The sequence below is a fragment of the Zootoca vivipara genome, chromosome 10, assembly GCF_963506605.1.
Source record: "Zootoca vivipara chromosome 10, rZooViv1.1, whole genome shotgun sequence".
Classification (NCBI taxonomy): Eukaryota; Metazoa; Chordata; class Lepidosauria; order Squamata; family Lacertidae; genus Zootoca; species Zootoca vivipara.
In genome coordinates this window covers 36618343-36740238 of record NC_083285.1, presented here as the reverse complement: position 1 = coordinate 36740238, position 121896 = coordinate 36618343, and the positions used below count along the sequence as shown (strand labels likewise).

Genomic DNA, 121896 nt, shown 5'->3' with positions numbered 1-121896 from the left:
GGGTAGGAAACCTCTGGCCCATGGCCAATATGGGCCCATCAGGGGGTCCAGTTTGGCCCACAAGGCCATTCCCTCCAAATGATGCCCAATAGCCAATCAGCTGGTATCACTGGTGACATCAACTGAAGAGCAAAACCTTATTGGAAAACCTGCACCATGCTGATCCATTCAACCTCTGAAAAGCATGAGGCAGGTTTTCAAAAAAAAGACCAGGTCTGCTTTCCTTGCTGCATGTACAGCAAACCTGAAAGCAGGCCTGGTTTTCCTCTTCATTGCTATATGACAGAATAGGGTGCCTAAACCAGCTGTTGTCTGTTTTAGGCTTCTGCTCTGACAGAGGCTGCTCCATCACACTGCAATGAAGAAACATGTGCTTGCCTCACCGCTCAGTCCACATTCCTCTGCCATCAGATGGGAGAATGGGGACTGACTCAAAGCAGGTTTCTCCCACCCTTTTAAAGATTACTCTGGCAGTAATCTTTAAAAGGGTGGAAGATACTGCTGCAGAGAGAATGTTCAATCCCCACTCTCCCTTGCTTAAATGTGATAACAGGGACTGCAGGGATCTTTACCTGGCTTCACCTTGCAGGCCAATTTTGACAGGTGGGTGGGGCAACCCACCTGTAAAGTCATGTGACATTATAGTGGCATCTTTTGATTGACATGTGGGTTACCCCACCCACCTGTCAAAATTGGCCTGCAAGGTGAAGCCAGGTAAAGATCTGGCTTCCAGAGCCACAAAGGTTCTCCACTGCTGGCTCTAGGACAGCTCCAGTTAACCTCCTCCATCTGTGTATGGAACTGAACTACCATATTTACTCGAAGCTAATGTGCCATCAAATCTAATGCGCACCCTAATTTTCGCAACGGAATTTGACCAAAAAAGGTGCTCATAACATTCGAGTAAATACAGTACATAGCAACATGCCCTCCCACTAGAGGTCAAAGAGAACAACAATTACCAGACCTTTAGAAGGCATCTCAAGGCAGCCCTGTTTAGGGAAGCTTTTAATGTTTGATGGATTTCTGTATTTTAGAATTTCTGTTTTGTTGGAAGCCGCCCAGAGTGGCTGGGGGAACCCGGCCAGATGGGCGGGGTATAAATAATAAATTATTATTATTATTATTATTATTATTATTATTACATTCATTTCATTTATTAAATATACCACTCTTCATCTGTAGATCTCAGGGCAGTTCACAATATAAAAACACAAAGAATATGTTAAAAACAAGACCAATAAACAAAAAACCAAAAAACCCTCCCCCCCTCCCACAAACACATTATACACGAACTGGGCACATCTGGGCACACCACAGGACTTAGAATTTGAGAAACAACCTTCAACCATACAGAGAAACACCCACATTAGCACTAATCAGGCACCAGACTAAAACCATTATTTTCAACCATGCCTTTTAATGGATATTTTGAGCCTCAACAAATCCAAAACATTTCAAAAATATTGGCCATTCTATATTGCTGCTCTCTTTATAAATGTATTACAGTAGACCCTCCGGATATGAACTTAATTCATCCCAGGGGTCCGTACTTACCCTGAAAATTCGGTATCCGGAGGTGCCACGCGGTTCAATAGAGCACTTCTGCGCACACACACACGACAAAACCTGGAAGTATACACTTCCGGGTTTGCCGTGTTCGTAACTTGAAATTACGTTACCCGAAGGTAACGTAACCTGAGGTACCACTGTAATAGGATTTTAGGATTTCATTTTATGCTTTTGTAGATAGTAAAGCAGAAAGGTGGTCCATAAAATTGAATAAATCTGGAATGAAACAGCTCTCCGACGCAGTCACCTGAGCCCCAGGAACATTTATATGAGAAACAACAACTTTCTTTGCCCTTCCTACTGCATGGACCTTTCAAGTTGCCACAGAGTGTTGTTACAGGGATATAACTCTGCTTCTATTATACTGACAATATGAATCAACAGGAAGCTGTCTTCCTGGCTGGATGGAACTAAATTCTATTCCAGAAGAAGCTGTGTGACAGCTTCCAAAACAGAGCTCTCTTTGCCCGTGTTAATCTTCACAGGGTTTGAAGTGACCTCCAGCAAGTGTGAGTGAATATCAAGTCTCTGTCCTAAGACACGGCCATTTACATTTAGCACACCCCCTAGTACCTGCTAGCACTTCAAGCAGGTTTTCCCACTGATGATCTAGCTCAGAGCCTAGGACATTTCTCCTAACGTCTCACAGATTCTGAAGACAACCATGGATGGGGAATTAGAGGCATGCTGGCAAATCCTGCTTTCTCTGAAGTATTGTTTTCCCCTTCTTTATAGTCCTCCTTGAGTTCAACAGTGAAGTTCTGAAGTGGCAAGGCTTCTGTACTTGTATACCACTTCAGACCTTCATCCTTATGGTAGACAGCCATAAGAAAGGGGGGAAAGCATTACGTTGGAAGGCAAAATGTGTCCCTACTCTCTTTCCTCATGTGATTGTATTTACATCAGTAAACTGAATGCCTGAAGAAGGCTAAGTAATGTATACAGTGGTACCTCGGTTTTCAAATGTAATCCATTCCGGAAGACCATTCAAGTTCTGAAACGTTTGAAAACCAAAAACTCAAAAGCCGACAGCTAGGCCTCAGGATCTTGCACTCAGCATGTTCGACTTCTGAGGCATGCCCGAAAACCAAAGCATTTACTTCTGGGTTTATGGCGTTCGAAAACCGAAATGTTCATCAACAGAGACGTTAGAAAACCAAGGTACCATTTTAGTAGCTTTTGGCACATACAGGTGAAACACACAAAAATAGAATATCGTCGAAAAGTTCATTTATTTCAGTAATTCAACTTAAAAGGTGAAACCAATAGAGGAGATAGACTCATGACATGCAAAGCGAGATATGTCAAGCCTTTATTTGTCGTAATTGTGATGATTATGGCATACAGCTGAAGAAAACCCCAAATTCACAATCTCAGAAAATTAGAATGTTAAATGCAATATAACACCTCAGCAGTGTCATAGGCTGATAGCATCCATGCCACACTGCATTGAGGCAGTAATTGCTGCAAAAGGGGCCCAAACCAAGTACTGAGTACATAGGCAGGCTTCTACTTTTCAGAGGTCCAATATTGTTCTATTCGCAATCCTTGTTTTATTGATTTCATTTAATATTCTAATTTTCTGAGATTGTGAATTTGGGGTTTTCTTCAGCTGTACACCATAATCATCACAATTACAACAAATAAAGGCTTGACATATCTTGCTTTGCATGTCATGAGTCTATCTCCTATATTGGTTTCACCTTTTAAGTTGAATTACTGAAATAAATGAACTTTTCGACGATATTCTAATTTTTTTGAGTTTCACCTGTAAGCTCCTACAAGCGGATGCTTATTTCTGTCAGCCCTTCTACTTTATAAACAAAACGTTGACAGCTGCAGTTGTTAGTACAATGGATAAGAAATGGTTGCAGCCGCTGGGTGTCAGCTGTGTGGAAGAGGAGCCTCCAGATATCACTGACAGGAAATGTGAGGCTGGAAATGAGGCAAGGAGTGTTTAGACTTGGCACCGCACTACATGGGCGTACCCAGCATGGGGCAGGGGGGGCAGCTGCCCTCCCCTAGAAGCAGGACAACTGGAGAGGACAGGCAGGGGCGCTGCCTGCTGTGCTCCGCCTCAGCCTGCTTGGCTGAAGCGAAATGGCAGCAGCAGCGAAGCTGCCTCCGTTGAAAAAAACCTGGACCTGGACCTGGGCTAACTTCAGCCCACACTCCTTCAAGTCACAGTGAGCACAGCACAGAAAGTGCTGCCCCACAATGCTCTGCGGCACCTCATCTGCATACATGCAAATGAAGTGCCGCTGCCATTAAAGGAGCGGGCGAGGCAGGAGTGCAAGCGCGGGTGGCTCCGTGTGCTGCCTTGCAAACGGCCCCCTTTTCTCTGGGGGGGTGCACGTTGACCATGCCTCCTGGGGGGATCCTGGCCACGTCATTGCCAGCTAGACAATTGGGTGGCTGGGGGGCGTGGCTGGTGTGCCCCCCTAGCTTTGATCCTGGGTATGCCCATGCCGCACTACACAGGTGCATGGCAGCTCATTGGTTGGGAGCATTCCATGAAGCGCTGCCTCTGTCACTGTGCATTTCCTAATGCAAGGATGGGAACTTGTGGCTCTCCATCATCATCATCATCATCATGTTTGTTTATACCCTGCCCATCTGGCTCAGTTTCCCACACATAGGATGCTGGACTAAATCATCCCTGACCACTGGGGCTGATTAAAATGGAGCAAAGGCTGTGGGAGCTCCTCTGGCCCAATTGCTGCCCAATGGCAGCCGCTTCTTCCTACCTGTAGTGCTACCTCATGAGTGCCTACTTCAGCTGCATGCTTATATCCATTTCAAAAGGGACTGAAGCACACCAAATGTTTTCCGGTTTGCAGTTGTGCGAACATGTTGGATTCAATTTCATACAGAGGATGCTTTTGAGCCTCCAGTCACACTAGGGGTTCACTGGAACATCTGCTGGATCACAGAAGAATCCACTTCTCCTGACTTCAAACCAGTACACAGGCTCTCCACGGTAGCTTTGTTCCCAAAGCGCTGCCTCCATAAAATGAATGCGCTCACAATCTGTGACTGGATATTGTATGAGTGATTGACTTTACAACGATAAATGTCATTTTGCGTCAATCCCAGGGACAATACAATGCACTCCCATTCAGGTCCAAGTCTCCTAGCAAGCTTGTTGATCTGCTGATCTGTTGGTGGAATCTTCAAAGCGTCTCGAGAAATTCCAGGTATCTCATCATCTAGGATAAAAGAAAATGTACATTACTATGAAAAATTGTTACAACTTTTAATGCCATATTGTTATTGGGGAACAGTCAGCTAGTGATCAACCCCACATCAAAGCAGCACAATAGTAATAATAAAAATACAACTCCTACGTTATTGTCAAAAGTTTCCATTTTCTTTTCTTTTTAGGAAGAGTATAGATGGATTTGCAAGGCTTAGCAGATAATTTGGATGGTTCAGAACAGATTGTATAAGCATATTACAAAGTTCTTTTTAGATGGAAAAGGCAGGTACTATTACAACCTTTTTAAAAATAAAATAAAATACAGCATTCAGTTATTCAGATAATAAGAACTATCCAACACAAACAGTAAGAACTTGAAAAGAGATCTTCTGACAAAAACATAGTCTGTGGGATTGAGTCTTCTATTTTTTTTTAAAAAAACTTTTTATTGGGCTTTATAAACAGGATCATAGGAATAATAAGTGATATAAATAATACTGATTCTCATGCCATTTGTACATCACAAAAATAGCCTAATGAATCTGCAGTAATATCTACGACATATATTCATTATTAGTGGTCCATGTACACGTTCTTGGTTCACGGAGTGGTTTAAATAATAACAATAACAAAGGGGAAACAGGATAGAACATAGTTAACATATAACATTCAAGATCACCTGCTAAAACACCTAATCATGAGCCCTTATGGTTGTGCTTAGATTAATTATGAGTAATAGTCATTTTTTCCTTTTATATTACCAGTGAAACAATATATAGTGTTGGTATATTTACAAATGCGGGAGAAGGGTTGAAAGCAAAGATAGTAATTTATGTTTATATCAACCAGATTGAGCCAAATGCTGGTGGCGGGGCTTGTTCGTTTTCTGGAATACAGTTGTACCTTGGATCCCGAACGCCTTAATACTCGGACGTTTTGGCTCCTGAACGCCGCAAACCCGGAAGTGAGTGTTCCGGTTTGGAATGTTCTTTGGAACCTGAACATCCAATGGGGCTTCAGCGGCTTCAGATTGGCTGCAGGAGCTTCCTGCAGCCAATCAGAAGCTGCGCTTTGGTTTCTGAACGTTTTGGAAGTCGAACAGATTCCATTCGAATGCCGAGGTACGATTGTACTGGCATATGTTATAAAATGTAACCACACCGGGGTAAAGGAATCTTTCTTTATCTTTCCACCTATCAACTGTAGCTTATTTGTTAATGTCTGAAGGAGAGCTGTTTCCTAAACTGTTCTGTCTATCATTGTGCCAGAAAGGTCTTTCTAGTGTACAGTTATATTACGTCTCGCTGCTTGTAATAAATGGCTTATTAATTATTTATTATGTAAATCAAGATTGTTGCATTGAAATATATTTAATAAAGCTAACTCTGGTTTGACTTCCAATTGTTGTTTTGTTATTTTTATTCATTTCTTGGAATACTGAATTCCAGAAAGGCTGCAGACCAGTCTCCCACAGTCTGGACTACAACCCTCACCATCCCTGACCATTGGCTATATGGTGCATAATTAATATAGAATTTGTTCCCACAAGTTGGGGTGCTGGTTACTAGCCTACATGTCTTTAAAAAAAGATCAGCACCACTCTACATACATTTTGCTATTAATGGTATGAGGAGATACAATGTCTAATGGAACCTTCAAGCTCAAGAGGGATTGTGGCTTTTTCAGAGGCATGTGGCTGCAGATGCAAACAAGATGATGGATTAGGTAGATCTTTTTGGTCCAATTCAGATTGTCTTAAAATTCTAAAATGTACACATTTCAAAGAAATAAGCTCTTGCTTGAAAGGTGAACGTACTGGATGTTAAAAATAAGTGTTCTACTTTTTTGCAATAGTAAGGTAAAGGTAAAGGGACCCCTGACCATTAGGTCCAGTCTTGACCGAATCTGGGGTTGTGGCGCTCATCTCGCGTTATTAGCCGAGGGAGCCGGCGTACAGCTTATAGGGCATGTGGCCAGCATAACAAAGCCACTTCTGGCGAACCAGAGCAGCGCACGGAAACGCCGTTTACCTTCCCGCTGTAGCGGTACCTATTTATCTACTTGCACTTTGACGTGCTTTTGAACTGCTAGGTTGGTAGGAGTTGGGACCAAGAACGGGAGCTCACTCCGTCGCGGGGATTCGAATCGCCAACCTTCTGATCAGCAAGCCCTAGGCTCTGTGGTTTAATCCACAGCGCCACCCGCGTCCTATTTTGCAATAATAGATTGCCCGTTAAGGGAACCATTACTGTTAGTTGCTTCCTTTTGAACTAGATGACATCATGCAAAGATCTCATCATCTCTTTGTGGTGGATATAACAGATAAGACTCTTCCCACAAGCAATATTTCACTATCACATGCAGAAGTGTGTGTGTGTGAGAGGGGGGGGAGGGAGGGAGGGAGGAATAATAATCACAACTATCTTAAAGCAGTTTATCCTTACTCCCTTCAAGATACCATCAGAATAGCAATTTAACATTTTGCTAGCGTTCTTTAAGTAATCAATCATTACTATAACTGAGAAAGCCAAACGATTTAGTTTTCCATGCTAAGTAATGTATAGCTATGCTCTTTTCATTTTTACTTGACTGGAAATATAATGAAGCTGTCAGGCAGACAAAAGAAAATCTATATAGGAAAGGAACACAATATTGTAGAAGGCCTGAAAGGTATGATATTACGTCCAATTCAGAAACTACAGCTTCTTGTACTGGTTGCAATCATCACATTGTATGAAGGAGGCATTACCACACAGCTGTTCAGTGAAGTCACTCTCCAAACCGCTGTATGCTCTACCATAGCCTTCCCCAACCTGTTTCCCTCCAGATGTTTTACATTACAACTCCCATGAGAACCAGATGGCATAAATAAGAGTACTTGGCTTGGACCTTGGAGTTCTGGATTCAGATGGGTGGCTTTGGCTATGATAGCTTCAAGTCAGAGGCAATGATCATAAAGCACTCTGCTGATGCAATAAAGGGGTCTTTCTACATACAGGGGTTATCATCATCAGATAGATGAGAAATGGTTGTATGAATTGTCTTCCTGATACAGCTGCAAATTTGAGAGGTTGGTTTTTGGGTTCTAACCTCACTGACACCCAAAAACTGGTGCACACTTCGTGGCAACGGTGACACATCCTACCATGGTGAAATAAACAAACTAAAGCACTGAAGGTTCAGTTGACTGAGCCTTCTAGCCTGACAAATTAGATAAAGTAGAATAAACTTGTGGTAGCATAAATAATAGTAGCGGCCAGTAGGTGTGCTAGTGGTGGCCATCTGACCTTCTGCATTGCTGTTGCACACTGGGATGAAGAGGGGATTAGCTCCACTGTTGCATTTGTACCATGTCATCCTCGCCACCTCCTCACTGCTTCCCCTTCTCCATCTCAGTCTGTTGCAGTGACCTGGGCAACAGGAGGTCAGAGGTGTGTGCTGACAACCCACCACACTGCCTGCTACTGGTAAACAGTGCCCAGCTATACCCAGCTTTGCCATTCAGACAAGCAGTAGCTTGGCATGGAAGTAGCAGTGAATGTGCCCTGTTAGAAACTGGCATATTTTAATAGATAAGTGATTTTTCAGAGGGCTGTATGATGGGAAATAAATGTGATGATCTTAAGGAGCTCCAGAATGTTTGCCCTGTGTTAAGGAATATTGATGGGAACAGAGCTGAGAGAGAGGAAACAGTGTGATAAATTTAGTTAAGCTATTTCTGATTGGAGGAAATGCTTTTGCCCATCTCTCAGCATTTTCTTCTAGTTCCCTGTTTGTGATCAAGACAGGATTTCAATGCACAGCGGATATACGCGAATAAGCAGGTCACTGCAGAGGTTATGCTTGTACTGAAGCAACAATTTCTTCATGGAGCACAGCGGGAAGGTCTCCAGTGATTCCTAAAAGGCCATATGTTCCTCGAAGCACTGCAGCTATAGCAACCGCTCGCCACTTGCTTTGTTTCCAGGAAAGCACTGCTCAGCGCTGGTTTTGCTCAAGCCTTTTTATTAGATTATAAACTCCTCAAGATAGGAATTCCACACTTTGCTACGGCATCACCGTGGCTTCTTCTTCTACAGTTCCATATGGCAAATGCCACTTTAAAATCGTGGGAACTAGGCAAACGAAGTGTTTTGTGATTTGTTGAGGAACAATTAAGATAATAATACAAGGGCAATTAATTTAGAAAAAAATGTTATGTGGATGTATACTGGAGATGCGTAAAAAATACAAAGCATATTTCAAGAGTGGTAAATACACGTATCTAATCATTCTGTACACAACAAATGGATTTTGGCTTTAAAAGAGGATTAGACAAATCGGTGGTGAATAACGCTATCCGTGGCTACTAGCCACCAAATTAAACGGCTTTAAAATGGAATTAGAGAAGGATAAGTCTACTGGTCATCATTTTTATAGGCTACCTCTAGGAACAGAGGCAGTATGTCTTTGAATACCAGTTGCTGAGAATCTCAGGGTAGTGTGCTGTTGCTCTCGGTTCCTCCTTGTGAGCATCCCAAAGGCATCTGGCTGGCCACTGTGAGAACAGGATGCTGGACCCTTGGCCTGGTTCAGCAGGCTCTTTTTATGTTCTATCTGAAGAAGTGTGCATGCACACGAAAGCTCATACCTATGACAAACGTAGGTAAAGGTAAAGGGACCCCTGACCATTAGGTCCAGTCGTGACCGACTCTGGGGTTGCGCGCTCATCTCGCATTATTGGCTGAGGGAGCCGGCATACAGCTTCCAGGTCATGTGGCCAGCATGACTACGCCGCTTCTGGCAAACCAGAGCAGCACACGGAAACGCTGTTTACCTTCCCGCTGTAGTGAGCGGTACCTATTTATCTACTTGCACTTTGACGTGCTTTCGAACTGCTAGGTTGGCAGGAGCTGGGACCGAGCAATGGGAGCTCACCCCGTCGCAGGGATTCGAACCGCCAACCTTCTGATCAGCAAGACCTAGGCTCTGTGGTTTAACCCACAGCGCCACCTGCGTCCTTATGACAAACTTAGTTGGTCTCTAAGGTGCTACTGGAAGGAATTTTTTTTATTTTTTATGTTCTATGTTATATATATATTCAGTAAAGTGAGATTATATACATACTGTATATTCCTGCGTATAAGACTACTTTTTAACCCAGGAAAATCTTCTCAAAAGTTGGGGGTTGTCTTATATGCCGGGTCGTATTTTTTATACGGCGAGTATATCCCAAACTCTACATTTTAACTGAAAAAAATGGGGGTCGTCTTATACGCCCAGTCGTCTTATACGCCAGAATATACGGTATACATATACGTGTGTATGTGTGTGTGTGTGTGTATAATTTTTACGTTGTAATGCCTTAAGAGAGGTGTAAACAAAAGATTGTTCCACAGTCATGTCCACAGTCCCAACAGAAATAATAACTAAATAATTGCTTTATTATTTAAGTATACTTAATTCTATTTTTACAATACAACTGTATGGTCACTAATGCAGTTTTTCCTCTAACAAAGGAGATAAACTCCTCCAGGGAGGAGAGAATTCAACAGCCCGCAAGTCCAACATGCAATGGATACGTGTAGCCATGAAAGGTTAAAAGCATTCATCTCCCTCAGCAAGAAATTCAAAATCACCCACTGAATTAAGTGATAAATCTGCCCTGAATGCTAGAGTGGCTGCTGCTGGGAGTGTGAAATGCTAAAACTGCAAGATCGTCTTCGTAACAAACGCAGAAAGGAAGAACAGGGGGTGCTTTAGGAGTTGATCACATAATACGACTTACAAGAGTAAGTATATACTGACTGGAAAATATGGCAAGGAGCATTATTTTTTAAGTCACCCACGTTAAAGTTTTAATACAAAGAACAGGTTTCATTTTGTGCCCCAAGTCAACCCCACGAGAAATTATGGCCGTAAACAACAGCTGAAAGATTAGGAAATGAGGTGATTTAATGCTAGGTGCCCTTGACAGCACAAACAAAGGCACAAGGCCAAAATCTGTGTAACACACTGGTAAAGATTCGCAGATTCATACTGAAATAGCCTTTAAAACAAGTATTCTCCAATTTGTCCTCTTTGAAACAGATGCTCGTTTCATCAAGCCAACACAGGTAAAAACGGTAACATTTTCAGTACAATTTGAATATTTCAACAGCCACAACAGGAAACACATAAATAACCAAAGGTGCTGATTCACTCGACTTCATGGAAACCAAGAACTCCTAAAAGGACAGGGATGGTAGATGTTTTCCTACTGATCTAACCAGAGATTTTATTCAAGCAGAAGGGCAAAGGGAGAAGCTGAAAATACTATACCGGTATTAGCGGGGGCATGGCTGCACAGAGCTCCTGAAGACTGCTAGCACCAACTGCACTACAGTACCTGGTTAGTCCCTGTGTCACTGCTGCCATGATTAGGGGAAATTGGGGGTGTCCAGCATGACAACCAAGGAGGCCACGCAGGGCCTTCAGCCCCTCCCCACAACTTCAATCTTGCTGGGACCGAGAGCGCCCCACTGACAACCTAGTGGAGCTCCGGGGCCCGGAGGCCTCCGGAGCCAAACACAAAAACCAAGGAAAACAGGAGGCAAGGCAGAGCCACCCCCACCCCCAGCCAAGCACCAACTTACCACCACTGTTGCGGCAACCACTGAAACCACCATCGCCAAGAAAGAGGGGTAGGAGTGTACCGGGAGGGCCGGGGACACCGCAAGGAATCACACAGCCTAGCCCAGGCCTGACCCTGAGCCTACCTCCCTGACGGCTAGTGCGAAGAGCAGGCCAGGGCCCAGGGGGGAACCGCACACCAGAGACCAGCCCAGGAAAAAACAAATGCAGCGCAGGCTCTCCCCTGCTGGAATTTATTTATTTATTTATTATTTTCTTTGGAGAACTGTAATGGCGTCTGTAAGGGGGTGGGCTTGCAGGGAACAGCCACCCCCCCCATCAAATCCAGCTCTTCTAATGGCTCGGACAACAGCGGAAGGACGGGAGACAGGAAGGAGGAAGTGAGCGGAGTGGGCCGGGACTCAGGCAGCATATAAGAGCCCTACCTGCAGCCTGTGATATCAGCAAGGAAGGAGGGGCCAGCAGAGAGTTCCAGCGGGGAAACAGCAGAGGGGTGTCCTTTCAAATTTACCCCGGAACTAAGGCGATCAGCGGCTCGCAAACACGGGGGGGGGGGAGATTTGGGGTCTCCAAACTACTCTGCTGGGGGAGGAGCCGAAAAGTGCCATTGGGAGAATCTGATAGTACTGAGTAGACATGTTTTCATGAAGCTCTTGCCTTGTAAATAGCTTTCACAATAAAAGCACTAAAGACAAGATGGTTTGGAGTGTCGTTGCTCGAGGGTAGCCAGCAACCACCCTGACAGTGCCCACGCAAGAGGCCTGAACCATTGAAGACTGTTGCCTTAGCCCTAACCCATGGACCCGGCATCCCGTGGGCCCCACAGTGAAATAAAAACTGCCTGTAAGTCAAAATTACCATCTCCACTCCAGAAAAGAAAAACCAGATGCAGCTAAAACAAACAGAGCAACTCCAAATGGAAAACACACGTCTAAAAAATAAATTAGCTGATATGGATAGCTGCCAAGAAAGAAAAAGCATGGAAGTGAGAATTAAACTAGCAGACCTTGAAGATCACAGTAGACGCTGCAATATCCGCTTCCGCAATTTCCCCAAGAAAATGGAAGACAAGAACCCGGCCGATCTCATTGTAAAGGTAAAGGTAAAGGTAAAGGGACCCCTGACCATTAGGTCCAGTCGTGACCGACTCTGGGGTTGCGCACTCATCTCGCATTATTGGCCGAGGGAGCCGGCATACAGCTTCCAGGTCATGTGGCCAGCATGTCAAAGCCGCTTCTGGCAAACCAGAACAGCACATGGAAACGCCGTTTACCTTCCCGCTGTAGCGGTTCCTATTTATCTACTTGCATTTTGACGTGCTTTCGAACTGCTAGGTTGGCAGGAGCTGGGACCAAGCAACGGGAGCTCACCCCGTCACAGGGATTCGAACCGCCGACCTTCTGATCAGCAAGCCCTAGGCTCAGTGGTTTAACCCAGCGCCACCTGGGTCCCTGGCGCTGGGGGAAATGGAAAGAAGAAAATGGAAGACAAGAACCCGGCCGATCTCATTGTATGCTGGCTAAAAACCACAATCCCAAACCTGAAACTCAAAGTAGACAATCTGGACAGGGCACACAGAGCTCTAAGATCCATGCCAAAAGCCAACGCCCCTTCATGAGACATAATCATGTGCTCCACCTGCTTCAAAAAGAAAGAAGAAATATGGAACAACCTCAGAAACTCAACCAACCTCCGATATGGAGAAAACCCCATCCTGGCCTTTCAGGATTTATCTCAGGAGACCCTTAACTGAAGAAAAAAAACCTACGCCCATGTATCCCAATGTCTTCAACAAGCAGGAATGAGCCTTGGAACCCTAAATGTAGCCATTCCCCCTTTGTGTAGGCAGGCAAACAAACTGAGAAGTCTTCAGTTAACCATAGTTTTCTGCTACATCAAGGCTTCCAAACAAGCCACATTATGAAACCATGGTTTCAAGCTGTTCTGAAGTTGTTAACCATAGCGTCACAGTTTATAAATAAGGAGAAATTAAGTTTAACTGGTTCATTTCATGGCTTTGCAAAAGGAGGAACAAAGTGGCTGACTGTGGGGTCATAAGGCTTGTTCAAATATTAGCTTAATAAACTGAAATATGATAGTCTGAATGCAGTCTTTATGGTAAACAGTGAAGCTCTCATGGTAATCTCACTCCTTTTTCTCTCTTTGCAAAACCTGTCAAGTACAGTGGTGCCTCGCTTAACAAATGCCCTGCTTAACAAAATTTCTGCTTAACGAAAGGTTTTTTTCTAGCGGAGGTTGCCTCGCTAGACGAATTCGTTTTACGAAACATTCGTCTAGCGAATCGCGGTTTCCCATAGGAATGCATTGAAATTCAATTAATGCGTTCCTATGGGCAAAAAAAAAAATTCAAAAAAAAATTCAATGCATTCCTATGGGATTCACTAGACGAATTTTTCGTTATAAGAAAAGACCCGTGGAACGAATTAAATTCGTCTAGCGAGGCACCACTGTATCATCTATAGGATGCTTGCAAAACAATCAACTAGACCGGGCAAAATTCTTATTACAGCAATTTCTAAAGAAGAAAATTTCCACAGGCAACATCACAACAACTGAGGTCATGGATCTGGGATTTCTGCTACAGCTGTTTGCTCTTACAATCATAAAAATAATTGCCATTTACGAGAGGCGGTTATATAATGCAGTTAAGCTCAGAGATTATAGTAAAACAGTTACAGTTATTTTTAGTTCCAATTACAGCCAATGCTGCTTTGTTACAGAAAAACACTCATCAGAACATCTAGCTTAGCATACATCTAGTTCAGCTTTTCAATCCATGAGCGGCAAGGCAGATGTCCCTGGGAGGCTCATCAGCAGGGCATATATGCAGTTATCCCTCTACTACAACATGTTCCAAATATCTGTCAAACTGGCTGTTGCCTGGAGAAGTTTGCAATGGGGCCAAGGTCAAGGGTTGGCTCTTGCAAAGACCCACACTCCAGCTGGGGGACCCTGGAGACCTATGAAGGAGAAGGAGCAACCTCCGCTTATCTTGCTCTCTCCTTGCAAATATAGGTTGGGCTCAGAGGAAGAGAACGAGTGAAGGGGCAGTGACTATAAAGTGGTACCTCTGGTTACGAACTTAATTCGTTCTGGAGGTCCGTTCTTAATCTGAAAGCGTTCTTATCCTGAGGCGCTCTTTTGCTAATAGAGTCTCCCGCTGCGTGCGCGCCTCTGGCACGTGATTTCTGTTTGCATCTTGGGGCAAAGTCTGCAACCAGGAGCAGCTACTTCCGGGTTAGCAGAGCTTGTAACCTGAAGCGTTTGTAATCAGAAGCATTCGTAACCAGAGGTACCACTGTAGTAGAAAGGTAGACCTATTTAGGGAGGAATGATGCTCAGATTCTCAGCGCCAGCGTGGCATACTGGTTAGTGTGTTCAACAAGGATCTGAGAAACCAGGGTTCAAATCCCCACTCAGCCATGGAAGACACGGGGTGACTGTGGGCCAATCACCATTTCTCAGCCTAACCTCACATTCACAGGATAAAAAGAGGAGGGGGAAACCCACATATGACACCTTAATCTAGTTGGAGGAAAGGTGGGATAGAATAATAATAAAAAAATAAAAAATAAAGTAGCAAGCCCAAAGAACAGCCAAAACCTGGAGCGAGCCCTGAAAGGAACCTCTGTCTTTCTTTCAGAACTGAAATCAAGTCAGTGTAAAACCATCTAACCACACTCAGTACACCTGGCCTGAATGACAGCTCCCCTGAGACGAAAGTTGAAGGTTGAAAGATGATCCCACTCTCACAGCTAAGTATATTTCTAGTCATTTGGAGCTTTTCAGTCAAGACAAGTTCAATTACTTTCGCTGTTTCCTCCCCTTTTAATCTACTTGGCTGTTAGATTTCTGTTCCACCTTTCACTCCAAAAGGATGTTTAGGGAATAAACACACGAGACTTACCTGGGAGCTATAGACTGCTTACTAATCATGGGTTTTCAACTTGAGCCTATATTGTAGCGATTTGCAAACAGTTGATGTGGACACGCAGATGGGCCTGCAGATAGGGATCTTGTGAAATATTCTGCCAGGGTACGGAAGGGTGGGTGCTGGTAAGAATGCCACAAGATCAAAGTGGGATTCACTTCCAGGTCAAGGGTAAAAAACAACAACATCAAAAATCAAAAGGCGAGTCCTGAAAAGAGACATAAATTAAACTCCAAAGGCCAGGCAACATAAGAGAGTAAATAAATACAATGATTCCCCTGAATTCATGCCATTCCTTGTCCACGCAGCACCCCCTCCAAAAATGTTTACTGGTTCTGGAATCTTTGTATGCTTATTCTGTAGGCAGATACAGTGGTACCTTGGTTCTCAAATGCCATAAACCTGGAAGTAACTGTTCTGGATTTCAAATGATTTTCAGAAGCCAAACATCTGATGAGGCTGTCGGCTATTGTTTCTGGGGCACCTGTACCAGAATGTGCTTCTGGAATGGATTAAGTTTGGTGTTTTTGTTTTTGCTATTTATTTTGCATTTTTGTTTTTGAGGCTTTTTCGGTTAATTTGTTTATGTGACTGAGTGGAACCCAGTTCAGCTACTGATTGATTGATTGTGTGACTGTGGAAATGGATAAAAAGCTCCCCATCCAAACAATGATTATCATCATTCAGGTAAGAAAAAAATTAATTTTTATTTTTATCATCTACAATACTGTCTTATTTATTTTACAGTACACTACATTGATTATTGCTTTCATTTTATGGATCAATGGTCTAGTTAGATAGTAAAATTCATGTTAAATTGCTGTTTTAGGCAATGTTTGTGTTTAAAAGTCTGGAACCGATTAATCCGTTTTGCATTACTTTCTATGGGAAAGCGTCCCTTGGTTTTAGAACGCTTTGGTTTTGGAATGGACTTCCAGAACGGATTAAGTTTGAGAACCAAGGTACCACTGTACAGTGATAAACCTTTGAGGTCAGTACCAGCCTTGTTACAAAATTGAGTTCTAGGAATTGCTAAAGTAGTAAGTAAAAACAGGCTGATTGAGTCGACACAGCGGTTTATAAAAAGATAAAACACTGAAATCAAGAAAGAAAAAATTACAACCCTACTTTAAAACATACAAAAGTTAAAATACCAAAACAGATATATATTACCTCAGCTTTCTAATTACCTGGATAGGCTTGTCTAAACAGGAATGTTTTAAGCAGGCGCTGAAAAGTGTGTAAGTGAAGTCGCCTGCTTGATCTCAAGAGGCAGGCAGTTCCACAGTGCAGGGGCTGCTGCACGGAATGACTGAGTTCTCACAAATGCAGAACAGGTGTTGTGTGGCACCTGTAGTTGTGCCAATTCCACCAACCCAATCAGTTGCGTGAGCACAAATGAGGGGAGGTGATCTTGTAGGTAAACTGGTCCCGATGCACTTAAGAGGTCTTAATGGACAGTTCAGCATCCTTGAAAATCTTTGATTTTTGAAAAAAATAAAAATAAAACCTAACAACTTTCTTTCAGACTGATCCTTGCAATCTCAGAGGCCATGTTCCATTTCAGGATATCTGGCTTGTCAACCATTTGTATTTTGTTTATGCAGTGCTGGTATGTCGGGTTCATATCCTCCCTCCCACCCATCACATGAAAACAGGTTCCTGCTATGAAAATACTCTCGTGGAGCTCTAGCTCTCAAGCAAAACAATACTAGGGAATGCAAACCGCAGTCCAAAATAAACCTACTGTAAACCTAGTATAGTATTGACCACTTATAAATAATTAACCAGCACATGGATGGGGTTCCCACAGGGACTCAAAACACAAGCATGAAAAGAAACTGCAAATCCACAAAGTGAATAATAGAGTTTAAGAAACTCTCGACTCCACAGCTGATACACCCTGACCCCACAAATGAGATAAATTATGGCCTATAAATGCAAGCCCCATTATTCAGGCACAGAGACAGGTGTTTTTTCAGTTGCGAGTGAAAAACCCATTGTGATGCATGGGGAAGCAATTGCCACATCACAGGTACCTCAGAGAGAATGGTAAGGAAAGCAAGAAAAATAGATACACAAGTCCTTTATGGGCCTTCTGTAGTTGCTTCCTTGTACAGAAAAGCCTTAAGTTTACACACCTTCCCAGTGTGTGTCACTGTCCAATAGGAGACAAGAAGCTACATGCAGGTGTGTGCAAGGAAAAGCATGCTTGTGGGAGAGAAGGGGCACGGCGTTATTTAAATCATTGTTAGAGTTCTCAATGCCCTGCTGTATGGGGTGCAAGTGTACACATTATAAAAATAAGACTTATTTCAATTTGCTGCAAATACAGTGCATGACAGAGGCACACCATAAGCAACAAATATATATATACATTGGTAGAACACACAGCAGCAATGTACAGTACTTTGTCCAATTTACTGCCACTGGCTAGTGAGGTAGAAAGAGCAATCATGTAGGAAAGGCGATATAGAAAAAGAAATGCAGGGGTGTCTAGCGGCTTTAGGATACTAATTAAGTCCCTCGAAGACCATGCTGTTCTTAAAGTCTGCACTACGTGACCTAAGACTACGTTCTTCACCAGCAGCAATTAGGTACTGTTGTACGCTAATTCACAGAAACATAGCCTGCATTCCACAGGATGTTCCATAGGAAAGGAAGGGTTTTGCAAAGCAAAAAGAAATAAAAGGACCATGGTATCCCTGAGAATAAGAAACACTTGAGAGAAGTTTGGTACAGCTATTGTACCAAACAAGAGCTGTTCTAGCAATCAGTACCAAAATGTTTTATATTATCTTATGCCTGAACTTTGTAGAGTTTGTGTTGACCAATAAAATGAAAGCTACTGTCCTGTACACTACTTACAAGTACTGTACAGTGGTACCTCTACTTACGAATTTTACGAATGTTTCTACTTACGAATGGAGCTCTGTCCGCCATCTTGGATATGGTTTAGATAGGATTTTTTCTACTTACAAATTTTTAGATAGGATTTTTTCTACTTACGAATTTTTTCTCCCAATGCATTCCTATGGGATTCAACTTACAATTTTTTTCTACTTACAAATGTGCGTTTGGAACGCATTAAATTCGTAAGTAGAGGTACCACTGTAAGCTCTTTTAAATTCAGTTGAACTTCCTGCTGAATAAATGTGTACAGGATTGGGCTGCAAACACAAATAAGCATGCTTCCATGCGCCTTTGGAAACTTAATACAACTACTTTAGTTATACAACCACTATATTTACAACTTTGAAGCAGTTTCTTCTGACAAGTTGAGGCAGGCTTAACAAATACATGCATGTCTGTCAAGCAGCAAATAATTTTCTTGCTCCACCTTCATGTCAGTTTGACAGATTTTATGTAATAAATGGGGCCTATAATACTAAAAACAAATACAACACTCTAAATCATGCAAATACTAAAAACGGAGTGTACAAATTTTACTGACAAAACATCCAATGAAAATTTTAATATGTAATGGAAAAAGCTAATCAGAAAAATAATCTATAAGCATAGAAAACATCCTGGTTGAGACTTTAAGGTTTACTGGCCTACACGGATTATTAATTTTTACTATTAATTCTGTTTGAAATACTGTATTTTACAGCTGTTTTAACACAGCAATTCACCACAGGGGATCGAAGACTGCACATTTCCAAGACCAAACTAAATTTTGACCAATATACATATAAACCAACATACTGATTCATGTTGTCTCACAATGCATAATCTCTGGAGACCATTAAATATAAAAATTCTCTGTCACCACATAAAACTGATTTGTGCTAGTTCTACAAGCAGCTTTCTAATGCAACTTATTTTTATTCATTTTTCAAATACCAAACAATGCAACACAACACGTAATTATTGAAATGGGGAGTGCATCGCACAGTTCTACTGAAGTAGTTACACTTATCATGTCTATCTTTTAAAAATGTTCCCCCAAAGGTTTCCATGAGAATCCAGAGGTCCGTACCAATGTTCCTTAGTTGCTGCTTAAGCAATAAAAGTTGACAAAACAGCATAGAATTTGTCCATATCTTAGATTTTCCTAGAGCCTTGAAGTTGGTTGGTCAACTGCCATAAGGTCAGCATCCAAAGTTCTCCTGAATTTGGCTATTGTGCACCTTGCCAAAGACATCAGATAAGTTATGAGTTTTTATTTTACCCAAATCCCAATGGTCAGAATCAAAAAAACAGAGATAAGGGCAAATTTTGGATTTGGAAGAATAACCTGGCAGGTTATGTTTCCCTCCATGAAAGACCCACAACCAAAATTGTTGAACTAAAGGGCAATTCCATAGCACCAAACTGTGGCTTAATATTACAGTATTTGCAAACCAAATACCCAGGCCCTTGCAGAGCCAGGCAGAGGCCCGGGCCAAGTAGATAATGTGGCCCCCCCTTTCCCCCCCTGGGGATCACTGAAGTCTTATAAATAAGTAAGTATATAAATAATTTTTACAAAAGTTATGCTGACAAATAAGTTATGCTGACTATATATTTTTTGAGGGGAAATGAATGGATTCCTATGCAGCACAAATAACCCAGAGATGCATTTTAAATAAAACCACACATGTACTCATATACAGTGGGACTTCGACTTCCGAATGCCTCAACTTCCGAAGGTTTCGACTTACGAAGTTGGCAAACCCGGAAGTATTTTCGCCGCACGCGCACGGCGTGCACGTTCTGCGCCTGTGCAGAAGCGGCGTGCACGGTCTGCGCAAAGCGCAAAATCGCGCTTCGCGCATGCGCAAACTGAACGCTTCAACATCCAAAGGTTTTGACTTACGAAAAGAGCCGTGGAATGGATCTCCTTCGTAAGTCGAGGTACCACTGTATTAAAAAAAAAAACCAGGCAGGCCCCACAAATAACGCAGAGATGCAGTTTAAATAAAAGGATACATTCTACTCATGTAAAAACACGCTGATTCCCGGACCGTCCGCAGGCCGGATTTAGGAAAGCGATCCGGCCGGATCCGGCCCCCGGGCCTTAGTTTGCCTACCCATGATCTAGAGCAGGCATCCCCAAACTTCGGCCCTCCAGATGTTTTGGACTACAATCCCCAACATCCCTGACCACTGGTCCTGTTAGCTAGGGACCATGGGAGTTGTAGGCCAAAACATCTGGAGGACCGCAGTTTGGGGATGCCTGATCTAGAGTCATTTAAGCCCTGGCTTGTGATACCATTTGCATTGCCAGATCCTAGCAGCTTGCCCTTTGAGATTTCAACCTGGAAGTGAGTTTCCGCAGCTTTCCGAAGACCTTATCGCCTTCCGAAGCCAAGCCCTGATCTCCCCCGGACCTGCGGAGGCTCTGCGATGGGCCTGTAGGCCGCAATCGGCCTCTGAAGCCTTGCAGCCTCCCAGAGGCAAGCCCCGACTTCCGCCTGACCTGCGGAGGCTCCGCGATGGGCCTGTAGGCTGCGATCGGCCTCCGAAGCCTTGCAGCCTCCTAGAGGCAAGCCCCGACTTCCCCCAGACCTGCGGAGGCTCCACGATGGGCCTGTAGGCTGCGATCGACCTCTGAAGCCTTGTAGCCTCCCAGAGGCAAGCCCCGACTTCCCCCAGACCTGCGGAGGCTCAGCGATGGGCCTGTAGGCTATGGGAGGCCTCCGAAGCCTTGCAGCCTCCCAGAGGCAAGCCCCAACCTCCCCCGGGCCTGCAGAGGCTCTGCGATCGGCCTACAGGCCGTGGGAGGCCTCCAAGGCCTTTACAACTATCCGGAGCCAGCCCCCGGCATCCTCAGGATGCCCAACAGGTCGCATCCCAGCCCCAGAATTAGGTAAGAAGCACTTACCTAACGAAGACCAAGAGCAGTATAGCTGCTAAGAAAACAAAGATGAAGCCCTTCACGAACCTTTGCCCCACCCCCAGCTATAGAAAGATGGGTGGCAACCAGCCAGGTAAGCCCACCTACCCTGGGGTGGTGGGGGAGTGGAAATTTTTGGGATTCTGCAAGGGATTTTGGGATTTGTTTACATGAGTCTGCCCTGTGCCTTTGTCTCTGGGGTTCAGGAGCTAATCAAGAAAGGAAGCTAAGCTGGTACAGTAGGCTGGGATAAGACAAGTGAGCCTGACCAGGGCCCCCTTTGGAATCGGAGGCCCGGGCCAAAGGGCCCATATGGCCCACCCTCTGTTTGGGCCTGCAAATACCAACCATAACAAAGGAAGTTCCACTCACCACTGTCCATAATTAAAGTAGGTGATAACAAGTTCTGGAAAGCAGGGCAATCGATTGGCAGCGGAAAGAGAGGAGGAGGAGGAGGATGTGGGTGAGTTTATTAGTGTGTTAATACTACACTCCACTTTACAGCCTGAGATCAGATTCAAGGTGTCGCCGAAAGCTTCACTTCTGCCTAGATTTTAATTTGATTAAGAAATTTCAGATAACTCCCACAATGCCAGGATCACAATCTTTTTCTAACCAGTGTTTTATTTCACCTTTATCCAAAACTTGCCTTTATCAAGTCACTCTACACAGCAAGCAGGGAAAGGGGGCCAAGAAGGGCTATATACGTCATTTGGTGGGTTTGTTTGTGTTTTGAAAAGCAGATTATTTCAAGCATGAGACTTTGAGTCGTCTGTGCAAATCTAAGTGCTTCACAGTTCTCCAGCACTCTCGATTTCCTAGAGATGGGATTCTGAGAAAGAGGGGGAGGCGGCAGAGGGAGTTCTAGCATTAAAAACACAAGGGTTTTGTAAACCAAAGAGGAGAGCTTGGAAAGCCTTGCCCTTTTACAGTTTCCTGCCTTCTTGGAAATCTCTCACTGTTAAACACGCTGGATTACACGAGCAGTTCAGTAGCTGCAGAAGAATTTTATTTTTCATTAAACAAGCATGAAGGTGTTCTTTTTAAAATCCATGTTTACCATGATTCTGAAAACCTGTATTTGCCCACCCTCCAATATTTGACAGTGAGAAAAATGGCTGGAATAAGGAAGACATAAGGGATAGCTGCATATTCTTGTATTGCAGGGGATTAGACTAGGGTCAACTTCCAATTCTATGATTCTATGTTAATATGTTATGAGGTTTGATAGTGAACATGGCAGAGGATATTTATGTAGCACCACTTTGGAGAGTGATATGGGGGGAAAACAACCAAAAAAACCCATTGGTTTCTGCTACCAAGGGGTTTGCAATCTAAAATGTAAATAGTAAGGATGGAAGAATCATGGCTAACAAGAGAGCAATATGAACAAGCTCAATTACACATGCTTTGGCTTTGGACTGCTGACATACAGCCAAAGATGCTTTGAAACAGTAGCTTCAAAAGATTATTATCTCTATAATTAAAACCCATATTTTCCCACATTTAGCAATTTATTTATTTTTCACATTTTTGCTGCCTTACTCCTTCAGCTCTAAATACTAAAAGATTCAACATTTTCAAATGTAGCACTTCACTGGAACTCTTAGTAAGACAGTATTTTGTTGTCAGACAGGCACCACTACAATAGGGTATTTACATTCAATATATAGCACCATCCATGGCAGAGGTACAACTTTAATGTGGTGTTTGTGTGCCAAAGATCACTGTTTTGAACTATGCTACCTGCACTGATCCTCACAGTCCCTGGTTTGTCATTCCGACTACCTAGATCAGTGTGGAGGTCATTACTGTCTGGTGTAGTTTTGAGGTGTGCCTGACATCCCCAAAAGCCTCAACCTAGAAGCAAATAAATAAATAATAAATAGGTACTTGTTCTTAATTAAACCAGCTCAAGGGTGACAGCAAGAACCACCCGCACACACCCTAACAAGAATTTTGCCATTGACTTCCATGAGTCCTGGACTGCATCCAAATCTTTCACTTGTTCTTACATGCAACTGTTCCAAAAAGGGAGAGAGGAACTTCACCATTCCTGATGACATCAAGATTTCTTAGAAAATGCAAAACAGAAAATTCTTAGTAGGGAAACATGTTGCACCTTTCCTGGAATTTTATCTTTACTGAAAACCTTTGAAGCTGTTCTTCATTAAGACAGCTCCTGCCCCCCTTGAACTTGAGAGCTTTATACTTAACTAACTCTTCAATACAAGGAAACACATTGTGACAACCGCAAGCCTTTACGCTAATACTGATTGCACATTAACAAAACTGTCTCTTCAAGGCTATGCGACTACCATTTGAGTTGATCGCAAGAGCAAAATTGCGGAAGTCTTCGTTGATACTAATTAACTAACAGTTACTGACAGTAGAAATAGAACAACAGCCCAAACTTACACGTTTTCTTAGAAATGGTCCCACTTTGTTCAGTGGGCCTTTCTCTCGAGTAAGCACACCTAGCATAACAGTCTTCCTTGCTGGTAGGCAGTGCCTTGCTTAAGGTTAGGATGACTTACCCTTTAATAACAGCATACTGTACCTGTATTCCCCCCAGCAAATTTTAGTGGGAGTTGTTCACGTGACCTTAAGTTGTCTATCGTAGGAATGGCTAACCATTTCTGGACTGAGGAATTTGCCATTGGCTTGGGCATCTACTCTGGAGAGCTATATGCTAGCAGTTTGGGGAGGGGCGTCCTATACTTGCAAGCACACAGTCTCCCTCTTTAGCTGATCTCAGAGAGCTTACCACCCCCTCCCCACCCATCAAATTATGAATCACTGGAGAGAGCTTGGTTTGCATCCCCATCAGGGTACTAGACTGGCAGCTCAATCAATACTTTAGATTTATTTCTAAATGAGGTTTTGGAGGCCAGACAAACTAGCTTTGGGGGTCCTCTATTTTTCTGAAAAAGCCTATGGGAAGCCCACAACCAATACCATTCTTCTTCTTCTTTGGCGATCACTCGTAGCCAAGTAAGATTGTCTTCCATAAACACAGTTTTAACAATGGGTCCGTAAGTGACTGTGGAGGCCAATTCTGGATCAACACGTCCTTCCACAGTGGGGACATTGGTTTCCAGGCGGGAGTTGATCACGGTGTGGATTTGCCAAGCGTGCCTTCCTCTTAGCATGTTTCTCCCTTGCATCCTGAGATCGAGTTTCTTCAAAGCCCATGACACCTTCGGTAAAGGCTGTTCTCCAACTGGAGCGCTCGCAGGCCAGTGTTTCCCAGTTGTCAGGGTTTATACTACATTTTTTAAGATTTGCCTTGAGACAGTCTTTAAACCTCTTTTGTTGACCACCAGCATTACGCTTTCCATTTTTAAGTTCAGAATAGAGTAGTTGCTTTGGAAGACGATCATCATGACCGTTCCAACAAAGTTGATGTTGAAGAATCATTGCTTCAACACTGGTGATTTTTGCTTCTTCCAATACACTGATATTAGTTCGCCTGTATTCCCAAGTGATGTCTAAAAATTTTCGGAGATGGCGTTTATAAGTAGTCCATATTTCACAAGCATATAGTAAGGTTGGTAGTACAATAGCTTTGTAAACAAGCATTTTTGTTTCCCTGCAAATGTCCCTGTCCTCAAACACTCTGCACTTCAATCAGGAGAAAGCCGCACTCGCAGAGCTCAGGCGATGCTGGATTTCGGCATCAGTGTTGGCCCTTGTGGAAAGGTAACTGCCTAGGTAGGAGAAGTGATCAACGTTTTCCAATGTTACACCACTGAGTTGGATTTGTGGCGCTGCAGAGCGGTTATTTTGTACTTGTTGGTGTAGCACTTTGGTTTTTTGGATGTTGAGTGATAGGCCAAGCTTTTTGTAAGCTTCTGCAAAGATATTTAGGATGGTTTGGAGGTCATCCTCTGAGCGTGCGCACACTACGTTGTCATCAGCATACTGAAGCTGTATGACGGAAGTTATGGTAACCTTACTTTTTGCTTTCAGCCTGCTCAGATCGAAGAGCTTTCCATCTGTTCGATATATGATTTCTACTCCGGTAGGGAGTTTCCCGTCAACAAAGTGTAGGATCATGGCAATGAAAATAATGAATAGAGTTGAGGCGATAACACAACCCTGTTTAATACCTGATCCCATTGTGAATAGTTCACTTTGAGAGCCATTGTTATCTGCGATTGTTGTTGTCATATTATCATGGAGGAGCCGAATGATGTTTACAAATTTATCTGGGCAGCCAATTTTCAGAAGGACAGTCCACAGGGCATTACAATTTACAGTGTCGAAAGCCTTAGTCAGGTCAATAAACGCCATATACAGGGGTTGGTTTTGCACTCTGCATTTTTCTTGAAGCTGTTGAGCGATGAAAATCATGTCCACTGTCCCCCTAGAAGGCGGAAAACCATTTTGGGATTCAGGAAGGGTCACCTCGGATATTGTTACCAGATGGTTTGCTAAGATCCTTGCAAGAATTTTACTGGCTGCAGCTAATAGAGAGATGCCTCGCCTCGATAGTTTCCACAATCAGTTCTGTCACCTTTTTTTAAAGAGACTGATAATTTTGGCATCCCTAAAGTGTGCTGGGATTTCTTTTCTTTCCCAGATTTTTTTGATGAGCTTGTGAAGTTGTTGTGTAAGTTCAATTCTGCCCACTTTGAAGATTTCGGCAGGCATCCCATCAGGTCCACTGGCTTTGTTGTTTTTCATTTGGTTAATAGCTGTACACAACTCTCCCAGATTTGGAGATACTGCAAGCTCATCTCTAACTTGTTTTTGCACAACAGCACTCACCACTCCTGCAGTTTCCAGAAACTGGAAACATCACTGCCTCTAAGAATGGAGGGAGAACATAGCCATCAGAAAACATAGCCTCTTGTGGGAGTGAGTTCTATAGTTTAACTATGTGCTGTAGAAAGAAGGACTTTCTTTTATCTGCCTTGAATCTAGTGTTATGAGAGGGAGGGAGGGAGAAAAAAGTCTATTTCTATCCACTTTCTACAGAAAATCCATAATTTTGCCTCTTACGTGCATTTTCTCTAAACAAAAAAATCCCCAACTGTTGTAATCTTCCTTCATAGAGGAGCTGCTCCATCATCTTGGTCATTTTTGTTGCCCTTTTCTGAATCATTCTGTTACATCCTTTTTGAGGTAAGATGACCAGAGTCAGAAAGGCAACAGCCATTTCACTATCTTAGACACAATCAGGGAAAGATTTAATTGGAAATCCATAGTGAAAGGCACTCCTCACTTCGTAACATAAAATACATTCCAGAAAGGTTAGGCATTAAGCCATGCCTTGTGTTTATGTTCTGGAAGCAATTCAAAGAAACATTCGGAGCAAATTGCATTCTTTAAAAATTCAGCACAGAAAAAACAAAAGAGGAGAAACCTTGTACCGCCTTGAAACATTATTTTAAGCAATGCTGAAATCGAAGTCTAGAATCAAAACACAACTCCCATCAGTTGTGACAGCACAATTGCTCCCACGAAGGAGTTAGTTTTGGTTTATGGAAGTTTCCAGTATTAATGGCTCTCTTTTTCAGAAGGATGGCACTAAAGAACTAAGAGGAATATCTAAAACATGAAATATTTGATACAGCTAATCTGCCAATTGCGTTGTAAGGGCTTACTCATACTTCCTCTTGTCTTTCTGTTTTCCTATTCATGGAAAAACACTCTTTAACACTCAATCGGAACCAACGACAATTTGGGTTCCCCCTGGATTCCCATTTGTTCCGATCTATCGCTAGAGAGTGGGTTTTCCTTGGAAAGGAGCAGGGCAAGGGGGAATCCGCTCAGACCTGTGCCTAGAAAGCTCAGGTCAAGCAGAAAACCATTCAGACTATGCTTCTGGACACGGCACAAGTAGAAGTATGGATAAGCCCCGAGTCTCCAAACTCTTCACTCACTACCCCTCTCCTTTTAAGCTATTTTGAAGAATGTTCTTTGTGACAAGAGAAAAAGTTGTGCCAGACTAGTGAGGGGGCAGGTTATTCTCGGAAGAAGATGTCCCTGCACATTGTCACTTGGATGAAAGTGATGATATATTAAATTGCAGTATCAAAAGAACTGAGGAAGAATAAAAATGATGTGATACAAAAGATGTGGCATATGTTCTTCTGTCTGAGCACACATATAAATGAAGGCATTTTCTCACCTCAGGAATCTAATAAAAACTTGCCTTACTTTTGACACAAGTGAAATATGATTTGGTGTGGAGCTGGTGCCAGTTGTTGGGCTTCAATATATTATGACGAGAGCACAAACTGGGCAATTATCAAATCCTTAAGTGCTCTTTTGCCACAGGATGCCTGAGGCCAGAGACATGTTCCACTTGCTTTGGAGTATATAGGGATTTAAAACATTATGCATAGCTACAGTGAAATACTCTAAATTTCAAATAGTTTTTTGCACAATGTTATGCTTTACTTATGAGATATAGAAGGCTTTAAAGACACAAAAACCTGCAATCAAAAGCAGAAATTTAACAATGAAAATAAAGTGCTATGAAGAAAGAAACCTCTATAAAACTGAAGCCAAATTTCATCAAACAGAGGAATATAACTCTTCAATCTAGAGAGGCAAGGTTGCTATTAAAATACTGCAACAAGACATGCCCTCCTTGCAAAACATGAAGAACTCAACTATTCACAGTTAATAGCAATATAAAGCCATAGATGTTGAGCTGAACAGTACGGTTCTGTGATTCAGCCTGAAAGGGTTTTATTTCCCTAGAAACATCTAAGGATTGTTACTGATGTTTGGAAGACAGGAGTGCCTGGCATGCTCTGGTCCATGGGGTCATGAAGAGCTGGACACGACTTAATGACTTAACAACAACAACAACAACAACAACAACAACAACAACAACAACAACAACAACTGATGTTTGACCTCTGGAGCTTTCGCTTCCAAAATTCACAAGTATTAAAAGCATGAAAATTCTTCAAGGCTAGCAGTCCTTTAGCACTTTGCAGCGCAGCAGAGGGAGATCTCAGGGTGCTGAGAAGGCAAGGTGTGTTTTATGCCTTCACTCCTCCTTAATCTCCTTCCCTCTTCCCCTCTTTGCTCCCACTACCCTGCCTGAGCTGCCCCGCAAATTCCAGGCTGCCTGAGTCATGGAAAAGAGCACTCTTCTGCGAGGACAGGGATATACATCAACTTTTTGCTGCTTGTTAATTCAGATCTGTGACATATTTTACACTTAATCTACAAGGCAAATTTTCATAACTGTTGCTATTATTCAGAAAGATCAGAAGACTGACAACACAAGGGAAAACATGAATCCTCTATTTATCAAGAGGAAAGTAAAGGCAGCTGCAAAACAAATATTGCCTCACAGTTTCGTATGTACAGTTTCAGGCACAGCCCTCTCCGAGTTAAACAAAAAACAATCCAAACTTCATATTGGCACAGTGGGCACCACACAAATTAGGACTTTTTCTGTAGGCATTTATGCTGTGACATTATGAGGACATTTGAGATATGGTGGGGGGAAAGAGAGAGAGATGCATAACGCTCCAGAATGAAGTATAAGCTTTGAAGTACGAAGCATCCCTTCATTTTAATAATATTGTACTTAACATATTGTTTGCTCTAAATAAGTCATGTGGCCCTTGAGATTTTTTTTTTGGACTACAGCTCCCATTATCTCTGGCCATTGGCCACCCTGGCTTAAGATGATGAGAGTGGGAGTTGCACATTCTTGAACAAAACCCATGTTGTATCAAAGTTCTTGCAGTAATATTCAAACTTTGCAGCAGAGGCGGCAACTTGTGCCAAAGATTTAGGGGGCCCGTGTGATGTGTATGTGTGATGCCATGCGCATGATGTAGCATCTTCAGGAGGAGGCCAAGCATAGAGCTGAGCATGGCACTGTTTCAATGCTCCTCTCCCAAATGAGCCTCCTTCCATGGCAGGAGGAGGAGCCGGCCCCCTCACAAAAGATATTGGGGGGGGGACAGCTTGGCCCCCATGAGCTGGCACCCCTGCTCTGCAGTTCTATAGATTGCCACCTGCACAAATAATCCAAGGAGTGGTCATTATTTTAGTGGCACCCATCAAGGGACTTCCAGTTTGGAAGCTTCACCACAAGATTCCTTGTATCACCATGGAGAATCGCGTACAGCCACATGCAACCTATGTACTGCACCCCAGCACTGCAAAGAACTTAGATGCACCTCTCAGAATGTGTGCATTTATATACCACTCCTACAATAAAGTTCATCAGCTGGTAGAGATGGGCCAACAGGTAATAGAAAAATAGCCAGGAAATAAATACTGGTCACAATGAAGGAAAGTATTCAGACCCATGAAAGACAAACCAGACAGTTATAGTCTAGCATTGCTGGCATTAGAGAAAGGCTAAATAATAGAAGCAGTGATGGGAAGGAAATCCACTGGGTCACTTTGACTTGTTGAATAATTTAGCACCAAGAACTTGTCTGTAAGCTATGTAGTAATAAAAAAAACCCACCTTGAAATCTATGTCAAAACTTTCCAGTCTCATCTGCTACTTTAATAACTTTATTGGAACAGGTGCCTGCCATAAATGGATTTCTTTTTCTTGGAAGCGAGGGACATTATCTGTGTGCTGCAGATTCAACTGCTCTATGGATGAATAGAACAAGAACAAGGAACTAGATCTTTTCCATTCTCTGCTGTCCATCCCAAAGGATCAGAGATGATTGTATGAGTAAAGTCAAATCAGATTTGGGTATGAGCTTATTACCTCATGTCCAACCGAAGCAGGGAAAAATGAGCAATAAATTAAGGGAACAGAAATGGTAACGTTAAGAAAACATGCTTTTAACAGAAAGATACACGTTATACAGTCTATTCTGAGATATAGATATCCAATGTGGAGGAGGTAGAAAAGGAAACAAACATGTACTAAATAATGTTTTGAGCAAAGGTTCCCAAATAAGATAAAATATCTTATTAACAGAAATAGAAACTCACATATGTGTTTACAAGCAACTGGCCAACAACAACAAAACTCCAGATTAAAACTTGAGGAACTGAGCCAACATCTAGTGACTCCAACAACTGTAGAAGCATTTCTACGTCATCAGTGATCCAGGAAGGCCACTCAGATCAATGTTCAAGGCTAGTGGAGGCACGTTGCGTGTGGCGGTTTATGCTTGTTATTAGGAAATATATCCCCCTCATTACACTCACTCTGTTATAAACACCACCACCCACTACTCCTCCCCTGTGTTCGTAGCTACCATTAGTTCTTTCCTTTTATTTGGCTCAACAGCCGGAGAACTCATCTCTTATGCTGCTGGCTGTATAAACTGAAAGGCAAATACGAATACAGCTGCTTGTTCAACTGTAAACAGACACTCTTCCAATAGCCTCAGAGGCTAAGAATCGCCTCTATATGACCAAACCAGGAAGCATGCTTTGAGAGCAGGAATGGGGAACCTGTGGCACTGCAGATGGTAAAGGTAAAGGGACCCCTGACCATTAGGTCCAGTCGTGACCGACTCTGGGGTTGCGCGCTCATCTCGCATTATTGGCCGAGGGAGCCGGCGTATAGCTTCCAGGTCATGTGGCCAGCATGACAAAGCCACTTCTGGCAAACCAGAGCAGCACATGGAAACGCCGTTTACCTTCCCGCTGTAGCGGTTCCTATTTATCTACTTGCATTTTGACGTGCTTTCGAACTGCTAGGTTGGCAGGAGCTGGGACCAAGCAACGGGAGCTCACCCCGTCACAGGGATTCGAACCGCCGACCTTCTGATCAGCAAGCCCTAGGCTCAGTGGTTTAACCACAGCGCCACCTGGGTCCCAGTACTGCAGATGGTACTAGACTACACTAGACTACAAATCTTGACTCTAAGCACTTATCCCGCCCCCCCAGCCCCCCAAAGCACCACTTTCTGGAGAAAGCCACCCAAGAAGGAGAAGAAGCATTGCAAGCTGGGACATGATCAAAAAAAGCTAAAGGAAAATCAACAGAGTCACACACCCCTGACTTTCTTCCGATATTGTGCAGGGCAACCAAGTGGTTTCCATGCCAAATTCGGATCTGATTCCCAGCTGAAATGGATCCAGAAAACCAGTTTTATCCAAGAGAGTCTAGAAGTGATTAGGTGCCACTCTCTTGAGGACTGCTCAGGAAGCAGAGATTTGCCACTGGTCTAAAATTATTGAGATCTTCCATATCTGGAGAAGCCTGATAGAATTATTAACTCTGTATGTACTTAAATCACCCCTGAACTCAAGAGAACTTAACCATATTTTTAACTTTGGTTGGGAAATAGCTCAAAGAAAATGTGCTTTTAATTATTTCTGATCGTTTTCATGCATTGCAATCCTACGCATGTCTAGTTGGAAGCAAGTCTTACTTGGCTCACTGTGTTCCCTGTAAATTATGGTTGCCAGGCGTCCCCGTTTCCCAGGGACAGTCCCTGGATTTACATATCTGTCCCCGGACAAAATCCGTCCCCGGAATGTCCCCGGATTTCATTTAATGTCCTCGGATTTATATTTTAAGTGCTGTAGATTTGTTAGTAGGGAATGAATGTTGTGTGATTGGTTCAACGGCACAAGACACATCATATGAGCTGGGAATGAGAGCACCCAACCACCCGGCGGACTGCCCAGCAGCGCTCCGGGGCCAGGAAAACCCTGGAGCCAATGCAGGGAGAAGGAGGAGAGGAGAAGGAGAAGGAAGAGAGAGAAAGAGGAAGGAGAAAAAAGAGGGGAGCCCCGACCTTGCCGCTGCTGAGGAGGAGAGGTAGGAGACACCGCAAGGGCAAGGACACATGGCTGAGCCCAGGTCCGACCTGAGCCTACTCCACAATGGCTAGCGCTCCAAGAGAGCAGGCCGGTGCCCAGATTGAGGCCACACAACAGAGGAGACCACAGAAGAGAAGGTATTACTTCTTAATTTTTTTAAAAATAACTTTTTTTCTCTAAAAGTGTCCCTGGATTCTTTGAAAAAAATCTGGTAACCTTACTATAAATGCACATAGGACTGTTGTCTTAGAATCACAATCTAATTATACCCCACTGGCAAGAGCAAAAAAATAAAACATGAAGTGGGAAACAAATGTACATTCACAGTTACTGAACTTCCAATTCTTATTTTGATAACTTTAATTTTAACAGAAATCTCAGTCTCTCCCCCCAAAGAAAAATGCATTAAGAGAACTTTTGAAAATGATAAAGTAGGGCAAACAGATGAGAGGAATATTTACATATAAATAAATATAGCAAATGCCACAATACTTTTATTCACAAATAACAAATATGGCAGGAAAGCTGCATCCTGACTTCACTACTAACTGCAACAAAGGATTCACAGGATTGAATGCTCATCAATTAACATCCCCATTCCCCAAAAACATTTTATGTCCGAAAGGAGGATAGGTTAGAACCTTTCACCAATGTCGAGATTCCTATGTACAGGGACTATGTGCTATTTCTCAGCATCTAACCTTTGTCTATATAAATGGGGTTTAGAGGTGGAAATCAGAAAGGAGAAAAGGAATAGATTCTGGAAAGAAGTTAACTAAGAAAGCAATCCTAGAAAACACAATTCCATAGCACACATTTTCCACATTATAGAAACACACACCATGTAACAGTCTGCTGTTCCTAGAAAGAACTCCACTTTCCTGCCAATAACTTTGGCTTTTCCTGATAATCATAAATATTATGCAGAGGCTTTTAGACGTTTATATTTCTTTGTCATGATTGCCCACACTGGAAATATTCTCTAAGGAAGTAATCCTGCTGTGAGGCTGATTAGTATTTGGCAAAATGATTGTTATTCACAAGGTAAATACATCAATGATGTCAGAAGCAGGATTGAAACGGTTTTGGTGCCTAGAGATAATTTTTGTTGTAATCAAAATCCTACTGTGTAGCAAGGCACAAACGCAGGTAGTCTGAAATCAAGATTTGCACAGCTATCCCACTTCCTTTTGCTACTTCTTGTTTGAACAATCACACATACCCTAAAAGGGGGGGGGGAGAAATCTCCTCTACAATTGCCCATATAAACATGGGAACGCCTGATCTCACGAACATCAGCTTAAAGCCAAGTACTTTAACTGCATTTAACTTCAAGCCAGCTAAGTTAGAATCATAGAACTGTACAGCTGGAAGCAACACAAAATGTCATCTAGTCCAACCCCTCCGTAATGCAGAAATCACAGCTAAAAAAACCCCAACAAACCTCTGTTTAAAAACCTCCAATAAAGGGGAGTCCACCACTTTCTGAGCTACTCCGTTCCACTGTCAAATAGTTCTAACCAACAGAGAGTTTTTCCTAATGTTTAGTCGGAATCTCACTGCTTGTGACTATAATCCATTTGGTTCAGGTACTACACTCTAGAACTGCAGAAAACAAGCTTGCTCCATCACCCATGTGAAAGCCCATTTTATATCTGAAGATGGCTATCATCTCACCTCTCAGTCTTCGCTCCAAATTCAACGGACTGTAATGGAACTGAACTGGTTTTTAATGCAGTTGTGTGAAACGGTTTGTAGATTACAAGTTACTGTACAGAAACAATATACAGTACATATTATTTTGTAACATTAGGTCTTCTTTAACCTGATAAAGTAGAGCACAATTATAGTCATACCTCGGAAGTCGAACGGAATCCATTCTGGAAGTCTGTTTGACTTCTGAAATGTTAGAAAACCAAGGCGCAGTTTCTGATTGGTTTCTGATTGTGCAGCCACACCGGGGGGGGGGGGAGACGGAAGCCGTGCCAGATGTTCGGCTTCCAAAAAGACGTTTAAAAATCGGAACACTCATTTCCGGTTTTCGATCGTTCGAGAGCCGGAATGTTTGACTCCCAAGGCATTCAGGAGCTGAGGTATGATTGTACTTATGTAATACAATTTACATGTGGTTGTTCTTAAAGAATGCCTTGATCCTATAGCTACATACTGTACGTGGGTGTTGCAAATTTATACCTTGCTCTTCATCAGAAAATTATCCCTGGTCACTACATAACATGCAAACACATACAATTATTTAAGAAAATAAAATAAAATAAAATTACAAATCATGTCACACTGTTCAATAAAACAATCCCATATCTGTCCCACTTCAACAAACAGGCCCAGCTGTTAGAACAACATTTGAGAATCCCTCATAGAATCTGATTATACTAACTCTATGCAAGGCACAAAATCAGAATCTTTCTTTCCTTTTCAAATTTTTGGGATGGAATAATGTTCTGCATATAGCATTTCTCTCTCGCTGTAAATACCACACAGCAGTCTGCTTGAGTTTTTCCAGGAAAATAATTAAAATAGAAAACACTGTGTATGTGCATTTGTCGACTGTTCAGAACCTCAAAAGGAGGCTGCAACACCCAACAGAGTCAGACCCTTCATTAAATGCAAAAATACATTAAGAAGCCAAGACAGCCAAACCACATGTTCTAATAGGTGTCTTTGAAGGGGAACTACACAAGTAGTTGTTAGTAGTACTAACAGCCACTATAGCAAAACTGAACCCCAACTATGGACGAATACCTCTGAATACCAGTTGCTGGGGAACAGCTGAGATCAGGGGTGCCAACTTGAATAGAATATTGTGGTGGCCCAGGTAAGCCCCACCCCACATAATCAATCACATGATGCAGTGCACACACACCATTTGAATGGGAATGCCCATCAACTCTGTGGGGGGCCCAGCCCCCTCAAATATTTTATTGTGGTGGCTGAAGCCCCCACAGCCTCTAGAAGTTGGCTCCCATGACTGTGGTAGAAAGCTATTGCTTCCAAATCCTATGTACATGCAGCCTTCCTATAGGAATAGACCCTGGTAACTCTACCAGTACTTAAAATTACAAGGTTAGCAATCCACAAATCCAAGCTTTGTTACTAACTGAAGCTAACAAGCAGATTGCACATTGCAGTCCAGAAAAGGTGGGGTTATTAGCTAAATAGCCTGGGGAGGTCATCCAAGTCAAATAAATAATCAAAAGGTACATTATAACAGGAATGCTGTCTCTGGAACATGAATGATTTGAATCTAGACAAGAACTTTCGGATACATGAAGGCTCAGGTAAGGAGCGTTCCATAGCACTTTACAAAATTCGCACTGTAATTTTATAAACAGGTTTAAGTAAAAAACTATTTTATCTTTGAAATTATACCATGTACCTTACTTTCTAAGGTTTCTTCCAGCTCTGGGGTACTCAGGAAGTATTATTTCTTAATTATTATAATAATTAAAAAACAGAAGTGAAGAATTGAGCTTCACCAGAAGCTTGCACAACAACTGCTAAATGTATACTACACCATGAAAGCTTGATGGGTAGATAAATAGAGAGAAAGGATGCTGGATGGTTGATAAGCAGCCACCCCATTTGCTTTTTTCCAGTTCTGCCCTTTGAGAGTGATGCTTGGGGCATGCTCTTCCGCCTTGTGGAGACTTCAACATGTAGTTCCTCAAGATTCTGCATCTACATGAAACCACTATGTGGGATTACCCAGAATTTTGGAGTACATTGTTAGCAATATGCTGATGACACACAGCTCTACTTCTCCTTCCCATCTGCAGGTGTGGCAGTGGATGAGCTTTGCATGTAACAGAGCAAAGAGCAAAGAGCACAGAGAACACGGGGGGGGGGGCCTCCATGATGGAGTTTAAGGCGGCTGGGAAAACAGCTGTCCAGGGAGGAGATTTAGGTGGAAGCAGAGGGGCTGTCTTGCCTACAAGATTTGGGTGGGGCGGCAGCGTGCATCATCTTTGTGTGACATCTTGCATGGGACATGGGTCGTGAGTATGTGATGCCATACACGTGACACACGTGTGAGGCCAGACGGGGAGTCCAGTGCGGTGCAGTTCGATGGCTGACTCCTGCAGAGTTCGAAAGAGGAATCTGCACTGCGCAGGGCTCCCTGTGCATTGCATAGATGACACAGTAAAAAAAGATGAAACATTTTAAAATGTACACATCTTTTGATGATGTTCTTTTCCACCTTAGTGAAATTGGACAATCTCTTTAATATACGAAGGGGTTACCAGAGGCCAGATTAAATTGCGCTGGTAGTAAATTCCCACTCTATGCTGCCAGCTGGCTAACCCTGGGTTGCAACAGGGATTGTACAAATCATTAGAAGTAGATTAGTTATTGAATAACGTATTTAACTACCTTTCTGTCCACAAACACAAGGTGTCCCACGTAGTGGAAAAATAAAATAATATAAACAAACTAGGCTTTTCCTACTCTTCCCCCCAAAATTGTACAACTGTGCAAGAATAACACAGGCATGGGCACTAACTATGGCTATGGGACTAGGAAGAGGCTGTGGGATTATAGTATTATTTGCCCCAGCCTATTCACCACCACCCACTCCCAACTCTTAGCCAGGCCTGATAACTGACCAACATCAATACAGACCAGCGAACACTCCAAACCTAGCTGGAAACTCTGTTAGCCGTACTTTGCAATTATGAAGAGTCACATCAACAGAGACAGAGGGGAAAGAAATTATTCTAAGTGAAATAATCAAATTATTATTATTATTATTAAAAATGTTCCCATAAACATCTTGAAAGTAATTCAAGGTTACAATCTACGTAACCTCAAGGATTGTGTAACAGAAACTTGTTAAGGATTACAGTATGTCATCCTTGTTCATAAATCTATCCCCAAAACAGGGAGTATTGATTTAACATCCATGCTAGAAAACTGTCAGTGGAGCTGGCCAAAGACATTTTTCTGCTTGCCCCCTCCACCACCCCAATTCCACCTAAACAAGAAAAATGGACTGGCTGCTAAATCTTATTTCAACGCTGTTGACAGGACACTGTCCTCTATCACAAAAGGCCTTCCTGAACTCTTACTGAAATGTAACTATCCTCCTTAAAACAACATAAACATTTATCCACATTTAAGTTGCCCTTTCTCCTTCAACAGGGATGATCGAAAACATAGTAACCATGAACATCCAAGTTCATCCATCCACAGTACAGAACAATAATAGTACTAGGGTGATGAGTCTGAGGCCACTGGATCACTTAGCCCAAGATAAAACCTAAAGTTAAGAGACCCCAAGGCTCTAAGTGAAGGGTATCTTCAAGGATGTGTGTATGTGTGTGTATATAAATCAGATAATAAGAGATGAGCAGTTGTCTGAAAATTACCAGTTATTACCAGAACCCTTTCCCCATGTCTCTTTCTTTCCCTGCAAAAAGGAATACAACATATCTGATGCACAGTGGTGCCTTGACTTACGAATTTAATCCGTTCCGAAGGCACCTTCGTAAGTTGAAAAATTCGTAAGTCGAAAAACGCCATTGGAAATGCAATTTTTCATAGGAATGCATTGGAAATGGAAAAATTCGTAAGTCAAAAAATCTATCTGAAAACCTATCTAAAAATTCGTAAGTCGAAAAATCCCTATCTAAAACCGCCACGGTTTTTTTTCCGGATGTCGAGACATTCGTAAGCGCGCGGCCATTACCCCCATTCATAAGTCGAAAAATTCGGTTGTCGAGTCGTTCGTAAGTCGAGGTACCACTGTAAACCCACATATTCCAAGTTTACCAAGCCATCACTGTACAGTCTCTACCCTATTATACAACGGCATTTCTGTGCACTGCTTTGGTTCGCCAGAAGCGGCTTAGTCATGCTGGCCACATGACCGGTCCTGGAAGCTCCCTTGGTCAGTAAAGTGAGATGAGTACCACAACCCCAGAGTCTTCCGTGACTGGACCTAATGATCAGGGGTCCCTTTACCTTTACCTTTCCCTTTTACCCTATTGTTGTCCCTTTCCATTCTCCCTTCATTTTACTGTATGAGAATTAGTCATCTCTCGGGAGGAAAAGTTTATAATGACTCTCATTCATACAGATGCCTTTTAGTTTGCAAGCAAATAAGAGACAATAATTCAACTGTAAAATCAGTTCCACTGTAGTTCAGTGTAGCTGTTAGAGGGCTAGACTCAGGGGCGTAGGAAGGGGTGGGGGGATGCAGTCTGCCCTGGGTGTCATCCTTGAGGGAGGTGACAAAATGGCACACTTGGGGGGGGGGCGGCACTTACTGCGGGGCCTAGCCTGCAGGGTGCCCAAGCCACAAGACTCTTCTGGGAGTGACGCGGTGGCTCAGAGCCCCGCACTGCCCGAAACGGCAGCGTGGGGCTTGCATCCGCCAGGCAGACTCTTTGGTCAGCTTGCCGTGCTGCCCCCCTGAGCAGATCACCGTGGCGCCCTTGTGTGGTACTCCCTCATGCGTGGATTGTCACAGCGCCCCTGTGCTGTGCCTTGTGCCGGAGAAGCTAGCTACACCCCTGGCTAGACTAAGACCAAGGTTCAAATCCCCACTCAGCCATGAAGTTCACAGGGCCAATCCCTGTCTCTATCTCATGGGGTTGTTGTGAGTATAAAATGGGATGGAGCAGGACCATTTTGAGTTCCTTGGAGGAAAGGTGGTGTGAGGGACAGAAGTTATAGACAGCCGCCTCCCATTTTATCCACAAGCTCTTCCCCAAGTGCAAGTGGGAGCGGAGAGGGGGATGTCTCTAGCGAGGAATCAGGAAGTAGGAGCCAGGGCTCGGGCAAGGTAGCTGAGCCAAGGCGCCGCTTGGGAACAGAAGGGGGAAGCAGGGAAGCCGCGGGAAGAAGACCGATCCCGGCGACCCCGGAATTGCGCAGGAAACGTCGTGGGCAGAGATTTAGTACATCACATAGAATTTCCTATAAGGTAAAAACGAACCCTTTAAATAGATAATGGATTTTATACACACAAACCAGTCTGGACATCTGTTTTGAAGCAAGCTGACTACTCAAAACTCTAGACTTTGTATCACATTTTGCAACAGCTAACTCCACATCGCAAATGAATTACTTAGGCTGACTACAGCCTAGATCTCACCAAGGTGATGAAGAGCTAGTGCAGGCTCACATAGCTGAATATTTATTTTTATAACATGACTTCTTGTCCAGTCTTTCAACTGTAGCTCACAAAAAAAATAAGTCAGAAAAGCAAAAACACACTGCAACACAATAAAAAGTTCAATTAGGTTTTTAAAAATTAGAAGATGGCAAGTGGCGGCAGACAACATAACAACAATGTACCCTGTTTCTCATATTTTAAGACATACCCATAAAATAAGCCATAGCAGGATTTTTAAGTATTCAAGGAATATAAGCCATACCCCGAAAATAAGACATAGTGATAGGCGCAGCAGCAATGCTGGCTGCGGCAGGAGGAAGAGGGAAAAAAATAAGACATCCCTTGAAAATAAGACATAGTGTGTGTTTTTTTGAGGAAAAAATAAATATAAGACGTGTCTTATAATATGAGAAACACGGTAGAAAATAACCAGCTAACAGACTAAGGTTGCAGTCCTATATGCATTTATCTGGGAGCAAGTCCTGTTGAACTCAAGCGGATTTACTTCCAAGTAGAGACATGTAGGATTACAGTGCCAAATGGAAAGACAAGGCAGAGCTCCTTCCTGTGCTCTTTGCGTGGCAAGCTGCACTTACTGAAAGTCCCTCTTCTGCACATCTATTAGAGTTTCAGGAGCCCTGTCCAGTCCTTCCAACTGTAAATTCTACCGTTGCAGCTCTTCGATCAAAGGAAGAATGGACCCAATAATAGTTTTGAAAACTTACCATCAAGTGCCATTAGCATAACTTCATTGCGCTTTGCCTCAAGCTTGTCTCTCACCCATGGAAACTCCTGTAAGGAATCTAGAAAAGTCTCAAAAGCCTTGGGCCCTCTTGTAGGTAAGATGTCAAGGAGCATCATGGTTTTCCTGTGGTTGGTGACTTGGGACCTTATTTCTTGCAACTGGCTTTCTGTCAGAATGCCTTCTTGGTAAAGGTACTGAATGACAAGGCCCTCCACCAGCAGTTCCGCACAAAGCTCCAGGCGCAACGAGCGCAGAACCTGCTTGTCCCTGGCGTCCATCCTGAAGGAAAATAAACAGAGAGAACTTAAATGCTATATATGTTGCACCTGTGGGGACTGCAGCACCCACCAATGTTATTTGTCCAAATTTTTCTTTTTTTCAGAAATGATTTCCAAGGTAGGGGCAGGTTTTTGTGTGCTAGATTATTACTATCATTTGCCTGTGTTATACTTACAGGGATTATGTAGGGGTTTTATTTGGGGGGGGGATGCCTTCTGAGCATTGCAAGTTTTTATTTCGTGGACTCCACCACAGGTCCTTTGATTTCCAAATGCGCCTTTTATGCCCAGACAGGGTCGGAACCTATTTTTTAAAAGCCTGAAAGTACTTTAGCTGGATCGGTTTCAGTAAATGAAGAGCACAAAGTGTTTTGGAAGTATGTGAGCATCAAATTGATGAAAGGCTGCATCTTTTGTTGATTTACGTTATCAAGGCATCTTATACAAAGCAGACAATCAGACATTCTCCCCATTTGATTCTGTCACCCAAAATCTTCAGCAAATGCTTGCTACATATCCTGTCAGTAGCAAAGGCTCAGTTGGTTGGGTACACAGGCCAGGGCCTTTTCCACTGTGGCACCAAAACTTTGGAATTCTCTGCTATAGGTCAGCTGCATCAGCAATGATGCTTTGACACATTATGAAAACTGTCCTACTTTAACATGTTTCTGGTCAACAGAGCTGATTTTTATCCCTGCTTTCACTTATATTATCATTTTTTTGTTATGCTTTACTTATATTAGCATATATACTGCTGCTTTGTATGGCGTTAGCAGCCTTGGTGGTATGTCCAGTTTGGGACCGAAGAGGTAAGAGAAAAGCATTTGAATCAACATCTCCCAGGGCAGCTTTCAAACAACAGCTAACTAATCAACCAGTATGTAAACAATATTTTAAAAAACCTGTTCAAAACTGCAATCCAGGAAGACACAGCAGCCAAGGGCGTACCCACCATTCGGCAAGTTAGGGCAGCTGCCCTACTCTAGAAGCAGGGCTGGTGGGCAGAGGCGGAGCACAGCCCGGCGGAGCGCGAGTTCGCCATTCCCGCCGCACCGCGCCGCACCCTCCCTCCAGCTCCCCGGCGCGCCCTCAGGCAAGGCCAAGCGCGGCGGGGAACCAGGGAGCGCGGCGCGGCGGGCGGGAACGCTGAACTCGCGCTCCGCTGGGCTGGGCTCCGCCTCCGCCCACCAGCCCTGCTTCTAGGGAGGGGCACAGCCCGGCGGAGCGCGAGTTCGCTGTTCCCGCCCACTTTGTGGCCCCTCCCCTTCCGTGCCTTGGCCCCTCCCCTTGCCCCCCCCCCTAGTTTTGATCCTGGGTACGCCCATGACAGCAGCAACATTAAAACGGAGAAAATAGTATAAAAGACCTGGGAAATATTACAGGTGTCTCATCTTCTGTTTATATCCTACATTTCTTACTGTTAAGAAATTATGTATGGGGTTCCCTGACAGGAACCTGCAAACCTTGATTTCCTTAATTTCCGCCAAGTACATTCACACCATGCCCTGGGGCCCAATCTAGAAAGAAAGAATATGTTTTTTTTCTCTTAGATACCTGCCAGACTGTAGCAGAATCGTTGTAGTAAAGCTCTTTGAGGCAGCAATCCTTATTATACCCCCTTTAGCTAAAGAAGAGCAGGGCAGGCGACAATAGATTGTTCATTGCTCTTAAGGTTTCAGGATTCTCTATATTTTCTAGATACAAAATAGATACACCACAACTGCATCACAAATTGTAGAACCAAAAATAAAGATCTATGCACAGTGGGGAGCCATACCTACATTTCTATAACGGGTTTTTAATTAAGCCCCTCCGAAAAAACAAAACAAAAAAGCGAAAAAATGTCCGGAAGCGTTTGAAAGAATAAAGACAGCAGAGAAACGAAAGAGGGCAGAATCTCGCAGGAGAAGCTTTGCAGAAAAAAACCGAGAGAAATTGTATAGTCGGACCACCTGAGAGAGGAAGCGATGGATGTTTTCGGTGAAAATACTTACAAATTTAAGCGCAGGGATTATTGTTCATCAAGCTCAGGCATTCCCAGCTCGCTCTCCAAGCACTAACTTTCTTGAGAGCAAAATATCCAAACAGGAAGTGTTGTCCGCCCATGTTTCTTAAGGGCAAAACATAAAACGGAGGATAAAATGCATCGTCTGGAGACGGAAGTTCCTGGTTACTTTTGACGCCATTTCCCTAAACGTGACAGTTTCCAGTAGGAAATAATGGTTCATATGTCAAGGCTTTTTGCATAAACTGTGAGTGAGCAGCAGCGTGTTCTCTCCCTGTCCTCGCCCCGCTGAGGTGAAGAAGAAGGTGGAAGCGCAGGCAGGAGTTCGCGGTTCTTCAAACTGGGTTTTTATTTCGTGTGAGGGTGGCGTGCAGTGGAGAGTCATTTCAGTGGTTTTGTTTAAAAACACACAAACACAAGATTTGCAGAAAGATTCCAAGCTTGCTCAGCCCGCTGTTCATATGGCACGTTTGAGGTGGAAGTGCGTCTAAGGCTGAGCACACAGTCGTGTTGTTATTATCAACACACTCCATGTTTGTAAGTGAAAGAAACCCACCCTGGAGCATGAATCTCCACAGATCAGATATGGACTGAGACTAGTAGTCCCAGCTGTCAGTTTCTCAACATTAGCTGGTGGAACGCAACCTTTGTGGTTTTGCAACACTCCTGCAATGTGGTCCAGTGGTTTTATCACCACTCTGCGGGGGGTGGGGTGGGAGGCCCAAAGAAAGTGGCTTGCAGCTACTCTGTACTTGGCTTACTCCTAGTATTGTGGTCTGGAGCTGAAATTGAGGCTGAAAATAGCATAGGCTGTGATGTAGTGATGTTATTGCCTCGTTGTGTTTGGAGGGAAGGCATCCTCATAATCCACCTGGTATTGTCAGATGCAGGCTTGGAACAAACAAGTCTCGGCAATTCTGTCAACTTCTTAGGATTATATTGGTGGAATGCAATGTCACAATCAACAACACAGTATGGATACTTGTTCAAAAGACTGGGAGTAGTAGTAAATGTACTTATTTCCATTATTATGTTTTTAGATGTGTTGGAAGCCGTCCAGAGTGGCTGGGGCAATCCAGCCAGATGGGTGGAGAAATAATAATAATAATATTCCAGAAGAAAGCATGTGCAGTGGTGCCTTGGTTGTCAAATGACTTGGCTCCCGAACCACTGGCGAACAGAAGTGCGGAGGGAACGGACCGCCCCTGGCACCACTATTCCGGTAGGGTGCCATTGTGGCGTCCCCCCCAGACATGTGCCATGCACCCTCCCGTGCGCTGGGCACCACGCCCCCACAGGCAGCGCATCACACCCCCAGAACGCATGTCACACCCTCACGGGCGGCGTACCACGCCCCCGGAAGCGCACCACGCACCCCTGATGTGCCAGTCATGCCCCTGCCTGTTCTCTGCCCCTGGTAGCAGAGCATGCAGCTTCACCACTGTCCCAAATAAATCAGCTCCCGGACACCACAAACCCGGAAGTGAGCGTTCCAGATTGCGAATGTTTTTTGGAAGCCGAACATCTGACGCAGCTTCCAATTGAGTGCAGGAAGCTCCTGCAGCCAATTGGAAGCTGCGCCTTGGTTTTTGAACTGTTCCAGGAGTCAATGTACCACTGTATTATTATTCTTTGGCGATAACTCGTAGCCGAGTAAGATTGTCTTCCATAAACACGGTTTTAACAATGAGTGTTTGAGAACTGGGACATTCGCAGGGAAACCAAAATGCTTGTTTACAAAGCTGTTGTACTACCAACCTTGCTGTATGCTTGTGAAGCATGGACCACCTACAAACACCATCTCCAACTTCTCGAAAGATTCCATCAACGGTGTCTCTGAAAAATCTTACCGTACACATCACTTGGGAAGACAGGCGAACCACTGTATAGGGTAGGAATGGGAAACATGTGTCCCTCTGTATTACACTGACTCCACCTCCCCTTTCCATTGCCCATGCTGAAGAGGGCTGCTGGGACCTTATCCTGTCCCTGGCTTGAGGTGTGATCTGATTGTAGGGCCTTTCAAAACTCTGGGCACTATGCTTTGCAGGCATAAATGCTTTCTTGGCTTCTACCAGCTTTCTACTTACTCTACACCTGGTGTCATAAACAATGTCAGGTTTAGGGCTGTGGGGCATGGCTTGGCCAAAATGGGGAGGCCTGGCGGACCTAATTAGGCATGCAATTTAGCCGTTCTCTACCCTTCTAGCCTTGCTTTCAAGCTCTTTAAAAAAGAAGTTATTATGAAGCTCCTGCTGCAAATATCATCTAACCTTTCACCATCTCCAGTAAGGGAAAGGGAAATTGCCTATTTGAGGATGGTGTGGTTTTGGTAAGCATTTATATCTTTAAAAAAAATTGTTTTCATTGGGAATACCTTTTTAATCAGTCAAAACTGACTCATCTAACCACTTAGTCAACTGAACACAGTGGTCCCAATGACAATTAATATTAAATGCACACTGAAGGCAATGGAAGGACCTGAAGTGGTCACTGAAAACAATGGGGATGAACCAGAATCTGTCCAGTTTACATACCATGTGCATCACCATACCAGCAATCTCTAACTTGCCAGTTTCTGGTTCTCAAAAATAGGTCCCAAAAATGATTAACATCTCTCCCTCACCATTTACTTCATCCTTCTACAGTATTTGGAATTGTATCTAATAAATGACAGATCTGTGACTCACAGTACGTTGAACGCTATTAAATGCAATTTCTTTTCATAATGGATGTCAGTGTTTGCTTCCGAGCTTAATGTACCAAGTATCAAAAATGTCAAATGTTGCCTGCATGTGAGTCATAGCAGGTACAGTGTTACTTGCTCTACCTGATCATGCTTACTTGCTCAGCTTGAACTAGGCTATCTAGGAACTGTACCAAGACTTGAAACAAAACCACGGTCTTTCCATTGTACGTAGATCACTAAATATGTCCACCTTTCTGCATATGTTTTGCTCTCTTCTAAAAACACACACCACAAAGCCACTTATTTCAAGCCTAATTATTGATGGTGTGTGGTGCCTGTGATTGTTCTTGTTTGCAGAGGTTGCAACCTCTTAAACCCACGCATTTTGAACACTGCAGAAATGATCAAAAATGTTTTCATGCTATAGAATTCCTAATTTTGTATCATCAAATAGCAGATCCACACAATACATTTAAAGTGTGTTCAGAGCATGTGATTTCCCCCAAAGAATCATGGGAACTGTTGTTTCCCACTCACAGAACTGCAGTTTCCCCAGGCTTCTTTGAGGAGGAGTCATGTGTGTTGGATGTGTTGGTGTGGATCGAGTCACACTGTTTTCTTCAACACCGTTTGGTGCCAAGCCACCTCATTTAAACCTGGAGATTTGCCTTTCACGCCAAGCCCTGTTTAAGGACTCAATGTTTGTTGGCCACCTATCATTCTTAAAAACTCTCACGTTGTATGCTGAAACATGATTTAAAACAAATATGTAGTAGTTACTGGGAAACAAAGGATCTGGTGAGTTAAATAATGGCTCCCAAGTCTCCTCATGGAAATCCATTTATTGTTTCCAAAAAAACTTGATTGGGAGCTGAGTCCCCTGAGGTTTTTAGCTACCATGTTCTCATTTGACCAGGCATGGGTGAATATTGTGAACAGGGTAGGTAGATGTCAGCACAAACAGCTTTGATTCCAAACTAAATACATTGCACTTCTTCATAACATCTGAATGACCCAGAACTTGATAGCCTGCCAAGAAGGAAGTACAATACTGGTATATAATGTTCACCACAGCTGTTCAGAAATGGGGTGACCAACTGACAATACAGGATTTTCATAAACTGTGGGGAAAGGAACGAAATTAAACATCACATCAAATTCTGATTTAGCCATTAACTTCCTAAGCAAATTAGGACTCAATGAATCCCTAAGCTTCAGATCAGTGTGTATGATGTGGTAGTTTTACTTACTGGTTTAAGAAATGGTAAAGCATTTAGGATTATAAAGAAAAATTTTTAAATGGTGATAAACAAAATCGTACACAAAAAGTGTATACATGTTGAAATAATTATCCATTTTTTAAAAAGTTCCTTAAACATGCTTTAAGTACCACTCAATATATGTACATGAACAAGCTGATCAGTGCTGTTTTTATCTAGCAGGTAACAAAATAGGATATCTATTGGATAAGTCTTATGACCTTGGGAAAATAAACTTTGATTCCAAACACATTGTGTTGGAATAAATTCTACAATTGTATATTGCATATTTGGGATTGGAGCACAGGATTTGCCAGCCAAAACCGGAGACAAAGTAATAACGTATTCTCAAAATACTGTTATCTTTCGAACACGGATGACTAATGCTAGAGAATGAACGCCAATGTCTTCAAATTCCACTAAAAATAGCAAGAGGTTCGACACATCAAATAAATAAATAAATTGCATGGTTAATTTAAGACTGGAATGTGGAATCTTTTTTCAGCCTGACGGCTGCATTACTTTCTGGACAACCATCTGGGAGCACATGCCCAGATAGAGTCAAAAGTGAATGGAGCAAAAAAAAATGTCAATTTTATCTTTGTACAGCAGGCTACTTTCTATATATAGTTATGAGTTTTGGGGTGCCAGATTCCCCTAAATTCCTGGACCCAGTAAGTGCTAGAATTTAATCAAGCCAGACATCGAATCCCTGGATTCAGCAAGGCGGTTAACGGCATAAAGCTGGAGAGAGGGTCAGAGCACAATGGTTTATTTCTGTTTGAATCCACGGCTGTGGCTTTGGGAGAAGCAAGACCTCTTTGGGGTGTTGATGCTGTGAACCCCTTCATTGTAGGCTCAGGATGTATATATGTGTAAATAAGTCATCTATCCTAAGGACACCACAGTCCCCGCTGTGCTTCATTTCCAAAAGGAAACATGAAACCCAGCGTAAGTGCCTGGAATCCCTAGAATCTTACACCGCTCGGAGATTGGGGTGGTGCAACAATATGCTTTCACACACCTCTCTCTACCTTCCACACAGTCAAGCAAAAGGCATTATCGGAACTTAAGGACACATTCCACCCAGGCAAAAACACTTGATGCAAATTGGGCCAGGGACAGCGGTGGCCTTGAGGTCCAGACATAAGAGGCCTGCAGTGGCACATTTGCTCCCTGGGCATCAGCTTCCCCATCACTGGTTTAAGAAATGGTAAAGCATTTAATTTTATAAAATAAGGAAGTATGCAGGACTTATTACCGTACATGAGTCAAAATTTGTTGCTGCCCTTCTTTTAAGAAAACAAAACCAAATAAACTTGTACCATCAAATTTAATCTGTTAGGGCTAAGTTGGTTTTCAGTTGGCTATTGAGCAGCATTCCAGTTTGGAGACAAAAAATGTGAAATGTGAGTCTCTGAATTTGTTCATTAGAAACATATCTAACTTGCCTAGTCTCTTATACCTCTTATGGCCAAGGTGAAAGCTAGTTTCTTCCCTTTGCTAAACTGAACCAGCAACAACAACAAAAATACGTAGATATGGTTTGGAGTTACCAATACTAAAAGAATGGAAGACCTCCTATCCCAGTTTGTGAGAAGGAACAGGGAAGTGAGACAGATGTTTTGTTGTGAATCGTAGCATGGTCCTTCCGCTTCTCCTCAACTTCTTGCACTAACAAATGGTACTGGCATTCTCTATGCATGTATTTGTGTCGGCACCATCAATCATCAGGCTTTAACATTTGCCAGCTCCATTAATGCCCCCCATCAAGAGCCAGGACCTTTACACTTTCCTTGGCTTCAGCCAGAATAGACACAAAACGTCCTGCTCTGCTGTATATTCAGCACCCAGTGAGAAGTGAGTCCCCCCCCAGTCCTTTTGAACCATGTAGTGCAGGCATCCCCAAACTGCAGCCCTCCAGATGTTTTGGCCTACAACTCCCATGATCCCTAGCTAACAGGACCAGTAGTCGGGGAAGATGGGAATTGTAGTTCAAAACATCTGGAGGGTCGAAGTTTGGGGATGCCTGATGTAGTGGATACAGGGATATATTTCAGATAGCAGCTGGGTTGGAGGAAGCACATTAGTCCCTTGAGGTGGCAGAGCACCATGTTAACATGCAATTTGTTCCTGAGGACATTGCAAGTCCCTCATTACTTGATTCAAGAGACAGAAGGTTCTGCTTGACAAAGCTGCCCAAAACAAAGGAATGTATGAACCAAGTGAGCACAGATTTGGCCAAATCACATAAACTGCTGCCACCCTTGTTCATTATCTCTGTGGATCACCTACATTTATCCCCACAAATACATAGCCAAGGAAGACCAAGACTGCTTGTGTACTCAATGTGTGGTCTTACTCTAACTCTTGCAGATAAACTAAAGCTTTGGAGGGCTGGGGTAAAAAAATTAAAAAAATAAAGTTTGTCTTACTATCTGTTGCAGGGCTGAGAAATCTTCAGGAGATCGGAGTTTTTGTTGCTTCTTCTCGTCATGACATACGGTATTCAAACTTCAGCTAGAAAGGGGGGAAAGCAGAATACAGATACAAGGAGCCCCCAACTTCAGTCCTAAAGCGATGTTGGGTACCATTGAACTTCTGAGTAAACTTGCATAGGATTTTACAAGACAATGTCGTATGCAGCTAATATGCCTAGTGTAGAGAAAGCAGATAGAAATACTTCCCCCTTCGTTCATAAAACCAACGTTCAAAGTGCAGGCTAACAAGCAGACTGACAGGACAGACAAGAGCAATTCGTTCTTCACAGAATGCATAATGAATTCATGGAATTCAGCTGTAAGTTGTGGTGCTGACCACTAGTTCAGACAGCTCTAATAGACAAGAGTGTAGGTTTACAAATCACTATCAAGCATGATAGATGGGTGGAGCCTTCAGGTTCAGCATCAGAACGCCACTGAATACCAGATGTTAGGTCACCACTGAGAAAAATCTATTTCCTTACTTGTGGACTTCCCAAAGGCAGCCGACAGGCCACTGGGGGAAAATAATATGCTGGAGTACATAGATCTTTGGTCTGATCCAGCAAGACCCGTCTTAAGATTGACCACCCTTCTATTTAACTTCATAGGTGCCAAATTATGAATGCTACTACATGTATTAATATGTAGTAGTATTTCACTTGTGGGAATTCAATAACACATTGGGTGCTTTTAAACTTTAATGTTGTTGTGGGAATACATTAGACAAAAATTGTGGAGCACAGAAAGTACACTAAAACAAACACCACCAATCACAATGTTAGGTACCTAATTTTTGAATGAACGTGTACGAAATGTGATATGAGATTTCTCTTTGTTACATATTTCTCAATGGAGATGAAGGAAGAAGGCAATGAATGTTTTTTTAAGCGCTGTACAATATACTTTCCGAATAACCCAAACACATTGAGGACATGCAGCCTCTGCAATTATGTTTACTTTATTTAATACAATCTGAAATCTGACAGCTAAGGCATTGAAAACACAATCTTTAGATCACACAAACTTTCTTGCATATCAAGGAAATAAGAATAAAAAATTCTACATTGTAGAAGGAAGTTATAATTGCTGCTATCCATGATCAGGCATGGAAACCACAACTGCAAGGCCGCAGTCTAGGCTTATATAGTGTCTCATTCAAGGGAGGCCTATTATAGGCAGTAAGTGGATCTAAAATGAAAAAGAAGTTTTCTGTCACACTAACAAAAACCTTGGTATACTACACTAATATAAAAATGATCCACTGGGCCCTTGTAACAGAGAGTGAAGGGTTTGCTTTTTCAATTCAGCTTTATTTGAAATAAGGTTCCATTTTAATTATATTACTCAATGTAGTACAGTCCCCATACGTTGAAGGGAGATCATTGTAGGTATATACAAGTAAGCAGAGTCCATTAATTCTGGTTCAATGTGATTAGCTGTCTTACAAACTGATCCTAATCACATCTGCTTAGAAGTCTATTCCATGGACAGTCCAAATGAGACTTGGCTGCAACCCAAGAACACTTATTTCCGAGCAAAAATGAGTAGAACTAATCGGAAGGTTTTCATAAGTTATTCAGAATCAGAAAGCATTGCTAGGTCAACATTTGGGGGTAAATATGAACAAAACTCTGGTGTTATGTTGTAAAATATCCACTATGTTCTACAATGTCCCGATTTTCAGCCATAAACTAAAATGTACAAGTTATTAACTGAATGAGCAGGCTGCAATTAATGCTGCAAGGAGACAGCATCTTAGGAAGCCTCAAGTTCATCTTAAAATCAGTGTTAACCCATTCCTTATAGAACTGCCACCCCACCAAGAACTTCTGTGCCAGTTGTTTATTTTCATCTGGAAATTTATATCCCAGTATCTAAGTTCTCCTACAGAAATTTTGAAAAGTTTGGAGTGCCATAAATGCAAAGTTAGGAAGTCATTTGCTGCATGGGATCCAGATGTTTGCTCTCACCTTAGACCTTTTGGCGAGAAGACACTTGCACCTCAGCTCTCAAACTACAGTATTTTGCTACTGGGAAATGTGAATCTCCCACAAGGTACTGTATCGATCGAGATTGCTATTTGCAATGCGGTTGCACAAGTCTCAGGGACATGCGTTAGGTAACGCCTATGACATCACTGGTGATGAATCACACAAATCCCATTCTTCGTACAGAAGTGATTTTTCAAAGACAGCCACACCACTAACAGAATGCTTGAATTAGTTTGTTGTCGGTTGTACAGGAAGATTGCTCCCAATGGTTCTCAAAAGAGAAAACCAGTCAAATGTGGCAGAGCCAAACGAGATATAGGTTGGTAGACCTGACTTTTAGATGCAGGACTGCCCCAATATAAAGGAGTAGGGTTTTAAGAGCCAAAAGAAGGCATCAATGCGGAAGAATGACAAACCTTTCCTCTCAACCTCACTGCTTGCATCTCAACCTCACTGCAACACAGGCACTTTTCTCAATGAGGTTTAAGAGACTGGCCATTCAGGAGAAACAGCAGAGATTACTCTGCTGCAAAGTTTTGACTGTGGAATCCTGAGTTCAAGCTACCTCATCCCATGCCATTTCTACACATAAAGATTACCTTGGCTATTATCAGAATGACCTTACACAATACTTTTTTGCAGCTGACTGCACAGGGCTTTTGATTTCATAAAACTGTATTCATATCTTTACAAAAAAGCGAGGCAGAGTAGATGATATATTTATATCCGATATTGATATTCTTTCAAGAATTCCTTCAGTCTTGTTGGCAAAGGAAGTTCCTGGATCTCATTTGTGTATCTGTTTATAGCTACCCTACAGCAGTGCTGTAGAGATGAAGTTGAATGATAGAGAGGTTTATTCAAATACAGGTGGACTGTTCCATTGGAAGGCATTTCAGACGCAGTTCTTCTGTCCTTGCACATAAGAACGTAATATTCAATCAGGTGGACCACACTGTCAAACTGCCGGAGCCTTGACCGAACACAGATAATAGAATCCAGTCGGAATTTGCCATCTTGAAATTCTATGCGTAGGTTGGTAGGTCCGACTGACGTTTTCACTGAAATAGTAAGCAGGTACTCAGAGTGCGAGCTGTCTCTGACCAAGAAAGAACCTTCAGACGTATCTTGTAATCTCTCCTTGGCTTCTACAACACTCAAGTTACCCCAGTACCATCCTGATAAGAGGAAGAAAACAAAGAGACTCAAGTAGATTCCACTAGAAGGACCCCCCCACCCCTTTCCAGTCACTGCTGAACCAAACATTTACTGGGTGGCCTTGAACAACTCACTGTCTTTCACTTTTAGTGAAAGTGGCCTGTCTCAAGGACAAGAGCAATTTTCCTCCTGCATGTCTCTACTGTAGAGAATAAGTCCCATTCAAGACTGAGGGGTTTACTTGAGTCAGCAGTGTGCACAGAATTAGGCTGCTCAAGTGCTATAAGTGACAGAAGTACTTAAGCTCGTGCTATCCTGCAATGTGTCTTATTTGATTAACAGTAACTTTAACCCCAAAGTACCCCAACAAAGTTCTGATGCCTGAAACTATATGCAGAGAGCACAACAGCAAAGCACAATACTGTACAGTATAATCTTTAGATGCAGGCATACTTACAGCCAAATATTCTTCTTTATTCTTGGGTAAAACAAATCAGGGATGGGAAAACCATCCCTTTCAGGTAATAACTTCCCACATCTTCAATCTTTTTTTAAAAAAACTAAAGAGAATATTTTGCTGTCTAGCTTTTGTAGTAAAACTGTTCTCTTTGTTCGTACAAATCCCCATGACAAGGCAGTAAAATTCTAATCACTGCCCTCTTGAAAAGCCTTTCCTGGAAGAAATGTTGGACATAATAAGCTGAAAGACTTTAAGAGAATATTCTGTCCATGTGAGAGATTCTGCTCCATAACTACACTGAAGAAATTAAACTGTTTTCTGCTCAAGGCACAGTTCTGTTTCCCCAGAAAGTCTCCAGCGACTCTCGATTCACAGAGAAGGCTGCCATTTAAGTTAAAAGACAGCTTTTGAGAGGCATCGTTATCCTTGAAGCTATCCTAATACGCAACACCCCGCATAATAATTCACACGTATCTAAGACTCCCAATCCAAAACGTGAAAGCAGGGACACAACGAAGTTGTGGCGCACCACTATATAAGTTTCTTTAACGCTTAGAAAGGGAGAGTGCGGATTTTTCGTTTTCTTCTCCTTCGCAAAGCCTCGCCCTAAGATCATTATACAAGATGGGTGATTTTCTACTTTGCTCCGCTCATTATTTTAGATCGTGAATGATCGGAACGAAAACCGCGACGCAGCTTTCGAGGGAGCCTCCTCAATGGCAAAGGGGGGAGGAGGGGGGAGCATTCAGGCTTGCGGGATATTTTTGACTCGCATCTCGATCGAAAGCTCTTGCTCTTCCTCCCCCGACGAGCGGCCCCCGAAGTTGCGCGTCCCATTTTTCCGATCCTACAGAACGCGCGCAGATGTCGCGCTCGTCCTCTCGGGAACCCGATCCATGTCCGCTTTTCCTCCCAGCCCTTCCCACGCTACAGCCCCGAAGGCACTGGCAGGGAAGGAGGGGGGAAACCCTCTGGTCCCCAATGCCGCACAAGTCCCCTATTTGTATCTGGCCACTGTTCAGGGACCGCAGCAAAAGGAGAAACCCCCAGCCTTTTCTTCTTTGGTCACCACGGAGCAACCCCGGAGGGACCTCCAGCCCGCCAAGGCCACGTTTGCTCCCAATCTGACTTACCTGCGAGCCTCAATTCCCGCATGGCTAACTCCAGGCGCTCCTCCTCTGAAGGCTCCGCCGCCACTGCCGCCGCCGCCGCTCCGGCAGCCTCCCACTGGGCCCCAGTCCTGTCAGTGACATCCGAGGATTCGGCCGAGCGCAGGGTCATTTGGGGGCTCGAGATTTGGGAGCGGGAGAGGGGGAGGGGGGAAGCTAGGAGCGCCGTACCCCGGCCCCGAGGCCCCGGCGGCTGCCCCAGCCCATCCGGATCCCGGCCGCCAGCAACCTGCAACCCTGCGGGAGAGAAAAAGAGCCGGCAGCCGCTTAGGAGCGCTCGTGCTTAATCCCGCTAGGCTTGCAGAGCATCCGCTGCAAATAGACGGAGCGAAAGAGGTGCGCCCCGCTTCCCCCTGATTTCCTCACAGGCTTTCCCGCCTTCGGGCAACCACTAGAGAAGGTGGGCAAGGGCCCCTCGCCGGTTTCCACCTGGGCCAGACCCGGGACAGCACGATCGGGCTCCCTCTGGCTGACCTCAAGGTGGAGCGCCTTCTCCTCGCTTTCCAGGCAGCCGGGCGCGCGGGCTGCTGTCGAGGAAACACGCGGTGGGCGGCCCCAGGGGCGAGCCGGGGGCCGCGCGCACTCCGGCAAACTCTTACCTCCGCCTCCTCCGCCTGCAATGGATTCCCCGCTCGGCCGCTCCGCTTCTCCCTCCCCGGACTGGCCGAAGGCGCTTGCAGGAGCTCGCCTTTGTTTTTTGGACGCGGGAGGCCAACGCAGGCGCTCGCCCGCCAGCGCGCTCAGCCTCGCTTTTGTTGCAAGAGGGAGAAGCGCGGTGCTAGCTGGGCGGAGATGGATCGGCCAGCAGCAGCAGCAGCGGCGGCTGTGTGTGTGTGTGTCTCTCCCCCCCCCCCCCCGGCAAGACTGGCTGTCTCGCAGCGGGAGCAGGCGAGCTCAGGTTATTCTTCTCTGCAAAGGGCTGTTACTACCAGGGGCAGGAAATCTGCATGTGACGCCGTGACGCCCAGCAAACAATTCCCGGCGGGCTGGAGGGATTTTCTCGCTGGCGCGCGCGCGCACTCATACCGCCAACCCAGCCGCCGGGTAGGGGTGACGAGAGGGGGGGGGGAGAGAGGCAGGCATAACGAAGAGTACAGAATGCACGTGGGGAACGCTTCAAACACACACACACACACACACCGGACTCGCTGCATCTTATTTATTTGCTCTGTAGGAATTGGGGCCGGCAGCTTTCAACGAAAGGGAGGGGGGGTCCTGCATGGCTTCTCAGCTCGACGGCACCTCGCAAACTTCAAAACAAGGAGGCGCGTCGTGGGTGCTCCGCTCCTTGCCCGTCTCCTGCGCCGCCTTCCTTCGCTCCCTCCCTCCCTCGAATGGTAAAAATGCAAAGGCCGCTTTCCAAGAACTTTCCAGGAACCGCGTCACGTGACAGCCCGGCTCCCGCGCCTCGGCTTTCAATGGAGCTCGTCTAGCAGCTGCAGCGATAGCGGCCGCCGCTCCTTTCTCGCTCTCCTCACAATAGGAGTGGGAGGGAAGTGGTGCGGTTGCAAAAACAAAACATAAGCGCCTGTCGCCCTGAATAACAGCCTCGCCTGCCCGCCCGCCCCTGAAAAGGTTTTTTTTTTTTGCAATCACTAGGAAGCAGCCATTTCTTCCAACTGACAGGTTGCCAATGGAAAAGAGTCGATGCTGCAGCTTTTGTTGTTGTTGTCAGAGAGATTCTGGTGTCTGTGTTTTGAAAGAGAGCTGGACGGAGAAACGTGCCAGTGGCCCAATGGGTTTGTGCATCTGGCTGTTAACCAGAAGGTTGGTGGTTCGAGACCACCCGGTGACGGCTGTATTGCAGAGGGTTGGACTAGATCACTTTGGGAGTCCCTTCCAACTCTGATGATTCTATGAAATGTGTCGTACGAAACCGGTTGGGCTGGCTGGAGATATGTAACCTTTCCTTCATCGCGGGGAGCTATGCCGAACCAGCGTGTTGATGGCGCGAATCTGTTCTGTGTGTACGTGGCAGACGCGTGTACGTACTCTGGTAAGCCACCATTGGCTGCGCTGCGCAGCTTCCCGTTGCGTGTACACTGCCTTCGCTGAGTACGTGTGTGCGATTGTGACACGTGATCGGTCGGTGGTGCTTTCTGCTTGAAAGTGTGCAGTGGCCCAGAGGTAGCGGCTAAGAGGCAACGAAATCGTTGTTGTTAATGGTCGATTAGGTAATATGCATTCCTTCAAAATGTGGTAAACTAGCCGTTTTAGATCTGCTTGTTTCCCCCAGAAGGAATGGGCATTGTGTGCCAATGAGTTTGTACTGGGAAAAACCTATAACCATTTCTAATGATTTATTTCCTGTACAGTACATTCATTCACTTGTAAATAAATCCTGTTGAACACAGTGGGGCTTCATTCCAAATAAACATAGGATTTGGTTGCAAAGTAGCTAAGGAAACAACTGATCCATTCTTCTTAGTGAACAAAATGAAATTGCCCGTAAAGACTGTGAATAACCAAGCATTATTCCACCACCTCACCAAGTTTAGTAAAGCCCATGGAATGAAGGCAATTTGTTTCTCTCTTGTTGGATAATTCCCCCATGTAATTGGCATTGGGCTTGATACTGCATGATATGCATGGACAGTGAAAACAGGTTTCTACAAACACACCATCACTGTTTCCTTTAAGGACGTGTACAGTATTAAGAAAAACCCTTTGGCATCTGCTTGTGGTGGTTTAGAACCTGTAAAAGACAAGGAACCTGTTTTACTAGTTGGTACTGAATGCAGTGAAATATTGTTAATGAGAGTTCTACTGTACTCTATAAATTACTATTGACCACAGAATGATGATATAATAATAATAATAATAATAATAATAATAATAATAATAATAATAATAATAATAAAAAAATAAATAAATAAAGCTATAGTAAGATAATGCCCTTAGGCACTGAAAATAAAACAATGGTGTGCTTAAAGCTTTTTCTTTAACTTTTGTGGCAGCAGGAAAACAACACAAAAAGTTACTGTGATAGAGATAGGTATGGAATTCATTTATGAATGTGTGGCATGTTATCCCAAGCAAGCCCCAGTCATGTTTATGTGGAATTTGGTCCCAGTGAGATTATTACTATTTATTATTTATTAAATTTTTATATATAGCCCTGTATGTGTAGATCTTAGGGCGGTTCACAACATAAAAGATGAAAGATACTCTCTCCCAAGTTGTGTGTAGAATTGCAGCCTTAAACTGCAGCTCTGAATGGTTGTAAATACATGGTTCAGACTTAGGGCCATGTCATATGTTAAGCATTTGGTTCCACTGTATTATTATTTTTTTGTAATAGAAAATCCAGGGTGTTCGTCATGCTTTACATCTTTCCCTCCTCAGGAGGGTGAAGCCCATGTAATGCTAACCTTGAATTACATTTGATTTTTATTTTACTTATAAAGCATAAACCCTACCCTTTCCGAGCAATTTAAATTAGACAATTACAAATAAAGAAGCCCCATGGAGGGAGTAAAACAGCATAACAATGGAAACATTTTTATCTATCAACATAAAACCCATCTGCTGCAAGACAAATTGTTACATGGAAATACAGTACAAAGATAAAATCTTTTCATATTTATTACTAAAGCTGAGAATTGCTAAAGCTGAGAAAATTATGAAAGAAGTGGGTTCATACCTTTTAAAAATGCAGCACCCAGGCTAATTTTGGGATTTAGGGCCATATAATGCCAATTCTGTGTGAGTTCCACTGATCTGCATTTGATTCTTAACTTCACAATTCAGTACTTTCCATGTTTACTTAGAAGTAAGTCCCACTGTCTTTGAGAGGTTTACTCCCTAATTAAAAGTGTTTATGATTGCACCCTTAAAACTCTTGGTGATCTGGGACTAGGGTACTTGAGGAAGAGTATCTTTTTTCATGTGTACCTGCCTCCTTTTTAGCACAGATATAATCATCTTAGAGTGCTATTGCCTGTCAGGGTTAGTGGCTGCCAGAGAGAGCTCTTTCTCAGGAATGGCTCTCAGATTGTTTGAGCCAATGGCCTCAAGAAAGACCATTTACCAGATTTTAGGACTGTGGCTCCTTTAAATGGGCCTCAGAGACTTGTTCAGTTTGATAGGTATTTTATGGTTAACATACCTGATCGGTTTTCTTGGTTGTTGTATTGCATTCCCACTTATTATTTTCTTCAGATAGGTTTGTTGTTTTTAGATTGTATCCTGCTTTCATTTTTGTTCTCCTTTTTGAATTGTTATGTTGAAAAGGCAAGTTTCCTAGATAAATAAGTAAAATATTTATGTGTGCTTCGAACTACGTTGTATCTGTCTGTTGTAAGCAATTGTTATGAATAGGCAGGACTTTGATTCCCCCTACGTTTACTTCAAATAATTGGAGTTTCCCATGGTTCTTGCCTTACTTTCTAGGAAGCAATTCCCATTGGAACTTGTGTCTAAGTAAACATGCTCAGGATCTGGTTTATATGGGTTTAAAAATTTGTAGGTGTTAATTCATTTCCTGAACACATCCTATAGAGAGTAATATGTAACTGGCTATTTGTCCAGTTCAAGATGGCTATGGAGGCAAAGTAAAAAACAGCACTGTAGATTTCCATGTTTCTAATTCTAATGCTATATTAAAATCTGTTGCTTTTGACTGAGTTGAGAAAAGTAATTTGCAAGCATATCTCTTTAGAGCACTTTTCCCATGGGTACCTTATTTCTAGCACTAGCTGGTTAAAAGTACATTTTCAATGCATTGGACTCCTATTTACTACTTTGTTGTCTTCAAATTTGGGCTCCAATCCTGTGCCTAGTTCCTTGTGAACCATGAACTTATTTAATGAGCTTACCTTATGAACTCTGAACTTACCTCTGAGTAAATTACATAGGACTAAGCATTATTATCAAATCATGTGTAGTAAACACCTTCTGAGATATATGCACATGTTAAAACGTGTTGCTACTTAAGTATACAATTATGAGACTGATATACCTTATAGTTAAGCTATAATTTATTGACATTGGATAACTTAATAACTCTAGTTTTAGTTTCCCTTCTGGAGGACAACAACTCTGTAAATATTCCTAAGGTACTGCCTACATTTTTGGTCTGTCTTGTACGTACTAGAATTAATGTCAGCAGAACAGGTCCATGGGTTTTTTTAAACAGTTGGGAACAAATCTGTTGTGGAAGACAGTTTCATTTAATGTGGCCTAGTTTTAGACTTGAAAAAAATTCCTTAAGCCCATCTGATTCACCCTGAAAAAATTCTGCAATGTATTCTGAGACAAATACATCTTTATTAAGTATTTGTGGTTATGTGACTTCATCCAGTTTTTGTTTGTTAATTTTTTAAAGATATAAACAACATCTTTAGACTTTCTCTGCTGCTAAATTGCTTTCTCATGATACTTTGTTGGAATTTTCAAGAAACCTTTTCAGCTTGCTGCTGAAAAGAGAAATATGGGGTCACCAAACATGGATTTCCAAAGGATTATGGGGCAAGTAATAATATAAAAATACAGAGGAAGTTACTCTCCCTCGGATTTAATTACAGACAAAAGACTCATTACAGTTATTGCATTTTGGCAAGTAGATTAATTAATTAATTGCCTATTCTTTTATTATGCTCTGGTTCGCCAGAAGCGGCTTAGTCATGCTGGCCACATGACCTGGAAGCTGTATGCCGGCTCCCTTGGCCAATAACACGAGATGAGCGCCGCAACCCCAGAGTCGGTCACAACTGGACCTTGTGGTCAGGAGTCCCTTTACCTTTATCTTTAAGGCTGTCAATGACTACTAGCCAAGAGGGCTACGTTCTATCTACCTCCACTGTCAGAGGCAGTATGCCTCTGAACACTAGTTTATGGGAATCAAATAGGGAGACTGCTGCTGCACTCAGGTCCTGCTTAGGGGCTTTATCCAGGCATCTGCTTGACTCCTTTGAGGACAAAGATGCTGGGCTAGATGGGCCTTTGGCCTGATCTAGCTGTATTCTTATGTAAACCTCAAAATGTGGGGAAATGAAGATTTTTTAATATTTTTTTTGCTAGTAAGATGTAGTCTGTAAGAAATTTGGTACGAAAATGAAGGAAGTGACGGCAGTGTTTCAACAAGAAATCATTTGGTATCTTAAATATGAATTTTGGGGGGCATGAGTGCCGTACGGTGCATACTTAACCTGGGAGTAAGCTCTAGTGAACTCAATGGTGCTGACTTGTGAATGCATTGGCTCAACCAGTAAAATACATTAAACTACTGTATATCAGAGGTTTTTCATCAGGCAGCTGAAATCTGTCTTTTGTCTTTTGTTTGGATCTTACAAAAAAAAAGTGGTATCATTTAAATAGGTAACCTGAAGTTGGAATCCCTGCCAAAGAAAAAAAAAGTGTGCAATTGGATTATTTGCCCGACTTTTTCATTTGTTTTTATTTCTTTATTGATCCTAGACCAGGGTGGATTTGATTTAAATCAAATCAATTTAAATCATGATTTAAATCACTAGTCAGTAAGACTTGATTTAATTATTATTATTATTTTTACAGAAAGACTCAAACTTGCTGGTATAATCTTAATATTTACAACCAGATGAAGGTTTCATTTTTGGAATAATATTTTTTTTTTTAAAAAAAGTTTTTTTTAAAATTGTTTTTATCCACCCTGTCCTAGACCCTTCCAGATTAGAAAACAACTTTCAGTTCTGAGATTTCTCAGTGACTGCAAGGATTGCAGACTAAAAGTGAATCAAGCTCCACCTCCCATTCTCGCAGTCTTGTTTTTAACCTGCGTTCTTGACTCCAGTCTATTAACGTAGATAAGATAACTGAACAATCATTTTCTAACCTACAGAGAGACTGGTTTGATTCCCTCCCTCTCCACACCTTCTGAAGGGTGTGGCCAGTGCAGCAAGGGCCCTGGTGAGTGATTTGATGGAAGCCTGGCTGCAATCTTAACCACACTTGCTAGGGCAGGGGTCTCCAATTTTGGAGGGGCCCAGGGGCACATTTGGAAATCCAATTAAACTGTAGACGGACACAGCAATATACCCATCTGGCAGAGAAAGAAAAACTTGTAATGCTCAGAATCACACACACACACACACCGATAAAAAGAAAACAAACCTGTAAGCCAAACACATATGTACCTGAAACAAATACCCTGTTTCTCATATTTTAAGACATACCCATAAAATAAGCCATAGCAGGATTTTTAAGCATTCAAGGAATATAAGCCATACCCCGAAAATAAGACATAGTGATAGGCGCAGCAGCAATGCCGGCCGCGGCAGGAGGAGGAGGAAAAAATAAGACATCCCTTGAAAATAAGCCATAGTGTGTTTTTTTGAGGAAAAAATAAATATAAGACATGTCTTATAATATGAGAAACACGGTATACACAGACCCAAAACAAAATACTGTATATTCCTGCGTATAAGACTACTTTTTAACCCAGGAAAATCTTCTCAAAAGTCGGGGGTTTTCTTATACGCCGGGTCGTATTTCTTATACGGCGAGTATATCCCAAACTCTATATTTTAACTGGAAAAGTTGGGGGTCGTCTTATACACCCAGTCGTCTTATACACCAGAATATAGGTGATTTCCCAACCCACAAAGCAAAAAAACCAACAACCCTCAATTTGAATACAGGTATTGGTTAGGGTCAGGAGGCCTTGGTGAGTACCAAGAGGTGTGCCTGATGTTGCCACATTGAACTCAGGCTTTTTTCTGAATAAATTCAGTTAGGCTTGTACTGTCAAACTGGTAAATGCCTTCTAGCAATGAGTTACAGACTGTATGAGAGTAAAAGTTTAAAACACGTTTCCTCTTGTGCCCCAAATTGAAGTTTGCCCTCCTCGTTGCAAAAATGAAGATTCGGAGAACAGGGTTACATTCAATAAGTTATGGGAAGGTGTAATATGTTTTCTGACAAATGGAAGACAATGTTACATAATTAACAGTGTGTTGAATTTGGACTACAGGGGACCAGACTTGAGATCCTTGAGAGGGAGAATACAAAGCAACACATAAATGCAGTGCTTTTTTATATATATAAAAAATGTTTAGGGGTACTCTCATTTTCCAACACATATTGAAATACTGCCCCTCAATGAGGCCAAACTTAGATTCACAAAATGTTTAGGGGTATGCGTATCCCTGCATCCCCCCAGGAAAAAAGCACTGCACAAATGCAAACCTTTTCCGACTCCTTACTGAAAAGAGAATATGCATGCTTGTACTTGAGACCCTTTTCTGCTGCAGTATTGCTGAGGCTCTTCACATATTTTCTCACTTAAGCAAGAATTTTTTTTGTAACCAAAGTGGCATAGCAGAATATGACAAATAAAAAGACAACTTTACTGGGTCCGTCCCCCCCCCTGAAAAATATGCCAATTAAATTGGTAGCATGAACACATGAATTTGCCTTATACTGAAGGCCAGACTAGATGCAATATTTAAAAATACATCTTTGCCTTTACATGCAAATTGTAAAAAATGCAAATAGAGGGGCTGATAATTGGGGTCATCGCAGGCATAGCAGTTGCAGGGTGTGAGTCTAACCCGTTCCTCCCCTGCTGTGGTCCTAACAAAAAATTATCCTGCAACATTGCCATTTCCAATGTGCTTGTAGTATTTATTTCCCTGCTGTATTTTGAACTCTCTGGATACTCTTCAGTAAGCAATTCTCAATCTGTTTCCCCACCTTAAAAGAATTCTTTATTCTTAACTACAAATTTAACACACAAGTTTGTTCTGAAACAGAAAGCAACTAACTAACTCTATGCCTATCTATCACATGGATGAAAGATGGGGTTCCCAGGCTATGGCTGCATTTGTTTATATCTGGAATTATTTTCAGAATTATTTCCAGCCTTGAACTGGCCATTGAAATCTTATGTTTGCCTAAAAATGGGATATTATGGGGTGGGGAAATTGTATGTTCGTATTTTTGTATTTGCTTTAGTGCATATTGGCTTAAGGTTATTATGTATATTTTGATGGTTTGATGAAAACTTGGTTTTTGTGTTTTTAAAGAAATCAGTGATTCTGAGAATTCAGGCAGAAAATGAGTAATTCTGAGAATTCAGGAAGTGTGCTGCATGCCACTCCTTCCTCCATTTGAGCCAGCACAGACTTTGAGACTCAGATCCCAACAGGTTTTACATAATGGCACCCATGCAAGTCTAGCTGTGTGTGCCAGTGTCAACTATTATGTTGGGGTGGGAAGAAGTATCCCTGCCTGCCTTCTACATGCTGCTTTCTTTGGTCTTGGAAGAAAAACTAGCACTTGGATTTCAACATAGTATTTCTCTCCTTCCTGCTTTCAGTTCAGACTTAGCATAGGAAGACCTGTTTTCTAGCCCCGCCACAGGATGGGCTCTCTTTTCCAATTAGAACATCGGGAATGCTTGGCAAGAATAAACTTCAGGAATACTTGGCTGCGTTGATTTTTCAGTCACCTTTATTTTGTTCGGGCTCTTCATAGCTCAGTCCCCCCGGATATACATTGGTGTTGGGTGTGTACATGCCCATGCAAAGGTACAATTAGTTTGTGGGACAGCATGCTGTTTAGCTTACGCTGAAGAAAGTTATATAGCCATGCTATAACATCAGAATAATTATATTGCAATTCCTTGATGTAACCACGCAATGTTGCTGCAGGAATGTTGCTCTTGAAGCCCAGCAGTTATCTTCTTAACTCCATTTTATACAGTTCTGGTACAAAATGAAATTGGCTTTCACCATAGAGTTGCCAAGGCCTAGAGCAGGCATTCCCAAACTGCGGCCCTCCAGATGTTTTGGCCTACAACTCCCATGATTCCTAGCTAACAGGACCAGTGGTTGGGGAAGATGGGAATTGTAGTCCAAAACATCTGGAGGGCCGAAGTTTGGGGATGCCTGGCCTAGAGCATTGAGAACCATGGGCTAATGACGATTTTCATTTTACAACAGAAGTACAGACCAGGGATGACAGTATCTTACTCAGTCTTTAAAGGTGATGGTCCAGTTGGAGGAGTTGCTTCTCTTCCTTACAACCATTTTGGGGTGATCCCATACACCTGCTAGGCAAGAATTTGAATCCACACCTTTTTATTTTGCTCAGGGCTGGGACATGGTTGAAGAATAAGAAGAAGTGGAAACCTACAAGGAATTGTTGGAGGCAGGTGAGAGCAATTGCTAGTTTGGTTCCTTATTCATGGATTTATGCCATACTCTTCAAAAGGTGAAGCTTGCAATAAAGCAAAAGCATTGAAATTCTATCTTCTGTTTTAATTTATTTAGTTTATTGGCTTTAATCCAGTCCATTACCCAGAAACAATTTATATGTGCATTAAATTTTGTTACCTGCCTAATAGCATGCTTCTGTAGTATATACCAGAACCAATTGAAAAGACAGTGGTATTTTCTGCTGTCCTTCTGTTGAGGCCAAACTAGAGAATAATTCCAAAGTGATTTCAGAATTGACTGGCCAAATCAAGGAACTCTTTGGTAAAAATAAGGAAATGGAAAAAGCAGTGAAAGAGCTAAATACCAAAGTCAATAATCAAGAGGACAACATTGGTAAATTGACAACAGAGAGCAAGGACCTGAAAAGAATGCAAGAAAGGAATGATAAAGAGAGGAGAGAACTGCTAAAGGCACAAGAGGAGCTGGCAGACCAACTGGCCTTAGTAGAAATGAGGCAGAAAGAGTTAATTCTTCGTTTGAGAGGCGTTCCCGAAAGACAAGGTGAGAGGATCGATGAAAAGATATGCAAAGAATTGGCGGCATGGCTTGGTGTTGGAGAAGATGAGCTGACGTTAGATGTGGACAAAATATACCGAGTCAGAGGGGACAGATCCAAGAAATTTAAAGGACCCGGTGACTGTTTGATATTTCTAAACTCCGGCTTGCTAAAAGATAAAATCTTACAAAGAAAGAAACAGGAACCCCTGGTGATCGAAGGCAAGAGTATTGCCATTTTTAAGGAGATTCCGAAACGGTTCAGACTCAAGAGACAAAAATACAAAAGACTGACAGATGCCCTAACAAGAAAGGGGATCTGGTATGTATGGGAATTTCCTGAAGGTCTCACTTTCACATTTAAAGAGAGAAGAAAAACGATAAAGAGTGTGGAAGACGTAGAAACCTTCTTGGAGAGATCAGGAAGGGAACTGGTGGAAAGGGGAGAGGGGGAGGAGGAAGAGAGCTGAAATCGAAACAAGTTGTAAGGAAAAATTCATATTTTGTAATAGAAAGCAACTTCTATTAAGAGGGTGGGGACGAGGTGACTACAATATTGAATGTTTGAAATTTTTGCAGTGAGTTTTCTTTTTTCTTTTCTCCTTTTTTTTACTCTTCTTATTGAAATAATAAAGTTAATTATTTTGGAGAAAGAGAAGTAACTTATCAGAAAAATATTTGAACGCATACATAGACAGATACACATGTAGATATATATAATAACAATAACATTAATAACATCAAATAATTATGGAACTAAATATTGTGTCATGGAATATAAATGGATTGAATTGCAAAAGGAAAAGGAATAGGGTGGAACATGTATTAAAAAAAGGAGATTGGAATGTGATTTGTTTACAGGAAACACATGTGGTAAGAAAACATGAAAGGGTTCTAAAGAATGAACGATTGGGGAGAGAGCATATATCGGCCGACAAAAAGAAGAAAAAAAGAGGAGTAGTAACATATGTAAAAGAGAATCTAAAATCAGAAAAGGTATTTCAGGATGATGAAGGGAGGGTGGTAGGGGTAAGAATTTATACACCCAAAGGGAAAGTAATAGTGGTAAACATATACGCACCTAACGGATGCAAATCTGGATTCTTCCACAAAATTGAACAGATACTAAGCGAGGTTATTGATGGGGATGAGATAATATTCGCAGGTGACTTTAATGGTGTGGTATTACCAAGCCTAGATAGATCAAGTGATACCAAGAAAGGAGGCAAGTTGCCGAAAGCTTTCTTCCAAATAATTGAAAATTATGAGCTAAAAGATATGTGGAGACTCAAACATCCAACGGAAAGGAAATATACGTTTTTTTCCGAGGCAAAACAGTCAGCTTCTAGGATAGACATAATTTGGGTCTCCACAGGTCTAACAACATTGATTAAAAAGTGTGAGATTATGGCTAAATCGGTAACCGACCATAACCCGATAATGGTAAAGATTAGGGAAGAGAGAAAAAGTATTAAAAGGTGGAGAATGGATGACAGACTATTAGAAGACGAGATCTTTGTTGGAAAACTGAGGGAGTCGGTGAGGGAATTTTTTGAACTTAATGTATCGCCAGAGGTAAATATAACATCTGTATGGGATGCCAGTAAGGCCTATATCCGAGGATTGTACATACAACAGAAAAGTAGATATAGGAGAGACAAGCAGGAAAAGATAGAAAAATTGAAATCTGAGATTGAATTAACAGAAAAAGAATTGGGGAAAAACCCAAAAAATGTCAATATAAAGACACAAATGAAAGTGTTACAGAATAATTTAAAACAATTAATGGATGAAGAAATAGAGAGTAGAATTATATGGGCAAAACAAAGAACCTTTGAATTGGGAAGTAGATCTGGTAAATTATTGGCCTGGCAATTAAGGAAGAGACGGAGTCAGCAGCAAATTATTGCAATAAAGGATGGGGGAAAGCTTAAGACCAACCCAGATGAAATACAAGATGGCTTTGTGAAATATTACAGTAAATTGTATAAAGGGGAAAATATCAATAATAAGAAATTAGAAGAATATTTAGATAAATTCACTGGATTTGGCATCAGTTCAGAAGAATTGGAGAATTTAAACAAACCAATTTCATATCAAGAAATTACAGATGAGATAAATAAACTTAAATTGGGGAAATCACCAGGCACGGATGGCCTAACAGGAAAACATTATAAAGTGCTACAAGATGAATTAAAAGAAGTATATAAGGTAATGGTAGACGAAATTTTAGAGGGAAGAGAGTTTCCAAAATCGTGGCAAAATACATACATTACCCTGATACCTAAGGATATTGAGAGAAGAGAAGAAATAGGGAACTATAGGCCAATTTCATTATTAAATATTGATTATAAAGTATTTGCTGGAATTCTAGCCAACAGGATAAAATGTGTATTAAATAAAGTAATAGGCAAAGAACAACAAGGCTTTTTACCCCAAAGAAAAATGTCTAGTAATATTAGAATCCTATTAGATATGTTTGAATATGTGGAATGGAATCCTAGTAAGAAGACAGCTTTCATATTCTTGGACGCCGAAAAGGCATTTGATAATCTGGCATGGGAATTTATGATAGGGGCGTTGAAAAAATTAGGAATTAAAGGAAGATTTATGGAGGGAATAAAGGCCATATATAGTAAACAGCTGGCGAGGTTGATCATTAATGGGGACATATCAAAAGAATTTGAAATTTCTAAGGGAACGCGGCAGGGATGCCCATTGTCCCCACTATTATTTATATGGGCATTGGAATTTCTAATAAGAGACATCCAAATGGATAGGAACCTCAAGGGTATATCGGTTGGGAGAAGTGAGTTCAAATTGCGAGCTTTTGCCGATGATTTGATAATAATGTTGGAAGACCCTGTGGAGACCTTACCCAAATTGAAAGGTATATTATTAGATTATGGCAAGGTAGCGGGCTTAAAAGTCAATAATCAAAAAACTAAATTGATGATTAAAAATATAAGAAAGGAAGAAGAAAGGGAAATACAAACGATTAGTGGGTGGGAGATAGTGAGGAAAATCAAATATTTGGGAATTACTATTTCCAATAATAAAGCAGATTTATTTGATAACAATTATGATAAAATTTGGAAGAAAATAAAAGAGGATTTAGAGCATTGGAAGGGACTGAATCTAACATTAACAGGCAGGATTGCCGCAATTAAAATGATGATCTTACCTAAACTGATTTTTCTATTTCAAATGTTGCCGATAAAGTTGAAAAAAGAAACATTCGAAACATGGAAAAGAGATCTAAATAACTTTATTTGGCAAGGAAAAAAGGCAAGAATACAATATAGGTTGTTAACAGACGCAAAAGAAAGAGGAGGTTTGGGAGTTCCGAATTTAAGATTGTATTATGCTGCATCTTGCCTGTGTTGGCTGAAGGACTGGTTCCTGTTGGATGATTTGGAGTTATTGAAATTGGAAGGCTTTAGAAATACTGGAGGCTGGCACGCATACCTATTAAAGGAAAAGAAAGGTGAATATACATCCTTCACAAATCACATATTTAAAAAACCTCTGTTCGATATTTGGGAAGAATTTAGATGCTTACTAGAACCTAAAATACCGTGGTGGGCTTCACCCGTAGAAATGTCAGCAACAAGCAAAGAACCCAAAGGGAATAATTGGCCAACATATAAAGAATTAATTGAGAAAATAAATAACCAATATGAGCTAAAACCATATAACCAAATTGAGCAATACTGTCAAAGTTGGCTACATTACCTTCAAGTGCAATCGATCTTTAAAGAACATAAAGTAATTGGATTTGAAGATGAAAGATCAAAATTACAAGAATTATTATTAGAAAATCAGGGGAGATCATTGGCGAAAATTTACAAATTCTTGCTGGAATGGGAAATGAAAGATGAGATGGTAAAAGATGTAATGGTAAAATGGGCAAAAGATATAGGGAGGGTAATTTATGCGGAACAATGGGAGAAATTATGGATTAAAGATATAAATTTCACAGCATGTATGACAATAAGGGAAAATATATGGAAAATGGTTTATAGGTATCATCTCACACCAGCAAAATTAGCTAAAATTTATAGAAACAACCAAGATAAATGTTGGAAATGCAAAGAGAAATTGGGTGATTTTTTTCATTGCTGGTGGAGCTGCGATAGGATTAGCTCATATTGGTCAAAAATATACGAAGAAATGAAAAAAATGCTTAGATTGACATTCGAGAAAAAACCTGAGATCTTGCTGTTGAGCATGATCCCAGAGGATATACCAAAAGACAGGAAGAACATACTTCTTTACTCGTGTGCGGCCGCTAGAATGCTGATCGCCCAAAATTGGAAAGGAGATAAGGTTCCAACTATTCAAGATTGGCATATAAAATTGATTGAATACATGACACTTGCAAAGCTAACCGCAACGATCAGAAGGATACCAAAACAAACAATCAAAGATGAGTGGAAACAAAAAATAAGCACAAAATTAATGATATGTTTAGACTAAGAGACACAAGAGGATAGGAAACAAGGTGATGGGAGGAGAGAAAGGCAATTGATGTAAATAAAAGGAGAAGCTTAGTAAAATTTATTTATGTGAGGGAACCGATGATAAGTGTTGGGAAGTCAAAATCTTACCTTACTTTACACTTTTTCTATCTTTACTTTAGCTATCTTTATCCTTTGTTTATTTCCCCCCCCTTCCCCCTTTCCCTACCCCCCCATCCCACCTTCCCTTACCATTGACTTACCTGGGTCCCCTTTCCTCGTTTGTTCTTCTTTGTTCGTTCTTCTTTCATCCCTATTCTTTCTCTTGTCCGGTTCCATATATTTTTGGCCCCCAGACCCAATTGTAAAGATCAAGTTTTGGGTTAATGGGATTTTATGGCCGATTTTAGAATGCTACGATTGGAAAAAGCTGTTTATTTGTTATATGTATTTTCTGGTTTTGTAACTGGATTATATGTATTTTCTTTTGTATGTATTTTCTTTGTAATTTTGTAATTTTTAACAAGTAATAAAGGTTTTCTAAAAAAAAGAAAAAGAAAGAAAAGACAGTGGTATTTTCTTTTAATTTCTGCACCTGCTAATTATAATGTACAACAGATTTAGGTTTGTTATACCTGCTCCACCCACTTAACAATAAACAAACAATCTAGCCTCCAGATGGGGAAACAGGAATATCAGGTTTAAGCTTGCTGATGGCTGCAAAGCATTTTAGATGCACTTAAGATAATAAAATTGTGAGGGAAACCCGTTGAGGCCTTTGTACTCCTGACTGCAATCTGGTGAATGAAGAAGGACTGCTTGTTACTATCTAATTCATTTAACCTAAATAAAATGAGAGTGAAACCAACATTTTGGTAAGGACAACTGAATTTGTAGAAAACTAAGGAACTACCCCTTCATGGATCAATGCCCCCTTCATGGATCAATGCCTTGTCGTGGCGAAGGGGCTTGAATAACTCAGAGAAGCTATGAGCTATGCCACTCCAGTATCCCTGCCAAGAAAACTCCATGGACAAAGACAACAGGCATATAAAAGTTATGACGCTGGAAGATGAGCCCCTCAGGTCGGAAGGCGTCCAACATGCTACTGAGGAAGAGCGGATGACAAGTACAAGTAGATTCAGAGCTGATGAAGCGGCTGGGCCAAAGCCGAAAGGACGCTCAGTTGCGGATATGCCTGGAAGCGAAAGGAAAGTCCGATGCTGTAAAGAAAAATATTGCATAGGAACCTGGAATGTAAGAACCATGAATGGAGGTAAGCTGGATGTGGTCAAAAATGAGATGACAAGAATAAATATCGACATCCTGGGCATCAGTGAACTAAAATGGAAGGGAATGGGCGAATTCAGTTTGGATGACTATCATATCTACTACTGTGGGCAAGAATCCCTTAGCAGAAATGGAGTGGCCCTCATAGTCAACAAAAGAGTGGCAAAAGCTGTAATGGGATGCAATCTCAAAAATGACAGAATGATCTCGATACGAATCCAAGGCAGACCTTTTAACATCACAGTAATCCAAGTTTATGCACCAACTACCGGTGCTGAAGAAAGTGAAATTGACCAATTCTATGAAGACCTACAACACCTTCTAGAAATGACACCAAAGAAGGATGTTCTTCTCATTACAGGGGATTGGAATGCTAAAGTAGGGAATCAAGAGATAAAAGGAACAACTGGCAAGTTTGGCCTTGGAGTTCAAAATGAAGCAGGGCAAAGGCTAATAGAGTTCTGTCAAGAGAACAAGCTGGTCATCACAAACACTCTCTTCCAACAACACAAGAGACGACTCTACACATGGATATCACCAAATGGGCAGCATCGAAATCAGATTGATTATATTCTCTGCAGCCAAAGATGGAGAAGCTCTGTACAGTCAGCAAAAACAAGACCTGGAGCTGACTGTAACTCAGATCATCAGCTTCTTATAGCAAAATTCCAGCTTAAACTGAAGAAAGTAGGAAAAACCACTGGGCCAGTAAAATACAATCTAAATCAAATCCCTTATGAATACACAGTGGAAGTGAGGAACAGGTTTAAGGATTTAGATTTGGTGGACAGAGTGCCTGAAGAACTATGGATGGAGGCTCGTAACATTATACAGGAGGCAGCAACGAAAACCATCCCAAGGAAAAGGAAATGCAAGAAAGCAAAATGGCTGTCCAACGAGGCCTTACAAATAGCGGAGGAGAGGAGGCAAGCAAAATGCAAGGGAGATAGGGAACGATACAGGAAACTGAATGCAGATTTCCAAAAAACAGCAAGGAGAGACAAGAGGGTCTTCTTAAATGAGCAATGCAAAGAAATAGAGGAAAACAACAGAATGGGGAAAACCAGAGATCTGTTCAAGAAAATTGGAGATATGAAAGGAACATTTCGTACAAAGATTACCATAATCAAGGACAAAAGTGGTAAGGACCTAACAGAAGCAGAAGACATCAAGAAGAGGTGGCAAGAATACACAGAGGAATTATACCAGAAAGATATGGAGGTCTCGTACACCCCAGGTAGTGTGGTTGCTGACCTTGAGCCAGACATCTTGGAGAGTGAAGTCAAATGGGCCTTAGAAAGCATTGCTAATAACAAGGCCAGTGGAAGTGATGATATTCCAGCTGAACTATTTAAAATTTTAAAAGATGATGCTGTTAAGGTGCTACACCCAATATGCCAGCAAGTTTGGAAAACTCAGCAATGGCCAGAGGATTGGAGAAGATCAGTCTACATCCCAATTCCAAAGAAGGGCAGTGCCAAAGAATGCTCCAACTACCGCACAATTGCGCTCATTTCACACGCTAGCAAGGTTATGCTTAAAATTCTACAAGGCAGGCTTAGGCAGTATGTGGACCGAGAACTCCCAGAAGTGCAAGCTGGATTTCGAAAGGGCAGAGGAACCAGAGACCAAATAGCAAACATGCGCTGGATTATGGAGAAAGCTAGAGAGTTCCAGAAAAACGTCTACTTCTGCTTCATCGACTATGCAAAAGCCTTTGACTGTGTCGACCACAGCAAACTATGGCAAGTTCTTAAAGAAATGGGAGTGCCTGATCACCTCATCTGTCTCCTGAGAAATCTCTATGTGGGACAAGAAGCTACAGTTAGAACTGGATATGGAACAACTGATTGGTTCAAAATTGGGAAAGGAGTACGACAAGGTTGTATATTGTCTCCCTGCTTATTTAACTTATATGCAGAATTCATCATGCGAAAGGCTGGACTAGATGAAACCCAAGCCGGAATTAAGATTGCCGGAAGAAATATCAACAACCTCAGATATGCAGATGACACAACCTTGATGGCAGAAAGCGAGGAGGAATTAAAGAACCTTTTAATGAGGGTGAAAGAGGAGAGCGCAAAATATGGTCTGAAGCTCAACATCAAAAAAACCAAGATCATGGCCACTGGTCCCATCACCTCCTGGCAAATAGAAGGGGAAGAAATGGAGGCAGTGAGAGATTTTACTTTCTTGGGCTCCTTGATCACTGCAGATGGTGACAGCAGTCACGAAATTAAAAGACGCCTGCTTCTTGGGAGAAAAGCGATGACAAACCTAGACAGCATCTTAAAAAGCAGAGACATCACCTTGCCGACAAAGGTCCGTATAGTTAAAGCTATGGTTTTCCCAGTAGTGATGTATGGAAGTGAGAGCTGGACCATAAAGAAGGCTGATCGCCGAAGAATTGATGCTTTTGAATTATGGTGCTGGAGGAGACTCTTGAGAGTCCCATGGACTGCAAGAAGATCAAACCTATCCATTCTTCAGGAAATCAGCCCTGAGTGCTCCCTGGAAGGACAGATCGTGATGCTGAGGCTCCAATACTTTGGCCACCTCATGAGAAGAGAGGAATCTTTGGAAAAGACCCTGATGTTGGGAAAGATTGAGGGCACTAGGAGAAGGGGACGACAGAGGACGAGATGGTTGGACAGTGTTCTCGAAGCTACGAACATGAGTTTGACCAAACTGCGGGAGGCAGTGCAAGACAGGAGTGCCTGGCGTGCTCTGGTCCATGGGGTCACGAAGAGTCGGACACGACTAAACGACTAAACAACAACAAGGAACTACCATCGGTGATTGTGTCATTTTTATCATATTTACTGAGAAGACCCACTGAGTCGGTGGAACTTATTCCGAAATAAGTGTGCATTGAATTTCAGCCTTTTAGCCCTGTCCCTCCCAAAAAGCAGGCAAAGCCAATTGAAATAGTTTGAACCCTGGGACAATGAGAATACAAAGCGTGTACTTTACCTCTGAGGTACCCGGGATTGGTTTGTGGTCTTGTGTTCTTCAGAAAAAAAATGCAATCTGTATTCACGAATGCTTTCAACACATATACAATTAGATTACATGGCACCCACCCCCAACATATTCCCATGTTAGTGTAACACAATGCAAACAACATTTAAGTCTCCCTAAAATCTTGAAAGACCTATACCAGTGAGACTGCATTTCTGCCTTTTTGTGTGTGCGATGGGTTGCTGTTCATTATTAATACTGCACATTAAAACTTCAAATATGAAATCCAAACACTTAGTCCATGCACAGGGGTTACATCTTTGTGGTTAAGTAGCAAACTACTATCTAAAATATAACTTGGATTTAGGTATTCTATCATTAGCTTATTCGTGAAAGCAACAGTGAATGACCAAGCAGTGTTCCCAAATATATGAACAAGGCAGTGAAAAGGTTCAAGATGTTATACCACAGATATATGCAGTGGCCTCTCTCTGTGGTTTTTGTATAATGAAAAGCAGCAGAGAGAGCCTGGAATCAGAGGGTGGTATTTAATTAAGTTCTACTCAACAGTATACCCATTGAAATTAATGAACCTGCCTTAATGAAGTCAATTAATGTTATTTATTTATTTATTTGGTGCATTTTATATCCCACCTTTTTCTCCATGGGGCTCAAAATGGCTTACATAGTTATCATGCCCCTCATTTAATCCTCACAACAACCCTGTGAGGTAGGTTAGGCTGAGAGATGGTAACTGGCCGAATTCGGATTCAAGAGAGATGCTTAACTCTTTCTTCTCCAGCCATCATCTTGCTCAGTCACTCCCCAAGCTACTTTCCCACTGCTGGAGGATACAGGCACAGCTCATTTGAGGATTGTATATGTATATGTATATGTATATGTATATGTAATGGGCGAGGTAAGTTGCAGTTGGTTGGAAAGAGGTTTGCACTCCTTTTGTCAGTTTGTTTTTAAAATCTTCCACTCACCCCTTTTTGTAGTTTCTAAGTGGCTGGGTGTTTTAAGGACATTTAACTGCTGCCATTGCATTTCATTTGATCCTTAAAGCTTCGGGGAGGGGGGGGGAGTGAGCAATTATCTGTGTCAGAAAGGCTTCTTCCACCTATTTAAAAGTTAAGATCTATTTGAAGTAGAATGAAAACACTACTGTAGTAAGCTAAGGGAATGAGAATACTGTACGCATAAAGCCTCACATTAACTGGAAATATCAGCATAACTGAGTATATGTGCAAATCATAGGGGCGGTAGGCCTGCTTCTATCTCTGCAGTAGCCAGAGAGCAGGTGCAAACCCTAATCCTACAGCCTCCGCTGTAGCCAATACACTCATGGAGATGTTTGGTACTGTTAACTGAGGCATCTCAACACTCGTGCACTTTACATATCCAATTAGTGCAGAGCTCGGAGCCCTCTTCTGTTCATACCTGAAATAAAAAGGTAAAGGTAAAGGGACCCCTGACCATTAGGTTCAGTCGTGACCGACTCTGGGGTTGCGCGCTCATCTCGCATTATTGGCCGAGGGAGCCGGCGTATAGCTTCCAGGTCATGTGGCCAGCATGACAAAGCCGCTTCTGGCAAACCAGAGCAGCACATGGAAACGCCGTTTACCTTCCCGCTGTATCGGTTCCTATTTATCTACTTGCATTTTGATGTGCTTTCGAACTCCTAGGTTGGCAGGAGCTGGGACCAAGCAACGGGAGCTCACCCCGTCACAGGGATTCAAACCGCCGACCTTCTGATCAGCAAGCCCTAGGCTCAGTGGTTTAACCACAGCGCCACCTGGGTCCCTGAAATAAGAACAGCCACAAAATCTGCCTTTCTGCTGTGGGCAGGAATATTTCCTGCTGTCAGTAAGTAAACATATTGCTGGACTGAAATGTTCAAGGCTGGTTTTGTACCAGTTAGAAACACTTTCACCAACTCTCGGGGTTCACGTTTTTCATAAGCAAGCACTCTCAACTCAGTGAATAATGTTTTCTAGCTGGAAAAGGCACATAAATAGCACAAGCTCAGCCCAAGGTAGCTTAATATAAATGTACATTGCTGCTGCTCTATAGCAAATTACAATGGGCAAGATCAGTTTTGATTTATTTCCATTTGCATGGCTGTCAGGGACTACTTTGTGGTGGCTCATAGTGTCTTTCAGCTTCTTTTAGTTTCCTTTACTGAAGCTCCTTAAGTTTCTAGCTGCCCGTTTTGTATTTGTAGCCATACATGGCTTCTCGGGATTTATGAGTATTGTACGCAAGTGGCAAATGATACTCTGTCGCTGCAGAATCTGGTGTCAGTTTGATGCACTCTGGAAAAGAGAGGCCTAGCTCATTGACAGCACAATCCTCAGGAGCAAATCTAATGTAATACAATTGGGCTTATTGTCAAGTTAACATATATAGCATTACACGTATGTTCGTGGCCACTTCAAAGTTACTTTAAAGCAGCTTGTAAACGTCTTTGGATTCATCTTGTTTGCTAAATTGAACTTCTGTAAATAATAAGAGTATTAACATGTGCCCTGTTTTTATCTTTACATCACCTCCTGCCACTCTTGACTTGCAAACAAAGAGAGGGGAGCTGTTCAGTTCTTCCCCTTCCTTTCAGAGAACCAGGAGAAACACATATCGGTTACACTTAGGTACCCTTGTGCCAAATTATTCAGAAAAGTGTAAAACGATCCAGTATTATAGTTCCTTACAAACTGCTTAACTTTCCTGATGTACCCCACTCACGTCTCAAATTTTCCTCAATGTCTTCAAGTCTTCATTTTACTTCTCTCTCTGCCCCCCCCCATTTGATTCTAGTACAGTGGTACTTTGGTTCTCGAACAGCTTAATTCACAAACAACTTGGAACCCAAACGCTGCAAAACTGGAAATAGGTGTTCAAACTTTTTTTCGGAAGCCGAATGTGCCCTGATTTGGCCTCCGCTGCTGGGGGAAGAAGGCATCGGCCGCGGGAGACCTTGCAGGTTGTACCATGACCCCAAACCCCCACGAGGAACACTTACCTAACCAACAGCAAAGTCCAGCGATGAACTCCAGGTAAGAAAACAAAGCACCAGCCCTTTACCGACCCTCACCCCATCCCAGCTGGTAGCAAGGTGGGTAGCATCTTGCCAGGTAAGCCTACCCACTCAGTAGGAGGGGGTGAGTGGAAAAATTTGGGATTCTGTCTCTTGCCTTTGTCTCTGCCTTGCTCCTTCATTTTGGGGACTTTTGGGGAACTCTGCCTTGTGCCTTCGTTTTGGGGGCTGTGGAACACAGTTCAGCTACTGATTGATTGTGTGACTGTGGAAATGGATAAAAGCCCCCTATCCAAAGAACGACTATCATCAGTGCAGGTAAGAATTTTTTTATCATCTACAATATTGTCTTATTTATTTTACAGTACAGTATATTGATTATTGCCTTCATTTTATGGATCGATGGTCTCATTAGAAAGTAAAATTCATGTTAAATTGCTGTTTTAGGGGTTGTTTTTAAAAGTCTGGAACGGATTAATCCATTTTGCATTACTTTCTATGGCAAAGTGCACCTTGGTTTTGGAACGGACTTCCGGAATGGATTAAGTTTGAGAACCAAGGTACCACTGTATGTAGTTAAATTATAGGTAAGTAAGGCTGAGGTCTTGTCTAGCAGTGCCCTCTGCTGGTTGGGATCACAATGTGTAATGGTAACATATATAATCAGGAGTGGTTACAGAATACAGTGGTACCTCAGGTTAAGAACTTAATTCGTTCTAGAGGTCCGTTCTTAACCTGAAACTGAGGTACCATTTTAGCACGATTTCTGTTCTCATCCTGAGGTAAAGTTCTTAACCCGAGGTACTACTTCCAGGTTAGCGGAGTCTGTAACCCGAAGTGTTTGTAACGCGAGATACCACTGTACATTCATTTGTAAAACCAAAAAGAAAATGCCACTATCATGACACTGATCTCCTCCCATTTTAATATTCCTTTCCAAACACTTAACCGAAGTAATGTATTTTTGTCTTTCATAATTTTAGTGCTCTGGGTAACTTGATTTTTTCTTCTTCTTCCAAAAGTGTACAAAACAATTTCCTCCAGTTTAATGTTGCTATTTTAGTATCTGCTTTCTGTAAGTTTTCTCTTTTTATATATTTTTCTTACTGTGATCGATTAACCTTACTATTGATGGCATGGAACCATATATCTTTCCTTTACTTTTCAGATCTGAGTCACCAACTCCCCCATGCCACTTTAATTGAAGTGACGAGGTACAGTTTAGTCTCAGTCTACCTTTCACATACTTGGGAAACTCACGTTTTGCATGCATTTATGCACTTGGTTTTCTGCTTCCAAGATTAATACTTTCCGAGGACATGCCTTTCCTCTCCAACCCACCCAAAGCCAAAGCTTGGAGCAAATGTTGCTTCAATTCTTCTTCGCATCTCCATAGGCACCTGTGCAGCAGATGACATGCTGGTCTTAATCAGTGAGAGCTGAGATTTCGACAGTGCAGATTGATGGTTTAAATTCTCTTAGGTCCCAACCCCCGCCAATACTTGTAACGTTTCCAGCTGCCCTAGACACATCCCACCCAAATGGATTGAGATACTTTTCTAGATCATGTCTTCAACACCTTTCTGTGAAGAGGCTCTCTGGGACATAATCTGTACCATCAGAGGAGCTGATATGTGCCCACCATCCATTTGGAGTTGCTGTTGCCCTACTTTGAAAAAGGTGGCTACAAGAGTGAGCAGAAATGGTACAAGAGCACCTGAGAGCTCCATTTAATTTCCCCAACATTAAGCCGAATTGATACTTTGGGGAAACTTAAGTCTTGTAAGATGTTCCAAGCCAAATCATTCGTGTTCTTATGCAACGTTCCAATTATGCAGGAAATCTGGGCATTCCGTGCCTACAACATATGAACAAAAATCTTGCAAAACATGATAATTACTTTCCCATTATCAGTCAAGACTGGGACGCGGATGGTGCTGTGGTGTAAACCACAGAGCCTAGAGCTTGCCGATCAGAAGGTCGGCGGTTTGAATCCCTGCGACGGGGTGAGCTCCCGTTGTTCAGTCCCAGCTCCTGCCAACCTAGAAGTTCAAAAGCACAAGCATGTCAAAGTGCAAGTATATAAATAGGTACCGCTCCGGCAGGAAGGTAAACGGGTGTTTCCATGCACTGCTCTGGTTTCGCCAGAAGCGGCTTAGTCATGCTGGCCACATGACCCGGAAAAACTGGCTGCGGACAAACGTTGGCTCCCTCGGCCTGTAAAGCGAGATGAGCGCCGCAACCCCAGAGTCGTTCACGACTGGACATAACTGTCAGGGGTCCTTTACCTTTACCTTTTTATTAGTCAAGTATTACTGAGATTAGATAACTAATAATTGATACCCGAAATTGCTTTCTCCCCTCAATCCCTTTTTCATTTTGTATTCTATTACACAGTGAGCAAGAACTATCTGCTGCTTTACTCTCTACACCACTTAGTAAATGTTAGTTTTTTGACTAATAAATATTTAAACGAGTAAGCAAAGAGCTGAAGTTCCACACTGGTTTTTTTTTACAACTAGTTATTTTTGTAAGCCAAGCTGGGAGCCCAAAGACTTAAGATATAAAAATGTCTCAAGGGTTGTAGCTTATTGCTGTGTGAGTGAAGTTATGTTTGCAAAACAGGACCTTGGTTTCCTCCCCAGACACCCCCCCCCAAATCTGCTCCTTCAGAGCTGATTTCTGTGCATGTGGGGGGCTGGAAGAGAGGAAATTCTGTTGCGTGAGCAGAGCTACAGCATTGGGTGTAGGCCAAATTCTTCACTCCACATTGTTTAGCTGGGAAAACTGCTAATCAATAACATTCAGTAAATTATTTCTGGAACACAGCTTTACTAGAGCTGGTTAATTCCAGTAGTAGGCATAGCATGAACATTCCATACAGGCATTACTGGCCATCATGACTGGCGGTGGAGGCTTAATGTTTCTTCACGTAAGTCTTCGTGGTCATCATGTTTCACTTATTTAGTGTCAGTCTCCTAGACGTCTGAGGCATCCAGTTCTGTTGGCTCTGCATTTCCTTCTTGATCTCATCACAAAGTTGCCTTGGATTTCAACCCCCTGTTTAACACTCATTTCAGCTGCAGCATTGGCCTTGCTTTCCAAGGTCTGCCCTAGTAGGAACAGCGAGTTCTGAGTGCTCTGAAATGATGCACAGCAAACCAGCACACATGAACGGGCGAAGGCACAAAGCAAGTCTGAGTTAGAAAAGTACTTTAATGGCAACCTAACATATTGTTCAAAGCAATCACATCCGCTTAAGTAGTCACTTGCCCTGACAGCAATGACAAGGTGACGAACACGGTGTTCATCTGTCTTTAGGGGTATTGGTTTTCTTGCGTCTAGTGTGGTACCTTGAAGAAGAAAAGAGAAGAAACACATTAAAATGTATTTTGTCATATGTTCAGTCATTTAAACACTCAGTTTTAAGAGACCAGTGATTGTCATGTTGACATTGTGTTTTTACGTTACAATTATTATGCCTTGTATATTTGTCTGCCCAATACAAAAAAAAATCAAGTCTTCTGTAGTGCAAGAACACCCTGCAGTGTTTTGGTAGATGGGCAAATCCAACTTCCAGCAGCACACAACGGATGAAAGTTCCCTAGGAGTCCTATGTCCAATCCTATGCTTAGCTCAGCATCAGGTTCTGTCTCTCTTGCTAGCTGTGCTAGAAAAGAGCTTGATCAAGACTTCTGCTTCTATGCTAAACTACATCTACAGTGGCTGAACTGCAGAACCACATGGCCAGAGACTGCTACACACAATTCTAGGGGCTGTGTGTAGCATAGGAAAATAGGAAATCTGTTTTCTACCTAATCAGACCCTTGGTCCATCCAGCTAAGTAACATCCACAATGTTTTGGATGAGTCTATTTGGTACCCTCAAATTAAAGACAACCATTCAAGGCCCCATTACCCTGAGACCCTGACTTTTCCACAACTATTTGGGCCTTTGTCAAAATAAGGTTCCAACAGATGTTGTCAGTATACTTAGAGGGGAGATACTTTGGAATACCCCATATGGAACGGAAACACGTTTATGGATGTAATCAGGTCAAGGATATCATGCACTATCTATTGATTTGCTCCTTATATACAATGTCCAGAGGAAATGTTTTATCGCCTATTCTTAACAGGTTCCCAGGCTGATCCCCCCCCCCCCAGGAAATGACAGTTGAACTCTTAGCTGATAAATATCTACAGATTACTTATCTGGTAGCCAAATTTGCTCTGGCAGCTAAGAAGCTCTGCTCCAGCTATGTTAATGCTGTTAGGATTCTTGGTCTGTGTTTGCAGTCATGGGATTGTTGTCTATCACATGACGGTGTATGTTTTCATTCCACAGTGTGGGAAGTGACAGAGATAGGATGTTTATGTTACTGTTTTCCATGAAGTGGGACTATTGTCCTTTGTTTCTTTCTCTTTGCTGTCTGATGAGAAAGAGGAAGGAGCTAAGTCAGAATGCTCCAAGTGTATTATATGTAAATAAAGTAGATTAGCCAAAATGCTGCACTACTGAGTTCTCTTACGCGAACCGCAAATACTCTGCAGGATCCCTAAGTGTGCTGATGCATCTTGGTTTCAGTCGCTGTGATGTTCGGGCTGGAGAAAGCTTTTGAAGCTCCTGAACAACCAACCAGGAGGGAGAGAACATGTCAGTCAGGCATATGTCTCTGCCAGGGTCCTACACGCGATCCTAACAAATGCTTGTAATCTCATATTTTATGTTGTAAACTTTTTATATTTTATAGACATGTTATCTTAGAGGAAAGCCTTGTTTTCACCCTCTACTCTTCATTGTGATACTTCATAATGGATACGAACTTTACTATATCTTTGAATACGTATAATTAAATTTTTAAAAATACAAAATAAAGGAATTCCTGCATTTAAAAGTTTGTTTTCTTGTTGGTAGGGCTATAGATGACTGCCAAACATAAAACTGGATCAGTATTCATGCCTGCATGAATTACATTGTTTGTTTATACAAAAAATAAAATAAAAATCTTACTGTTAGGACCAGATGAGTTAAATTATTATCGATAATTCTCAACATAACAAACCATTCCAGAAGTTCAAGCACCAGGTTTCCTAGCCCACTTAGGTATTGGATACACACAAGTCTTCTCATATGTATTTGGATATATATTTTTCTCTAAGGTACTTTATTATCAGTATAGCCATTTAGTCAGGAGCTAAAATCAGAGCAGATGAAAATCCTCGTATCCTACCCAAAATAGCTTTGCCCCAACTGTTCTGGAGGGTTGAGGGAACCTCTGAAAACATAGAAGAATGAACTGGAGGCTGCTGGGGGAGGAGGGAATCAACAAACATTGCCTCCCTCCCCTCTGCTAGCAGGAAAACCCTTCTGTGGATGAAGGGGCCTTTCCATCTGTAGAAGGCGAAGTCTGGAACCAACCCAATCCGGGTTCTGCAGTACTTGTCACCCTCCCACACAATTAACAACCTGGGAAATACTTACTGTCCCACAGGGTACCAGCGGTGCTTTGTTGTGTAAAACATTTTACTAAGTTCCTCAATCATAGGACCTTGCTGGTTCTTGAAGTCCTTCACATCCAATCTAGATTTCAGCATTTGATCGTGTGTTTCTTCTTTATAATCCAGTGGATCTAGTTGTGGAATGGGCTGTCAAAAGAAAACTGCCTCAATTAAGAGGAAAAAAACACACACACCCCAAAGAAAAGCCATAAACCCATATATTTATTGCCGGTACAGTTATGAAATGTGCAGGTGTTGCTAGTTTTAGGCAGAACGTAATTTGCCATTTTGCTGTATACATCGTTTTAAACCCCACCCCACCCCCACACAAAGATTACAGCATGCTGGATCCTGGCCATTATGCTGTAGAACAAAAGCTAATACTCTTCACTCCAAACAAATGTATCAGTCCTATTTTTCTCTAGCTCTTTTGCCTGCCACTGTTCTGAACCTTATATGGGAATAACCTCCCCCTCTTTTGATCCAAGCAACTTCTGCTGGAACTAAACTACTTGGAAGAGCTCATTCTCACTACTACTTCTGCATGTCTGGCTTGCAATTATCCAAGAAATATAGACCGCAGCCTCTTTTCTGTCGGCTCTGGGGGAACAGCTCCTGAAATAAAGCTCCGCTTAACAGAACAGAATTTAAAGATGAACATAATCTAGATATCTGGCTTGCTTTGGGAAATAACAAGCAAGGTGAAGTGATGCATGCAGTCTTGAAAACGGCTGAAGACTAGGGTGTTCCGCTGAAATTGTATATATTGCCACAGGTCTGAACTTCTTGGTGATCGAGCTGAAAATTTAAGCTTTGTTAAGTGTGCCAAGCTTAAGTTTTGAGCACAAGCCTATTTCTAAATCACATTCATGGTAAAGGATAACCACCAAGAAAAAAACTGGAAGGGTACCCAAAGATGAGCTATGTTGTCCTCCTGATAAAATCAGGAAGATAATTTTTTGCAGATTCACCTACTCTTGTGTGCTCATATGGAATGTCCACTGAAGGGTGATAGCAAACAATAGTTTTCCCATCCGATGTCACAGCAAGTTCCACTTTGCTAAAAAAAAGGAAAGAGAAAATAATACCCTTTTCAAGGGATGGCACTGGACAAGTCTTTTTCCTTCTTGTTTTAACTAAAATGTTTGCATAATTAAATGAAATAATGATTTAAAAAATTCAGAATAGAGGCTAGACCTCAAGAAAAGATTTCTATACAATACAGTGGTACCTCAACTTACGAAGACGATCCGTTCCACATCGCTCTTCGGAAGTCGAATCCTTTGTAAGTCGAAGCGTCCATTTTGCGCATGCCGCTTCTGCGCATGCGCAGAACACGCGCACAGCGAAAATACTTCCGGGTTAGTGGACTTCGGAAGTCGAAACCTTTGCAAGTCGAGGCATTTGTAAGTCGAGGTACCACTGTATTTAAATTGATCTAAATTTATTTATATGATCTAATAGACCAAAAATGCTGTTTAGCTGTCCAATAAGGCAGAGCACTTGTTTTCCTGTAGTGTAGTCCTTTGAAGTATGTAACCCTTGGCAAGCACTTTGGCATCAGCCTTTCCACAGTGAGTAAGCACTGTTTGGGTTTCCTCCCCAGTTCTTTGCAACCAGAATATGCACTGATTGTACGTGTTGTCCAAACAATCCTAATGAAATTTCTGATCAATATCAGTTTTCCTCTCACAGCAGCATTTTTATGGAGCTACTGACCACATTCATAAACATCCAAATTAGTGAGTTTATTAGACAAAGAGCATACAGACCTTCATTTCTATTTTTTTAAAAAAATCTGTGGGCAAGGTAGAACAATACTAAATACTCCAACTAGGGCTGTTGAAGCCAAGTTCCTTGACAGCAAGCCCAACTAAGCTGATATCCTAATGAGATGTTCAGCCTCATGCAAGAGAAAAGTGATTGCTATGAAAGCAGTGCCTAGGAAGATGCCTTATACCAACCAATCAGTCTATCTGCCAATCTACCTCAGTCTCCTAGAATCTGGCCGGCAGCAACTCTCCAGAGTCTATAATACATTTTCAACAAGTCTTCATAGCTCTACAAAAGCCCAACTCCACTAAAATAATATGGTGTTTTTATTTTAATGAGAAATGAAAACAGAGATTCTAAAATTCATAAATTATTCCTGCAGTAAGAGTGGACTGGCAATTTTGCTACTTCTAATATAGCAACTGACATCCTGGTGTCTTTTCACACACTTGTGAAATGAACTTCTGAGTTAAATCTGAATGGCTTAATACATACCAGTTATAGTCATCGGGAAGAGCTGAATATGTAGATTTGGGACAAGCACAAGATACAGATGCACCTGAAAATATAAGAGCCAAGTAAAACACTGGAGACAGAGAACAGCACAATGTGGGTTTCCTTTGAACATTGCTGAGCATTATGTGGTCATTGTAACAACTCACAGTACTAAACTAGGGATTGGAGCGTAAATCAATGTGAAGACGTTAAGTTATCTCACTTTTCAAAGCCCCTCCCCAAGCGATGTCCCTCACTGGCATTGCACAATATTTACCACATAACCCTATAGATAGATAGATAGATAGATAGATAGATAGATAGATAGAGGCATATGGTATAACGGAAGAGCTACACAGCTCTGTACCACCCTTCTTGATTGATAGCCAAGTATTCTTCCCTCTCCCTGCCTCTCCTGCAAACTGTTCAATGCAAGGGAGACCCTTCCCCAGCTTCAGGTGCCACGTGGCAGAGCTGCCACTCAATACTGTACGTTGAGGATAAGAAAAGAAAGTCCAGTGGTGCTTTGCCACTTCCTCTGCCTCTCTTCTCCAACTGGTGTCACTTTAGAAGCAGCCTCCACTAAAAAAAAGGGGGGGGAGTGAGAGGAGAAAAGATGGAACCCACCCAAATTAGGTAAGGCTGGGCAAACACACACATACCCTTTGGGAAGCTGGGTGTGTACGCCATTCTGCAGCACCACACGTTCCAAACTCTATGACCGTATTCCCTAACCTGGTGCCCTCCTGATGCTGCTGAACTACAACTCCCATCAGCACCAGCAGTGTACTGATGGGAGTTGCTGTCCATCACCAGCTGGAGGGCACCAGGTTGGTGAAGGCCAAATATTCTGGGAGAGAGGGGCAGGAATAAAGGGGAGGGCTTTACTTTTTCATCCCCCAGCATGTATAGCTACTATGCCATTGCAGGGTTTCCCGGTTATTGCTCCTTCCCTCCAACAGAGCGATTGGGCATATAGTCTTACTTCATTTCTCCAGGCTCCCTGGACACAGACTCGGGCAACAAGGCTTGAATGGGAAAAGAGAGAAGCTTCTCTTCTTCACTTCTACCAGAGTGCTGCTGAACTGCCTTTGCTGCAGCAGAGCTGGCTCAGTCATGCTCCTCTTGAGTAGAGACACAAACTCTTTTCCCACCTAGAGCCACAAGCTGCTTAGCTCTATGTTGAGGGCGGCGGCGGCAGCAGCAGCAGCAGCCACCTTCTGTGTGTGCAAAGCAAGATCCCACTCCATTAAGAGTTTAAAAGAGTATCCATGCACACTTACTAGGAGACAGAACTTGCTTGGTGAAAGCTGCCCAACGCATCCATGCAGTCTTCGACAACACAGCCCTTTGTGATGCCACGGCCATGCTAGCAGACAAAATTGTTGTCACGTCACGGTGATGTTTAAAGAAAATCTGCACCGTTCAGTCCATCACTGTTTGGGAATCAGTGGTTTGTCAGGAGATTAGTCAAAACATATTATAGATCCACAATTTGCAAGTCACCTTGTACACATTTCAATAGCTCTTCCAGGCTTTCACTGTTTAATTTTTCACTATGCAAAGTCTCCATCTTTGCCTTGCTATTTCCCTATGACAGGTGTGGGGAACCTCAAGCCTAGGAGAGCAATGTGGCTTGGCAGGCCTCTCTTCCTGGCCCTCGGGACTCTTCCCCAGCGATGACCATTGCTGGCTCTGCCTTGCCCCCCCCCCGTGCTTTCGGGTAGCTAAAATGCATCCTTGACTGCTTGTGTGTATGGAGAGGTGTGTTCAGACCCCTCTCTGAAATTCTGGAATGCCACTGCCACTCTACAGAGCTAAATGGATCAATGAGTCTAAGGCACTTTGTGTCTGTGGTGTATGCAGAAAACGCTGATGTATGGCTGAAATGACCATCGATTGTTAGAAAGGTAAGAGTCACCTTCATTTCTCTGTTCCACCTATTTTGTGTCCCAGACTCCACCTACCACTTTCATGAGACAACCAATGAGTTGCCTGAAAAAAAGCTTCCCATCCCTTCCCTAAAATTTCATTTTACCAATTGTACAGACTCTGGAGGCAGTGATGTAGTAGTCAACCAAGTGCAACTCACGAGTAGACCCACTGGAATTAATGAACATACATCATGAATACTACCCAGGAAGTTTACCTCAGCTTTGAACCCCGCAAGACAATTTGGGTTCTCCATGGCTCAGTCACAGGATTACCAAACAAGGTTATCATGAACTGCCTGAGCCATGTGAAACAGTTGTTTCCTCATATAATTTATTTTTAAACACTTTTTATCCTGCTTTTCTGCAAGTCTGTACTCTTCAGAAGTTAATATCACTGATTTCAATTAAGCTTATTCCTAGGTAAGTGGGTAAGTGGGTACAGGATTGCAGCCTTAAAACAATTAAAAATACAACATAAAAACAGAAAACAGCAGTACAATCAAAGGCTTCTTCATACCTCCTTCCACAAATAAACCCGATCTAGCTTGGAACCAAAAGGAAACCAGAACATTCTGGTGTGCACGCACGCGTACACACACACACACACAGAAAACTAGCTTGCAGGACTGTTTAGAGCTGGCCTGCCACCACACTCTTGAACAACTTGGCCCCAATTAGCACCTGGTTGACAGAATGCTATTCATTCAGGTTCAGCAAGATATTTTTCAGAAGTGATTTTCTCTTTCCCAGCAGCAAGACATTATCAGCTATGATGGACAGGTCTGGCTCAGGTGGCAGATTCCACTCCCATGTGCTGCTTGCAGGGCTGTCTGTGGCTGCTGCCACCCCCACCACTGTGAGCCCCCACTACCAGGAGCCTCCCACCAGATATAGAGCAGCAGCATCACTTTTGCAGCTACAGCCAAATACTGTTTAAACATCATTTGCTACTGTAAGGAAGGAGTTAGCACTGCTGCAACAGGTTTCTATGTAGTGTGGGCCCAAGCCTCCCTCTGAAGAAGGGGTCCTTTATTCAGAGAGAGGCAGGAAGTGGCCCTGGAGAGGGCCTCTACTACCACGGGGTCCCAAGAGCAAGCAATGCTGTTTCGTGCTTATATTAACCTTCAACAGAGACTTTAAACAAAGAGCCACTAAACTTTTGTTGCAGCAAATAACCTTCATGAATTCATGTGCAAGGCTGTCAAAACCACATATAGGGAATGCGGGCAACTTTCTTTACCCTGAATTCCACTGGTTACACTCCTAGTGGCAGGCAAGAACAGTAGGTATCCTATGCCTGCCTTAATCGATTGGCCTCAGGCTCGCTTCTGTACACGCGTGTGTGCACTTTCAGATGCAGATCCAAGGTCTCTCCAGAGCGGCCACTAACCATCCAAGCCAGCCAATAAGTATTTGCCGCACTGCAGAAACGAACCCGGATGATTAGGCGGGTTGTCAGAACGCTAACTTCTCGGATCTATTTTAAGGCATGGAGCGGCGGCATCATTGACAACAGCTCAGCCACGGGCGCTTTGCTCTCGCTGTGAAATCGCTGCCAGGAGGAGGCAGAAGTGAACACCCACGCGCGCCTATTCACCCGACCGGGGCATTCTGCACGTGGGGAAGCGCTTTTGCTTCCCTTCGCCTCCTCACCGCGCGCGTTGTGCGGCGCCCCCACGGCAGGAAAGGATTAGGAAAGGGGCTTCTAGCTTTCGGCGCGAAGGCGCTGATTTCCCCGGCAGGAGCAAGGAGAGGATTTCCAAGCGCCAAAGCGACAGGTCAGCCTCTCCTTGCTCCCCGGCTCCATTTGCTCCACTTTCCAGGGCGAGGCGGCCAGGAGGCGAAATCGGAAAAGGTGAAGGTAGGAAGGAAGCCGCTTACCCGGACAAGCCAACCCAGCAGCGACGGGGCCACCCGGTCTTGCAGGAACCGTCCGCTTCTTCCTTTACGGCAAAAAGGAACTCGCGAGGCAACGTCCGGGAGCTGCTCTCCTAAGCCCCAAAGCACATTGGGAAATGTAGTCCTGGCAAGGGCCCTCCGAAGGCTGCCCAATTAAAAAGCAGCTGAGGTTTTGAAAACTGCATGCATGTTTTTAATTTTAGACAGTGGCCCTGTGGGTTGCAGCAAAAACAACAGAACACGTTAGTCTTTAAGATGCCACAAGACTCTTGCTGGTTTTGCTGTGTTGTTGTTTTTTAGGAGCATAGAAACTTTCCACCCACACTGATACATAGAACTAGAAAGAGGTGGTGTTTTCGGCGTTTCTCTTCCAGCCAACTGCTTCACCCTAACTTTAGCAGGCGAGATTTTCCCTGCTCTGGGGAAGGAGCACAGTTCACCATAAAAGCATCTGCTTGTTGGTGGTGATGGTGGGGGAATCTTGGGTTTCCTCAGGTAGAGCTTGGAAATATTCCTGTCTGAAAGCCTGGGCTGGGCAGCTGCTACCAGTCAGTGTTGGCGATACTGAGCTTGGTCTAACTTATTATAAGGCAACTACCCTATTTGGGAGAAGATTTGCTTTGCATGCAAAATGTGCCTAATTTAACCTGGCATTTCCAGGTAGAAGTACGTCTGTCTGAACCCCTGGAGAGCTGCTGCCACCCAGTGTCTGCAATAGATGGCCAATAGTTTGACTCAGTTTAAGGCAGCTTCCTGTGTTCCTAGTGTGGGGCTGAAACATTGATAAATGCTTTGTCTAACAAATTTCTGCATGCCAGGCAGCTGTTAAATAAAGGCTGAGGAGCACTGCAGGTGGCAACTTATACAACTTTAGCCACCATTTTTGTGAATTCAACTCAGTCACTTATGAAGAGTGTTGTGGATTACACAGGCATGATAGCAGAAATGTGCATATGTGATTAGATAGAATCAAAGGCAGAGCTCTTTCCCTTTAATCAATATGAAGCAGAATTAATTCAGCAAAACTGACTTTTTGCTGCTATGGTATACAAACTGTTCATGCAAACATGACAGCCCTAAAAAATAGCCTAAAATCTTCTCAGATTCATTTTTGGCGTAGCTCTTGGCTATGAATAGAGTTTCAAATGCTATGCACTTGAGTTGGAATGTCTCTGGTATCTTTAAAAAGTATTTGCAGGAAGCAAAGTTGAAGCAAGGATAATTTGGAAAGGGGATTGGCATATAATTTCACTGCTTGTGACTGAAGGGCAAGGAGTTGAGTTACAGGGCTAACTGCAGTTGAAGATCTAAAAGAAATCTGCTTCTAGGAATGAATTTCTCTTCCTCCCTCCCTCTCTGTGACAGCTTCTCACTTACAAGTAGTTAGATTATGATTACGTAAACTTGGAAAAACTTAAAAACAATGGGGAAAGCAATTAGAAACCTTTAGTTCAGAATTCATGGCAAAGCCTTCATAAGCTACAGAGTTTAGGCCAAAATAGTACTAGCAGGGTAGCGAAAGGCAAAATGAGAGGTAACATTATGCTTGTGTGGATTCCAAACAGTAGCATATACAAAGAGAAGTTTCATTTTGACACATGTACAAAAGAGGACAGGATTGCAGTGCCTTTACTAGAACTGTACTGTTATTGTGTAGAAGGGGGGGGGGTTTCTAAAGGTGTTGCATGTCAAGCAAAGTTGATAAAAGGCTGTACTTGCTGATATTTTCTCCTTCACACAACTACTAAAGGAGTAGAAGTCTAGTCAACTTTTGTACTTAATTATCGGTCCTGATCTACTGTGGAACATAGAAAACTGCCTGTCAAGCCATTGGTCCATCTAGCTCAGGGGTAGGCAACCTAAGGCCTGTGGGCCCGATCGCCTTCTCAATCTGGCCCATGGACGGTCCAGGAATCAGTGTGTTTTTACATGAGTAGAATGTGTGCTTTTATTTAAAATGCATCCCTGGGTTATTTGTGGGGCATAGGAATTAATTCATCCCCCCCCCCCAAAAAAAATATAGTCCGGCCCACCACATGGACTGAGGCACAGTGAATAAGGTTGCTGACCCCTGATCTAGCTACTGGTAATCTAGCTCAGTATTGTCTGCACTGATATTCAGTGGCTCTCCATGGTTTCAGCCCTATCTAGGGATTGAACCTGATATCTTGTGTATGCAAAACAGATGCTCTACCATTGAGCTAAAACACTTCCCTAGAGGTACTGAAAAAAGTAGCAAAATTGTGTTATCACTAATTTACTACTATTGTTTTGAATGTCACCTGGCTTAGGTTTTATATAGACTTGATTCAGATATCAAGTTAATGCATAAGGTGAATTGGGCTGTTTTTGGAATACTGTAAGAAATCCAGAATACAAATTTGCACAGGCTGAATTCAGACCATTGTTTAACTTGACAGGAATGAGTTGCAACAAACCTTCAGTTCACATACAGTACTACTTCTCTCTCCTCTTCCTCTGGCACACCACCAAGGAAGAGATAGAAAAGAGAGCAGGATGCTTGCACCTTTCAAAGTTATGCAGAAGCGGGAATTTCAAGAGTTGTGACTTCTTGTCATGCAAGCTAAAGCTACTAAAACCACCTCTTCTGCACAAAAGTGCAGGAATCCTGTCCTCTTTTTCATCTGGGCACCCTAGCTGCATGGAGTTATTTATTTCCTTTAATTTGTATTTGGATATAGCTGAATGAAGGACTTGTAGCGGTCTCTCACACTAACTACAGTATATGCATGTTCTTTCAGCTGCTAATATGTGCCCTGCATCACCCAGTACCCACTCTTTTGTATTGTTGGTTTTGTTTAGATGAGTATGTAAGTTTATGGGTGAAGATGCTAAATTGCTAAGTTGGCCTTCTGGTCTTCTCTCAATCACAGTATTTTCCATATGGTTTTGCCAAGGCTAGATCTTGTGTTAGACAGTGCATCAACGATGCAGACTTTCAATATTTGCTTTCAGTAGCCACTAAGTCCAGCTTACCTTTGTCATTTGGCTTTTACCCTACCTCTGTAAACAAACCAAATGTTTCAAAATTCCACTCTTGCATGTTTCAATGTGACACTTTCAGCTCTTTTGGATAGGAGATGGCAATATCCTACTCTATCCCTGTGGTTCAGAGGGAATTGAAACAGTATGACATGCCTTATTATTTTGTAACTAATACTGAGATCTCCAGAAAGAGCTGATTAATCAAATACTGTACTGTATATAGTTAATCCTTTGAACATTGCACTTTCCCCCTCTCCCCGATACAAATAAGATTGCTACAGAAACTGTAGCTATTTTTTGTTGTTGAGATCTATGAGTAAAAATCTTACCTAAACAAATGTAACCATGTTTTCCTACCTGTTAGCAGAGAGATTCAAAAAATTTGTATCTTCCATTTTTGTGTGTTAACTGATGCACAAGTTTTATTGTGAGGCCTGTTTATACATTGATTGAAGATTGTTATGATTTCTGTATAATTCTGTTGCTTTACATAGGTGGTAGTCAGCTGATGTTGTGAGGATATATAAAATACTGTAACCCTCTTACATATTTTGAAAATGTATGCCACAGGATTCTCCTTATGACCTAATTAAAAAGCCATGACAGTAGAAAATCTGAAAACAAAAAAGCCCACAGTCTGCCAATAAAAGTCAAATAGCCTGAACCCATTAATAGTTTTTTCAAGATGTGTAATAAGTCCCTCTGAGTTCAATTTGTTCTCAATTTAGCATGTGTAGGACTGTAGCTTGTAGTGTGTTCTGGGTGGAAGGTGGAAGCATGTAATTGCATATAACAGTCATAAGTCATCAGGTCATGGGGGAAGATCTTGTGTTACTCATTTTGGAGGATGCAGCAGTCTGCATCAAATGAATAATGGCCCGATCAGAACATAGACATGCAGATGAGATCATAAGTCTATGGACCTTACTAATCATTGTCCTTGCCTACTTACATTTTAGTTGCCTTTACTTGGTGATCTGCCTGAGAGCTTTACGTGGTGATCTGAGTTCTGGAATCTGGCTATTTCTTTCTCTTTATAAAACATTCCTAGCTGCTGCTAGAAGCAGCTAGAGCGTGTGACGTTTGCTCCATATTGCCAAATTTAGCATCCTGCAAACCTTAGTTTTCACTTTAAGAAGGCAAAGTTCTAGTTCTTAAGGCCAGGAAGAGATTTGAAAGTCTGAGGCCATCTGCGATATAGTCATCGTCTTGCTCAGCTCAACGCATTTTCCATGAGTAACAGAAGCAGGATAAAAAAAACATAAAATAAGTAAAGACAGGCAAAAATTTCTATCACGGAACTCAGGTTCTTGGCGCGGCAATGTTTAAATCAACATTCTTCTATGGCTAATAACGCTTCGTGTGTCTCTGACGAAGGGCGCTCTGCAGTCCACGGAAGCTCCTGACACGAGGCACCTGTGTAAATTCGGAAAGTGCGGCCAGGACAAACCTGTCCGCGCCTCCTCGCGCCGGGACTACACTTCCCAGCATGCCTCGGGAGGCGCTGCCGGCGACGTCACGGGAAGTGAAGCGCAGAGCTCCTTCCGGTAGTGCGTAAGCCCCGAGCGGAGCCGAGACCCAGCGGAGCCTGAATCCCAATAAGACAAGATGGCCGGGCTGCCCCGCAGGATCATCAAGGTACCCGCTTCCCTTCCTCCTCCGGCCTGTCCCCACCCCCTTGCCCCGCTCTGCCCTCAAGCTGCGCGCAGGCCTCGCCGGGCCTCACGCCTAGGCCAGTGGCCTCCGGAGCCCCGAGGAAAGCGCTGAGGGCAGCGCGGCGCTTCCGGTGAGCGGGGCAGGCAGGCAGGCGGCGACTTCGCCCTCCTTCCTTTCCCCGCCGCTGCAGGGCGCGGGGGGCGAGGCCGGCCTGGTGGCGACAACAGCAGCAGCCATCGCCATTCGCGGGAGGGAGCAGCCGGTGCGAGCATCTGCGCCTTGCGAGCATCTGCCTGCCGGGAATGAATGGGAGCCGCTAGCAGGGCGGATGGAAGGCGCCCCCCCCCCGCGCCACCTTCCGGGCCTGGGTTCTGAGCCGCGCGAGTCACGGCGCTGGTCCCCGCCCTCTCCGCCGCAGCCGGCGCCCCTGCCTTTGCTGAGCCGCGGCAGGGCGAAGGGAGGCGGCCGGGGCGGTCTCGCTCGCTCGCACGAACTAGGCGGTTGTCGGGCGAGACCTGGCGGTGGCCCAGGCAAGCTGGTAGGAAGCGGCGCACGACACTCGCATGGCAGCCGACGGGAAGGCGCAGCTTTGCCTAAGCCTCGCGTCAGCTCTCAGGCAACAGCAGATTCCACTGCTGGCTCACCTTCTCACGAGGTTTGGCCAGGACGGTGGTGGTTCCCAAGAGCGCCGGCCGAAGTGAATGGGCTTAGTCAAGTCTCTCTCCCCTCCCCAAATGCGAGCTAGGTTTTGTTGGAGTGCCAATTTTTTTAAAAATCTATTTTTTAAAGGGAGAGGGCTGCATCCGTTGAATCAGAGTAAGCCCATTGGCGCCAACGTGGTATATAGTAGCTAGAATGTTGGACCTGGGAGACGGGGGTTCTAGTCCCCAACTCACTGGTGGCCATACGCTAGTCGCTGTCTCTCTGCCTAGCTTACCTCTCAAGGTAGTTGTCAGGATGAAATTGTGAGAGGGCTGAACTGTGCACATTACCTGGATTTGAGCACTCGGAAGAAAGGTGGGGTATAAATGTAATAAATAAAATGAACGGACCTAGGTTAGTTTGGTCCATTCATTTCTACAGGTATGAAAAACACTGGATTTGGCCCAGAATGTTTTGATTTCATGCTGCCAGATAAAACACATATGCACATATTCCTCTTGAGTTTTTGGGTGCTATCATGTTTGGCATATTATGGAGCACAAAAAATGGTCATGAAATTGTATTGATTTTTCATTTCACATGTACTTTAAAAGTTAAAAACAGGAAGAATCTGATTTAATATAAAGAGCTTCCAGAACTCACGCCCTTCGTGTGTTGCTACTATCAATGCTACACTTTCAGCAGTGCGCCCTTGATATGTAATTCTGAGTTTTCAGATTATGGTTTACATGATCTTAACAGTGCTCTGAAAAGGTCAGTTTTCTACAAGGCTGTGCTTTCAATCAGTTGCTTTGGATTCCAATAAGTGTTGCTGTGGAAAAGATTTGTATGATTGAGACATTGTGCTCGGTTCTTAGTTGTGCAAATAATTGCTGGTAAATTTATATTGTTGAAAGCTCCAGCCAACTTGCAACCCTAAATTGTACTTAAGCAGGGGGTTGGATCCCACTGAGGTCTGTGGAACATGGATTAAACATGTTTAGGATTAAGTAGCTGAATGAGCAACAGTGAGAGAGGGCTTTTGTCGACATGTTCTGCTTGTGAGCTTTGCAGAGGCATCTGGTTGGCCACTGTCAGAAACAGGATGCTGAACTAGATGGACTGTATGTCTGATCCAGCAGGCCTCTTAAGGTATTAATGGGAAACTTGGCATCGATTTACCTCAGTTTTATTGAAGGAAAAACATGTAATGCTCTACAGTCAGTATGCTGAGAGAAATGTTCACTATAGTATGAGTAAATTCATTGTGTATTTACCTTATTTTTATTCCACATACCCATAAGTCACACTGAGTTCAGTGGGATACACTCTCACGTGTGAAAAGGGATGCAGCTCAGATTCAGTTCTACTCCTTGTTACATGGAGAAACAAAGAGCTACACAAGTTACTGAAACTGCGCAACTAACCATGAAAGACCTTAGCTTTTCCACTTGATAGGAGATCTCACCAGGCATTGATTTCAAGCCTATCAAAAATTGAAACAGAAAGCTGATATTTCCTAGAAAGTGATTTCTAACCTAAAACCAAACTTATATCAAACCTGAACTCTTAATTTCTAAATGGATTGTATACTTGTGTTGCTCATGTATGTAATCACAAAATAAATGCAAAACTTAAGTGAGTCTTGTTACAAAAACAAGGCTGGAAAATTTACAGGAATCTGAAATGTTAGTAAGAGACAAATAGTTTCCCAGCTATCCCCAAACAATTTTGAAAGTGGCAAATAGGCAGAGCAGTTCAATCCCCACGCTCAGGATCTTGCATCACTCTTAGCACTCAAACTCCCCCTTCTATCAGCTGAATGTAAAGAGAGCTCCCCATGGGAAGCCCCCAAAAGGGGATCTATGGAGCCCTTGATTAACCATCTCAAGTAGTCAATTGTAGTTGCAATTCAAAATACCCATCCAACATGGAGCAATGATGCAATATATACACTAATTTTTCTAGTCAAAATAGTTTTTTAAAATGCACTCTCTCAAAAGGACTTGAGGCACAATCCCAACTCTCACAGGCTTTGCTGAGCAGCAGGGCCACACAGCACTGCTGTTCATTGTAGCCACCACGGAAGATTGAGTGGGGGGGGGGCAGAACCAACAGGCCTGATGTTGTCAGTGAGACCCACTCAGGATCCAATGGATCCTGGACGAACTCTGCCCCTTCACCCAAACACCTCATTTTAGTAGCAAGTGCCTTTCATTCTGTGTATTGCAGAGAATGTAGGAGAGAGGAATTGGGTATTTTATCATCATCATCAAAATCATTACAAAAGGCAGAAACTACATTGTAAACTAAACAAACTTAGGTTTGTTTCTTTTCTCTCTCTCTTTCCCTCCTTTTGCTCTGAGGCACAGACGCATGAGGGCAGCAACAAGCAATGGCTGGCTAGTAAGCCAAGCCAAAGTTTGTGGACCCTGCTTAATTGGGGTATGTGTGAAGTTGAGATCTTGTAAGGTGCACTATCAGTTTGAAATGTAGGACACAGTAGAAAAATATAGAATTGTACACAGGTTTCAAAATTTGCAGGGTGCCAGGCGCATATTGCGCTGAAAGGTTCTCCATTTGCGAGCACCTCAAAAAGTCTGAGCGCAATTTTTAATGCCTGGCTGATACTCAAGGATTACTGAAATATATGTGCTTTGAAGCTTCAAAGTACGTATATGTTAAGAATAGACAATATGGTAAGGAATTTAACAATAAAGAGTAGAATGTTTTAAAAACCGAAGTATGGTACCAATATTTTTATTGTAAACACCTAATTAAACATGACAAAGTGGCTTAGTCATGCTGGCCACATGACCCGAAAAAACTGTCTGTGGAAGCGTACAACCGCCGGCTCCCTTGAGATGAGCGCCGCAACCCCAGAGTCGTTCGCGACTGGACTTAACTGTCAGGGGTCCCTTTACCTTTAATTAAACATGTATTAACAATTTATGCTAAAAACGTGATATTAACAATGTGTCACTTATGTGAATTGTGCATTAGTTCATGCTTATGAAGATAATAAATAAAAAGTGTTGCCAACACCTTTCCCCATGGCAACTAGACATTCTGTTTTGGCCCACAACTCAGGTCCCAGAAGCCATTTGGCTCCTAGCTTTTCTATCCCAGTTTCTAACACCAGGCCACACCAGGCAGAAGCTTTTGTTATCCTTGTCAGTACTAAACTGTAGCATATTAATCTATTTGAGAATAGTTTTTCTTTTCGCCTTCTGTATACTAGTTTGTATATAGTTCAAAACCACTAAACTAGCATTTCAGTGACAAGTCTTATGTAGCTAGTCAGTTTAGTGGCGGGTGCCTTCATAGTGACAACACACAGATGTTTCTAGTAAAGTTCTGCTGCTCTCTTTGTTTGATCCCAGATCTTCTGGGATTGAATGGCCTTGTGACCGTGGCTGCATCACTCCACTGTGTACTAAGCAGGTTTGGGCTTCTTTGCATGAGTACAGTGAGTTTGCATTGCAGCAATTGCCAGCACTGGCACAGATCACTGACCTGGAACTTGTAGGGTTTCAGTATCAGTAGTATTTTTAACACATTTGATTTCAGTGATAATGGATCCAAGCTGGACTGCTGCTCTATAATTTATTTGAAGGCATTAAAACCATACATAGAAACACCTTGCTGTTCTTCCAATACCTCTCCTGAGTTCTTCAAGTAGCTTTTTTATAACAGTATATAAAATTTGGATATGATGTACTTCAGTTGCAATAATAATATCCTACCTATCACAACATTTCTGGGGCTTTTGCAGAGTATATCTAGAAATATGACTGCAGACATGCTGCCTCCCTGGTCTTTTTAGCCTAAATGTTATTGTGCCTATTTACTCCAGTGTGTCCTGCAGCAGGATTGCAATTTTAAGTGTGAAGACTGTGTCAGAACTCAAGAACAGACCCATGCAAATAGGAAAGCAGATCTACAGTCATCCTGCCCAGCAAGCAAGAAAGTTGAATAGCTCCTAAACTGGCATTAGTTTACCCAACATTGTTCTCTCACTACTTGCTGCAATTTAAACCTATTTATGCAGCATGAAAGTAGCAAAAGTTTCTTTTCTTTTGAAGTGCCAATTTGGAAGGATAGTTTGGTTTGTTTGTTTACCTCTAAAAATGTTGAGACATATTCTGTAAATCAGATATGCCAAAATAAATATGACTAGGTCTCAGATACAAGTATCAGTGTTGTGGGAGGGAAAGACTGTCTCCAGTAGTTTTTCTCATATGAATTGGGAGGAAACAATTTAGGTGTGGGGCTTGTGACTCAGATTGAAGTGGCTAGGAGAAGTAAAATAGGTTAATGACTGAGCAAGTGAACAGATGATCAGGAAATAAGATCTGCAACTGTCTTTACTCATATATGACAGGTGTCTGGTAATCTCAATCTCTTTAAATGATTTTTGATTACTGGCTGAGATCTTTAAAAGTTACAAAGAGGTGTTGAAAGAAGGCATCAGATGTCATAAAGGCAGTGAGCAAAGCTGAGAGAATGCTCCGGCAGGAAATTGAAAAGTGTCTTCATTCTTGTTCTTCCTACACCTACACCTCTAACTTTGGTTGTTGCCATCAACAAACTGCTTGGTGCTGTGGAACACCAAGTTGTACAGTCTGCACCTAGAGGGCTTGCAGTCTGAATCTGTTAGGACAGGACATGAGGACAAACCAGTGAGAGAAGGAAGGGGATGATGAAAGTGTAGAGCTTAAAGTGAGCCAGGAAAGGCTTTTATGGAAAAAGTCATTGAAATCACTGATTGGAAGGGAGAGAGAGTAAAGGCTCTCACTAATGAAGACAGTAAAAGAAGGGACATGGATAGTGTGAGAGTTTAGGTAGGAGGTACGTGAAGAAAAGCATTTTCTCCATGGTTTTTTCTTGGGATTGGAATATATTGTTTAAACTAAACCTGACTGCTTTAAGAATTTTACTGGTTTGAGAGTTTGGTATACAGTATTTATGACAGTTAATTGAATATTTATTTTTAACCAAATAAATGCATTATTCAGGCAATAACTGGGAAAATACAAGAACTATGACACTAGTTCCATGAGTCAAAGGGAACTATAGACTTATTTCCGTCAATATCAATCTCCTTGCCGCAAGGAAAACTGCTTATGAAACCAAGGGGACTTTCCAAAACAGTTCATGACCTGTGTGAGAGTCACTGTTCAGATATAAGACACAAATGTACTGGGCCTGGCACAAGTTCTATGAGGAAAAGCAGCTCTCTTGAGTCTGAGACTCAGTATCAGATATGGAGCTGCAAGTTATTGCAACTCACAGAATTTAAGTATATCGTAGCTTTTGTTGTTAACACTGTAACAAAACAAAAATAAGTTTCTACTTCCTAGTCTCAGGGTGCAAACTAATGCACACTTACTGTATCTGAGCATAAGTTCCATTGAAGTCTATAGGACTTATCTCTGAGTAGACAAGAAGTGTTTGAAACTGTTTGAGGACTCTTTGAGACAAGCCTGGGAAGCAAATATCCTGTTGATGTAACTTTAGGATCTGGATATTCTAAAAACAATGAACTCTTCTGCTATACTGAATCTGCAATCTTAAACTCATTAGGGAATGAGCCCCATAGAACATAGTGAGACTTATTTTGAGTAAACATATTTAGATTGTTCTGCTGTTCAGACATGCAGCCTGATCCTTTATAGAAGTAATTGTCAATGCCTGACATCTAACAGTGTCCACCCATCAGTGAATGAGCTTCCCTTCCCCTTCTCTCCCTTTCAGCTAAAGTTTATTTCTCTAGACAAAACCATTGTCTGAAAAATAATTCATAGCTTGAAATACTGAAGTTTTATTTTAAACTTCAAGGACATCAGAAAAAGGTTTATATGAATTGAAACATGTTTTCCACAGTTAATGTGCCTTGCTTTTGTGTGGGTAGTTTTCAAACATTCATGTCCCTTGATTCAGAAGATGGAGGAAGCAAGGGAATTCAGACCACGTTGTCTAAACATTGCAGGAGTGATGTGCTTGGCAGATTTCCAGATCACAGTTCTGCACCAAATAGCTGAAGATATTCTGTATTTTTGATACCAATCCAAGGTTACTTGTTCAGTAATGCAGCCAAACACAATCATAATTATCAACACTAACATTACTATATTTGCATCTTGTAGTGAACTGATTTGTAGTGGCATGAAATTGCTGCAGAACAAGGTTATCTGGAGTTTTGGAGTATGTTGTCAGCAATGTGCTGATGACACACATATCTACTCCTCCTTACTGCAGGTATAGCAGTTGATGTGCTGGACTGTTGTCTTGTCTCAGTAATGGACTGGATGACAGCCAACAAACTGAAGCTCAATCCAGACAAGACGGAGGCACTGTTAGTGGGTTCTTCCCTAGACCAGATGGATGGTATGTTGCCTGATCTTGATGGGGTTGGTTACACTCCCTCTGAAGGAGTGGGTACGTAGCTTGGGGGTACTCCTGGATCCTTTGCTTGAGGTTCAGGTGGCCTCAGGAGCTGTGCTCCTATATGGACAGGGATAGCCTAAATTCTGTTGATTAGTTTCCGGGCCCAGTTCAAAGTGTTGGTTTTGATCTATAAAGCATTAAACAGCCCAGGACCAGCTCTCCCCATATGAACGGATCCAAACCCTGCAATCATCATGTGAGGCTATTTTTTCTGTGCCTCTTCCACAAGACGATGGCAACAGGAGAACAGGTCTTTTCTTCGGTGGCTCCCTGTTTGTGGAAATCCCTCCCCAGGGGTGCTTGTCTGCATTGCAGGGGATTGGACTAGATTACCCTTGGGGTAATGTTAGAAACTGGGATAGAAAAGCTAGGAGCCTAATGGCTTCTGAGACCTGGGCTGTGGGTGCCAAAACAGAATGTCTAGTTGCCACTTGGGAGTGACAACACTTTTTATTATTTTGATAAGCAGGAACTAATACGCAATTAGTGACACATTTTTAGCAGAAATTGTTAATACATGTTTAATTTGGTGTTTACAATAAAAATATTGGTCCATACTTCAGTTTTCAAAGCACTCTACTCATTAACATATTGTCTATCCTTAACATATACTTCGAGGCTTCAAAACACATAAAGTTCAGTAATCCTTGTGTGTCAGTCACAAAAAATGGCACTCATTGAGGTGTTCGAAAATGGAGAACCTTTAGGTGTAAAATGCACCTGGCACCCTGCTAATTTTGAACCCTGCCTTGGGGTCCTTTCCAACTCCACAGTTTTATGATTTGTATATCTTTCGGTGCCAGGCAAAACATTTGGAAGCGGGGTTATTGGTTGTGTTTTTGTTTTAATATGTATTTTGTGTTTTCATTTTGTATTTTTATGTTGTGAACTGCCGTGTGATCTTTCCTGGTTATTAATTTTTCCTGCTGATGGAGATATCACAACACGATAGAATGATACTGCACTTCAACCTTATCTAAATATAGCAATATGAAACTAAATTTACTAAGTGATAGCTGGACCTGTTTGCTTACAGGCGGTTGGATGGATGGTGGCTAACAGATTGAAGTTGAATCCTGACAAGACAGAAGTACTGTTCGTGGGGGACAGGAGGCGGGCAGGTGTGGAGGATTCCCTGGTTCTGAATGGGGTAACTGTGCCCCTGAAGGACCAGGTGCGCAGCCTGGGAGTCATTTTGGACTCACAGCTGTCCATGGAGGCGCAGGTCAATTCTGTGTCCAGGACAGCTGTCTATCAGCTCCATCTGGTACACAGGCTGAGACCCTACCTGCCTGCAGACTGTCTAGCCAGAGTGGTGCATGCTCTAGTTATCTCCCGCTTGGACTACTGCAATGCGCTCTACGCGGGGCTACCTTTGAAGGTGACTCGGAAACTACAACTAATCCAGAATGCGGCAGCTAGACAGGTGACTGGGAGTGGCCGCCGAGACCAGATAACACCGGTCTTGAAAGATCTACATTGGCTCCCAGTACGTTTCCGAGCACAATTCAAAGTGTTGGTGCTGACCTTTAAAGCCCTAAATGGCCTCGGTCCAGTATACCCGAAGGAGCGTCTCCACCTCCATCATTCTGTCCGGACACTGAGGTCCAGCACCGAGGACCTTCTGGCGGTTCCCTCGTTGCGAGAAGCCAAGTTGCAGGGAACTAGGCAGAGGGCCTTCTCAGTGGTGGCGCCTGTGGAATGCCCTCCCAACAGATGTCAAAGAGGAAAACAACTACCAGACTTTTAGAAGACATCTGAAGGCAGCCCTGTTCAGGGAGGCTTTTAATGTTTAATAGATTGCTGTGTTTTATTTTTCTGTTGGGAGCCACCCAGAGTGACTGGGGAAACCCAGCCAGATGGGCGGGGTATAAATAAATAATAATAATAATAATAATAATAATAATAATAATTACATAATGGAATATAGGAAGGGGAAATGTGTTGTAGCCAGTGTGGTGTAGTGGTTAAGAGCACTAGACCCGTACTCTGGTGAACCGGGTTCGTGTCTCCGCTCCTCCACATGCAGCTGCTCAGTGACCTTGGGCTAGTCACACTTCTCTGAAGTCTCTCAGCACCACTCAGCTTACAGAGTGTTTGTTGTGGGGAAGGAAGGGAAAGGAGAATGTTAGCCGCTTTGAGACTCTTTCGGGTAGTGATAAAGTGGGATATCAAATCCAAACTCTTCCTCTTCTCCTTTGCAGTTCTTGGTGCTGGGTTAATACAGTGTGCCTGCTTCTTCAGACTTCTTGGTTTATTGATGTCTGAAAAGTTAGATTCACCAGATGGGAAGTTAATATTCTGAGGGTTTGGTAAAATGTACTGGGAGGCCAACAACTTGTATACTTCCTTTGTCCATGGATAGCTGCCCTCTTAGAGGAATAGTATGTGTGTGTGTTCCACTTTGGTTTTCTCTCTTTTTCAGGAAACCCAGCGCTTGCTGGCAGAACCTGTTCCTGGAATAAAAGCAGAGCCAGATGAAAGCAACGCACGTTATTTTCATGTGGTCATTGCAGGCCCACAGGATTCTCCCTTTGAGGGTGGGACATTTAAACTTGAACTATTCCTTCCAGAAGAATATCCAATGGCAGCTCCGAAAGTACGTTTCATGACCAAAATATATCATCCTAACGTAGACAAATTGGGAAGAATATGTTTAGATATTTTGAAAGGTAAGTATTTTGGAGCCATGATAAGCATGACATGTCTTTCTCTTCCATGCATTTTTCAGATTATTAAAATAGTTGAAAGATTATTTCATATTTCATTTATCTTTTAAGGGGTGTGTGTTTTGTATTTGAAATGTTGCTTTAGTACACTCTAACTTGCTTCCTCAGACAAATGGTCTCCAGCTCTGCAGATCCGTACAGTTCTGCTATCAATCCAGGCTTTGTTAAGTGCTCCCAACCCAGATGATCCACTAGCAAATGATGTAGCTGAGCAGTGGAAGACCAATGAAGCCCAAGCCATAGAAACAGGTAGTGTGCCCTTACTCTAGACGAAAGAAAATTCAGTTATGTATAAAATTCTTGTCCTGCTTTTGGTCCCAAATGCAGAAGCCTAAAGTGTCTTACAAAAATAAATCTTTGTAAGAATCACTCCAAGTCATACATACAATAACTCAAATACTGTAAATATAAAATACGTCCAGCCTTTTATGTCTTAGAGATGCATTGTTAATGATGTGCATGCAATTTGTGCACATACCGGTAGTTTTTGTTCTGTAAAGAAATTGCCATGGGGAGACTTTGCAAAGGGAGAAGGCACAGGGGAGGTATAACAGTTTCTCTTCCTGTACAGTGCCAAGGAAAATTCCCTCTCCAAAGCTGCTATTTGCATTTCAAAGGTCACATCTTGGCCAATGTAACTTGTGCAGTCTTGGAGGCCTACTTTCTAGTCTACGAGTGTGAGTGTCACCATGGGCTTATGGCCAAGTCTGACCTCTAGTTGACTTTTCCGGTTTTCTTGTATGAGTGTGTACACTCATGTGTGGAAACTATCAAGTGAGAAACCTATTGGTTGATAAGTTGTCTCTTGTAAGCGGGTACTGCCTTTGCATCTGATGTGCATAAGAGTCACACAGTCAATGTACCATATGTTGGTTGTGTTGTGAATTTGTAAATGCCTCTATAGATCTATGAAGATGAGGGTGCAAAACTATGGAACATCTGGCACTTGATTCATTTTATTATACAGTATGTAGTCCTCAGGAATAGCCAAGATGCTAATGAGTTTTGGGCAAGAAAGGTGGGAGGGAGTAGAGAATTCTGAAGTTAGATCCTTTGTTGTCTAATACATATTTCTTTTCTCTTTTCAGCCAGAGCATGGACTAGGCTATATGCCATGAATAATATTTAAAATGTGCTCTGAATCAGTGTGCATCACTTTTTCCTGTTCTGCCAAGACCTCTTCCTTTTTTTGTTTTTTTTTGTTTTTTGTTTGCATTTAATGGACACAGTCTTAGAAAACATTACAGAATAAAACCCAGACATCAGTTCTTTGGTGATTTAAATGCATACTAGCAAATCTGTGTCTTGTCCTAATTCACTCCTGTTCCGCATGAGCAGAGGCTAGAAGTATCATCGGGATTGTTTGTGAAATTGTTTAAAAGCAGTAGCACATCTCTGCTTTTAATACGTTTTCCCCATCATGAGTTAAGTGTAAGCACTGTGAATGAAAGTAGTCAGGGTTAGCTGCAGGGATTTTTGTTCTAATTGTGTGGGCTCTTCCTCCCTTTTTTATGGTGATGCTAATTGTATCGGTTAAAGCAGCTAACCAGTTATACTATAGAATATGCCCTCTAGCCAAGTCTAACTTAGACGCTGTAGATGGACAAGCTTGGCTGTTTGAACAAAAATGGGAACATTAAACATCCATCACTAATAATATTGTGATTCTGCTGTCAAGTGTAAAAACCCTCCCTTCAAGATAAAAAAAAAGCTTGTGACCATTTTGTATGGCTTGTCTGAAAAATCTTCTGTAAATCTTATGTTTTAGTAAAATATTTTGTTATTCTACTTTGCCTTTGTACAGTTTGTTTTGCTGTGTTCTTTTGTTCACTTTTCAATTGTGACAATCATTTATTTTTTTAAATGAAGCCAGATTAGAACACTTTGATTTTCATCAACCTAACAGATGTAGTGAAATATTGGATTCCCCCCAGACCTGTATTCATAGGCCATGCCACATTAGTGTTCATATTTCTTTTGTTTTTAAAAAGTCTCTGATAAATGTAATTGTTATCAGAGTCTGTTAGATGCATCATTAATATGTTTGTACTTGCAAAGTTAAGTACCACTGAAGCAGGAAGCTAGCAAAACAAACAGTAATTTTGGGTGTATTTGTACCTTGTCTGTCTTGTGCTACGTATTATCCAGTATCAGAATACATTTTTAAATAACATGGATCTTAAAAAAAAAATTAAATCCTCTGCATAAAATGAGATGTTAACTGCAGGTCAATTGGTTGCTAAGGTATTTACAATTAGGCTTCTTAGCTCTGGCTGTACCTGCAGTCTTTAAGCTACTACTTTCTTGACCCATTTCTTTATTTGAAGACGGAAACTTCTTATTTCTTAAGCTATCACGCAAAAATGTAAATAATGCATGGGAGCACATTTTGCTCCCAACTTCTAACTTCTGTATTTCTTAAAAATTTCTTTTCTTAGCCTACTTCTTTGCCTTGATCACCTTTCTGATATCTCTGCTTTCCATGTGGCCAGTGTAATGCCAGCTTGGCATGGGGTAATGTCTGTCTTGCAGTTTGGGGGGTGGGGGTGGGGAACAGTATTGAGGTCCATAATTTTCTGCCCATCATACCTATTCTAGCATCTTCTGGGGTTTCTATAGAATGTGGTGTATGTATTGTGCTCTTATGTAAGATAAAGAATATCTATTAAAATCACATTTTCAACAGACAAAAATGCTTTCAGTGATGGTATTGTCAGAGTTGACTGCAGTGCATTATAGCATGATAAAAGGCCTGATAATCTGCTTCAACAAGAAAGAGAGACCATCTCAAAAATTGTTTCTAGTTGAAATTCTTTTTTAGATTGTTTCTGGGCTTCTAGCTAGTCCTTGACACCTACCAATGAATAGCACCACTGTCTGCTGTAGTAGAGAACTGATTGGGTTATTCTTCTCTAACACTTGACAAGCGTTTGAGTTCTCATATGTCAATGACTAGAATGAACATAACCACATGCATAGTAGCATAATCTCTGGCTACTCAAAAACAAGTCCCACTCAGTTTAATAAAAGTTGTATTTAAAAATGCTTATGTTTGCAGCTGTAGTGGGTTTTTTTTAGAAAGAAACTTGAATAACTGCAAAGCAAATGGCTTTAAAATGCTGCTACTGTGAGATTTATTATTTTTTTAAATACCAGACAGTGTAAGCTCTGGCTTTGTGTATGTCACATTCTGGAATAAAACCAATGGAAAAAATACCATAAAACCTGTTAAAAATGGTACACAGTAGCATGCTGAAGTCAAGTACATATGGCAACTATACGGTTGGAATGTTGCGTAATGTTCAAACATAGGGCATAATTTAGCAAGAGTTATACCAATTCCAATGGGTTACAGCTTAATCCTAAATATTTTTATTTGCTGTAAATCCCACAGAATTCAATGGACATTACTTCTGCATGAGTGCACATAGGATTGTAGCTTTGAACACATGCTATATTTCTCCTATTGAAATAAATGGGCATGGGAGGCGCTTAACTTTGGATTGTGTCCTTTCCAGCCCTGCATATGTGGTGAATGTCTTTAAATGTGTACAAATAACTGTTGAATCTCTGCTGTGCACTAGAGAGGTGTGTACACTCAAATTTGAGGATTTCTCATCAGTTGCCCATGGAACCGTACCTTGTGTTGAAAACTTACTAAGTTTAAACTAGGGAGTTGGTGCAAAGCAGATGTATATGCATTTGTAAAATAGGCATGCTATATTTTTTCCATGTGTGCATTGAAAAACAGCCCTTGTGCCAAAACCCGGGAGTTTAGGCATTCCTTTAGGACTGCAGTTAAGGAGTAAAATATCCAAAAAGCCCCTCTGTGTTCTGGATCTAAATGCTGAGAGCAGTAATTAAAGTAACTATAAGGGTTGGTTTTGACTTTCCATTTTCCACCTGAATCTTTCTCCTAATGAAGTGTAAGCATTAAGAACTAGACTTTTATCCCTTAAAAAAGGTCAAGGAATGTGGCTAAAGAGTCACTGAAGGTACCTGAATCTGTGTTTGATTGAACTAACAACTTTTATCTGTAAAGGAGTTCTAAAAAGACTATCAACAATAAATAGGTCATGTTGATCAGTACGTCTCAGCTGGTTGGAATTGTCCCACTGTATCATACTAATAAGCCAAGTAGAATTATTTACGTATGTTTGCTTTATGATAGGGCTAGGTAGAAAGATTGGGTTCCTTTACTGAATTACAGTACAGGTGTTTCATATTAATATTGGTGCTAATAAATATTCAGGCCAGTTATCTGGCATGTGTACTGATGTATGAAGCCTTGGCTTAAATTAAAACCATATTCATGATAACTCTTTTTTCCCTTTAGCTGATAAAAATATAGTTCTTGTGTGTGTTCTTGAAAGAAGGAAGACCCCAGTGACAAACAAAGCCATGCTTTGCATGGGTAGTTTTACAAGAGTAAGCATATTGAATATCAAGTGTAATTATAGCCTAAAATAATGTGGATGTTATGCTTTTAAATGAAGCATATGCCCAGCAAATTATGGTTACTGTAAAATCTTCAAGTCTAATACGGTTAGAAATCATGTATATCTGAGTGTAATGTACATTCCTCCTATGTTCAGGATTATTTTTTAAATGCCTGATAGGTTCTGTTTAACATCTTCTGACTGTAATGTTATGACACTGAATAAAAGGAAGAGTGATTATTCATTATACAGTGAGCTTCTCATTTTAAAGATTGGTATTCACACAGTAAATTTTCAAGCATATTTTTACAATGAAAAAAATGCAAGTTACCAAATAATCTCTCCCCTCACGAGAAGAACTTTCCATGTGACAAGAAAGAAGTCCTATCCTTTTCAGAAAGCACACTGGTTCATATTGAAGTTTTAGTGGCCCAAAAATGTTTCCCTATTTTGTATTTTGTTTAGGATACTTCTATTGTGCCATCAGCTAAGTATAATAGTCATTTAATTTTGAAGGTTACCAAATCATGGGTAGCTGTTCAGATAGGGTCACAGCTGATGTACCAACTAAAGCTGGCCACCTCAGTCTCTACTGGCAAACTTGAGCCAAGATCACCCCTTGGTCCTTCAGGTTTAGTGTAACTCTATCCAGAAGAACAGAAGCTCTATGTTCTGGTATTGTGACTGGATTGTGAAACTATTCCCTTTAACACCAATGTTGCTGGTCAGATGTCTTAAGTTTAGGAGTGACATGAGTATATAGAAATTGTTTATAAATTAAAAGAAAAATATACACTTGCCTTATTGTCTCAGTGAACTCCCAGTACCTGTGGGAGATTAAAATTGTAGAGTAACTCAATTCATTGCCTAGTGAGGGGAAGTTACAGGCTCACAGAAGTGGCCAAGCACACTTCTGCTGCTGAGGTGGGTGGGGAAGATGCTGTTGTGTAGTTGCAGGTATTTGTTTATCTCCAATGTTTCCTTTCACACAGGAGGGGGAAAGTTCAGTGGAATTCTGAATGTATTAATTGGGAGATGTGGGGAATGTCCTTGAGAGGAGTATGTAGGGTGGGCATCCATGCCACGGTTAAAACATATTTGTTATTAAACACCCCCCTTTACTCCAGAACATGCTTGTTCAGAGCTGCTAAGCAGTCCTTGTTCTTTAAATCTGCTAACTGCAGATTTAGCAGAGTGAGGTAATGTTTCGGGGGTGGGGAGGCATTCTCTGTGAGCCATGCATAGTGCTAGAAGGTAAAGTGTGGTCCAGACTTATACAAGGCTTAGCTTCCACACTGGCTTGATCACTGAACAGAAGCACTTGAGATAGACAACATGTTGTTGTACATCCTAACATGCCAGAGGAACCAGAGCAGAGAACAAGGAGAGCAGGGGGTAGGGAGAGGTTGCTAAATTGCTCAAACCCCAGGTAGAAGTTTGCCTTTTCAATGAAGAGCAAGCCCTTCTCCCCCTAGTGGAGTGTTCATTGCTCTGAAAGGGATAGTCTCATGCCCAGCGAGTGCCAGGGGTAAGGTTAAAGTAGACCAGGAGCAAAGAGACGGGGGGGGGGGGCTGAAACAACTGCCCCTCCAGGTACAAGCAGAACAAATACAGCATTTCCATGTGACATTACTGCAGGTCACTTGTGAGTTTACAGCATGTGGCTGATGCGAGAAATGGGTGTGAGAAGCAGGAAGTGAGCCTAACAAGGAAGCAATATTTGTAAGCAAAATTCACATCCACAAAATGAAACAACAGTCAGGGACATGTGAGGCAAGCAAGAGCGTTTTTTATCTTGAGTGGTTTGGGCATACAGGCAATAGGCAGCAATTCTGTATAAATTTACCTGAAAGTAAATCCCACTGAATGCCTTGGGGTTCTTGAGGTGCAAAGCATGTTGTGTTCCATGAAGATGTGGTCCCTGCCCTCAACCACAAGCACAGAAAAACTTCCAGGCCACAGAAGGAGGTAAAAGTCTCTGTCATGTTTTATAAGTTTTCCAACGTTGTTTTCTACTACAGACTTTGCAATACACTTGATTTGAATGAGCCACTCTCAAACACATGTTGAGTTGGAGACCACTGTTCCCAATACTTAAATCTATGAATTTTTTCGCTACATAAAGAAGCCACAGTCTTTGCAGATTGTGTTTCAATTTTTTTTATTTTGGAGGATCATTTCAGATATAAAAAGTCAAAATTCTTACATCAATCTTTAAAAGAAAGCCATGCACACAGCTCAAAAATGTTTACAACTTAACTAGTAGTTTTCCTTCAAACATTTTACTTCTCAGAAGCATGTTGAGCATTTGTTCCAACATTTTGACAGTAGCCCTGGTTAGTCTGCAATAAGCACTCAGGATGGTATTCTTACTTTTAATAGCCTCTATAACCTACATAAATACTCTTGCAATGTTTGTATGGCATGTTCCCAATTAACTATTCTCTGTAACAAACTCCCACTGTATTAAGTCAAAACCTGCCTATACGTCTCTGGTAATGACTTCTGACTTTGCAAACCATGTCTTAAGATACTGAAGACATGGACTGCCCTGTGGAATCTGGTCCAAGTCAACTTTTATTTCCCTGCCTTGTGAAGCCAGCTACAGGTTCAAAGGTCACTTAGGGGGAACACTGGCCTAGTTCCACAAGAATGCTTCACTATATACTACTCCCTCAGCATTTTAATGTCAACCCTGAACCCCTTACTGCAGTTATTTGACTATGGTTTAATCTTGACAGAAGAGGTCTTAGCTGTTATTTGACACATTCATGCTGTCCGGTCTATTCTTCCAAATGATAGAAATAGACAATGTTTCTGTGTTTACTTGTCTATAAGTGAAAATGCAACAATGGCAGCTAAATAATACAGTGGACCTGTCGTCATTCCAGTGTTACGTTGCAAGACAGACTTTAGAAGTCAGTATGAATAAGGGGCTTTATCTGAAGTTGCATAGGCAGAAGAGATCTGTACACCAATATATTTAAAACTGTATGTGGCACAGCAGCATGGAGTATTTATAAGCCATCACCTTTGATTTGGTTAGCACTGACAACTGTACATTTTTACATAACACATAAATGTTAGAAACCAAAGTATTCATGCACTACCAATATGTAGCTTCTCTATGCTTGGCTTGGTTTTATGTTCCAAAAGCAAAAGTTGAGATGAAAGCAGTTATAGTAACCAAAAACTAATTAAAATTGCTCTTACTTCCATCACTGTGATGAACAAGAGACATTTCTCATATTATCATCATGTGGTTAGTGATAACTGAAGAAGAGTGTGGGGTTGAAATGCTGACTTAGGAATCAGGAAAAATGCATACTTGTTAACTAGCCGTTTCCTTAATCCGATTAGTGTACAAAGTTTCACATTGATGGGTCTGCCACCAGTCCACTATGAATGTTCTTTTGACCATCTGAATCAGAATATGGAAAGTAAGGCTCTTCAAGCACAAAACTGATGACATCTATGGCTCCACTCAAATTCTCTGAAGCCAGTAACTCCTGGAGGTTCTAACCTGAGCAAGATGTTGCAAGTCCATCTCCAGTTAATAGTACTTATGGCTCTTGAAGCAACACTCACAACCAAACCTCTTACTGATGTTCCTTGCTTAAATGCATTTATATGGCACAATGTGTGATTCCCACATGTTTCTAGAAGGAAAGCATATGGCACCAATATTTTCCTTAAAAACTGTAACAGCACGTGGGTTAATTTATAGCAGCATTTTTACCCAATGTGTTGGAAGTTAAGTGTGTAAGGTTGCCACCTTTTTCTCAGACAGGATTCCTGTGCCTTTATCTGTTATGTGATGAGCAGGAACTCACTAGGTGAAGATTCAGTGACTGAGCTATTAAAGTTTCTGCTGGTTACATAGCTATTAAGACACAGAAGTCCTAGGTAGTAACCTACTGGTGTGAGCAACAGTATTTACATTACCTCTTCTTTCCACTTTACACTATACACCAGTTGGATTATTTACAGTGGGTTTATGTTACATAGAAAGAATGAGAAGAGACAGTTTCATAATAGAGGTAGTTCTTTACCTCAACCACAGTAATGACTTGAGGAATCAAGGGAAAGTTCAGCGTACAGTAAATGCTTTTTAGAGATTTCTGAAATTAGACTTCATATAATTTAGAGAATCTCTATAATTTAGCTGCAAACATTAAAACAGGATCAGAACCCATTTAGTCTGCATTTTTTCTCAAAGCTCAGGACAGTTATCTTCCCAATAGTGATCCAATTTATGTATTTGGAAACTGGCTGGAAGAAGCTGGGATGGTCCCCAGTAGTGAATCAACACCTGCTGGAATAGCAAAGAAAGCCAAGGCTGACTTTGGCAAGAGGAGAGCAAGCAGGTTAAGGGGTTGGCATGTTAACATTTTTCTCGAATCTGCCTGTTTGGCTAATATTTGTAAGCAAGAGCTTACAATGATTGGCAGAGGATCACAAATTGGTGAAGGATTGGCAGAGACAGACAAGCTGGCACTACTTTGGTTAGGATTTGTAAGTGAAATATTTGGGAGGACACTTCTTGACATAGAAGGCACTTCTTTGTTGGTTTCTGCTGCCTTTTAACTTGTCCAACAAATTTTATACTGAAGTAGGGAAATAAGGATGACTAAATTAAAAACAGTTCCCAAAAATAGCATTTTTTTTGATTTTTTAGGAAATTTAACAAAATTAAGCCAGACTCAAATGCCAAATTACAAATTCACTCGTTTTTTTTTTAAATCAGGTTTTTAAAAGCCACAAAGAGGACCATTTAAGGCATCTTTAAGAATTCCCTGTATGGCTTTGGTTTGTTGAAATATTAAACATTGCTAAAAAAGAAAGAAAGAATGTATATGTCTGAACATAAAGTGTTCACACACTCAATTTAAATGACTATACACATAGCACATGACCACTAACACATCTCCCCTTGTGATGGTGAACAAAAAAGTAGCTGAATTTTATCTTACAGTTGAGGGCAACCCAGAAGTCTGTGCAGGAGTAACATATAGAGAGTTGTTATCAGGATGGGAAGAAACCACAGAATTTCCATTGGTTGGTGAACATCCCAGTTTCAATTTTTCCAAGTACTCTGCATGTACTGGCTTGTGACACTGAAGGACCTTGATTGCATCTTCAACTTTAAACCACTCTCTTTTCCTTCCTATAACATGAAAAGAATAAATGTTTCAAATAGTGGACATTTTGAACCTTACAATCTGTCAACTTTAAAATGAAGTGGGCAAATGTGGCTTAAACATGCTAAAGTGTCCCCCAGAGATCCACCCACTATTTAAGGGCACTTAGTAGCAGCAAGCAGAATTGTGAAAAACAAGGGCATTAACTACAGACAGCAAAGATCTTCAACTCTGTTAATAAAATTCCTAAGTTGGTCTTATGATGTTAAGTGCTGAATAAGGATCATGAACATTTGGAGCTATAAATAAAGGCTTCCAATTACCACAGTTGGCTGAATGGTTCACTGTGAGACTAACAGGCTGGTGTCTACTTTTATTAATGTATTATGTTAATTATGTGCAAATTAACATGAAAGTTAGTTTGTCCATCTGTTTCCTTGCCAACAAGCAAATAGCCTGCTCTTTATTCACTGCCTTACCCTGTTTTGATTCATTAGAAGTATGTGGCATTCTGAATATTACTCATTATCCCAAGTTCTTTCAACCAGTTAGTAGTTTAAAGTATCCATAAAAACAGCATGTCATGGAGTGTCAAACCGGAATCAAATACAAAATTTATCTACTTCCATAAATTATTTTATTAATGCTATTAGAGCAGTGGCCAATTAGTGATAAAATAATCTGGTGCTGCCTGCTCTGAGTTATCCTTTGAACCTTTTTAGTACACCTCTAACTTTAATAACTTGCAGCATCGTGCTTCTTGAACACCAGTTGTGTGAAAGCTGTCCTATGAATAGCATGGTTCTGATACTGCATTACACACTTAGCACATGCAGGGTTGAAAATGTCTTGCCTATATTAACCGAATCCTCCCAGTCTTCCAGGATTTCAGTCACTGTAAGAACATAAACATAAGTCCTATGTTTCCGGTCTTGATTCTGCTTCAGTATGAAGAAGAGAGAACAGACATATTAATTCACACTTGCAACATTAGATAGCTATTTACTTAGAATCACTTATATACTATCTTTCCACTATAATATAGCCGTCAAGGTGCCTAAAATTCAAACAATGCAACAAGATCATTTTAAAATACAATGGTACACATACAAATTCAAAAGCTTAAATGGGGGAAAAAATGTAAATTAGAACTGTCAGTTTAAAAAAGCCAATGGAAAAACAAGTCAAAAGCAAATGTATACTGTTGGTAGCAGTACAGAAATACCTCAGTCTTCTAAGAGGCAGCTATGAGTTCTCTTGGCAAAGCTTTACCTCTCATTTAAATTGGAGCCAGTTGAGGCATGTGTGAGTGTCTGGAGGCAGTTGGAAGATGGGTGGCAGTTAACAGATTGAGCTTGAATCCTGACAAGACAGAAGTACTGGTTCTGGGGTGTGTGGTGGGGGTGTGTGGTCCTGAATGAGGTAACTGTGCCCCTGAAGGACCAGGTACACAGCCTGGGGGTCATTTTGGACTCACAGCTGTCCATGGAGGTGCAGGTCAATTCTGTGTCCAGGGCACCTGTCTACCAACTGCATCTGGTATGCCAGCTGAGACCCTGCCTTCCTGTCCACTGTCTCACCAGAGTGGTACATGGTCTGGTTATTTCCTATTTGGATTACTGCAATACGCTCTACGTGGGGCTACCCTTGAAGGTGACTCGGAAACTACAATTAATCCAGAATGTAGTTGTACTGGGAGCAGCCACCGGGACCACATAACACCAGTCCTAAAACATCTACATTGGCTCCCAGTACGTTTTTGAGCACAATTCAAAGTGTTGGTATTCAGACCTGTATATGTGAAGAAGCATCTATGCCCACATTGTTCAGCCTGGACTCTGAAGAGGCCCTTCTGGCAGTTCTCTCATTGTGAAAAGTGAAGTTACCGGGAACCAGGCAGAGAGCCTTCTCAGTAGCCCGACCCCATGGAACACCCTCCCATCAGATGTCAAAGAGATAAATAATTATATTACCTTTCATAGACATCTGAAGGCAGCCCTGTACCAGGAAGATTTTAATATGTGATGTTGTGGTTTTGTATATGTGGTTTTGTATATTCTGTTGGAAGCCACCCACAGTGGCTGGGGCAACCCAGTTAGATGAGATGGGGGTACAAAATCATCATGATCATCATCATGAACTGTGATGTTAGAAACAGGGCTCCACTTTTTCTACCAGCATATATTTCATTAGGAACTGCGCATTACAGCATCTATCCATGAGTTAAACCAACATTCTCTGCTCACTGCTTGAAAACTAGAACTATACAACTATACAAACACCCCAATCCTAATCATATTTCCTTTCAAATATTTGTTGCTTTCATTAGGCGAGTCACTTTGCAGACCAGCACAAATGGGATCCTAGAGACAATTCTTATTTTACTATATTTTCACCCATTATGCAATTTACCGAATCAGATCCTTTTAATACCTTCCCTACTTATAAACATTTGTACATGAATGTCAATGTTTCTCTATTCCTAAACCTGACTTATTTCTATAAGAAGTGTAGAAAGGTATTCAAATTTATCAGTCCTTAATTAAAATACCTGTTTTCCAAGATTCCACCCCTTCCGCATTAGAAATACAAGCTACATTTCACAACATGTACATCACAGAATATATATTTTTAAACAGCTCACCTCAAATATTCCCAGCAATCTGCCTAGGTTTCCCTTTACTCCAGCCTGCAAGGAATAAAGATAATCAGATATTTCCCGCACAAGTAATAATTATTACAGATTCATTACAATATTTGAAACCAAGGTTTAATATACTAGCATGTCGAACAGTGGTTTCATGATCTATTAAATCTGTGCCCTAGCCAGAGTCTCTTTAGTTTTCCTGAAAGCTAAGGAGCAGGGAGCACATTTTTCTGGTTATCAATTTTTTTCAGACACCCAACTAAATTTGAGAAGCTTCTAATAAAAGATTTGCTTTTCTTTCTTTTACAGAGTTTACAGTTAGGAAGCATGTGAGTAATAAAGCAAAAAAGTGTGTAGGAATTTAGCATACTTAAATAATGCAGCTAGTTCCATTCTGGCTCCCACTTTTTAAAAAACTTTTATATTAATGATTCAGGGCCATATTTAGCCAATGCAAACTCCCCTGCTCTGGTAATTAGGAACAGAAATATCTCCATCTTGATGTATGCAGATGATTTAGTGTTCCTCTCTTTCCGGACTGGGCCTCAAACATCTCTTAGAGGTGTTCAGCACATACTGTAAACTACAGTAGTTCCTAGCTGAGATTTAAAACTTCTAAGATTATCCGTACATTCAAACAAAGAATATTTCAATCTGTGATAAGTGCTTCTTAAGTAGCACGTCCTGGAAATTTTACTTTATTTATTTGATTCACTACCTGCCATAAGATTATAAGGAGGTTCACAGCAATTTAGAAATGCATTATTAAGAAAAGTTAAAAAGAAATTACAGACACACAAATAGGGTGAGTCTTATATCTAACTCAAAGGCCAGAGTGAAGAGGGGCCTCTTCCGCAAACAACAGGAACTATGTAAGGAAAGTGTCAGACACATATAATGAAGGTGCCCCTCCTCTGTGGGGAGAGAATTCCACAACTTAAGGGCTGCCTCTGCTGCACCAACACACAAATGTCTGATGGCTGTGGAATTATCAAGATTAGAAGAAAGTGTAGCACGGAAAACAACTCTAACCATGCAGTAAAGCAGAAGACTCCTGTGTGGTCTCAAGTGTTTGGCAGATCCTGCTGATAGGCATCTGTTGGAAAGTGTTTCATTTAAATTAGGAACAATTCAATTCTTTCGATAAGCTATTATCTTTATAGCCAGCACCTCATGAACACAAGAACAGCCATGCAGATGGCTATTGTCATTTATAACAGGTCTGCCACATGCCTGTCCTAGGAGACCCTTGTTTATGTGGCTCTCAGTTAAGTTTGCTAAGATGAGTCATCCGTTAAAATTCAGAGAACATATATCCATACAGCATTTCAAGCTGAGAGTTCTAAATTCTTTACCTCTTCATAGACTTCTCTGACAGCAGCACCACCGGGTTCCTCTTCTGGTTCCATTCCTCCACCTGGAACAATCCACTGATCTGGGTACCGGCTGCTACTTACTAAAAGAACCTGCAGAGGAAAAAAAGTTTTCTTATGACTGTGTGAATTAAAACTCACTGAGACTTCATGAAACCAGACTGATATTTTGTGAAGTTAACAAAATGTTTAAGATGTCCACCAAATGGTACTCAAGGCAGCCAACAATATCAAATACAGTGGTACTTCGGGTTACAGACACTTCAGCTTACAGACCCTGCTAACCCAGAAATAGTACCTCGGGTTAAGAACTTTGCTTCAGGATGAGAACAGAAATCGCATGGCGGCAGCAGCGGGAGTCCCCATTAGCTAAAGTGGTACCTCGGGTTAAGAACAGTTTCAGGTTAAGAACGGACCTCCAGAACGAATTAAGTTCTTAACCCGAGGTACCACTGTATATGTTAACAGATCCAAGCTTGGGTGACAGGCTATAAAGTTCAAGAATTCTGCACTCCTTCCCTTGCATTAAACTTTTATATACAGTACATATAAAAGTCAGATAATATGTCAAGTTTTGAGTATGCTTTCCTGGATGTTTCTGCATTTGGTTCACAGTCAACTTACTGCAAGACTGTCAGTTTTAATAAAATGTGACCCAATTTAGTTACCCAAGAAATTAAAATAGCTGTTTATTCAAAGCATTTCAGACATGACTGCAAATGTTTTAATAAGTAGAAGGACAGTAACAATGGAAGCAGAACCCAATTCAGAACATCAAGTTAATGTTCTTGGAGAAACCCAGATGAAGATGACAATTTATTGAGGCCAATACAGACTGCATTAGATACCCACTTTCTCTGTGTCTACAGTGGAAGTCCAAAGCCCATTCTGGACATGAAAAATCTGTGTATGCACCAGTGTGTTAATGCACACACAGGTTGCAGAAACCTGATATTTTCTGTGTGCGCTTTTGTGCACATTCTTGTGCTTTCAACTGAACTCAGTGGGTTACTTTTTTTTAAAGAAAAAGTCTGTCATGACCAGACTCACTAAGCAGCCCACAAAGGATTGCTTCCATCCTAGTGCTGAGGGCAGTTTCATCCACACATTCTACAGTAAAATGCAAGGGTTTATATGCAGAACCATTACTTTTCCTATTATATTTAAGCATTAAACATTAAAGGAAGCTAGACTGTGATTCAACAAAGCAAATACAAATCTGTACAGGCTTCTTGGATTCTTACAATTCAAAGCAACTTATTGTTTAGATTCCATACTTTAGTCTTATGAAGTTTACATTGGTTGGAAAGCCAAGCCAAGAAATAAATATGAGAGGCATTCTCCTGCATTTTCTAATGTAGCCGCTACAAGGAAGATTTAATTTTTATGGAATAGCTAAGAGCTCGTTTACACTTCCACTTGCCCTGTGTTTTCTAGGCATAGGTCTGGGTGGTTGTGCTTTGGCCTGCCGCTTTCACTCAGAAAACCCACCCTTTGGCACTAAAGCAGACAAAAGGCAATCTGCAGAAAACCCAGTTGCTGTTTTCCTGGGGGAAAGTGGCAGGAGAAGTGGAAGTGTGGAAGAACCCAGTGACTCAAATGCATTTGCCTTACATACTACAGTATTTCAGAATTTTAGATAGAATTTAACTGTTTTTAGCTGTGTGTGTTTATAGATATCTTGAATGTTTTGTGCTCTAGCTATGAACTGAGGATACCAATTTCCTTTCAGTGAAGGAACTAAGTGTTTTCCATAGTCATGTGATCAACCACCAACAATTATGAACACCATTATTCTTCTGTTTCAAAACACTCGGCTTAGTGAAATTGTTTCAATCAGCATTTACATTGATCACAGGCCTGAACAGAGATCCCAGTTACTAGTGCAGGGAGGAAGGAGTCATTGTTTGGCCTGTCTGGAGCTTAAATACATGGCTTTGTACCATTACATAAGATTCAGAGCCATGACATATCAAAACATGACAGTGTTTTGAATTACGGACCCTAGCATTAGTGAAGAAAATGCATGTGTTTACAACTGAAGTATTTGTATTAAATAAACTGAATGTAATCAAAAAGAGTTTCTGAACACATGTCGGATTCATTAGATACAGATCAAATTCTACAAGATACCATACTACCACACCATGCTATCATATAGTTTTTTTAAAAAAAAAACTATACTACAAGATTCATAATGATGTTAGAACTGAATAACCCCCCTCCCTTACTTTTTTATACAGGAAGAATATACATGATTGGTCCAGGATAATTTGGGAGTCTCTCAATAGTCTTGCTTTCCTACAAATCAATAAGCACACAAGATGTAACCGGTTATGTCTCGTGTGGTTATTGAATATATTTTCACGTAACCCAAGGTTTGATGTTGTTTTCCTACAAATCAATACAGTTGGGAGGATTACCCTCCAGAAAAGTATGGTCCAATCACCACAAATTTCCACAAAGGCTATTCACATTCATCATGACACTTATTTATAGTGCTGAGACCTATTATAGACAGTTTCCAACTGAAGAAGTGCCATCACTGGTTCTTAGAACAGTGCTGGAGACTCTCTGACTTGTGGGCCCACCAGACCTCTGAATAAAGCACGAGAAGCCATTTGCTCACCTGTCAGTCACTGGATGTCAGGTGTGGAGATCTGTTATCTCTTATGTAATCTATGGGATAAGCCTGTGTTTGAAAATAAAAGCCAGTATTTCCACCCACCTAGAAGGTATTTGCTTGCAATCCCAGCTTGAATTCAAGCCAGGGCTGTGAAAGAAAAATCTTTCTTTGGAGCGGCTGTTTGAACTCTGATTCACCTAACATCATATGACTCAAGGGGTTGACAGGTCAGTGCCCTGCCCACCTGTCAGATGCCCCAGAGAAGATGGGTCAAATCTGGACCCTCCATCCAGATCTAATTCCTCACCCCGGTCTTAAGATTTACAACCAAAAAGGTATGCCCAGAGGAAATAAAGTAGGAATAGTGCTATGTGTACTGATGCATTGAACATGCACAGCGCTATTCCTGTCTACCTGCATTCTTTCGCCATACTCAGACACCAATCCATTGGGCAGATGCACCCAATGCTTTTATCAAAACTCCACAGATTTCTTTCAAGGCTTATTGAAAGTGTCAAGAAACCTGTTTGCTATTGCTTAGGAGCAAACAGCAGCCACAGCACTGGGTTCTTCCAAACTGATAGTTCCTAGTGCTGTTCAAACATGGCACTTCTGCATGCAGCTTACATCAAAGAGCACTCTTTTCCACACCTCAGGTTGGAAGCAGGATGTATGCACATAAAAAGTGGTATATTCCATTCACACTAGCAAGCATAACACACTTTTCTGTTTGGGTGCTAAAGTGCTTTTTAGTTTATTTAAGCATTTCAATCTCACATTTGGCTATGAAAATCCCCCGAGACAACTCACAAAAGAGCAAAAACATAAAATATATAATCTACTTCTTGCACAACTGTCAAGATTGTTTTAAAATGGGAGGCCACTCCCAGCAGCAGATCCCACAATATGTTCCTCCAAAGTTCTGGAGTGCTCAAACAATTCCTTGCTTCATTCTCTCTTCAGCAGCCAACTTGTCCAGTCAGGCAAATTCTAAGCAGCATCACCCATGCCTGATAATGCCTTGGAAGAGTCATTTCCTTGCTGAGTATTTAAACACTATTTAATAATTATCACATGTTCTACTGCACATTTATTTATACATACACATATACATATGGTGTGTGAGAAAAATGGAATCCTAGACTAAATTAAGTATTAATAACATACAAATAAAATGGTGCTGGCAGACTTATGAAGATGTGCAGGCAAGCCTTTTGACACACAAAGCTCACCTTTGTTAGAAAGAAGTTGGAGCTACTGTTCTACCCTTTCTAAAGATCAGTGATTTGATGGCACAATGTATACTTCCCATAAAAATAAGTAAACAAAGTGTGACTACTCCAGGGCAAAAATCATGTCTTTAGTTTATTGACGTCTACACTGATCATGCTCACTTCTAACAAGAAAAAGTCCTAAAGTGAAGGAAGACAAAGAAGCAAATTAGAAAAGAGACAGCTAATGGCATTGGTAGCTTAAGGCTGTTCAGGCCTCTCTCAGGAACAGTGCAGTCCCTCTTAACTCTGCTGGGCAGCTGATAGACCAACAAGAAGTTCTTTCTGCAGCTACTAAATGTTGCTGGAAAGGCTTCAGGAACTATAACAAGGATGCCAAACCAACGGACTGACTGCAGGGTTACTCCCCCACAAAACACCTTTTTTCACCCATTTCAGTGTGCAAGTCATTTAAAGGTATTCACTTGATCCAGAGTCAACCTGATTGGTCTTGAACCAAAGTGGGCTGTGTGACTGACAAACTCACCTTTGTAAGCTAAATGTTGAGAAACTATTTCGAGTTGCATGTATCCACTGTCAAAATATTCCATTTTTTCAGCCAAGGCAAGGACAGTGCAGAAAGGTCATTTACACTGCTTTTGCCAATGTTGGCTATCATATGTTTGTAGACAGGAATGAAAAAGGCAACTTTTCAGCACCATTCTCCCTCTGGACAATAAAGAGAACTATGTTATAACTTGAAATATGAAGGAAGAACCCCAGATGCTGCCAGCTTACCACATGATTTTGTCCCATTTCAGCTGCGAGTTAAGTGGCGAGTACTCCTTTCTCTATATTAAGCATTTTTTATTATATAGGAACTAGATTTTTAGTCATTATAACTGCTATGCGAGGACTAACTTTCATCAAGAGAATTTACAGACTAGAACAGCCTCACTTCAAGAAGAAAAAAGCTATTTGAATTGTATCAAATGTACTGAGATGCCAACTCTCTCTTCATTACTGGAAGCAATTAAGACCCTGCAGAGGGTAATTGAAAGTCACAAACAGTCTCTACCAACTGGCAGTATAACAGCATCCTAGTATATAAGCATAAACTGTTACACAAAAATGAACATGTAACAGGCACTTGTAAAAGACAGGATTACTGCAAGTCTTGTCCTTTGTTAACAGAACACTTAGTTTCATATTACTGAAGCACCTGCAATCTCTATGCTTTCATGACTAGTAAAACTCCTTGCTTTGCAAACACCAGAACTGTACCCAAGAGTCTTGCAAGAATTCTGAACAGAAATTCTTTGCAGAATTTTCTGAAACACAATATCCTATTGAGAACGCAAAAAGAGGAACACGCCAGGATTGTTACAAGATAATAATAAGAGACATAAATTAACTACTGCTATTGCTGAAACTCTGACAAATTAAGTTTTATCTCCACCACTAGAGGACCCCAATACACACAAGAGGTCAACTAGTTCACACACAAAAATGGACAGTTTTTGTCCATGTGTGTTTGTAGAATTTTGAGCAGTGGATCTCTCAAGCCACTCATCCAGAGTTGCTAAACATTAGGGACAAGTAGTTGCCACAATACAGTTACTGTCTCATTCTTTGTATATATGTTATTTAAACCTAAAATAACAATTAAAAGATGCTGAGTATCTCACCTTTTAGTATAGCTGGAGCTCCCTCTTCAGCCCCAATATTGTGCAAGAAGCAACATTTAGCAAACAATTCAGGTGTGCCAACAGACTTAAAGTAGTACTTTTGCTTTAAATGTGAACTCATTCAATTACATTGCTAGTAGCCCAGCACAGCAATGTGAAGTTTCAAACAATACAATTACAGAAACTATTCATACTAGCTTAGACTGCTCTACAGAGGTTTACAAAAAAATAACTTTTTAGACATAATAGCTAGAAGTAGTATTTCCATGTGCCTAGGCAGTATTTCTGGTTGCTAAATACCAGGGTCTGGTTGAAATGCATTTTGTTTGGTTGGGTTTTTTGCCCTATGTTAGCAGTCCCCCACTCACATCATCTTTAAGAGCTTTAATCATGCTATGTCTCAGTTGTACTTCCCATCTAGCATATACTTCCAGAAGCAAGATCCAACTGTACCAGGGAATTGTATAATTGCATCACAGAATATGGAAAGCTTTTTCCTAACAGCTGATACAGCCAAGCCTACTTTTGGCAGAACTGCCTCTAGGTTGTGTGACAGAACCATTGTGTACTAGTGTTGGCAAAAGTAAATCTATAGAGACTGTATTATGTAGTCAGGAATGCTTCACAGTTTCTCCCCACAACTACAACTGCATCTCAAGATGGCAAATGGCTCTTGGTACTTCTCGGGCACGTTTAGTATTTTTTCTGGTAAATGATATAATCAAAGGATAGAACAACAATATTCTGTACTTTACAATAAAGGTCCACAGTATAATACCTGGCTTTAAAAAATCTGCTGCTACATTTTATGTGAACAGCCCAATTTAAAATTACAAATGAGACCAAAATCTCCCTTTCAAGAAACTGGAGAAAAAGCAGCTGAAAAGCTACACAACTTGCAGCCCAATTCTTATTCAAACAGATCACCGAGCTAAATGGTAACTAACCCCAATTATGTATATACAAGAGTGTCTCTTTAGTCTCATAT

At 41.9% G+C, this 121896-nt stretch overlaps 6 protein-coding genes and 1 long non-coding RNA gene across 9 annotated transcripts in view; 3 read left to right on the top strand and 4 right to left on the bottom strand.

Moving 5' to 3' along the window:
* Nucleotides 1–1294: 1294 nt before the first annotated feature.
* CRADD (CASP2 and RIPK1 domain containing adaptor with death domain) lies at nt 1295–42275 on the bottom strand. Its single transcript, XM_035128116.2, has 3 exons — nt 42040–42275; nt 39748–40046; nt 1295–4781 (listed from the first exon to the last, which is right to left on the bottom strand). Exons 2-3 carry the CDS (start codon nt 40043–40045, stop codon nt 4480–4482), a joined length of 600 nt encoding a protein of 199 aa, XP_034984007.1. The 5' UTR covers nt 40046; nt 42040–42275; the 3' UTR covers nt 1295–4479.
* A 4564-nt stretch (nt 42276–46839) lies between these two features.
* SOCS2 (suppressor of cytokine signaling 2) lies at nt 46840–54311 on the bottom strand. Its single transcript, XM_035128542.2, has 3 exons — nt 53859–54311; nt 53224–53496; nt 46840–51650 (listed from the first exon to the last, which is right to left on the bottom strand). The coding sequence occupies exons 2-3, from the start codon at nt 53369–53371 to the stop codon at nt 51193–51195; spliced, it is 606 nt and encodes a 201-aa protein (XP_034984433.1). The 5' UTR covers nt 53372–53496; nt 53859–54311; the 3' UTR covers nt 46840–51192.
* A 160-nt stretch (nt 54312–54471) lies between these two features.
* LOC132592736 (uncharacterized) lies at nt 54472–64420 on the top strand. The gene is made up of 2 exons (XM_060279430.1): nt 54472–55255; nt 63331–64420. Exon 2 carries the CDS (start codon nt 63731–63733, stop codon nt 64418–64420), a length of 690 nt encoding a protein of 229 aa, XP_060135413.1. The 5' UTR covers nt 54472–55255; nt 63331–63730.
* A 9929-nt stretch (nt 64421–74349) lies between these two features.
* LOC132592757 (uncharacterized) lies at nt 74350–79757 on the top strand. The gene is made up of 2 exons (XR_009558269.1): nt 74350–74530; nt 75479–79757. It is a non-coding gene; the product is annotated as an uncharacterized LOC132592757 (long non-coding RNA).
* On the bottom strand, nt 78895–87412 carry MRPL42 (mitochondrial ribosomal protein L42). Its single transcript, XM_035126631.2, has 6 exons — nt 87283–87412; nt 84751–84903; nt 83468–83531; nt 82175–82259; nt 81183–81346; nt 78895–79051 (listed from the first exon to the last, which is right to left on the bottom strand). The coding sequence occupies exons 2-6, from the start codon at nt 84833–84835 to the stop codon at nt 79006–79008; spliced, it is 444 nt and encodes a 147-aa protein (XP_034982522.1). The 5' UTR covers nt 84836–84903; nt 87283–87412; the 3' UTR covers nt 78895–79005.
* Nucleotides 87413–91823: 4411 nt separating this feature from the next.
* On the top strand, nt 91824–103571 carry UBE2N (ubiquitin conjugating enzyme E2 N). The gene is made up of 4 exons (XM_035126629.2): nt 91824–91944; nt 101480–101726; nt 101892–102032; nt 102872–103571. The coding sequence occupies exons 1-4, from the start codon at nt 91915–91917 to the stop codon at nt 102910–102912; spliced, it is 459 nt and encodes a 152-aa protein (XP_034982520.1). The 5' UTR covers nt 91824–91914; the 3' UTR covers nt 102913–103571.
* A 5787-nt stretch (nt 103572–109358) lies between these two features.
* Nucleotides 109359–121896, bottom strand: part of NUDT4 (nudix hydrolase 4) — a 14925-nt gene continuing 2387 nt past the window's right edge. The window contains exons 1-5 of one of the 3 annotated variants that reach the window (XM_060279701.1): nt 119768–121896; nt 115366–115476; nt 114008–114052; nt 112217–112304; nt 109359–111389 (exon numbers count right to left, since the gene is read on the bottom strand). The exon at nt 119768–121896 is cut by the window's right edge and continues 1683 nt beyond it. In XM_060279701.1, coding sequence (XP_060135684.1) covers nt 111187–111389; nt 112217–112304; nt 114008–114052; nt 115366–115419 — 390 coding nt within the window. In that variant the 5' untranslated portion in view covers nt 115420–115476; nt 119768–121896 and the 3' untranslated portion in view covers nt 109359–111186. The remainder of the gene's footprint in view (nt 111390–112216; nt 112305–114007; nt 114053–115365; nt 115477–119767) is intronic. The other 2 variants (XM_035126627.2, XM_035126628.2) reach the window with 2 other exon arrangements.

Excerpts from the sequence above, each read along its gene's own strand:
- CRADD (XM_035128116.2), bottom strand. The coding sequence starts at position 40,045 with ATGGACGCCAGGGACAAGCAGGTTCTGCGCTCGTTGCGCCTGGAGCTT. Across the intron at positions 4,782-39,747 it reads TATGCTAATGGCACTTGATG|ATGATGAGATACCTGGAATT; the intron begins GTAAGTTTTCAA and ends CTTTTATCCTAG.
- SOCS2 (XM_035128542.2), bottom strand. The coding sequence starts at position 53,371 with ATGACCCTGCGCTCGGCCGAATCCTCGGATGTCACTGACAGGACTGGG. Across the intron at positions 51,651-53,223 it reads GCGGGAATTGAGGCTCGCAG|GATGGTACTGGGGTAACTTG; the intron begins GTAAGTCAGATT and ends TCCTCTTATCAG.
- LOC132592736 (XM_060279430.1), top strand. The coding sequence starts at position 63,731 with ATGGAAAAAGCAGTGAAAGAGCTAAATACCAAAGTCAATAATCAAGAG.
- MRPL42 (XM_035126631.2), bottom strand. The coding sequence starts at position 84,835 with ATGGCCGTGGCATCACAAAGGGCTGTGTTGTCGAAGACTGCATGGATG. Across the intron at positions 82,260-83,467 it reads CTTCCCGATGACTATAACTG|CAAAGTGGAACTTGCTGTGA; the intron begins GTATGTATTAAG and ends CCTTTTTTTTAG. Across the intron at positions 81,347-82,174 it reads TTCCATATGAGCACACAAGA|CCCATTCCACAACTAGATCC; the intron begins GTAGGTGAATCT and ends TTCTTTTGACAG.
- UBE2N (XM_035126629.2), top strand. The coding sequence starts at position 91,915 with ATGGCCGGGCTGCCCCGCAGGATCATCAAG. Across the intron at positions 91,945-101,479 it reads TGCCCCGCAGGATCATCAAG|GAAACCCAGCGCTTGCTGGC; the intron begins GTACCCGCTTCC and ends TCTCTTTTTCAG. Across the intron at positions 101,727-101,891 it reads ATGTTTAGATATTTTGAAAG|ACAAATGGTCTCCAGCTCTG; the intron begins GTAAGTATTTTG and ends TTGCTTCCTCAG.